We start from the raw sequence: 144,179 nt of genomic DNA on the forward strand, positions 1-144,179 counted from the left end.
AAAACTAGCTCCATTTTGGTGTCATCATAGTATAATATTCCCCAACATTGGTGATATGGGGAGTAAAAATCAGCCCTGTTATTGGTATAAACACTGGTCCACTCTGGTGCAGCGCATCGCATGTAATTTGCACAGGAACCGCACTGCATTCCAGCGCAAATCATATGAGATTTCTGTGCGGTGCAATTTTGAGCCATATTTTGTATGGCTCAAAACGCACCGCATCCGCACCAAAAAAGTGCAGAACCCTCTTTCTTGTCTGCACCAGATTCGGATCGCATAGGTGTTCACACCCACGCGATCCGATTCTGCACATCACATCGCGTTTTGCGACCCGATTTTCAGGTGTTGTTGACTTAAAATACACACCCGCAGCGGTTTGCATGAACGAGGTGCGATTTATGATGCGGTGCAGAAATAGCACAGAAACCGGTGTGATTTCTGTACCGCATCAGTGTGAACCAGGGCTAAGTGGTAAGTCGGTGTCAGTGACCTATATAAGCCCCATATCATTGGTGTCAGTGAGAGCAGAAATAAACATTGGTGTTCAGTGGTTGTTTTCCTAATCGCACGTTCCTCTTTGTTGAAGCCGCAATTATACCTCGACTACAATGGCGGCTGCTTTGTGTTCCAGAACCCGTCATCCTACTGGCACGCTGCATATCATGGGACACCTTGCAGGACGCAGAGCTTGCTGAACAATGTCCGCGATCCCTGGCCTTTCCCTCCTGGGCCGGGACACTTGGTAACCACGTAGTAACCCGTAGCAACCAATCAAATTACAGGTTACTATAGAGACCTCTGTATAACTTATTGCACTTTGCATTATTAAATTTATCCTATTTGTCTAATTTAGTAACTGAATTTGACCAAAAAACTCACAAACTATTTTTTTTCTTCTGTAAAAAACCTTTTTCTAGGTTCACACCTAAGCGTTTTCTGCAGCATTTTGCAGAAACGCAGTACAGTCCATTTAGCATGATTGCCTATGGGACAGGTTCACATCTCCGCGTTTTCACCCGGTGCGTTTGTTGGAAAGGGTCACGGACTTTTTTAAATGCAAAATGTTGCGTTTTTGTTTCTATAGACTTCAATGGAGGTGCTGCAGAAATGCATGTAGTGCATTTCTGCTGCGCTTTTGATGCATTTTGCATTTTTAATCTGCCTAGCAACAAGAAAAAAAAGCAGAATGCATCAAACGCATGTGCAAAAAATGCAAATTGCACTGCAAAAAGCACTTCAGAAACGCATCAAATGCAAACTGCACAGGTGTGAACCGCCTATGCAGGTTGCATATGAGTCATTTCTGCATTGCGTTTTGCATTTTTGCACTTGCGTTTTGCCACGTTTTTGATGTGTGTTGCGTTTTTTAATTTTTTTTAATTTTTTTTTTCTTGTTGCTAGGCAGGTTTAAAATGCAAAACGCATAAAAAAAAAATGTTAAAAACGCAATACATGCTTTTCTTCAGTGTTTCCATTGAAGTCTATAAAACCAAAAATGGCAACTTCTTGCGTTCAAAAGAGTTGCAAAAAAACGCACCGGGTGAAAACGCACAGGTGTGAACATATAAAGCGCTGAGCAAATTGTTGGCGCTATATAAATTCTGTATAATAATAATGTCCCATAGGAAATCATGCTCAATGGACTGTAATGTGTTTCTGCAAACCGCTACAGAAAATGCTTGGGTCTGAACCTGTCAGGCAAGTTCTAGCAGTGCAATGCAAAAAAAGCAACACTGGATCTGGGCAATAAAGGGTTACAGATGAAGAGGAGTGGCTGGAAGTGTCAGCTGACCAGTTCTTAGTTCACCATTCAGGCTATTTTTTTTTTCTTTTATTTCTTTTTACTTTATTTTAGCTTTTTTTCCCCTTCTCTGCAGCTGTCCAGGAAACGTGAGGCATCTAGGCACTGATTTCAAAAGAAAATAGTGTTTTTTAACCTTTTTGGGAGTTTGTCCATTTGTCATTGATGCAAATAAAGTTGAGTGAGAAAAAAAAAGGGGGCTGACCTATAAATACCTGGGCAAGTGGCAGCCATTTTGACTAGCACATGGTCTGATGCTGCCACATGTTTGGTGAGTGGAGTTTGTATTGGATTTGTTTGTTGTTTGCTGTGTTTGTTTGGTACATTTTAGGCTTTTTGCTGCACTTTTGTTTAAATGTGGCAAATATATGTTACTGGGGCTGGTTTACTAATACTGAAGAGTGAAAAATCTGGTGCAGCTGTGCATGGGAGCCAATCAGATTCTAGTCTCAGCTTGTTCAATTAAGCTTTGACAATAAAACAACCTGGAAGCTGACTGGTTCCTATGCTGAGCTGCACCAGATTTTGCACCCTGCAGATTTAGTAAATAACTCCCATGCTCCTAATGTATCATTTTAGTTAGGTTTACTATCACCCCTGTTATTGGGGGGACTACCTTTATATTTATTCAGACAAGCCAGTACTGATGATCAATGAGAAGCACTTTTTTTTTTTTAAATATGTAGATGAGCAGCATGACCCCCCCCCCCCCCCCATTTTTATTTCTGATGGGAAGCATGTCCCCACCACTCCCTTTTCATTGGTGATGGGAAGTATGTTGCCCCCAGTGACAATGGTGATGGTCCGCATGTCACTCATCTTTGACAAATAGGATGCATGCCCCCCCCCCCCATAACAGTGATAAATGGGAAGCATGCCCCCCTCTATTGATCATCAATGGGGAACTGTTTACTGGATAATTGTTGCATTTTAGTGCAGTGATAATTGGGGCTTATTCAATGGAGAGTACAATGTGTAATATTAGGGATGGGGAAGCCTGGCTCCCCCTTATCATTGCTGATGGGGAAGGCTGCCCCCCCTCCTTATCATTGCTGATGGGGAAGGCTGCCCCCCCTCCTTATCATTGCTGATGGGGAAGGCTGCCCCCCCTCCTTATCATTGCTGATGGGGAAGGCTTCCCCCCCTCCTTATCATTGCTGATGGGGAAGGCTGCCCCCCCTCCTTATCATTGCTGATGGGGAAGGCTGCCCCCCCTCCTTATCATTGCTGATGGGGAAGGCTGCCCCCCCTCCTTATCATTGCTGATGGGGAAGGCTGCCCCCCTCCTTATCATTGCTGATGGGGAAGGCTGCCCCCCCTCCTTATCATTGCTGATGGGGAAGGCTGCCCCCCCTCCTTATCATTGCTGATGGGGGAAGGCTGCCCCCCTCCTTATCATTGCTGATGGGGGAAGGCTGCCCCCCTCTCCTTATCATTGCTGATGGGGGAAGGCTGCCCCCACCCCTCCTTATCATTGCTGATGGGGGAAGGCTGCCCCCCCCCCTCCTTATCATTGCTGATGGGGGAAGGCTGCCCCCCCCCCTCCTTATCATTGCTGATGGGGGAAGGCTGCCCCCCCCCTCCTTATCATTGCTGATGGGGGAAGGCTGCCCCCCCCTCCTTATCATTGCTGATGGGGGAAGGCTGCCCCCCCCCCTCCTTATCATTGCTGATGGGGGAAGGCTGCCCCCCCCCCTCCTTATCATTGCTGATGGGGGAAGGCTGCCCCCCCCCCTCCTTATCATTGCTGATGGGGGAAGGCTGCCCCCCCCCTCCTTATCATTGCTGATGGGGAAGGCTGCCCCCCCCCTCCTTATCATTGCTGATGGGGAAGGCTGCCCCCCCCTCCTTATCATTGCTGATGGGGAAGGCTGCCCCCCCCCCTCCTTATCATTGCTGATGGGGAAGGCTGCCCCCCCCCTTATCATTGCTGATGGGGAAGGCTGCCCCCCCCCTCCTTATCATTGCTGATGGGGAAGGCTGCCCCCCCCTCCTTATCATTGCTGATGGGGAAGGCTGCCCCCCCCTCCTTATCATTGCTGATGGGGAAGGCTGCCCCCCCCTCCTTATCATTGCTGATGGGGAAGGCTGCCCCCCCCCTCCTTATCATTGCTGATGGGGAAGGCTGCCCCCCCCTCCTTATCATTGCTGATGGGGAAGGCTGCCCCCCCCCTCCTTATCATTGCTGATGGGGAAGGCTGCCCCCCCCCTCCTTATCATTGCTGATGGGGAAGGCTGCCCCCCCCTCCTTATCATTGCTGATGGGGAAGGCTGCCCCCCCCTCCTTATCATTGCTGATGGGGAAGGCTGCCCCCCCCCCTCCTTATCATTGCTGATGGGGAAGGCTGCCCCCCCCCCTCCTTATCATTGCTGATGGGGAAGGCTGCCCCCCCCTCCTTATCATTGCTGATGGGGAAGGCTGCCCCCCCCCTCCTTATCATTGCTGATGGGGAAGGCTGCCCCCCCCTCCTTATCATTGCTGATGGGGAAGGCTGCCCCCCCCTCCTTATCATTGCTGATGGGGAAGGCTGCCCCCCCCTCCTTATCATTGCTGATGGGAAGGCTGCCCCCCCCTCCTTATCATTGCTGATGGGGAAGGCTGCCCCCCCCTCCTTATCATTGCTGATGGGGAAGGCTGCCCCCCCCTCCTTATCATTGCTGATGGGGAAGGCTGCCCCCCCCTCCTTATCATTGCTGATGGGGAAGGCTGCCCCCCCCTCCTTATCATTGCTGATGGGGAAGGCTGCCCCCCCCTCCTTATCATTGCTGATGGGGAAGGCTGCCCCCCCCTCCTTATCATTGCTGATGGGGAAGGCTGCCCCCCCCTCCTTATCATTGCTGATGGGGAAGGCTGCCCCCCCCTCCTTATCATTGCTGATGGGGAAGGCTGCCCCCCCCCCTCCTTATCATTGCTGATGGGGAAGGCTGCCCCCCCTCCTCATCATTGCTGATGGGGAAGGCTGCCCCCCCTCCTCATCATTGCTGATGGGGAAGGCTGCCCCCCCCCTCCTCATCATTGCTGATGGAGAAGGCTGCCCCCCCCTCCTCATCATTGCTGATGGGGAAGGCTGCCCCCCCCCCCTCCTCATCATTGCTGATGGGGAAGGCTGCCCCCCCCTCCTCATCATTGCTGATGGGGAAGGCTGCCCCCCCCCCTCCTCATCATTGCTGATGGGGAAGGCTGCCCCCCCCCTCCTCATCATTGCTGATGGGGAAGGCTGCCCCCCCCCCTCCTCATCATTGCTGATGGGGAAGGCTGCCCCCCCCTCCTCATCATTGCTGATGGGGAAGGCTGCCCCCCCCCTCCTCATCATTGCTGATGGGGAAGGCTGCCCCCCCCTCCTCATCATTGCTGATGGGGAAGGCTGCCCCCCCCTCCTCATCATTGCTGATGGGGAAGGCTGCCCCCCCCCTCCTCATCATTGCTGATGGGGAAGGCTGCCCCCCCCCTCCTCATCATTGCTGATGGGGAAGGCTGCCCCCCCCCCTCCTCATCATTGCTGATGGGGAAGGCTGCCCCCCCCCCTCCTCATCATTGCTGATGGGGAAGGCTGCCCCCCCCCCCTCCTCATCATTGCTGATGGGGAAGGCTGCCCCCCCCCCTCCTCATCATTGCTGATGGGGAAGGCTGCCCCCCCCCCTCCTCATCATTGCTGATGGGGAAGGCTGCCCCCCCCCCCTCCTCATCATTGCTGATGGGGAAGGCTGCCCCCCCCCCTCCTCATCATTGCTGATGGGGAAGGCTGCCCCCCCCCTCCTCATCATTGCTGATGGGGAAGGCTGCCCCCCCCCCCTCCTCATCATTGCTGATGGGGAAGGCTGCCCCCCCCCCTCCTCATCATTGCTGATGGGGAAGGCTCCCCCCCTCATCATTGCTGATGGGGAAGGCTGGCTCCCCCTTATCATTGCATTTGGGGAAGGCCGCCTCTCTGCTCTGTGCAGGAGCAGGAGTGGCTGGCTCAGGATCTCAGCAGCACACTGAGAGGCTGAATCAGCTGCCAGTCAGGCAGAGTCTACACTGGCTAAAGCCCGCTGTCAGCTGAATCTGAGTCACAGGAGGGCAGAACTAAGTGCAATCCTGTTGACCCAGAGGAGAGGTATGGCCAAATGAGCTTTGGCCATACTTCTTTAAAGCCAAGTTAGCCAGGCAACTGTCAATTTTCAATTGTATTTCCTGTACTGTTCATTCATATGTCATTGCCAGGTAGATGTGCGGGGGACTTTTATATTCCATCTGCTCCCAGTACAGGATTTTAACTTGGGTGCTCCAATGATGTAAGCAAACATGCAACTGTGAACTGTCATACTGATTTTTATGTGCTTTAGTTCCTTAACTCCACTTATTGGCTTAATAAAATAAATGTATTGCTAACTTTTTCATAGCACTGACTGGGAGCATTTTTCAAAGCAGCAGCTGTGCATGGTAACCAATCAGCATGTTGGAACAAACTGAACATAGAAGCTGATTGGCTGCCATACACCCTTGCCCCAGTCTTGATAACTTACCCACATTAACCTCTTTGTACTTGCAAAATGGTGCCCAAATACACTTTATATAATAATATAATTAAAAAATATATATTTATTTATTTCAGTTACTTATATAGCGCCGACAATTGCTTGCAGCGCTGTACATATATATTGTACATTCACATCAGTCCCTGACCCTCAAGGGGCGTACAATGTAAGGTCCCTAACTCGCATTCATACATACACATACTAGGGCAATTTAGACAGGATCCAATTAACCTCCCAGCATGTCTTTGGAGTGTGGGAGGAAACTGGAGTACCCGGAGGAAACCCACGCAGGCACAGGGAGAACATGCAAACTCCAGGCAGGTGGTGCTGTGGTTGGGTTTTGAACATACAACCCTAGTACTGCCAGGTGGAAGTGCTAACCATTTAGCCACTGTGCTGCGCATATATATATATATAATATATATATTTCAAAAACACAAGCCCCTTTTATAGTGTACCACAGTTTAAAGGTGTGAAAGGAGAAAAAAACCTCAGCTCCCAGGATTCTCTTATTCCACACACTATTCCCCGTGAGTTGCTGCTGTACACAGGTGCAAAACCAAAAAACATATCAACTTATACCAGCGCAAAACCCACAAAACCATAAAATACATCACCCAACCCATGAATAATAGTTACTAAATATCACAAACTTAAAATACACTGTGACACAAAAATATTAAAATATTAATAAAATAAAAAATATATATAATTTAAAAAAATAATAAGTCCAGTGACAAAATCCAAGAAAACAGTCCCGTGAAAAAATTAATTATGTTATATTTTCATTGGAAATGACGTTAATTTCCGGTGAGTGGAACGCACGCCGAGCGGTGCGTTCCAAGGGGCCATCTTTGCATAGTGGATGAGTCTGCATCTGAGGTCTGTTATCCTGCTGTATACCTGGCTGTGGGGTCTCTATACAGAAATCGCTTTATATGAAAGAAAGATCGTTTTTATGAAAGAAAGATCGTTTTGCTTCAATAAAATGCGGGTTAATATCTGCTAAAATGTGAGTGGTCTGGAAAAATTCTTTTGAGATTGGAAATCATTACGGTTTCACACTATGGTCTTTTCTTCTTCCTAATTTTCTCTGGGGGATTCGATGAGAGGAGAAACCAGAGGAGGTGCCCATATCCTAGAGGAGGCAATATTTGGAGGTCATATACAAAGTAAAGGGGGTCCAGGAGCCCTTAATATCCCTGAAAGGCGTTTGACTCACCATTATCTGGTGAGTGCGGTTAATGTTGGTTTTGCACTGGTGGATGGTGGAGGTATCACTGGCACGGAAGTATCCAATGAAAATATAACATAATTAATTTTTTCACGGGACTGTTTTTTTGGATTTTGGCACTGGACTTATTATTTTTTTAAATTATATATATTTTTTATTTTATTAATATTTTAATATTTTTGTGTCCCAGTGTATTTTAAGTTTGTGATATTTAGTAACTATTATTCATGGGTTGGGTGATGTATTTTATTGTTTTGTGGGTTTTGCGCTGGTATAAGTTGATAAAGGTGTGAAAGGCCTGCGCATTGAATGAACAGTGTAAGGCTCTCTAAGTGCAATGTGTAGACAATATTTCACATTACTGGTAGAATCGAATCTATTGTTAATACTTGCATATGCTAGCGGCTTCTTGAGCTCGAAGGCCCCATTCACACTGTAGCAAAAACGAGTGTTTCTGCAAATGCGTTAAAACGTGCGATGCGTGTCCTTGAAGCGGAGGGAAGACCATTCAAATGCATGTTGCTGCTCCAAAAGTGCTCTAAAAAGGCACAACAAAACGCAATGCAGTTTCTCAAGTGTGGACAGGGCAAAGTGTCGGGAATGATTTGGAGTCTCATTAGAAAGAAGCTGCTTTTGTGTAAGCAATGAAACCTCTTCAACATGATAGAACAAATCCATTTTAACCACTTGCCATCCAGAGGATTTACCCCCCCCCCCCCCCCCCTTACTTACCAGGCCTCTTTTTGCTACTCGGCGCTGCACTAATTCAACTGATAATTGCGCGGTCATGCAATGCTGCACCCAAACGAAATTTACGTCCTTTTTTTCACACAAATAGAGCTTTCTCTGAGTGGTATTTGATCACCTGTGAGCTTTTTATTTTTCACGCTATAAACAAAAAAAGACAAATTTTTGAAGAAAAACAATGTTTTACTTTCAGCTATAAAAAATATATAGTAAACTCAAAGCTGGTTATAAATTTAGGCTAAAATGTATTCTGCTACATGTTTTTGGTAAAAACAAATCCCAATAAGTGTATATTGATTGCTTTGTGTGAAAGTTATAGCGTCTACAAACTATGGTATAGATACTGCAATTTACGCCATTTTTTTGCTATACAGTGCTGCGCTAGTATTTTTGAAGAAAAAATAATTTCTTTTGAAAAAAACAATATTTTCTCATTTCAATCATAAAAAAAATCCAAAAAAACTAAAATTTCATCATAAATTTAGGCCAAAATGTATTCTGCTACATGTTTTTGATTAAAAAAAAAATCCCAGTAAGTGTACATTTATTGCTTTGTGTGAAAATTATAGCGTATTCAGTATTTCTGCTATAGGGCGGTCAGGAAGCGGTTACAGAAGTGGTTTGTGTTACGTCGTTGCGTTACTTTAACTGACAATTGTGCGGTCATGCAACACTGCACCCAAATTAAATTTACATCCTTTTTTTTTCCCACAAATTGACCTTCCTTTCAGTGGTACTTGATCGCCTGTGCGTTTTTTTATTTTTTGCGCTATTAAAAATTTTGACCATTTTGAGAAAAAAAACAATATTTTGGACTTTTTGCTATAAAACATGTCCAGTAAAAAATGTAAAAATAAAATTTTGTCATAAATTTCAGCCAAAATGTATTCTGCGACATGTCTTTGCTAAAAAAAAAAATCCCAATACGTGTAAATTAATTGGTTTACATGAGTTATAGCATCTACAAATGGCGGGAAAGATACTGGGAATTGATTTTTTTCAGCGACTTATGGTGGTGATCAGCGATTTTTTTGACAGTGATTAGCAACTTATGGCGGGACTGCGGTGGACATTTTGACACTGGGGGGGAACTGACTTGGGGTTACTGACATCCCCAGTGACACCAATAAAGTGACCAGTGAAAAAAAACTGACACTGTACTAATGGCACTGGGGAGGAAGGGTTTAACTTTTTATTGAATGAAAGGGTTAACTGTGTGAGGGGAGTGTTTTACTAGTGGGCGGGGGGTGTGTACTTGACAGGAACACACTGTCCCGGAAAGCTAATCTCTGCTCTCCATGACAGTGTGTTAGGAGCTGACAGGGAGCAGAGGTGCAGTGTAAACACTGCAGCCATGCTCTGTCAGTGATTGCCGCTAATCGCCGGGAGCCAGCGTGTCTGGTGATGGCCACCCGCTGCCACAATCAGCGGCGCAGGTAAGGGGGCGTGCGCCCCCTACCTGTTTTGCTAGACACCGTTTTTTACGTGCTCTAGCACAGCGGTGCCGCCCTGCCGCAGTATATACACTGCAGCAGGTAGGCAACAGGTTAATGTGACTTGAGGGTTCTTTCATGCGGTCTGTTTCCAATCTGCACAGCAGGGAACTTGTGAAGTGATTCAGAGCAGGCAGATCAGAAGTGTCTGGACATGAGTTTGAACCTGTTTGAGCTATCCTGATGGTAAACTATTGGAGTGGACAGCCAATCATGTGGCGGGGACATTTTCCACTCCACAGCCCTACGTATACAAGCCCCTTGCATACGTGTAGCTGCAGGGTGGGGGGGATGCCTCCGCTGCCTATGATTGGCTTTCCACTTTAACAGCTTTTCCAGTGGGATAGCTCAGGTGGGTTTGGACTCTTGATAGCTCATCCCTAATTCGGAGCAGAATGGGACAGGTGACACTTTGTCTCGTTTGTGCTTGTCCAATGTATTTTCACTTTCTGACAGCTGACCTTTTCAGACCCCATATTCGGTCTGTGTGCAGCTGGATGAAAATGGACTTGCATCAGTTTAAATAGGGCTTCTCCAGAAACATAAGGTTTTGCTCCTGAAAATGGAAAAGGATGCGGTCTTTTTTTTTTTTTTTTTTTTTTTGACATAAATAATCAGAGTCAAGCAAGCAGATGTAAGTCTATAGATTTACACTGAGCTACCGATCAGATCCACCAGAAAAATGGACAGGTGATTGAAAAAACCTGTAAGAAAAGAATCTGCTACCAGGCAATCCTTGTGTGCACCTGGTTGTGAACACTGGTGAACTGTATCATAAACGTTAATCCTGAGCTTTGGCTCCACTTTTTGAAGAGGGACCTTTTAGAACTGAATAACTTTCTGTCCTGAAGAAAGGACATAGAGAAATGTAGCCTGCAATGGTTGGCATCCCATTAAAAAAAAATGCTAGTTACATGGCTCCTGGACTTCTTCTGGCCTTGGTGTGTTTGGTGCTGACCCTAGTATTTTAAAATGCATATAAAGTCATTGATTCTTCACACCAAATGTAACAAGCTTGTGTGGGATGTGAATATAAACACAATAAATGTGATTTGTTCAATCCACAATTGTATGCAAAAAAAGTGAAAGTCCACTCAAAATAGGTCAAACTGGATCATAAAGACTGTCACCAGGTCTCCCAAGGGTGTGTGCTCACCTTAGAAATAAGCCCTCATTACAGGGACCAATAAAGCCTTAACAGTACATGACAAGCCCATGGTCTCTGTCAGTTACAGGTGGGTATGCTCATGGACACACTTTTTTCTGAAGCTGAGTTTTGACACTGTGTATACAGTTTTGATCAACAGAGAATGCAAATGTGTCCACGAGTCCAAGCCAGCGAACTGATAAAACATTGCTGTATGTGCTGACTTGGAATGCTTTAAAATAGTGGGGTTTTTTTTTGCGCAAGTAAAGCAATGCATGTCTTTTAAATTAGATTTATTATAGATGTAGTCTGATTGTCAGGATGCCACATCAATAATAATAATTATTACAAAGAAATAAACTTGAACTATGATTTTTTTAGGCACCAAAAACACATCTAACAATTGACAATTGTTTATTGAAATATACCGCTTCGGCCGATTAATTCTTTGTGTCCTGTAACTGGCCCAATCTTTACTGTCAGACAAAACCACCTCACATGTTACAAGAGAATAGTCAAATGTTGACATGATTATACATATGAATACCAACATGTTTTTTCACCTTCAAAATCTCCTTCTGGGAAGAGCAGGTTGACCTGAAATAGGAATGCATATATCAAAGGAAACTGTTATATCTATAAAATAATCACAAACCATTTTCTTTGAAATGCATTATGTGAGATTAACCTCCACTTCCTTTGAAGATTTTGAAGTCAAAACTTTGACAAACGTATAATTATGTCCAAATTTGACTATTTTGCAACATATGTATGTGGGGTAGTTTTGATATGACAGTAAAGATTGGACCAAATACGGCCACAAAGAATTATCAGTCCAAACTGTCTCTATGGACTTTCTTAGCCATTTTTCAATAAAATAGTTCTTATTATAATTTTCATTTTTATCTTAAAAAAATCCCAGTTTGTTGTGTGTTTTTTTTTTTTTTTTTTTTTTCTTTTAAACCTTTTATTAGCGGAAAATGTAAAACTATAGAAGTTTCCCTTAAGGTTTTCCCTTTCTAAAAATATCAATTTTCTGGCTGCTTATAATCTGTAATACTAAAGCTGACCATAGATGAATCAAGTCTCATGAGGTTCAGTAAGGACTGTGCGAGATTCGATCCATCTTTGGATGGCCTGGTTGTACTGAAGTCGATCCATCAAACTACTTTAGTACAACCAGCCTGTCAGATTTCTCTCATGAGAGCACTGCTGGTAGCTGTAGCCACCCGCAGTGATTATTTGTGTTCTATCGGCAGGGAAGGCTCCCAACACTCCCTGATGGCAGAAGACCATACTGCTGTGGGAGGGATTCTCCTATCAACATTGACTGTGTTGATGTGGGAATCAAGCGCTTTTTCTTTCCTTTCATCCATGGTGGAGGAAAAGAAAGTTGTATAATCTATGGCTTGTGTAAGAGTAACTAAACCAGGACAAGTATGCATAGAGACTTCTAACTTAGACCTTAATAAATCTGCCTATTCAGGGGTACGTGACATGGAACACACTGAAGCCAGGGGTTGGGAATAATAGCCAGGCAGCAGCGTTTTATGTTGGCAATGAGAACCTCTACATCATGACCTGTTTCGATTGTGTGTTATTTAACCCAAAATTAAGATTTCATTATACTTTGTATAAGTAGGCATTATGCTATTGTAATTTTTTCTTTTCTGTGTCTAGACGGAAGCCATGATCTCTCCAAGCAACATGGTAAGCTATGATCTCTCCAAGAAACATGGGAAGCCATAAATCCACCAATCAAGATGGAAACCCTTTTCTGCTCCTGCAGCATTAGTGGATGGTGGGTACCTAATATAAAACACTCAGAATGATAGTCTATTACTTGCAAAAGGTATCGCCAGAGTTATGAGCTTTTATTATAACTCATGGCATGGGTTAGCCACACACTTTAGTGGACCCAAAAATGAATTTACTTGAATGCATTCCTAAGCTAAGTTAGAAATGATAGTCTATAGCTTGCTAAATATCAACAGACTGAGTTATGAGCTTTTATCGTAACTCATTACTTGTGACAAAGCCCCAGTGGGCAGGGCAAAACACATCAGAGGGCGTGGCCAGAACAGAGGCTAAGGCTATTCCTCAACGCTGGGCTACTGAAGTCGGTGGAGCAACATCCATCCCTTTTACTTCTATTGACTGACACTGGAATCACTCGGACTCATGCTCCCCTCTTCTCACTTGCCGGTGGTACAATCCCTTTCCTTCCATCCATAGCTTGGAGTGGTTCCATAAGGTATATTTCATCATGACTTGGGTTAGCCCCAATGTTTTGTGGACCCAAAATTAAATTTTCTCAATTAATTGCCAAATAAGTATTGTCTATTGTCTATAGCTTTCAAAATATCACCAGACTGAGTTATGAGCTCACTAACACCCCCTTCCCTCTCTCTAACCACAACCTGATTACCTTCTCTATCTCCTCGTCCTCCAACGCCTACCCCTCCAAATGTCACACTACTACCAGCCGTAACCTCCGCAACCTTAACCCTGCCCCCCTCCACTCTGCAGCTGATCAACTCCACGACCGCATCCTCCTCCTGTCCTTCCCTGACTTGGCTATGACCGCCTACAACAACGCGCTCTCAACAGCCCTTGACTCACTAGCGCTTTTAACCACACGCAACATCAGACCCCGACCGCTCCAGCCCTGGCAGACTGATCACACCAAAACCCTCAAACGACACAGTCGTGCCCTGGAACGACTTTGGCGAAAAACAAAATCCCAACAAGCCTTCACCCGCTACAAATCTGCCTTCCACACCTACACCTCCTCCCTCCATGCTGCCAAACAAGCCTACTTCCTGACCCTCATCAAGGCCCTCTCCTCCAATCCTCGCCGACTCTTCTCCGCCTTCAACTCTCTACTCTCTCCACCCCCACCTCCACCCAGCATCTCACTCACTGGCCTTGAGATTGCCAATCGCTTCAAAAACAAGATTGACACAATTTGCAAGGACATTGCCGCAACTCACACGCCCTCTCAACTGTCCCCTCTCACACAGCTACCCCCTCATCCCCCCTCTCCCTCGAAATAATCCGCAGGGACTTTGTCGCTGCTCAAACTCTCTTCAACCCCCTTCACCCTCACTCAGCTACCCCCTCATCACCCCTCTCCCACGGCCCCACCACTGCTCTGACCTCCTCTTCCACCCCACCCTACATTCCTCATACTGAAGCTCCCCCAACACTCCGCACCTTTGACCTTACTACCATCGAGGAAGTCTCCCAAGATCCTCTCTGATGCCCGCCTCATTACCTGCCCCCTCGACCCTATCCCCTCAACTCCTACGACCTCCCTCCCCCTCCATCCTACGCTCCCTCACCCACATCTTCAATCTCTCCCTCTCCTCCGGCACTTTCCCCTCCCCTCTGAAACATGCACACATCACCCCCATACTTGAAAAGCCCTCCCTGGACCCCAATGACCCGAACAATCTCAGACCCATCTCCCTGCTCCCATTTACATCTAAACTCCTCGAGCGCCTAGTCTACACCTGCCTATGCTCTCACCTCAATGACAACAACCTCCTCGATCCCCTACAGTCCGGCTTTCATCCCCTACACTCCACCAAAACTTCCTTACTCAAACTCTCTAACGACCTGCTAACCGCCAAAGCTAATGGCCACTATTCAGTGCTCCTACTCCTTGATCTCTCTGCGGCCTTCAACACAGTCGACCACCCCCTCCTCAAAAAAAAACTACACTCCCTCGGCCTCAGAGATTCTGCTCTCTCCTGGCTCTCATCCTACCTGTCACAACGCTCCTTCAGCATTACCTATAATGCTACCACCTCCCCATCACTCCCCTTCTCTGTTGGGGTCCCTCAAGGCTCTGTCCTCGGGCCCCTTCTCTTCTCCATCTATACCTCCTCCCTTGGCCAACTCATACACTCTCACGTCTTCAACTACCACCTCTATGCCCACGACACACAAATCTATCTCTCAACCCCCCACCTCACCCCCTTGGTCTCAGCCCGAATCACACACCTACTGAGCGACATATCAGACTGGATGTCGCTCCACTTCCTTAAATTGAACCTCTCCAAAACCGAGTTTCTTGTCTTCCCCCCAGCCCGGACACCACCCCCCATTGACTTCTCCGTCACATCCAACAACGCTACCATCAAACCCGCCCTGCAGGCCAGAGTACTTGGTGTCATTTTGGACTCCAACCTATCCTTTCAGCCCCAGGTCCAATCTTTAACAAACTCGTGCAGACTCCACCTCCGCAACATCGCCAAAATCCGCACGTTCCTAACCCCAGAAACCACTAAACAACTCATCCACTCCCTCATCATATCACGACTCGACTACTGCAACTCCCTCCTCACTGGCCTGCTTTGCCGCTGGCTATCCCCGCTTCAGTCGATCCTGAATACGGCTGCCAGACTCATTCACCTTTCCAACTGCTCTGTCTCCGCCACCCCCCTCTGCCAATCCCTCCACTGGCTTATGATTGCGCAACAGATCAAATTCAAAATCCTAACGCTGACGTACAAAGCTGTCCACCATACTGCCCCGAACTGCATCACCGACCTAATATCCAAGTACCGCCCAGCATGCACACTCCGCTCCTCACAAGACCTCCTTCTCTCTAGTTCCCTGGTCTCCTCCTCCCATGCCCGCCTCCAGGACTTCTCCAGGGTGTCACCCATCCTCTGGAACTCCCTGCCCCAACCCATCAGATTATCACCTACTCTCCTCTCCTTTAGGCGCACCCTGAAAACCCATCTCTTCAGGGAAGCCTACCCCACCCCCTGCTAACTTGCCGACCTCCTCCACTCTTCCTACCACTCCATCCCCCACAGCTATCTCCTCCTGTGCCACCATCCCCTCCCTCCTAGATTGTAAGCTCGAAAGAGCAGGGCCCTCAATTCCCTCATGTTTTGCATTGTATTGGTATTGTTCTGTCCCCCTCTGTAATGTACAGCGCTGAGCGAACTATTGGCGCTTTATAAATACTGTATTATAATAATAATAATAATGAGATTTTATCATAACTCATGACTTGGGTTAGCCACAATCTTTTGTGGACCCAAAATTAAATTTACTAAATGTATTGCCAAATAAGTATAGTCAATAACTTGCTGAATATCACCAGAGTTATGAAACGTTATCATAACTCTTTAAATCATGGGATTAGAGTGTCTTTCTGGTTCAGTCTGAAGTCTCTAGCTGAGAAGGAGCTCCTGAGTTGTAGGTTGAGTCTTTCATGAGCTTTGGTGGATCAGGGCAATGCAATACTGCTTCTTCAGGTGCTCAGTTCGTCTCTTCAGCCCACAACTTGTGCTTACCCTGCAGGTTACCGGTTTCAAGGAGTTCTCTTTTAGCAGAATACAGGGATTGAAGGCTGAGCAAGGATTTCACTCTGATCCCTCTTGGGAAAGTCTACGGAGAGTGCCCCCACTCTCTGGAAGAAAAGGGTCTACTGTTGTAAGACATTCTTAACTTTCCGTTGTGAGCTATGGTTGGGCATCTGGACCAATTGCAAAGCTGCTATGTAACAGCGGGCTTGGAGACTGAGTCAATCTCAGACTTTGCTGGATTGGGGAAGGAGTGCCCACTTCTCTGTGAAGGCCGGGGCTGGATATGATTCAGTCTCCTTTCCCACTGCCTCAGTGCAGCCTCACAGTTGGTCTAAACGCTCAATTATGGCTTATGATGGAAATGGGAGGATTGTCCTAGAACTGTTCATCCTTTTCTTCCTGGGAATACAGAGAGTTGATTTTGGAATGGTTCTGAGTTTTTCTTGATTAGAGTATGAGGGCACCATACTAGAGTCAACAAACTCTTCGGCCAAGCCAAAATCAACAATCTCTATTCCTGGGTCAGACTTTTGCTACAAAGTCAGAATCCTTATCCCCTTAAGGAAAAGGTCAGACATGTGCCACTCCCACTTGAAAAAAATAAGTTCACACTTCCCCGAACAATGCCATTACTCCTAAAAGCCCAATGTAGCACTGTCTGTGTCTACACTGCTAGTTATTCACTTTTGCTGTCTATTTTATGTTCAAATCCAGTAGCCACAACCCCTCCTCCGTGTTAGTCGCAGGTCTTTTGTGGTCCCAACAGAGCAGCAGCATTGAGATTCACTCATTGACTTGAGTGGGGTTTTCTATAAAATGCAGATGATGATAGGTTGCGCAATCAAACCCACCGTAGCATTGTTTGTCTACAATACACATGGTTCCCATTTACTGCTCATTTCTGCCCACCTTGGAGCAGTGTAGAATGCATTTGCAAATGATTTCCCATTGATTGCAGGCTCTTTGTGGTCCCAACAGAGCAGCGTTCATATGCATCGCACATAGCCATTGTCTCCTTGACTGGAGCAATGATCTGACATTTCAATGATTTGTTGTGAATTGAAGCCCACCTTAGCATTGTTTGTATACAGTGCCAGTAATTCCCCTCCACTGCTCATTTATACCCACCCTGGAGCAGTGTAGAATGCATTGCAAATGATTTCCCTTTGCGCATATGCTCTTTGTGTTCCCAACAGAGCACTGTTCATAGGCAATGCCCATAGTGATTCACTCATTGACTTGAGTGGGGTTTTTCTATAAAATGGAAATGATATGTTGCGCAATCAAGCCCACCGTAGCATTGGTTGTCTACAATGCACATAATTCCCGTTCACTGCTCATTTATGCCCACCTTGGAGCAGTGTAGAATGCATTGCTAATGATTTCCTGTTGGTTGCAGGCTCTTTGTGGTCCCAACAGAGCAGCATTCAGATGCAATGCACATAGCCATCCCTTGCTGCTCATTTGCTGGAGCAGCATTTAGATAGTACCTCCCAAACCCACTGTAGCATTGTTTGTTTATTTGTATACAATGCTGGTAATTCCCCATTCGCTGCTCATTTATGCCCACCTTGGAGCAGTGTAGAATGCGATTGCAAATGATTTCCCATTGATTGCAGGCTCTTTGTGGTCCCAACAGAGCAGCGTTCATATGCATCGCACATAGCCATTGTCTCCTTGACTGGAGCGATGATCTGAAATTTCAATGATTTATTGTGAATTGAAGCCCACCTTAGCATTGTTTGTATACAGTGCCAGTAATTCCCCTTCACTGCTCATTTATGCCCACCCTGGAGCAGTGTAGAATGCATTGCAAATGATTTCCCTTTGCGCATATGCTCTTTGTGTTCCCAACAGAGCACTGTTCATAGGCAATGCCCATAGTGATTCACTCATTGACTTGAGTGAGGTTTTCTATAAAATGGAAATATGTTGCGCAATCAAGCCCACCATAGCATTGTTTGTCTACAATGCACATCATTCCCGTTCACTGCTCATTTATGCCCACCTTGGAGCAGTGTAGAATGCATTGCTAATGATTTCCCGTTGGTTGCAGGCTCTTTGTGGTCCCAACAGAGCAGCATTCAGACGCAATGCACATAGCCATCCCTTGCTGCTCATTTGCTGGAGCAGCATTTAGATAGGACTTCCCAAGCCCACTGTAGCATTGTTTGTTTATTTGTATACAATGCTGGTAATTCCCCATTCGCTGCTCGTTTATGCCCACCTTGGAGCAGTGTAGAGTGCGATTGCAAATGATTTCCCATTGATTGCAGGCTCTTTGTGGTCCCAACAGAGCAGCGTTCATATGCATCGCACATAGCCATTGTCTCCTTGACTGGAGCGATGATCTGGAATTTCAATGATTTATTGTGAATTGAAGCCCACCTTAGCATTGTTTGTATACAGTGCCAGTAATTCCCCTCCACTGCTCATTTATGCCCACCCTGGAGCAGTGTAGAATGCATTGCAAATGATTTCCCTTTGCGCATATGCTCTTTGTGTTCCCAACAGAGCACTGTTCATAGGCAATGCCCATAGTGATTCACTCATTGACTTGAATGGGGTTTTCTATAAAATGTTAATGATATGTTGCGCAATCAAGCCCACCGTACCATTGTTTGTCTACAATGCACATAATTCCCGTTCACTGCTCATTTATGCCCACCTTGGAGCAGTGTAGAATGCATTGCTAATGATTTCCCGTTGGTTGCAGGCTCTTTGTAGTCCCAACAAAGCAGCATTCAGACGCAATGCACATAGCCATCCCTTGCTGCTCATTTGCTGGAGCAGCATTTAGATAGGACCTCCCAAGCCCACTGTAGAATTTTTGTCTACGATGCTGGTAATTCCCCATTCGCTGCTCATTTATGCCCACCTTGGAGCAGTGTAGAATGCAATTGCAAATGATTTCCCATTAATTACAGGCTCTTTGTGGTCCCAACAGAGCAGCATTCATGTGCCATGCACATAATTTGAATGGTGGATTCTTCTAAAATAGTGTTATATAAGCTTGGAAAGTATGTTATAAAATATCAGATTTGTCTATTAAAGTTTAGTTGATATAATTTGTTTTAAAATTTGATAAATTATTGGGGCTTAATTCCCCTTGTCATCTTCTTGTTTTTGTTTAGTGGAACCTCTATCTTTCAGATTCTTGGATGAGCAGCATGGCTGGGTTCTGGCAAGACACTGTGATTTGATTTAAATCGTGGGAAATAGGCAAGTATCTAAATGAAACCTTTTTTATTTTTGAGATTTCCAGGGATAATGGGATATAATTGATTGGTTTTAATGTGTATTTTGTCATTTCTGCCTATAAGCTTAAGAATATGGGCTCTTTTGGTTTACAGTGTAAAGGCTCAAGGGTTTTTATCTTCATGCATCAAGGTAAAAATAAACTTTTCTGTGCAGGATTCCCCCCAATCCAGTGATGTTAACTGGAGTCTATGCTATCATGGGACTCCCTCTACTCATTGGCTGAGCCTTCGGCTCCCACTGCAGTCAATTACAGCCAGTGTGCAAATGAGAAGAGAGAGAGGGTGGGCAGAGTCCGTCTCCATCTGTGAATGGACACATGGAGCAATGTCTGGGGAGTGCACATGCTCTGGGGCCTCCATAGCAAGCTTTTTTGCCATGGGGGCATACGACAGGAGGGACTAAGCACCTGCAGGGGACCCAAGAAGAGGAGGATCTTTGCTGCTCTATGCAAATCCGCACATAGCAGGTACGTATGACATGTTTGTTATTTTAAGAAAAAATTATGCCTTAGAATAACTTTAAAGCATTCAATGCAGTACCTGTGTATTTATTAAAAACAATTCTGATTTGAAGGGAAAAAAAACTTCTTTAAAGCTTTCTTAGATCCAATAATGGACACTCTGGCTGTAGTGTGCATTGTCTAGAACAGTCTTTTTCAACCAGAATGCCTTGGCCTTTTTGTTTCACAAGCCATAGGTTTTCATTTTGCAGCATTACAGCCTTGGACACCTTGAGGGTCAGCTGCTTGCATTCGAAAAACCAATTATGTAATTGGCTGAGGAGGACATCGCACTGCATCCTCGTTTGTCTCTCTTCTTCAGCTCTAGGGTCATGTTTGCTGAGTGATGGAGAGAAAAGTGAGAGAAACACTGGAATACTAGTCAGTACCAGTGTGCAAAGGTATATTGCTTTGTAAGAATAAATCACCTCCACTGTTGGGTGTTCTATGTGTATGGATGTTGCTGCATTGTGAAAAACTATTATTTTAATTCTTTAAAATTCTACAGGGTTCCTGAGAGATCATCTGCCTGCGCCTCCTCCTCCTCCTCCTCCTCCTCCGCTGCTGTCATAACCTTGCGGAAGTGGAGATCACAGAAAACTGGGGACCTCTGGCTTTGACAAACGTATAATTATGTCCAAATTTGACTATTTTGCAACATATGTATGTGGGGTAGTTTTGATATGACAGTAAAGATTGGACCAAATACGGCCACAAAGAATTATCAGTCCAAACTGTCTCTATGGACTTTCTTAGCCATTTTTCAATAAAATAGTTCTTATTATAATTTTCATTTTTATCTTAAAAAAATCCCAGTTTGTTGTGTGTTTTTTTTTTTTTTTTTTTTTTTCTTTTAAACCTTTTATTAGCGGAAAATGTAAAACTATAGAAGTTTCCCTTAAGGTTTTCCCTTTCTAAAAATATCAATTTTCTGGCTGCTTATAATCTGTAATACTAAAGCTGACCATAGATGAATCAAGTCTCATGAGGTTCAGTAAGGACTGTGCGAGATTCGATCCATCTTTGGATGGCCTGGTTGTACTGAAGTCGATCCATCAAACTACTTTAGTACAACCAGCCTGTCAGATTTCTCTCATGAGAGCACTGCTGGTAGCTGTAGCCACCCGCAGTGATTATTTGTGTTCTATCGGCAGGGAAGGCTCCCAACACTCCCTGATGGCAGAAGACCATACTGCTGTGGGAGGGATTCTCCTATCAACATTGACTGTGTTGATGTGGGAATCAAGCGCTTTTTCTTTCCTTTCATCCATGGTGGAGGAAAAGAAAGTTGTATAATCTATGGCTTGTGTAAGAGTAACTAAACCAGGACAAGTATGCATAGAGACTTCTAACTTAGACCTTAATAAATCTGCCTATTCAGGGGTACGTGACATGGAACACACTAAAGCCAGGGGTTGGGAATAATAGCCAGGCAGCAGCGTTTTATGTTGGCAATGAGAACCTCTACATCATGACCTGTTTCGATTGTGTGTTATTTAACCCAAAATTAAGATTTCATTATACTTTGTATAAGTAGGCATTATGCTATTGTAATTTTTTCTTTTCTGTGTCTAGACGGAAGCCATGATCTCTCCAAGCAACATGGTAAGCTATGATCTCTCCAAGAAACATGGGAAGCCATAAATCCACCAATCAAGATGGAAACCCTTTTCTGCTCCTGCAGCATTAGTGGATGGTGGGTACCTAATATAAAACACTCAGAATGATAGTCTATTACTTGCAAAAGGTATCGCCAGAGTTATGAGCTTTTATTATAACTCATGGCATGGGTTAGCCACACACTTTAGTGGACCCAAAAATGAATTTACTTGAATGCATTCCTAAGCTAAGTTAGAAATGATAGTCTATAGCTTGCTAAATATCAACAGACTGAGTTATGAGCTTTTATCGTAACTCATTACTTGTGACAAAGCCCCAGTGGGCAGGGCAAAACACATCAGAGGGCGTGGCCAGAACAGAGGCTAAGGCTATTCCTCAACGCTGGGCTACTGAAGTCGGTGGAGCAACATCCATCCCTTTTACTTCTATTGACTGACACTGGAATCACTCGGACTCATGCTCCCCTCTTCTCACTTGCCGGTGGTACAATCCCTTTCCTTCCATCCATAGCTTGGAGTGGTTCCATAAGGTATATTTCATCATGACTTGGGTTAGCCCCAATGTTTTGTGGACCCAAAATTAAATTTTCTGAATTAATTGCCAAATAAGTATTGTCTATTGTCTATAGCTTTCAAAATATCACCAGACTGAGTTATGAGCTCACTAACACCCCCTTCCCTCTCTCTAACCACAACCTGATTACCTTCTCTATCTCCTCGTCCTCCAACGCCTACCCCTCCAAATGTCACACTACTACCAGCCGTAACCTCCGCAACCTTAACCCTGCCCCCCTCCACTCTGCAGCTGATCAACTCCACGACCGCATCCTCCTCCTGTCCTTCCCTGACTTGGCTATGACCGCCTACAACAACGCGCTCTCAACAGCCCTTGACTCACTAGCGCTTTTAACCACACGCAACATCAGACCCCGACCGCTCCAGCCCTGGCAGACTGATCACACCAAAACCCTCAAACGACACAGTCGTGCCCTGGAACGACTTTGGCGAAAAACAAAATCCCAACAAGCCTTCACCCGCTACAAATCTGCCTTCCACACCTACACCTCCTCCCTCCATGCTGCCAAACAAGCCTACTTCCTGACCCTCATCAAGGCCCTCTCCTCCAATCCTCGCCGACTCTTCTCCGCCTTCAACTCTCTACTCTCTCCACCCCCACCTCCACCCAGCATCTCACTCACTGGCCTTGAGATTGCCAATCGCTTCAAAAACAAGATTGACACAATTTGCAAGGACATTGCCGCAACTCACACGCCCTCTCAACTGTCCCCTCTCACACAGCTACCCCCTCATCCCCCCTCTCCCTCGAAATAATCCGCAGGGACTTTGTCGCTGCTCAAACTCTCTTCAACCCCCTTCACCCTCACTCAGCTACCCCCTCATCACCCCTCTCCCACGGCCCCACCACTGCTCTGACCTCCTCTTCCACCCCACCCTACATTCCTCATACTGAAGCTCCCCCAACACTCCGCACCTTTGACCTTACTACCATCGAGGAAGTCTCCCAAGATCCTCTCTGATGCCCGCCTCATTACCTGCCCCCTCGACCCTATCCCCTCACAACTCCTACGACCTCCCTCCCCCTCCATCCTACGCTCCCTCACCCACATCTTCAATCTCTCCCTCTCCTCCGGCACTTTCCCCTCCCCTCTGAAACATGCACACATCACCCCCATACTTGAAAAGCCCTCCCTGGACCCCAATGACCCGAACAATCTCAGACCCATCTCCCTGCTCCCATTTACATCTAAACTCCTCGAGCGCCTAGTCTACACCTGCCTATGCTCTCACCTCAATGACAACAACCTCCTCGATCCCCTACAGTCCGGCTTTCATCCCCTACACTCCACCAAAACTTCCTTACTCAAACTCTCTAACGACCTGCTAACCGCCAAAGCTAATGGCCACTATTCAGTGCTCCTACTCCTTGATCTCTCTGCGGCCTTCAACACAGTCGACCACCCCCTCCTCAAAAAAAAACTACACTCCCTCGGCCTCAGAGATTCTGCTCTCTCCTGGCTCTCATCCTACCTGTCACAACGCTCCTTCAGCATTACCTATAATGCTACCACCTCCCCATCACTCCCCTTCTCTGTTGGGGTCCCTCAAGGCTCTGTCCTCGGGCCCCTTCTCTTCTCCATCTATACCTCCTCCCTTGGCCAACTCATACACTCTCACGTCTTCAACTACCACCTCTATGCCCACGACACACAAATCTATCTCTCAACCCCCCACCTCACCCCCTTGGTCTCAGCCCGAATCACACACCTACTGAGCGACATATCAGACTGGATGTCGCTCCACTTCCTTAAATTGAACCTCTCCAAAACCGAGTTTCTTGTCTTCCCCCCAGCCCGGACACCACCCCCCATTGACTTCTCCGTCACATCCAACAACGCTACCATCAAACCCGCCCTGCAGGCCAGAGTACTTGGTGTCATTTTGGACTCCAACCTATCCTTTCAGCCCCAGGTCCAATCTTTAACAAACTCGTGCAGACTCCACCTCCGCAACATCGCCAAAATCCGCACGTTCCTAACCCCAGAAACCACTAAACAACTCATCCACTCCCTCATCATATCACGACTCGACTACTGCAACTCCCTCCTCACTGGCCTGCTTTGCCGCTGGCTATCCCCGCTTCAGTCGATCCTGAATACGGCTGCCAGACTCATTCACCTTTCCAACTGCTCTGTCTCCGCCACCCCCCTCTGCCAATCCCTCCACTGGCTTATGATTGCGCAACAGATCAAATTCAAAATCCTAACGCTGACGTACAAAGCTGTCCACCATACTGCCCCGAACTGCATCACCGACCTAATATCCAAGTACCGCCCAGCATGCACACTCCGCTCCTCACAAGACCTCCTTCTCTCTAGTTCCCTGGTCTCCTCCTCCCATGCCCGCCTCCAGGACTTCTCCAGGGTGTCACCCATCCTCTGGAACTCCCTGCCCCAACCCATCAGATTATCACCTACTCTCCTCTCCTTTAGGCGCACCCTGAAAACCCATCTCTTCAGGGAAGCCTACCCCACCCCCTGCTAACTTGCCGACCTCCTCCACTCTTCCTACCACTCCATCCCCCACAGCTATCTCCTCCTGTGCCACCATCCCCTCCCTCCTAGATTGTAAGCTCGAAAGAGCAGGGCCCTCAATTCCCTCATGTTTTGCATTGTATTGGTATTGTTCTGTCCCCCTCTGTAATGTACAGCGCTGAGCGAACTATTGGCGCTTTATAAATACTGTATTATAATAATAATAATGAGATTTTATCATAACTCATGACTTGGGTTAGCCACAATCTTTTGTGGACCCAAAATTAAATTTACTAAATGTATTGCCAAATAAGTATAGTCAATAACTTGCTGAATATCACCAGAGTTATGAAACGTTATCATAACTCTTTAAATCATGGGATTAGAGTGTCTTTCTGGTTCAGTCTGAAGTCTCTAGCTGAGAAGGAGCTCCTGAGTTGTAGGTTGAGTCTTTCATGAGCTTTGGTGGATCAGGGCAACGCAATACTGCTTCTTCAGGTGCTCAGTTCGTCTCTTCAGCCCACAACTTGTGCTTACCCTGCAGGTTACCGGTTTCAAGGAGTTCTCTTTTAGCAGAATACAGGGATTGAAGGCTGAGCAAGGATTTCACTCTGATCCCTCTTGGGAAAGTCTACGGAGAGTGCCCCCACTCTCTGGAAGAAAAGGGTCTACTGTTGTAAGACATTCTTAACTTTCCGTTGTGAGCTATGGTTGGGCATCTGGACCAATTGCAAAGCTGCTATGTAACAGCGGGCTTGGAGACTGAGTCAATCTCAGACTTTGCTGGATTGGGGAAGGAGTGCCCACTTCTCTGTGAAGGCCGGGGCTGGATATGATTCAGTCTCCTTTCCCACTGCCTCAGTGCAGCCTCACAGTTGGTCTAAACGCTCAATTATGGCTTATGATGGAAATGGGAGGATTGTCCTAGAACTGTTCATCCTTTTCTTCCTGGGAATACAGAGAGTTGATTTTGGAATGGTTCTGAGTTTTTCTTGATTAGAGTATGAGGGCACCATACTAGAGTCAACAAACTCTTCGGCCAAGCCAAAATCAACAATCTCTATTCCTGGGTCAGACTTTTGCTACAAAGTCAGAATCCTTATCCCCTTAAGGAAAAGGTCAGACATGTGCCACTCCCACTTGAAAAAAATAAGTTCACACTTCCCCGAACAATGCCATTACTCCTAAAAGCCCAATGTAGCACTGTCTGTGTCTACACTGCTAGTTATTCACTTTTGCTGTCTATTTTATGTTCCAATCCAGCAGCCCCCTCCCCCCTTTGTTGGTCGCAGGTCTTTTGTGGTCCCAACAGAGCAGCATTCAGACGCAATGCACATAGCCATCCCTTGCTGCTCATTTGCTGGAGCAGCATTTAGATAGGACCTCCCAAGCCCACTCTAGCATTGTTTGTTAATTTGTATACAATGCTGGTAATTCCCCATTCGCTGCTCATTTCTGCCCACCTTAGAGTAGTGTAGAATGTGATTGCAAATGATTTCCCATTGATTGCAGGCTCTTTGTGGTCCCAACAGAGCAGCGTTCATATGCATCGCACATAGCCATTGTCTCCATGACTGGAGCGATGATCTGAAATTTCAATGATGTGTTGTCAATTGAAGCCCACCTTAGCATTGTTTGTATACAATGCCAGTAATTCCCATCCTCTGCTCATTTATGCCCACCCTGGAGCAGTGTAGAATGCATTGCAAATGATTTCCCTTTGCGCATATGCTCTTTGTGTTCCCAACAGAGCTCTGTTCATAGGCAATTCCCATAGTGATTCACTCATTGACTTGAGTGGGGTTTTCTATAAAATGCAAAAGATGATATATTGCGCAATCAAGCCCACCATAGCATTGTTTGTCTACAATGCACATAATTCCCGTTCACTGCTCATTTAAGCCCACCTTGGAGCAGTGTAGAATGATTTCCCGTTGGTTGCAGGCTCTTTGTGGTCCCAACAGAGCAGCATTCAGACGCAATGCACATAGCCATCGCTTGCTGCTCATTTGCTGGAGCAGCATTTAGCTTGGCCCTCCCAAGCCCACTGTAGCATTGTTTGTTTATTTGTATACAATGCTGGTAATTCCCCATTCCCTGCCTATTTATGCCCACCTTGAAGCAGTGTAGAATGCAATAGCAAATGATTTCCCATTAATTGCAGGCTCTTTGTGGTCCCAACAGAGCCGCATTCATGTGCCATGCTAATAATTTGAATGGTTGAGTCTTCTAAAGTAGTGTTGTATAAGCTTGCAAAGTATTTTACGGTTATGTAATATCAGATTTGTCTAAAGTTTAGTTGATATAATTTGTTTTAAAATGTGATAAATTATTGGGGCTTAATGCCCCTTGTCATCCTCGTGTGTTTTTTTTTTTTTTTAGTGGAACCTCTGTCTTTCAGATAAGTGGATGAGCAGCATGGCTGGGTTCTGGCAAGGCACTGCGATTTGATTTAAAATGTGGGAAATAGGCAAGTATCTAAATGAAACCTTTTTATTATTGAGATTTCCAGGGATAATGGGATATAATTGATTGGTTAATTATCTTTTGATATGTATTTTGTCTTTTCTGCCTGTAAGCTTCAAGAAGATGGGCTCTTTTGGTTTAAAGTGTAAAGGCTCAAGGGGTTTTATCTTCATGCATCAAGGTAAAAATACCTTTTCTGTGCAGGCTTCCCCCCAATCCAGTGATGTTAAAGGGAGTCTATGCTATCCTGGGACTCCCTCTACTCATTGGCTGAGACTGCGGCAGGAGCCTTCGGCTCACATTGCAGTCAATCACAGCCAGTGTGCAAATGAGAAGAGAGAGAGAGGGTGGGGCAGAGTCCGTCTCCATGTGTGAATGGACGCATGGAGCAATGGCAGGGGAGTGCACATGCTCGGGTGCCTCCATAGCAAGCTTCTTTGCCATGGGGGCATGCGACAGGAGCGACTAAGCGTCGGCAGGGGACCCAAGAAGAGGAGGATCTGGGCTCCTCTATGCAAAATCTGCACACGGCAGGTAAGTATGACATGTTTGATATTTTAAGAAAAAATTATGCCTTAGAATAACTTTTAAAGCATGCAATGCAGTACCTGTGTTTGTTTTTTTTTTTCCCTTCAAATCAGAATTGTTTTTAATAAATAAACTCCTTTAAAGCTTTCTTATGTCCAATAATGGACACTGTGGCTGGAGTGTGCATTGTCTAGAACAGTCTTTCAACCAGAATGCCTTGGCCTTTTTGTTTCACAAGCCATAGGTTTTCATTTTGTAGCATTACAGCCTTGGACACCTTGAGGGCCAGCTGCTTGCATTCGAAAAACCAATTATGTAATTGGCGGAGGAGGACATCGCACTGCATCCTCGTTTGTCTCTCTTCTTCAGCTCTAGGGTCATGTTTGCTGAGTGATGGAGAGAAAACTGAGAGAAACACTGGAACACTAGTCGGTACCAGTGTGCAAATGTATATTTCTTTGTAAGAATATACATTTGCACACTGGGGTGTCCTATGTGTATGGATGTTGCTGCATTGTGAAAAACTATTATTTTCATTCTTTACATTTGGAATAGGTTGCCTCAAGATGTGCAGACTTTTAAAGGGTGTCTTGATTCAAGGGTTAAAAAACACTGGTCTATAAGCATTAAGCCAATTTTCCCATCATACACTTTTTTTTGTTTTCATGTTGCATCAAATAAATTCTGGTCTGACTAACGGCAGGAATACATGGCAAGAAAAACGACCAATTGGTCATCTGACGACCGATCGGCATTCGTTCGTTGGTCTAAATCGTGGCCCACATTCATCAATCGAAAAAAAAATCCTTTGAGCAATACGTAGTGTTAACGTCTTCCGTATAAGTGGAAGTGATGCAGTGTGCGTATGACCTTGTAGCCACGCCCTTCCTGCCAGAAGGAGCGTTATCCTTTGTGACCGGCATTAGAACGTGTTAATAGATACTTTGCGGGCTCCGAAGTGGAAGCATCTTCGTATGCCCGCTGCTTCTTCATGAACGTCCGGGTCATCTTCTGTTTCCACTCATGCTTGTGTGTACACCCGCCTGTAGATTTTAAACCTGTTTGAGCTATCCTGATGGTATACTATTGGAGTGGACAGCCAATCACGTGGCAGGGACATTTTCCACTCCACAGCCATACTGTACGTATACAAACCCCTTGCATACGTGTAGCTGCAGGGTGGGGGGGATGCCTCTGCTGCCTATGATTGGCTTTCCACTTTAACAGCTTTTCCAGTGGGATAGCTCAGATGGGCTCAGACTCTTGATAGCTCATCTCTAATTCGGAGCAGAATGGGACAGGTGACACTTTGTCACATCTGTGCTTGTCTAATGTATTTTCACTTTTTGACAGCTGACCTTTTCAGACCCCATGTTCGGTCTGTGGGCAGCTGGATGAAAATGGACTTGCATCAGTTTAAATCGGGCTTCCACAGAAACATAAGGTTTTGGTCCTGAAAAATGGAAAAGGATGCAATTCCTGATTTTTTTTTTTTTTTTTTTTTTTTTGTGAATAAATGCTCAGAGGCAAGCAAGCAGATGTAAGTCTATAGATTTACACTGAGCTACCGATCAGATCCACCAGAAAAATGGACAGGTGATTGAAAAAACCTGTAAGAAAAGAATCTGCTACCAGGCAATCCTTGTGTGCATCTGTTTTTGAACACTGGTGAACTGTATCATAAACCTTCATCCTGAGCTTTGGCTTCACTTTTTGAAGCAGGACTTCTCAGGACTGTATAACTTTCTGTCCTGAAGAAAGGACATAGAGAAATGTGGCCTGCAATGGTTGGCATCCCATTCAGAAAAATGCTAGTTACGTGGCTCCTGGACGTCTTCTGGCCTTGGTGTGTTTGGTGCTGATGCTGACCCTAGTATTTTAAAATGCATATAAAGTCATTGATTCTTCACACCAAATGTAACAAGCTTGTGTGAATAAAAACACAATAAATGTGATTTGTTCAATCCACAATTGTATGCAAAAACAGTGAAAGTCCACTCAAAATAGGTCAAACTGGATCATAAAGACTGTCACCAGGTCTCCCAAGGGTGTGTGCTCACCTTAGAAATAAGCCCTCATTACAGGGGCCAATAAAGCCTTAACAGTACATGACAAGCCCATGGTCTCTGTCAGTTACAGGTGGGTATGCTCATGGACACACTTTTTTCTGAAGCTGAGTTTTGACACAGTGTATACAGTTTTGATCAACAGAGAATGCAAATGTGTCAGAGTTTTTATATATATATATATATATATATATATATATATATATATATATATATATATATATTTATAATTTATTGTAATATTTATTACAAAGAATTACACTTGGGCTGGATTTTTTTAGGTATCAAAAACACATCTAACAATTGACAATTTTTTATTGAAACATACCGCTTTGGCCGATTAGTTCTTTGTGTCCAGAAACTGGCTCAATCTTTACTGTCAGACAAAACCACCTCACATGTTACAGGAGAACAGTCACATGTTGACATGATTATACATATGAATACCAACATGTTTTTTCACCTTCAAAATCTCCTTCGGTGAAGAGCAGGTTGATCTGAAATAAGAATGCATATAACAGTTTCCGTTTGATAGATCTATAAAATAATCACAAACCATTTTCTTTGAAATGCATCATGTGAGATTAACCTCCACTTCCTTTAAAGATTTTGAAATCAAAACTTGACAAACTTATAATTATGTCCAAATTTGACTATTTTGCAACATACGTATGTGGGGTAGTTTTGATTTGACAGTAAAGATTGGACCAATTACGGCCACAAAGAATTATCAGTCCAAACTGTCTCTATGGACTTTCTTAGCCATTTTTTAATAAAATAGTTCTTTTTATAATTTTGATTTTTATCTTAAAAAAAAAACCCAGTTTGTTGTGGTGTTTTTTTTTGTTTTTTTTTATACCTTTAATAGCGGTAATTGTAAGAAACTATAGAAGTTTCCCTTAAGGTTTTCCCCTTCTAAAAATATCAATTTTCTGGCTGTCTTGCTTATAATCTGTAATACTAAAGCTGACCATAGATGAATCAAGTCTCATCAGGTTCAGTAAGGACCATGCGAGATTCGATCCATTTTTGGATGGCCTGGTTGTACTGAAGTCGATCCATCAAACTACTTTAGTACAACCAGCCTGTCAGATTTCTCTCATGAGAGCACTGCTGGTAGCTGTAGTCACCCGCAGTGATTATTTGTGTTCTATCGGCAGGGAAGGCTCCCAACACTCCCTGATGGCAGAAGACCATACTGCTGTGGGAGGGATTCTCCTATCAACATTGACTGTGTTGATGTGGGAAACAAGCGATTTTTCTTTCCTTTCATCCATGGTGGAGGAAAAGAAAATTGTATAATCTATGGCTTGTGTAAGAGTAACTAAACCAGGACAAGTATGCAAAGAGACTTCTAACTTAGACCTTAATAAATCTGCCTATTCATGGGTACGTGACATGGAACACACTGAAGCCAGGGGTTGAGAATAATAGCAAGACAGCAGTGTTTTATGTTGGTAATGAGAACCTCTACATCATGACCTGTTTAGATTGTGTGTTATTTAACCCAAAATTAAGATTTCATTATACTTGGGATAAGTAGGAATGCTATGCTATTGTAATTTTTTTCTTTTCTGTGTCTAGACGGAAACCATGATCTCTCCAAGCAACATGGGAAGCCATAAATCCACCAATCAAGATGGAAAGCCTTTTCTGCTCCTGCAGCATTAGTGGATGGTGGGTACTTAATAAAAAACACTCAGAATGATAGTCTATTACTTGCAAAAGGTATCGCCAGAGTTATGAGCTTTTATTATAACTCATGGCATGGGTTAGCCACACACTTTTGTGGACCCAAAAATGAATTTACTTGAATGCATTCCTAAGCTAAGTTATGAATGATAGTCTATAGCTTGCTAAATATCAACAGACTGAGTTATGTGCTTTTGTCGTAACTCATTACGTGAGTGACAAAGCCCCAGTGGGCAGGGCAAAACACATCAGAGGGCGTGGCCAGAACAGAGGCTATTCCTCAACGCTGGACTACTGAAGTCGGTGGAGCAACATCCATCCCTTTTTACTTCTATTGACTGACACTGGAATCACTCGGACCCATGCTCCCCTCTTCTCACTTGCCGGTGGGACAATCCCTTTCCTTCCATCCATAGCTTGGAGTGGTTCCATAAGGTATATTTCATCATGACTTGGGTTAGCCCCAATGTTTTGTGGACCCAAAATTAAATTTTCTGAATTAATTGCAAATAAGTATTGTCTATTGTCTATAGCTTGCAAAATATCACCAGACTGAGTTATGAGCTTTTATCATAACTAATGACTTGGGTTAGCCACAATGTTTTGTGGACCCAAAATTAAATTTACTAAATGTATTGCCAAATAAGTATAGTCAATAACTTGCTGAATATCACCAGAGTTATGAAACATCACTCTTTAAATCATGGGATTAGAGAGTCTTTCTGGTTCAGTCTGAAGTCTCTAGCTGAGAAGGAGCTCCTGAGTTGTAGGTTGAGTCTTTCATGAGCTTTGGTGGATCAGGGCAATGCAATACTGCTTCATCAGGTGCTCAGTTCGTCTCTTCAGCCCACAACTTGTGCTTACCTTACAGGTTTCAAGGAGTTCTCTTTCAGCAGAATAGAGGGATGGAAGGCTGAGCAAAGATTTCACTCTGATCCCTCTTGGGAAAGTCTACAGAGAGTGCCTCCACTCTCTGGAAGTAAAGGGTCTACTGTTGTAAGACATTCTTAACTTTCCGTTGTGAGCTATGGTTGGGCATCTGGACCAATTGCAAAGCTGCTATGTAGCAGCGGGCTTGGAGACTGAGTAAATCTCAGACTTTGCTGGATTGGGGAAGGAGTGCCCACTTCTCTGTGAAGGCCGGGGCTGGATATGATTCAGTCTCCTTTCCCACTGCCTCAGTGCAGCCTCACAGTTGGTCTAGACGCTCAATTATGGCTTATGATGGAAATGGGAGGATTGTCCTAGAACTGTTCATCCTTTTCTTCCTGGGAATACAGAGAGTTGATTTCGGAATGGTTCTGAGTTTTTCTTGATTAGAGTATGAGGGCACCATACTAGAGTCAACAAACGCTTTGGCCAAGCCAAAATCAACAATCTCTATTCCTGGGTCAGACTTTTGGTACAAAGTCAGAATCCTTATCCCCTTGGGGAAAAGGTCAGACATGTGCCACTCCCACTTGAAAAAAATAAGTTCACACTTCCCCAAACAATGCCATTACTCCTAAAAGCCCAATGTAGCACTGCCTGTGTCTACAATGCTAGTTATTCACTATTGCTTCTTATTTTATGTTCAAATCCAGTAGCCACAACCCCTCCTCCGTGTTAGTCGCAGGTCTTTTGTGGTCCCAACAGAGCAGCAGCATTGAGATTCACTCATTGACTTGAGTGGGGTTTTCTATAAAATGCAGATGATTATAGGTTGCGCAATCAAACCCACCGTAGCATTGTTTGTCTACAATGCACATGGTTCCCATTTACTGCTCATTTCTGCCCACCTTGGAGCAGTGTAGAATGCGTTTGCAAATGATTTCCCATTGATTGCAGGCTCTTTGTGGTCCCAACAGAGCAGCGTTCATATGCATCGCACATAGCCATTGTCTCCTTGACTGGAGCAATGATCTGAAATTTCAATGATTTGTTGTGAATTGAAGCCCACCTTAGCATTGTTTGTATACAGTGCCAGTAATTCCCCTCCACTGCTCATTTATGCCCGTTCACTGCTCATTTATGCCCACCTTGGAGCAGTGTAGAATGCATTGCTAATGATTTCCCATTGGTTGCAGGCTCTTTGTGGTCCCAACAGAGCAGCATTCAGACGCAATGCACATAGCCATCCCTTGCTGCTCATTTGCTGGAGCAGCATTTAGATAGGACCTCCCAAGCCCACTGTAGCATTGTTTGTTTATTTGTATACAATGCTGGTAATTCCCCATTCGCTGCTCGTTTATGCCCACCTTGGAGCAGTGTAGAATGCGATTGCAAATGATTTCCCATTGATTGCAGGCTCTTTGTGGTCCCAACAGAGCAGCGTTCATATGCATCGCATATAGCCATTGTCTCCTTGACTGGAGCGATGATCTGACATTTCAATGATTTGTTGTGAATTGAAGCCCAGCTTAGCATTGTTTGTATACAGTGCCAGTAATTCCCCTCCACTGCTCATTTATGCCCACCCTGGAGCAGTGTAGAATGCATTGCAAATGATTTCCCTTTGCGCATATGCTCTTTGTGTTCCCAACAGAGCACTGTTCATAGGCAATGCCCATAGTGATTCACTCATTGACTTGAGTGGGGTTTTCTATAAAATGGAAATGATATGTTGCGCAATCAATCCCACCGTAGCATTGTTTGTCTACAATGCACGTAATTCCCGTTCACTGCTCATTTATGCCCACCTTGGAGCAGTGTAGAATGCATTGCTAATGATTTCCTGTTGGTTGCAGGCTCTTTGTGGTTCCAACAGAGCAGCATTCAGATGCAATGCACATAGCCATCCCTTGCTGCTCATTTGCTGGAGCAGCATTTAGATAGTACCTCCCAAACCCACTGTAGCATTGTTTGTTTATTTGTATACAATGCTGGTAATACCCCATTCGCTGCTCATTTATGCCCACCTTGGAGCAGTGTAGAATGCGATTGCAAATGATTTCCCATTGATTGCAGGCTCTTTGTGGTCCCAACAGAGCAGCGTTCATATGCATCGCACATAGCCATTGTCTCCTTGACTGGAGCGATGATCTGAAATTTCAATGATTTGTTGTGAATTGAAGCCCACCTTAGCATTGTTTGTATACAGTGCCAGTAATTCCCCTCCACTGCTCATTTATGCCCACCTTGGAGAAGTGTAGAATGCATTGCAAATGATTTCCCTTTGCGCATATGCTCTTTGTGTTCCCAACAGAGCACTGTTCATAGGCAATGCCCATAGTGATTCACTCATTGACTTGAGTGGGGTTTTCTATAAAATGTTAATGATATGTTGCGCAATCAAGCCCACCGTACCATTGTTTGTCTACAATGCACATAATTCCCGTTCACTGCTCATTTATGCCCACCTTGGAGCAGTGTAGAATGCATTGCTAATGATTTCCCATTGGTTGCAGGCTCTTTGTGGTCCCAACAGAGCAGCATTCAGACGCAATGCACATAGCCATCCCTTGCTGCTCATTTGCTGGAGCAGCATTTAGATAGGACCTCCCAAGCCCACTGTAGCATTGTTTGTTTATTTGTATACAATGCTGGTAATTCCCCATTCGCTGCTTGTTTATGCCCACCTTGGAGCAGTGTAGAATGCGATTGCAAATGATTTCCCATTGATTGCAGGCTCTTTGTGGTCCCAACAGAGCAGCGTTCATATGCATCGCACATAGCCATTGTCTCCTTGACTGGAGCGATGATCTGAAATTTCAATGATTTGTTGTGAATTGAAGCCCACCTTAGCATTGTTTGTATACAGTGCCAGTAATTCCCCTCCACTGCTCATTTATGCCCGCCTTGGAGCAGTATAGAATGCATTGCAAATGATTTCCCTTTGCGCATATGCTCTTTGTGTTCCCAACAGAGCACTGTTCATAGGCAATGCCCATAGTGATTCACTCATTGACTTGAGTGGGGTTTTCTATAAAATGTAAATGATATGTTGCGCAATCAAGCCCACCGTAGCATTGTTTTCTACAATGCACATAATTCCCGTTCACTGCTCATTTATGCCCACCTTGGAGCAGTGTAGAATGCATTGCTAATGATTTCCCATTGGTTGCAGGCTCTTTGTGGTCCCAACAGAGCAGCATTCAGACGCAATGCACATAGCCATCCCTTGCTGCTCATTTGCTGGAGCAGCATTTAGATAGGACCTCCCAAGCCCACTGTAGAATTTTTGTCTACGATGCTGGTAATTCCCCATTCGCTGCTCATTTATGCCCACCTTGGAGCAGTGTAGAATGCAATTGCAAATGATTTCCCATTAATTACAGGCTCTTTGTGGTCCCAACAGAGCAGCATTCATGTGCCATGCACATAATTTGAATGGTGGATTCTTCTAAAATAGTGTTGTATAAGCTTGGAAAGTATGTTATAAAATATCAGATTTGTCTATTAAAGTTTAGTTGATATAATTTTTTTAAAATTTGATAAATTATTGGGGCTTAATTCCCCTTGTCATCTTCTTGTTTTTGTTTAGTGGAACCTCTATCTTTCAGATTCTTGGATGAGCAGCATGGCTGGGTTCTGGCAAGACACTGTGATTTGATTTAAATCGTGGGAAATAGGCAAGTATCTAAATGAAACCTTTTTTATTTTTGAGATTTCCAGGGATAATGGGATATAATTGATTGGTTTTAATGTGTATTTTGTCATTTCTGCCTATAAGCTTAAGAATATGGGCTCTTTTGGTTTACAGTGTAAAGGCTCAAGGGTTTTTATCTTCATGCATCAAGGTAAAAATAAACTTTTCTGTGCAGGATTCCCCCCAATCCAGTGATGTTAACTGGAGTCTATGCTATCATGGGACTCCCTCTACTCATTGGCTGAGCCTTCGGCTCCCACTGCAGTCAATTACAGCCAGTGTGCAAATGAGAAGAGAGAGAGGGTGGGCAGAGTCCGTCTCCATCTGTGAATGGACACATGGAGCAATGTCTGGGGAGTGCACATGCTCTGGGGCCTCCATAGCAAGCTTTTTTGCCATGGGGGCATACGACAGGAGGGACTAAGCACCTGCAGGGGACCCAAGAAGAGGAGGATCTTTGCTGCTCTATGCAAATCCGCACATAGCAGGTACGTATGACATGTTTGTTATTTTAAGAAAAAATTATGCCTTAGAATAACTTTAAAGCATTCAATGCAGTACCTGTGTATTTATTAAAAACAATTCTGATTTGAAGGGAAAAAAAACTTCTTTAAAGCTTTCTTAGATCCAATAATGGACACTCTGGCTGTAGTGTGCATTGTCTAGAACAGTCTTTTTCAACCAGAATGCCTTGGCCTTTTTGTTTCACAAGCCATAGGTTTTCATTTTGCAGCATTACAGCCTTGGACACCTTGAGGGTCAGCTGCTTGCATTCGAAAAACCAATTATGTAATTGGCTGAGGAGGACATCGCACTGCATCCTCGTTTGTCTCTCTTCTTCAGCTCTAGGGTCATGTTTGCTGAGTGATGGAGAGAAAAGTGAGAGAAACACTGGAATACTAGTCAGTACCAGTGTGCAAAGGTATATTGCTTTGTAAGAATAAATCACCTCCACTGTTGGGTGTTCTATGTGTATGGATGTTGCTGCATTGTGAAAAACTATTTTAATTCTTTAAAATTCTACAGGGTTCCTGAGAGATCATCTGCCTGCGCCTCCTCCTCCTCCTCCTCCTCTGCTGCTGTCATAACCTTGCGGAAGTGGAGATCACAGAAAACTGGGGACCTCTGGCTGACTTCTTACCACCCCAGGCTCCAGAGGAGGGTTATCCATCCCAGGCTGTATTCCATCCTACCATAGAGGGGACCTCTGGCTGATTACTACATATTAACATAATGCGCACTTAAATGCGCATCTGGTGAGTGTGCGTTTTTACTATACCCCGCACGTCACCGGAATATTTTTTTACTACTGGGATAACAAGATTCACCTTTATCCGGATTACTGATATTTATTGGCACTCTCATTTATCTTTATTACATTTGTTAGGACGTTCTTAATTATTTATTTCTTTGATTATCCACCATGACATCATATTTCTCAGGACAATTAGCTCTTTATTTGGGCATCATTTAGTACTATGTATATATGTGTGTGTGTGTGTGTGTGTGTGTGTGTGTGTGTGTGCATATATATATATATATATATATATATATATATATATTTCCGGATCATCAGTACTGTATATCTAGCACTTTATATATCCTTGAGATTGTACAGTCATTTATGCATATCCATTTTAGCTCTGCACATATATATGTTTGTCATTTAGAAGGTATACGGTTTCCTTTTTAGCATACTAGCTGCTATTTATTGAGTCCCACTTTTACTGAGCTCATTAGTACAGCAAGCGCCTCCTGAGTGCTTCAGTTTTTTTTTTGTTCAGCTGGGTTGAATGACAGACTGGTGTGTGCCCAGCATCACATAACGCCACAGTCCTCTTCTAAACATCACAAAAGCATGTAAACATTTAAGTATAAAGCACCTAAAAAAGTTTTTCAATTTTTAAAAAATGTATTTTAAGTTATGCTATGTTGCTGGGAACATGTAACGAATAAGAAGTAGGTGTTGTCCCAATTTGACTGCAAAAGTTGAAATTCAGTTTACGTTCTATGCTTGCAAATGTGTCATCTCTAATCCTATACCTCTCCTCCTTTTTTTTTTTTTTTTTTTTTTTTTTTGTTTTTTTTGTTTTTTTAGCTGCTCGACTGAACTAGCAGTGTTTGAAATGTGAGCAAGGTCAAGGTGAATTGCAATCATCCCAAAGACATTATCTTCATCAATTTGCCTGATTTCCTTCACAATTTTGTTCTGTGATGAGCATCAAGCCGAAACCAATTTGTGATCACTTTATGACTGTCCTCTACCATTGTCTCGAATATGAAATACAAATTATTGTACAATAAAATGTTGACATTATTTTTTTAACTTAAGTAATGTCTTGCCATCTTTTTTTTAATGTTTTTAAACTAGAGGTAGTGGTCGGTTTGCTTGCATTTGGATTAAATGGTCTCTGAATTAAAATAGAATAATATAAATAGAGCCTCTTCTCATAATGCCTCCCTCTGGCTATTTGGGACCCCACTGGATCTCCCACCCAACTGTTGCAAATGCTATTCCACCATTGCTAAGTGAGTTTTGGGACAATAATGCTGGGTCATCCTCTCCAGATGTTACATGGGATGCCTATAAGGCATGTACAAGAGGATAACACATTTCCCCTATTGCTGCGGTCAACAACGCACACACCACTACCACCCACACCTTACAGTAGTCAGTGGAGGAATGCACTACCAAATATGCAGCAGATCCCTCTGAACCTAACTTTGACCTCCTCTTCATGGCCAAAAGATAATTGCACCTTCACTTAGTTGAAATTACCAAATTGGATCTTCTCAATCGCAAACAACGATTTTTCGAACAAGGTGACCGTAATGGGTGGTTACTAGCAATGCTGGCTCAACACGATCACCTTAATTTCCCAGCTTCAGACCTCCTCAGGGGGAACGGTTTTCCTCACTGTCAGATATTCTAGAAAACTTCTGGCAATTATACAATACCCTGTACACCTTCAAATTACCCCCCGATTTCTGGACTCATGACCTGTCAGCTTTACTGGATCAGTTAGCACAGCGATTGCTCTCAGATGCAGAGGGTGAGGCCCATTACTCCAGAGGAGGTCTCTGCCGCTATTCACTCCTTTCCTTATGGTAAAGCCCCTGGCCCTGACGGCCTCCCCATTTAATTCTACAAGACTCGTAGTGATATATTCACCCTGTTTTTAGCCTCCCTATACACACTAAGTTTATCTTTGGGTAAGCTGCCTTCCTCTATAAATCATGCCCATTTGGTGCTAATCTCTAAACCCCCTAAGGATCCCGCCTCCTATAGGCATACTATCTCTTTGATCAACACCGATTTTTAAAATCATAACCAAGCTTCTTACTCTGAGGCTGCAACTGATATTATCTACCATTATTTACCTGGACCAAACTGGCTCATGGCACATAGAGCCACAGACATAAATATACACAGATTGTACACAAACATTCATGCTACACATGCCAATGTGGGTTCTAAGGGTGGTGGCCCCCCTAGATCTTGAGAAGGTCTTCGATACAAATGGCCATTTCTCTTGGAGGTATTTCTTAGAATGGGCTTTCCTCTAGTTTTCATTGCATGGCTCAAGACACTATGCCAATCCTACTGCTGCGGTCCAATTGGGTGGTGGCCTGTCGGTCCTGTTCTCTGTCCAGAGGCACTCGGCAGGGGGTTGCCCTCTCTCTCCAGCTCTTTTTGCCAAAGCTGTGGAGCCCATAGCTGAGACTCTACATACCTCCCCTAACATCAGGGGCCTATGCATCAGCTGGCTGAAGGAGAGGGTGGCCCTGTACGCTGATGACCTTTTTGTTTCTAAATGATGCTGGACCGTCTCTTGCTGGTGCCCCTCCAAATCCTGCATTCATTTGCTCCTGTTACGGGTCTCAGGATCAACCAGACAAAATCCCTACTGTTTCCCATTGACCCCCAGACTCCAAGCACGGCCCTCCCTTCTGCTCCGCTACAGTGGGTGGAGAGTTTTATGTGTCTGGGAGTCGTGATCTCTCTCTGGGCCTCTGATCTTCTTCTCTTAAATCTTACTCCATGGTGCAAGATCTTAGGCTTAAACTGAAGGCATGGGAGTCCCTACATTTTATCTGTTCTTGGGTGCATCAACCTTATTAAAATGAAAGTTCTCCCGAAACAACCCCAAACACACCAGTAAACGTGCAACTTCTTGGTTCCAGACCAACAAGATTGACATTATGGAGTGGCCAGCCCAATCCCCGGATCTTAATCCAATAGAAAACTTGTGCGGGTAACATCAAAAATGCTGTTTCTGAGGCAAAACCAAGAAATGGAGAAGAACTGTGGAATGTAGTCCAATCATCCTGGGCTGGAATACCTGATCACAGGTGCCAGAAGTTGGTTGACTCCATGCAACACAGATGTACAGCAGTTCTCAGAAACAGTGCTTATACAACTAAATATTCATTAAGTGATTCAAAGGAAAGCAAAATCTTCAAACATTTTTCAGTTTATATAGTGAATGTTTGAGTTTGTAAAGAAGAATACAAACACTGCTATTTTTTTGAACAGTCTAATATTCACTTTTCTTCAATTTTGTTAGAGGAACAACACAAATTTGATCTATTTTTCTTCATGTTTTTATTTGGAATAGAATGTGTAGTGTTCCCAATGCATTTGTGTGTATGGAAATAAAAGCTATTAGAAAGATTTTGAGCTTTATTCACTTTTTTTCAACACACTGCTATTATTTTGAACACAACTATATATTCCCACTTACTGAGAGTTTCTCTACCTGCTCTGGAGGGCTTGCGCGTGCAATGGTTGCGAGGTGTACCGCATTTAGTGATAACTGGGATGATATTTGGGACCTTCCCTTCCATTCCCTGGTTTCTCTAAGGAACCATCTAGTTCCATTTAAAATGGCACATAGGGCCTATTCTACTCCTTTTTAGACTTCATAAAATGAACCCAACACACTCCCGAGTGCTGGCGCTGTGGGTGCACTTCAGGGGATTTTACCCATGGATTTTAACATTACCCAGCTTTATTGGATTTCTGGAGAGAGGTGAGATCCCTGTGTAATAAACTGACCTCAGTTCCCCTACAACCTACCATAGCAGTATATTTATTAGGATTGGTTAGTAATCTCCCTACTGTGGCTGAGCGCACCATGGTTAGCCTACTAAAGCTATTGCATTGGAAAAAATATAAACAGGCAAATTATCATTAATTATCTGCTTCCAGAATGTAAGGACACTTCTATCCACAGAGTATGGTCCAAATGGTTAGCCGAACCTTCCACTGCCTCTGACATTCCGACAACCTGAGTAGCTTATTGTACCTCTAAGACGTCCCCGTATACCCTCCCGGTCCCAAGGACAACATACATTACACAACTTAAATTACAACTGGACATTCCTTCAGGTAATAGCGGTGACCATCCAGGCATCTATGATAGTTTTTCAGATAGATTTTCTATGTTACCTTTTCATTTGTATATTTTGCTGGATGTGAAGTTCTACATAACTCCGCCCCTGCGAGGGTACAATGCCTGTCAACCACTGTGGTTTTTTTTTGTTCTTTTTTATTTTCATTCATTGTGTGTAAGTCATGTAATATGCTAAACGTTTTCAATAAAAAGTTTGGGCTGAATGATAATGACGTCACTTGTAGTCTGTGCTTGAATGACTGGACCCCTCGCTTGTGTCTGCAGGTTCCCACAAGGGCTTGTTCACACTGAGCAGCATTTTTGTTCTGCAAAATCTGGTCCAACTCTGCATAGAAACCAATCAGCTTCCAGGTTTTATTGCAAAAGCTTAATTGAACAGCCTGAAGTTAGGCTATGTTCACACTAGCGTTGTGTGCAGGCGGCAGAGAGGCGTTTGGGAAGCGTTTTTACCGCTTCCCAAACGCCTCTGCCAATTCTGCACATTACAGCACATGGTGCTGTTCTAACGGGAGCGTTTGCGTTGCGGCAAAACGGACCCCTCTGTTTGAGTCAGGAGGCGTTGAAGCCTCCTATTCTAGTCTATGGTGCCGCTCCGCAAACGCCTGGCCGGTGTTTGCGGTGCAATAGCGGGGAGTTTGCAGAGCGGTAACAGCATTCAAACTGCATTATAGGCGTTTGAGGAGCGTTTTTAACGCTTGGCAAACACCTAGCAACCGCCGTTAAACCGCGCATGCGGGGTTTGCGGAGCGTTTGCTGAGCGTTAAAAAAATGCTCCACAAACGCCGGACCAACGCTTGACAAACGCTATAGGGGAGTTTGGCAAGCGTTGGTAAAACAGCCAAATGTGAACGAGCCCTTAGAAGCAGATTGACTACCATGCACAGCTGCACCATATTTGGAGTGTTTCAGTTACAGTATAATGTTATTGGTTCTAGTAATATAGGTAGATTGATTTTCATTGTGTGCTTGCTGTGATTCCATCCCCTGGGGTTGATAAATATTGGTGTCCATTCACATAATTTTTAATTTTGGTAAACCTCAAAATGCTTAAAAGAACACCAACATCGTTGAAAATGTTTGATACAATGTTCTTGGGCCCCTGGCTGTGCTGCTGTTAATGCAAACCAATGAAATGGTTTAGAAGATAGACTGGAGAGGCAACAGGGTGGATTTACTAATGGCAAATACTGTTACTTTGTAAATGTGATGAAGCTTCACTTTTTAAATATTACCCAATCAGGTGCAGAGAAAATTAAAAAAAAAAAAAAAAAAGTTTTTGCTTGCACATGATTGGATAATAGAAATCCGCAGAGCTTTACCACATTTACTAAATTCTGGGGAAAATTAGTGCAACTGCACTTGAGTGCCGAGTCTATTTGCGTTTTAGTAAATCCACCCCAACAAGCTATATGAAATGTTTAGAGATCACCTCCATTAGAGCCCCTTTATAAATCAATGTTTCCACATGTGTGCTCCCTACAGTCATTAGAAATACAGAGCTTGCATAAGATTTTTTTTTCACTCAGTATAATAAGATATAATCTAATGAAGAGGTAGGAGATCTACCTGAACAAAACATGAAAGATCAAAGGTAACCGGGGTTCATTGCCTTTTTTTTATTTATTTTTTAAGAAATGAACTAGCAAGGCCTAATTAAATAGTAAGGAAACTGTAGAAAAATATAACAAAACAAATGTCACTGTAGAAATACAAACTTAGCCTACCTTAAAAGTGGACGGTGTCAGTTGTTTTTTACTTTTTACAAATTTGTTTAGGAGCCCTGTTGAAAGGGGTGCACACAGGCGGCTGGACAAAAAAAGAACAAGGACAGGAGGGTCAGCGGGGGGCATGTACTAGAACAGACCCCCTAGATCTTCCTCCTGCAGCAGCTGTACGTTGGTGTCAGGGAGGAGGAGGATGCAGAAGGAAAATAAAACTGGATCGTTGGAAGACAGGTATTTTAACCACTTGCTTACTGGGCACTTTTACCCCCTTCCTACCCAGGCCAATTTTCAGCGTTCAGCGCTGTCGCACTTTGAATGACAATTGTGTGGTCATGTAACACTGTACTAAAACAAAATTTATTTATTTATTTTTTTTTTAGACCTATAGGTGGGATTTACTCACTTTTTATTTTTTGCTAAACAAATGAAAATAGACCGTAAATTTTGAAAAAAAAAAGTTTCTTGTTTTCTGTTATAAAATTTTGTAAATAAGTAGTAGTTTTTTTTTTCTCCTTCACTAATGTGCGCTGAAGAGGCTGCATTGATGGTCAGTACCCTGATTATCAGTGTTGTTGTCCCCCTCTGAGGATTGCTGCGCTGTCAGCGTGAGGAGAGGACTGCCGATAACCAGCAGTTCCCGTTTACACATGATCAGCTGTGATTGGACACTGCTGATCACATGGTAAAGAGCCTACATCTGCTGTTTTCCATGATTGGTGATCCGCTGTCTCTGAGGGATACAGAGCACCACCGATCGCCAGGGGTGCATGTGTGGCAAGAATGGGAGGATGTCATAAGATGTCCTCCCAGAACAATAGTGGGCACGGTCGTCATTGTACTATAGGCTAGGCGGGAAGCAGTTAAAAATCTTAATTCCCAGCAAGTGACTGGGGATTTGGATTTTACCCCCCCCCAATCACCTCCCCCTAGTAGTGTCCTCTGCCTCCCCCTCCCATAGCAGTGTCCCAAGCAGTATCCTACCTATGTACACAGAGAGAGTGGAAGGAAGCACAGTTCCGGATGGAGGGCGGGAGCTGCCAGAGTGACTTTTCATATTAACAAGCTGGTGATTGGTTGCTAGGACTGCCTTGGCAAACCAATTACCTATGGGTTAACTTGAAAAGTAATTTTTGCCAGCTTCCCCTCCGTCCTGAGCTTGGCTGCCTCCTGCTCTCCTCTGTGCACTGAGGGTGACAGTGGTGGAGGAGGCTGGGGAAGAAGGACCAGCACCTAAAAGGCAGGGGTTGGCGGCACAGGGACCTGTTTGCAGTCTACCTGTCACCTGCCCACAGTCGACAGGTGGACTGCGATCGGTGAGTTACCGACACCGATCAAATGCATACGGACATCATATATCAGATTATCTCAAAAGCATTCATTCTTGCTGAATCACATAAACATTCAGAACAATGGTGGGTGCCATATATTAAAAAGGAACTACTAAAGATTTTTTTTTTTAAATGTGTAAATATATCAACTGTTTATAGGATATGTAAACCCTGACAACATCTCCCATTTGCTCCCTTTTGGTCTCATTGGACGAGGTGGAGAGCATGACATCAATGCCCCTGCCTCTTCACCTTGTCTAATCAGAGAGTTAATGCACTAGGCCTGTGTGTCCTCCTTTTTTTTTTTTTTTTTTTCTTTTTTTTTTTTCTAGTGGCCATGAACATCCCCAGTCCTGGAGGGCAGCAAGGTTTCAAAAGATTAATCACATGTGTAGTGGAACAGTACTTCTACCCTATTGGGCTATCATTATTATGCGCAGGAGATAATTGTTGTCTTTGGCTAATCAGAGATCACTCTGCATTCATTGAATAGTGCCCATACCAAGCAGCTGACTGTGTTCAGAATGCAGCAGCACGGCCACTTGGCATGGGATCCAGAAGCTAGTGGAGATTGCTGACGTAGCATTTTTTTTTGGGGGGGGGGGGATTAAATAAATTCCCATACTTTTTGCAGAAAAAAGTATGCATTTATTATTTTTGTTATGGAGCCTGCAATGCATTGCCATGCCACCATCACCAGTGGATAGTAGGTTCAATGTTGGGCTCCTGCAGACAAGTTCTACAGCTTGCTTGTCCATACCACAACAAACAAGTCACATATTGTGAGTGTATATATACACACACATACAGTTGTGTTCAAAATAATAGCAGTGTGTTGAAAAAAGTGAATAAAGCTTAAAATCCTTCTAATAGCTTTTATTTCCATACACACAAATGCATTGGGAACACTACACATTCTATTCCAAATCAAAACATGAAGAAAAATATATCAAATTGTGTTGTTCCTCTAAAAAAATTGAAGAAAAGTGAATATTAGACTGTTCAAAAAAATAGCAGTGTTTGTATTCTTCTTTACAAACTCAAACATTCACTATATAAACTGAAAAATGTTTGAAAATTTTGCTTTCCTTTGAATCAATTAATATTTAGTTGTATAAGCACTGTTTCTGAGAACTGCTGTACATCTGTGTTGCATGGAGTCAACCAATGTCTGGCACCTGTGATCAGGTATTACAGCCCAGGATGATTGGACTACATTCCACAGTTCTTCTCTATTTCTTGGTTTTGCCTCAGAAACTGCGGTTTTTTTTTTTTTTTTTAATTTCAATAATTTTTATTGAAGGTTTTAAAGACATAACAGATTGATGTTATACAGTTCAACAGAAAATGTCATAATACAGTATTGACAAGAGTATTTTATTCCTTCGAATATTGGGGGGTGTAGTAAGGGTCTATGAGACAATATCATCAGAGGTATTCTAGTCAGTATGTTGAACTTGGTGAAGTGTATGAGGTATTGAGGGAAGTATAGAACAGGAAAGGATAGGGGGGAAAGGAAGGGGTATATAACTTGGTAGGGGAAGAAGTACCAGTCTAGGTTTGGTTAATAGTTTTGGTTTTAGATTTGCGAGGTTTTAATCAAAGTTGTATGGAGCATTTTGGGTTGTGTAACCATCAAGCCCATTGAGGAGTGAATTTATGTTGAGAGGAATTGTTTGATGCTGATCTCTTTTCCATGTCACATTGGAAATTAAGATCTTGGATCACGAGTGTGAGAGAAGGAGCGTTAGTGGTGTTCCATAATCTAGTAATGTTGATTTTAGCTGAAAAAAGTATGTGGGCAATGATGGTGCGGGAGTTAGGTGGAAATTCTTCGATTCCAATATGTAGTAGTGCTAAAGAAGGATTTGGGGTGATCAGGGTTCCAGATATTTCTGAGATTAAGTTGAAAACGCTATTCCAGTAGGATCAAATTGTTTTGCAGGACCAGAGGATGTGAAGTGTTGAACCGATTTCAGCACATTGTCTCCAGCAAGAAGAGGGGTGTTTTGGGTAGTAGGTAGAGAGCTTAACGGGAGTATTGTACTATTGGTGAAGGATTTTTAGGTACGACTCCCAATGGGAGGTACACTGGGTGGATTTGTGGGTAATACTAAACGCTTTTTCCCATAATTGAGTTGTAATTTGTTTCAAATATTTTTCCCAATTTGTTAGGGAGGTAGTTTGTATGGCGAATTGTAGGTTAGTGAGGAGCGTATAAAAGGTTGAAATGCCCTTACCGGGATATCGTATTTTGGTAAGGAATTGGTATGCGGTAATTGGGATCTTTGTAGAGTAAGGTATTTTCGTTGTTTGTAAGCAATGTATAATTCTTAGGTAGGTAAAGTATTCAGTAGAAGGAAGAGTATATTTAATTTGGAGATTCTGGAACGAGTGTGGGATTTGGTCATCATAGAGGTCAGTAATGTGTAATATGCCCTGTTTTGTCCATTGGGTTTAGTTTAAGGAGGGTGTAAGGACATGTGGTAAATTGAGTGGAGTAGGGAGGTGTTTAATGTCGTAGAATTTGGTGGTAAGAAGATCTTGCCAAGCTTGTAGGGTGGCTTTGATACAGGGGTGTTTCATTTGATATTCGCATTGAGCTGTGTGTGGTGTTATGAGGAGGTTTTGGGGATCAAGAGGGTAAAATGGAAGAGTTTCCATAGTGGACCATATTTTTTCTTTCGAAGGGTTCAACCAGAAGTACTGTGTATTTGGTCTAGTAAAGTGGCATTGTAATAGGATTTCAGGTGGAGGCCTGCTCCTCTTCTGGTTGTGGTGCGTATGAGAAGGATAGTAGTGCATCTGGGTTTTTTGGAGTTCCATAGGAATTTTGTGAATATTATTTGCAGTCTGGAAAAAAAAACATTAGGGACTGGTATTGGAAGCGTGCGGAATATGTACAGTATTTTGGGTAGTATGTACATTTTCAGAGTCGCTACTCGACCTAGTTTGGAGAGTTCTGATGTGCGGAGAGTAGCAATTTTGTGGGGGATAGTTTCAAGTACAGTTGCAAGAAAAATTATGTGAACCCCTTGGGATTACGTGGAGTTTTGCATGAATTGGGCATAAAATATGCTCTGAACGTCATCTAAGTCACAACAATAGAAGAACACAGTCTGCTGAACATAATACTACACAAACATTCACAGTGCAGGGAGGAAAAAGTACCTTTGGACTTAATAACTGGTTGACCCTCCTTTGGCAGCAATAACCTCAACCAAACGTTTCCTGTAGTTGCAGATCAGACCTGCACAATGATCTGGAGTCATTTTGGACCACTCCTCTTCACAAAACTGTTTCAGTGTAGCAATATTCTTGGGATGTCTGGTGTGAATCGCTCTCTTAAGGTCATGCCACAGCATTTCAATCGGGTTGAGGTCAGGACTCTGACTGGGCCACTCCAGAAGGCGTATTCTGTGCTGTTGCAGCCATTGTTTTGTTGAATTACTTGTATGCTTTGGGTCATTATCCTGTTGCATCAACCATCCTGTGCGGTGCTTCACTTGGCGGACAGATTGTCGTATGTTTTCCTGCAAAATGTCTTGATAAACTCTGGAATTTATTTTCCCATCAATGACAACAATCCGTCCAGGCCTTGAGGCAGCAAAGCAGCCCCAAACCATGATGCTCCCTCCGCCATGTTTTACAGTGGGGATGAGGTTTTGATGTTGGTGTGCAGTGCCTTTTTTTCTCCACACATAGTGTTGTGTGTTCTTCCCAAACAACTCAATCTTGGTTTCATCTGTCCACAGTATATTTTGCCAGTAGTGCTGTGGAACATCCAGGTGCTCTTTTGCAAACTTCAAACGTGCTGCAATATTCTTTTCGGACAGCAATGGCTTCCTCCGTGGTGTCCTCCCATGTACTCCTCTTGTTTAATGTTTTCCTTATTGTAGATGTGTCAACAAAAATGTTAGCATGTGCCAGAGATTTCTCTAGGTCTTTAGCTGACACTCTGGGATTCTTCTTTACCTCATGCAGCATTCTGCGCTGTGCTCTTGCAGTCATTTTTACAGGACGACCATGCCTAGGGAGAGTAGCAACAGTGCTAAACTTTCTCCATTTGTAGACAGTCTGTCTTACCGTGGACACATAAACATCAAGGCTTTTGGAGGTACTTTTGTAACCCTTTCCAGCTTCATGCAAGTCAACAATTCTTGATCGTAGGTCTTCTGAGAGCTCTTTTCTGCGAGGCATGGTTCACATCAGACAGTGCTTCTTGAAACCAGTAAACCCAAAACAGATGTGTTTTTTTTATGGGCAAGATAGCTGTCAGCAACACATTCAATATCATCACACTGATTGGAGTCAAGATTGGCTCACTCCTGGCTCCAATTAGCTCTGGGAGAAGTCATTAAGCTAGGGCCTCACATATGTTTTCCTCCCTGCACTGTGAATGTTTACATGTTATGTGCAATTAAACCATGGCAACGTCTAATGTTTGTGTAGTATTATGTTCAGCAGACTGTGTTTTTCTATTGTTGTGACTTAGATGACGTTTAGAGCACATTTTATGCCCAATTCATGCAAAACTCCATGTAATCCCAAGGGGTTTACATGTAATTTCATGTGATTTGAAAGGTATAGTTGGTCTGTTGTTGGCGTTAGTCTGATTCCTAGATAGGGGATACTTTGGGTTTCCCATGAAAATGGAAATTGTGTAGTCAATAATTTTTGGTCTTGGGGTGATATATGAAGATTTAATATTGAAGATTTAGGTTCATTGAGTTTATAGTAGGAGACTGTTGAGTAGGTATGGAGATGGTTATGAATTGTTGGAGGGATTTGTTGGGATTGGTCACCATCAAAATGATGTCATCTGCAAATAGGCTGATTTTATGTTTTGTGTTGAGATGTTTGATGCCGGTACATGACGGGTCATCTCTGAGTTTGGAAGCTAAGGGTTCGATGAGGAGTGCGAATATTATCGGGGAGAGTGGGCAGCCTTGTCTAGTTCCGTTTGTGATGTCGAAAGGATCGGATAGTGTTCCATCTGTTAGTACTCTAGCCGAGGGATGTGAGTATAGGGATAGTATGGCTGTCAACATCCAACCTGTAATTCCAAATTTCTGGAGTGTGAGTTGCATAAATTTCCAGTGTATGCGGTCAAATGCTTTTTCTGCGTCTAGGGATAGTAGTAAAGAGGGGCATTTAGAAAGTTGTAGATTGTGGAGGAGTGATATTATTCTTCTCGTAGAGTCTGGTGCTTGGCGTCCTGGAATGAAACCTACTTGGCCTGGGTGTATTAGGGTAGGAAGATAAGAAAGAAGTCTGCGTGACATGATTTTTGTGTAGAGTTTTATATCAGTATTAAGCAACGATATCGGCCTATAGTTTTGGACAAGTGGTGGGTCTTTTCCGGGTTTTGGTATAGTTGTGATTAGAGATGAGCGAATCGAACAATGACGAAGTGGAATTCGTTCCGAAGATTTGGAAAAATTCTATTCGCGACGAATCCGAAGATTAGCAAACTTCGGATGCAGGAATCAAATTTTCCCAAAAATGGCGGCGACATGTGTGGCGACGGAGAAAATGGACAGAGAAGATGGGGCGGGATCTCTGGGAAGGCGCGCAGACAAGGCGCGCTGACCCATAATGCATTGCATTCATGACATGTGATCGCATTAGCCAATCAGCAGCCAGCCAGCACTGTGTAATGGTGGAGCTATAAATCGCGGCCATCTTAGAATTCTCCATTAGCCTCCGGTCATTCAAGAGAGACAGACCTGTGTGTATTAAGGGACAGAGTTAGGGCCACAGAACCGTTACTCAGGGACACAGAACCGTTACTCAGGGACACAGAATCGTTACTTAGGGCCACAGCTATCAAAGAATCGAAAATTTAAAGTGACATACACCCTTTTTTTTTTGGTGGCTGTCGTGCACAGTTGGTGCTGCAGTTTGCCGATTGTGCAAAATAAACTGACTTTCTGCTTCACAACCACTATTGTACGTTCAAAGAGTTAAATCCATTTACACGCCGGCTGGCGGTAATATTTTTTGGGTGATTAGTGCATTCCAGTGACACAAACGTACAGTTTACAGCCAACGGCAAGCTGCAATTGACCGATTGTGTACAATAAACTGACTTTCTGCTTCACAACCACTATTGTACGTTCAAAGAGTTAGATCCATTTACACGCCGGCTGGCGGTAATATTTTTTGGGTGATTAGTGCATTCCAGTGACATAAACGTACAGTTTCCAGCCAACGGCAAGCTGCATTGACCGATTGTGCTAAATAAACTGACTTTCTGCTTCACAACCACTATTGTACGTTCAAAGAGTTAAATCCATATACACGCCGGGTGGCGGTAATATTTTTTGGGTGATTAGTGCATTCCAGTGACATAAACGTACAGTTTCCAGCCAACGGCAAGCTGCAATTGACCGATTGTGCTAAATAAACTGACTTTCTGCTTCACAACCACTATTGTACGTTCAAAGAGTTAAATCCATATACACGCCGGGTGGCGGTAATATTTTTTGGGTGATTAGTGCATTCCAGTGACATAAACGTACAGTTTACAGCCAACGGCAAGCTGCAATTGACCGATTGTGCTAAATAAACGGACTTTCTGCTTCACAACCACTATTGTACGTTCAAAGAGTTAGATCCATTTACACGCCGGGTGGCGGTAATATTTTTTGGGTGATTAGTGCATTCCAGTGACATAAACGTACAGTTTCCAGCCAACGGCAAGCTGCAATTGACCGATTGTGCTAAATAAACTGACTTTCTGCTTCACAACCACTATTGTACGTTCAAAGAGTTAAATCCATATACACGCCGGGTGGCGGTAATATTTTTTGGGTGATTAGTGCATTCCAGTGACATAAACGTACAGTTTCCAGCCAATGGCAAGCTGCAATTGACCGATTGTGTACAATAAACTGACTTTCTGCTTCACAACCACTATTGTACGTTCAAAGAGTTAGATCCATTTACACGCCGGGTGGCGGTAATATTTTTTGGGTGATTAGTGCATTCCAGTGACATAAACTTACAGTTTCCAGCCAACGGCAAGCTGCAATTGACCGATTGTGCTAAATAAACTGACTTTCTGCTTCACAACCACTATTGTACGTTCAAAGAGTTAAATCCATATACACGCCGGGTGGCGGTAATATTTTTTGGGTGATTAGTGCATTCCAGTGACATAAACGTACAGTTTCCAGCCAACGGCAAGCTGCAATTGACCGATTGTGTTAAATAAACTGACTTTCTGCTTCACAACCACTATTGTACGTTCAAAGAGTTAAATCCATTTACAAAGATACGGCGGTTCTGCCTGCCCCAGCCCCCGCTCCGTTACTTGCTCCGTCACCCGACGTCAATCGCCCTCTATCAGCCAGTCAAGGCTCCAACACCTCTGCTGAGGGGAGTTGTCGCTCGTTGGCATCTTCCGCTCGTTCAGATGCTCCTTCTCCTGCTACTCCTCTTCACGGATTCCGTCAGCAGTCTTTCTTGGAATCCGTTTCCAAGAGAAAACAGTTTGCGAGCACGTACCCGACGGTGCAGAAGCTGAACGTCCTCCTGTCCAAGTTGCTGGTGCTGCAGTCCCTCCCTTTCCAAGTGGTGGACTCAGCACCTTTCCGAGAAATGATGGCTTGTGCCGCGCCGCGGTGGAGAGTGCCAAGCCGGCATTTCTTCGCCAAAAAGGCAGTGCCAGCCCTGCATTCACATGTAGAAGAGATGGTGGGCCAAAGTGCACGGCAGCGCCGACGTGTGGAGCTGTAACTACGGTCAGGGACAGTACATGTCATTTACGGCCCACTGGGTGAACGTGGTGCCGGCACAGCCGCACCAGCAACTTGGACAGGTCACGCCGCTTTTGCCTCCACGTTTGCACGTCCTTGGTCCAGCAAAGATGTCCGCCTCTACCACCTCTTCTTCCGCCGTGTCCTCAGCCGCCACCCCCGTGCCAAGTCCCATTACCCGACCGGCATATCACATGTGCAGGGCGCAACGGTGTCACGCTGTGCTGCACCTGGTATGCCTTGGCGAACGTAGTCACACAGGGGAGGAACTTCTGAGTGTAATGAACAGAGAAATCGACAGATGGCTGTCTCCGCGCAAACTGAAAATCGGAACCATGTTGACCGACAACGGAAAGAACATGGTGTCTGCTCTGCGTCAAGGAAGGTTGTGCCATGCACCATGCATGGCTCACGTGTTCAATCTGGTTGTCAAGCGGTTCCTAAAATCCACCATCCCACTGCAAGACATCCTTAAAATGTCACGTAAACTTTGCATGCATTTCAGCCATTCCTACACCGCAAAGCACACCCTCCTTGAGCTGCAGCGGCAGAACGGAATTCCACAGCATCGCCTGATCTGCGACGTTGCAACAAGGTGGAATTCAACCCTACATATGTTAGACCGCCTTTACGAACAGCGAAAGGCCATCACCGATTTCCTGATGTTACAAGCGGATAAAGGTACTCCCCTGTGTAACTTAGATGTCAGCCATTGGCAGCTCATGCGTGACACCTGCCGCTTGCTCAGGCCCTTTGAGGAGGCCACGCTATTCGTGAGTCGGCAGGACTATGGGATGAACGACGTCATTCCTCTGTTGCACGTCCTGGAACAAATGCTGTTAACAATGGCTGGTCAGGGTGCGGTAGACGTGGCGCACAGATCTCAACGCCACATGACCCCTGTGGGGGCAGGACAGGAAGAAGAGGAGGAGGTAGAGGAGGACATTGGTGCTCAGGAATTATTGAGTGAAATGGGTGGTTTTTCCACTCAGCGGACAGGAGTGGAGGAGCAGGAGCATCTGGTAGAGGAGGAGGAGACAGAGGACCCAGACGCACCGTGGCAGTATGCTGTGGAGATGGAGGCAGGGAGTCCCTCGTATTCCTTGGCACAAATGGCCCATAGCATGCTCGGTTGCTTGCGTAGCGACAGCCGAATAATAACCATCAGACAGAGGGATGACTTTTGGCTGTCCACCTTGTTGGACCCTCGCTACCGTTCAAAAATGGTGGCCTTTTTCACACCTGCTGAGAGGGAGGCCAAAATAAAGTACTATAAAAACCACCTATGTAGTCAGTTGGTCTCTGCCTTTCTGCGCCAACGTCCATCCTCAGACACTGTGGGCCCTGTGCGCTCGCGTTCTGCTGCCATGGCAGCAGGGGAGGGGTGGGGTGGTAGGAGAAGTGGCAGCTCCACCAGCAGCGGCTGCCTCAGTCTGCAGTCGATGATGAGTAGCTTTCTTCACCAGCGCAGTGAGGAAACTACTAACCAGCCGCAGCAGCAGCAGCATCAGGTGGACCTGGAGCAGGACCTGAAACAACAGGCTTGGGCCTACTTGGACAGCACCCTGCCAACCGAGGTAGACAATCCCCTTGACTACTGGGCAACGAAACTTGACCTTTGGCCCCAACTAGCTGAATTTGCCCTTGAAAGGCTGTCATGCCTGGCCAGTAGCGTGGCATCGGAGCGCGTGTTTAGTGCGGCAGGAGGTATTGTAACTCCGCGGAGGACACGACTGTCCACCCAAAGTGTGGAGAGACTCACGTTTGTGAAAATGAATCAGGCGTGGATTAGTCTGGATTTCAAACCACCAGTTCCTGACACAACTGACTAAATCCGCCATGAATCATGCCCCAAACATGTTATTAGGGACAAATGGAAAACCTCCACCTGATCCGTACATTTGTATATATATTTTATTGAGAGGCTGCTGGTCGGCCGACTCATGTTTTGCACATTTTTAATGACTTATACTCTGCAGGTCGGGCCCCTCATTAATTGGGGTTTTTAAATTATTTATACTTCGCTGGACGACCGTCACATGAATTGAACCTTTTTAATGACTTATACTCTGCTGGTCGGGCCCCTCATGAATTGGTGTTTTTAAATTATTTATACGTCGCTGGACGACTGTCACATGAATTTAAACTTTTTAATTATTTATAGTCGACCAGTTCCAGACCGATGGAATAGCAATTTTTTAAAATATTTATTTGACACGTGTTGTCCATCTCATCAATGAGGTGGACTGTTTATTTATTGGCCACGGTTTGGCCCCCTCCTGTTTCTTACATTGTTAACTTGTTGTATCGGTCACGGTTTGGCCACATGTTTGGTTGTCTTGTTAAGATTTTCTGTAATGTACACAGTTACGCTTGACTTGTCGACTTTCCACAATCTACTAAGGTATAGCATCGCATCAAAGGGCTTTTTTTTTTTTTTTGGTCTAAACCATTTCTTATAATGTCAATTTGTAGGATACGCCGCTGTAAGGCGACCTACTTTTTTGTCACTGTGTAGACATCTATTTATAGGCCGATGTTTGGCCAGAAAGATATATTTAGTAATAACCTAGCCGTTCAAGCCGCTCACTGAACACCTCGGGAATTGCTTTGTATATCTGTCGCCTTAGGGGCCGCTGTCTGGCGACATAATTTTTTGTCACTGTGTAGACATCTATTTATAGGCCGATGTTTGGCCACAAAAATATATTTAGTAATAACCTAGCCATTCAGGCCGCTCCCTGAACACCTCGGGAATTGCTTTGTATATCTGTCGCCTTAGAGGCCGCTGTCTGAACAGCTCATGAATTGCTTTCTATATGTGTCGCCTTTGACGCCGCTGGCTGGACAGCTGATGAATTGATTTGTATATATGTACTTATTAGAGATGAGCGAAGTATTGAAAAATTCGATTCGGCTGATTCGGCGAATTCCAGTATGAAATTCGATTCGATGCGAATTTCTTCGCTACGAAGATGGCTTATAAAAAGGGTTTCTAGGCTTCAGAGAGCCTTTAAATTAGTGCAGAACACTGTACCTTTAATTTAAATGCCCTTGGAGATCAGGAAGGAGAAGGAGAAGGATGAGGAGAAGGATGAGAAGAAGGAGAAGGATGAGAAGAAGGAGAAGGATGAGAAGAAGGAGAAGGAGAAGGATGAGAAGATGGAGAAGGAGAAGGATGAGAAGAAGGAGAAGGAGAAGGATGAGAAGAAGGAGAAGGAGAAGGATAAGGAGAAGGATGAGGATAAGGAGAAGGATGAGGAGAAGGAGAAGGATGAGAAGAAGGAGAAGGATGAGAAGAAGGAGAAGGATGAGAAGAAGGAGAAGGATGAGAAGAAGAAGGAGAAGGATGAGAAGAAGGAGAAGGATGAGGAGAAGGAGAAGGATGAGAAGAAGGAAAAGGATGAGAAGATGGAGAAGGAGAAGGATGAGAAGAAGGAGAAGGATGAGAAGAAGGAGAAGGAGAAGGATGAGGAGAAGGAGAAGGATGAGAAGAAGGAGAAGGAGAAGGATGAGAAGAAGGAGAAGGATGAGAAGAAGGAGAAGGATGAGAAGAAGGAGAAGGATGAGAAGAAGGAAAAGGATGAGAAGATGGAGAAGGAGAAGGATGAGAAGAAGGAGAAGGATGAGAAGAAGGAGAAGGATGAGAAGAAGGAGAAGGAGAAGGATGAGGAGAAGGAGAAGGATGAGAAGAAGGAGAAGGAGAAGGATGAGAAGAAGGAGAAGGATGAGAAGAAGGAGAAGGATGAGAAGAAGGAGAAGGATGAGAAGAAGGAGAAGGATGAGAAGGAGGAGAAGGAGAAGGATGAGAAGGAGGAGAAGGATGAGAAGAAGGAGAAGGATGAGAAGAAGGAGAAGCAGAAGGAGAAGGATGAGAAGAAGGAGAAGGATGAGAAGAAGGAGAAGGAGAAGGATGAGAAGATGGAGAAGGAGAAGGATGAGAAGGATGAGAAGAAGAAGAAGAAGAAGGAGAAGGATGAGAAGAAGGATGAGAAGAAGGAGAAGGATGAGAAGAAGGAGAAGGATGAGAAGAAGGAGAAGGATGAGAAGAAGGACAGTTCTGTGACAGTTTCTGTCTATTTCTGACAGTTCTGGGACATTCACTCCATACAGCGGTTTCAACCGCTGTATGGAGGGAATGTCCCAGAACTGTCAGAAATAGACTATTTCTGACAGTTCTGGGACATTCACTCCATACAGCGGTTTCAACCGCTGTATGGAGGGAATGTCATAGAACTGTCAGAAATAGACTATTTCTAACAGTTCTGGGACATTCCTTCCATACAGCGGTTGAAACATTGTATCTATTTGTTTCCATAAATGGATTCATTTATGGAAACAAATAGATACAATGTTTCAACCGCTGTATGGAAGGAATGTCCCAGAACTGTCATAAATAGTCTATTTCTGACAGTTCTATGACATTCCCTCCATACAGCGGTTTCAACCGCTGTATGGAGTGAATGTCCCATAACTGTCAGAAATAGACTATTTCTGACAGTTCTGGGACATTCACTCCATACAGCGGTTGAAACCGCTGTATGGAGGGAATGTCATAGAACTGTCAGAAATAGACTATTTCTAACAGTTCTGGGACATTCCTTCCATACAGCGGTTGAAACATTGTATCTATTTGTTTCCATAAATGGATGCATTTATGGAAACAAATAGATACAATGTTTCAACCGCTGGAAGGAATGTCACAGAACTGTTAGAAATAGTCTATTTCTGACAGTTCTATGACATTACCTCCATACAGCGGTTTCAACCGCTGTATGGAGTAAATGTCCCAGAACTGTCAGAAATAGTCTATTTCTGACAGTTATGGGACATTCACTCCATACAGCGGTTGAAACATTGTATCTATTTTTTTCCATAAATGACATTCTGCAAATACACTTAGAGGAGCGCTGCAGATACACATTTTGCCGGCTTGGAATTAATCTTATTTTCATCCTACTTCTTCTTCTTCTTCATCCTCATCCTTATAAGAAGAAGAAGAGGATGAGGATGAAGAAGAAGAAGAAGTAGGCAAAAAGTGTATCTGCAGTGCTCCTCTAAGTGTATCTGCAGAATGTCATTTATGGAAAAAAATAGATACAATGTTTCAACCGCTGTATGGAGTGAATGTCCCATAACTGTCAGAAATAGACTATTTCTGACAGTTCTGGGACATTCACTCCATACAGCGGTTTCAACCGCTGTATGGAGGGAATGTCATAGAACTGTCAGAAATAGACTATTTCTAACAGTTCTGGGACATTCCTTCCATACAGCGGTTGAAACATTGTATCTATTTGTTTCCATAAATGGATCCATTTATGGAAACAAATAGATACAATGTTTCAACCGCTGTATGGAAGGACAGTCCCAGAACTGTCATTAATAGTCTATTTCTGACAGTTCTATGACATTCCCTCCATACAGCGGTTGAAACCGCTGTATGGAGTGAATGTCCCAGAACTGTCATAAATAGTCTATTTCTGACAGTTCTGGGACATTCACTCCATACAGCGGTTGAAACATTGTATCTATTTTTTTCCATAAATGACATTCTGCATATACTCTTAGAGGAGCGCTGCAGATACACTTTTTGCCGGCTTGGAATTATTCTTATTTTCATCCTACTTCTTCTTCTTCTTCTTATGAGGATGAGGATGAAGAAGAAGAAGTAGGATGAAAATAAGATTAATTCCAAGCCGGCAAAAAGTGTATCTGCAGCGCTCCTCTAAGTGTATTTGCAGAATGTCATTTATGGAAAAAAATAGATACAATGTTTCAACCGCTGTATGGAGTGAATGTCCCAGAACTGTCATAAATAGTCTATTTCTGACAGTTCTATGACATTCCCTCCATACAGCGGTTGAAACCGCTGTATGGAGTGAATGTCCCAGAACTGTCAGAAATAGTCTATTTCTGACAGTTCTGGGACATTCCTTCCATACAGCGGTTGAAACATTGTATCTATTTGTTTCCATAAATGGATCCATTTATGGAAACAAATAGATACAATTTTTCAACCGCTGTATGGAAGGAATGTCACAGAACTGTTAGAAATAGTCTATTTCTGACAGTTCTATGACATTCCCTCCATACAGCGGTTTCAACCGCTGTATGGAGTGAATGTCCCAGAACTGTCAGAAATAGTCTATTTATGACAGTTATGGGACATTCACTCCATACAGCGGTTGAAACATTGTATCTATTTTTTTCCATAAATGACATTTTGCAAATACACTTAGAGGAGTGCTGCAGATACACATTTTGCCGGCTTGGAATTAATCTTATTTTCATCCTACTTCTTCTTCTTCATCCTCATCCTTATAAGAAGAAGATGAGGATGAAGAAGAAGAAGAAGAAGTAGGCAAAAAGTGTATCTGCAGCGCTCCTCTAAGTGTATCTGCAGAATGTCATTTATGGAAAAAAATAGATACAATGTTTCAACCGCTGTATGGAGTGAATGTCCCATAACTGTCAGAAATACACTATTTCTGACAGTTCTGGGACATTCACTCCATACAGCGGTTGAAACCGCTGTATGGAGGGAATGTCATAGAACTGTCAGAAATAGACTATTTATGAAAGTTCTGGGACATTCCTTCCATACAGCGGTTGAAACATTGTATCTATTTGTTTCCATAAATGGATCCATTTATGGAAACAAATAGATACAATGTTTCAACCGCTGTATGGAAGGAATGTCCCAGAACTGTTAGAAATAGTCTATTTCTGACAGTTCTATGACATTCCTTCCATACAGCGGTTGAAACATTGTATCTATTTTTTTCCATAAATGACATTCTGCAAATACACTTAGAGGAGCGCTGCAGATACACATTTTGCCGGCTTGGAATTAATCTTATTTTCATCCTACTTCTTCTTCTTCTTCATCCTCATCCTTATAAGAAGAAGAAGAGGATGAGGATGAAGAAGAAGAAGTAGGCAAAAAGTGTATCTGCAGCGCTCCTCTAAGTGTATCTGCAGAATGTCATTTATGGAAACAAATAGATACAATGTTTCAACCGCTGTATGGAAGGACAGTCCCAGAACTGTCATTAATAGTCTATTTCTGACAGTTCTATGACATTCCCTCCATACAGCGGTTGAAACCGCTGTATGGAGTGAATGTCCCAGAACTGTCATAAATAGTCTATTTCTGACAGTTCTGGGACATTCACTCCATACAGCGGTTGAAACATTGTATCTATTCTTTTCCATAAATGACATTCTGCAGATACACTTAGAGGAGCGCTGCAGATACACTTTTTGCCGGCTTGGAATTATTCTTATTTTCATCCTACTTCTTCTTCTTCTTCTTATGAGGATGAGGATGAAGAAGAAGTAGGATGAAAATAAGATTAATTCCAAGCCGGCAAAAAGTGTATCTGCAGCGCTCCTCTAAGTGTATTTGCAGAATGTCATTTATGGAAAAAAATAGATACAATGTTTCAACCGCTGTATGGAGTGAATGTCCCAGAACTGTCATAAATAGTCTATTTCAGACAGTTCTATGACATTCCCTCCATACAGCGGTTGAAACCGCTGTATGGAGTGAATGTCCCAGAACTGTCAGAAATAGTCTATTTCTGACAGTTATGGGACATTCCCTCCATACAGCAGTTTCCGGCAAAAAGTGTATGTGCAGAGTTCCTCTATTCTGCAGATACACTTAGAGGAGCTCTGCAGATACACTTAGAGGAGCTCTGCACATACACTTTTTGCCGGCTTGGAATTATTCTTATTTTCATCCTACTTCTTCTTCTTCATCCTCATCCTCTTCTTCTTCTGAGGATGAGGATGAAGAAGAAGAAGAAGAAGTAGGATGAAAATAAGATTAATTCCAAGCCGGCAAAAAGTGTATGTGCAGAGCTCCTCTAAGTGTATGTGCAGAGCTCCTCTAAGTGTATCTGCAGAATAGAGGAACTCTGCACATACACTTTTTGCCGGCTTGGAATTATTCTTATTTTCATCCTACTTCTTCTTCTTCTTCTTCTTCTTCATCCTCATCCTCTTCTTCTTCTGAGGATGAGGATGAGGATGATGAAGAAGAAGAAGAAGTAGGATGAAAATAAGATTAATTCCAAGCCGGCAAAAAGTGTATGTGCAGAGCTCCTCTAAGTGTATGTGCAGAGCTCCTCTAAGTGTATCTGCAGAATAGAGGAACTCTGCACATACACTTTTTGCCGGCTTGGAATTATTCTTATTTTCATCCTACTTCTTCTTCTTCATCCTCATCCTCTTCTTCTTCTTCTGAGGATGAGGATGAGGATGAAGAAGAAGAAGTAGGATGAAAATAAGATTAATTCCAAGCCGGCAAAAAGTGTATGTGCAGAGCTCCTCTAAGTGTATCTGCAGAGCTCCTCTAAGTGTATCTGCAGAATAGAGGAACTCTGCACATACCCTTTTTGCCGGCTTGGAATTATTCTTCTTTTCATCCTACTTCTTCTTCTTCTTCTTCATCCTCATCCTCATCCTCAGAAGAAGAGGATGAGGATGAAGAAGAAGAAGAAGAAGAAGTAGGATGAAAAGAAGAATAATTCCAAGCCGGCAAAAAGTGTATGTGCAGAGTTCCTCTATTTCTGACAGTTCTCTGACAGCTTCTTCACATGTACAGCGGTTGAAACATCTGTATCCTAAATGGAAACTAATAGATACAATGTTTCAACCGCTAAACATGTGTTCCTTCTGTCAGAGAACTGTCAGAAATAGCGGAGCTCACTGCAGGGACACTTTTGCCGGCTGATCGGGAAATGTTCGATTCGCGCACCCGAAGTAGGCAAAATTTCGGATTCGACGCGAATCGAATATTTCCTGAAATTCGACTCGAATTCCGGTTCGCCTGGTTCGATTCGCTCATCTCTAGTACTTATTGTCTGCTGTCCGGACAGCTCATGAATTACTTTTTGTATATAGCCTTCCAAACCACTCTCAGAATAAGTCATGATATTCATGCTGTGTATAGCCTTATAGGCCAATGGTCAATCAAGTCATGATTGTTATAGTGTGTATAGCCTTATAGGCCGCTGTCTTTACAACTTTATAATTCCATGCAGTATATAGCCCTATCGGCCACTTTCTGGCATCCAGTTGCTGTAGCCCCCATCACCACACTGTGCCACGGGCCCCTGTACTGCCTTCTCATACTGCTGCCAGATCCATCCTCTGCCATGTGCGTCTTTGTCGTCTGCTCACACTGCTGGGTTCCAGTTTTAAACCTAGGCCTGTGTATGGCTTCCGAATACTGCTGCCTCCACCGCCACCCTGCGCCATGTGCCCCTGTCGTCTGCTCACGTTGCTGACGGCTTCCGCTTTTTAACCTAGGCCTGTGTATGGCTTCCGAATACTGCTGCCTCCACCGCCACCCTGCGCCATGTGCCACTTTCGGGTCTCCTCACACTGCTGCCAGGTCCATACTGATTCATGGCCCCCTGTACCGGCTCCTCATGAACGTGGTTCAGCGGGTTTGCATCACTTAACAGCAAATCGTTGACAAATGCTGGGACGTTCAGTGTTGTGCGCATTAAGCCAGACACCAAAGGGCAGCACAGACCTTTTATTACTCGCTCAAGCATGGCTGAACAAAACCAGTCTCTACCACAAATTGGACCCAGACCTGTCCAGGGTCTCGTAACTAGATTGCACGGAGGAGTAGAGTCCGTTATCGGAATTAAATAGACAAAACGCCACACCAAAAAGAGTGGCCATTTCCAACACTTATTCCAGAAAGAGGAACAACCCGTTTCATATACGGCCCGTAGACGTTTCACGTCTGCCACATTCAGTCGATTTAAGACGCAAGCTCCACTTCCTGTGGTCTCTGACCGTCGATATACCTTTAAGTGTCAGCTTTGAAGCTATATTCCCTCCGGAGCACTGACACTGGTGCCCTTCCGTCAACATGCCTTTAAGTTTCAGTTTTCAACCATATTCCCCACAGAAGCCAAACTCTTGGGTATCCCAGAAGCTGCTCAGCGGGTCAGGGCAATAAAGCTCCCGGTTCGCAGGTTGTTCCGTCTTATGGATGGAAGTACGACGGTATATGATCTTCTTCGCACCCACGGCATCACCTCATAGAATCTCTGCATTGCATCTGCAATCACAACGCTGACTTCCCGGATCGCCACTCAGCCATTGGACTCTTGATAGTCGTCTCACCACACTGCTGCTGGGGGGACTTTTTAACCTAGGCCTGTGTATGGCCTTCAATTGAAGCTGCTTCCGCTCCGCCACTCTGCCATTGGACACTTGATAGTCGTCTCCCCACGCTGCTGCTGGGGGGACTTTTTAACATAGGCCTCTGTATGGCCTTTAATTGAAGCTGCTTACGCTCCGCCACTCTGCCATGGGCCTCTTGGGTATCCCAGAAGCTGCTCAGCGGGTCAGGGCAATAAAGCTCCCGGTTCGCAGGTTGTTCCGTCTTATGGATGGAAGTACGACGGTATATGAATATACGATCTTCTTCGCACCCACGGCATCACCTCATAGAATCTCTGCATTGCATCTGCAATCACAACGCTGACTTCCCGGATCGCCACTCAGCCATTGGACTCTTGATAGTCGTCTCCCCACACTGCTGCTGGGGGGACTTTTTAACCTAGGCCTGTGTATGGCCTTCAATTGAAGCTGCTTCCGCTTCGCCACTCTGCCATTGGACTCTTGATAGTCGTCTCCCCACGCTGCTGCTGGGGGGACTTTTTAACATAGGCCTCTGTATGGCCTTTAATTGAAGCTGCTTACGCTCCGCCACTCTGCCATGGGCCTCTTGGGTATCCCAGAAGCTGCTCAGCGGGTCAGGGCAATAAAGCTCCCGGTTCGCAGGTTGTTCCGTCTTATGGATGGAAGTACGACGGTATATGATCTTCTTCGCACCCACGGCATTACTTCGTAGAATTTCTGCATTGCATCTGCAATCACAACGCTGACTTCCCGGATCGCCATTCAGCCATTGGACTCTTGATAGTCGTCTCCCCACACTGCTGCTGGGGGGACTTTTTAACCTAGGCCTGTGTATGGCCTTCAATTGAAGCTGCTTCCGCTCCGCCACTCTGCCATTGGACTCTTGATAGTCGTCTCCCCACGCTGCTGCTGGGGGGACTTTTTAACCTAGGCCTGTGTATGGCCTTCAATTGAAGCTGCTTCTGCTCCGCCACTCTGCCATTGGACTCTTGATAGTCGTCTCCCCACACTGCTGCTGGGGGGACTTTTTAACATAGGCCTCTGTATGGCCTTCAATTTAAGCTGCTTATGCTTCGCCACTCTGCCATGGGCCCCTGTACCGCCTCCTCTTGCTGCTGCCAGGTCCAGAGTGTGTCATGGGTCCCTGTACGGCCTCCCATTGCTGCTGACTTCATCGCCAGACTCTGCCATGTGCCACTTTCAGGTCTCCTTACACTGTTGGTGGGTTCCATTTTGTGATAGGGTGCTGTATGGCCTTCCATTGCTGCTGCCTCCACCGCCACCCTGCGCCATGTGCCTCTGTCCTCTGCTCACGCTGCTGATGGCTTCCGCTTTTTAACCGAGGCCTGTGTTTGGCTTCCGAATACTGCTGCATCCACCGCCACCCTGCGCCATGTGTCTCTGTCATCTGCTCACGCTGCTGACGGCTTCCGCTTTTTAACCTAGGCCTGTGTATGGCTTCAGAATAATGCTGCCTACACCGCCACCCTGCGCCATGTGCCTCTGTCGTCTGCTCACGCTGCTGCCAGGTCCATACTGATTCATGGCCCCCTGTACCGGCTCCTCATGAACGTGGTTCAGCGGGTTTGCATCACTTAACGGCAAATCGTTGACAAACGCTGGGACGTTCAGTGTTGTGCGCATTAAGCCAGACACCAAAGGGCAGCACAGACCTGTTATTACTCGCTCAAGCATGGCTGAACAAAACCAGTCTCTACCACAAATTGGACCCAGACCTGCCCAGGGTCTCGTAAGTAGATTGCACGGAGGAGTAGAGTTCGTTATTGGAATTAACTGTGAGGGACTTTTAAACCTAGGCCTGTGTATGGCCTTCAATTGAAGCTGCTTCTGCTCCGCCACTCTGCCATTGGACTCTTGATAGTCGTCTCCCCACGCTGCTGCTGGGGGGACTTTTTAACATAGGCCTCTGTATGGCCTTCAATTTTAGCTGCTTACGCTCCGCCACTCTGCCATGGGCCCCTGTACTGCCTCCTCATGCTGCTGCCAGGACGTAATCTGCCATGGGCCCCCGTACCGACTCCTCATGCTGCTGCCAGGCCCGTAATCTGTCATGGGCCCCTGTACCGCCTCCTCATGCTGCTGCCAGGTCCAGAGTGTGTCATGGGTCCCTGTACGGCCTCCCATTGCTGCTGTCTCCATCGCCACACTCTGCCATGTGCCACTTTCAGGTCTCCTCACACTGCTGGTGGGTTCCATTTTGTCATAGGGTGCTGTATGGCCTCCCATTGCTGCTGCCTCCACCGCCACACTGTGGCTCCACACTCTGGTTTTGGCCCCGTGACTGCCCAAATGAGTGAAGTGTGCGGTGATTCTAAGATCGACGGCACTCATCTGCACGTCATACTGACTGACAGTATTATTTCTCTTCCCCAGCAGACTCCAAGGGCATTTAAATTAAAGGTACAGTGTTCTGCACTAATATAAAGGCTCTCTGAAGCCTAGAAACACCCTTTTTATAAGTTAAATTCGCAGCGAATATATTCGGCTCGAGGCGAATTTATGCGGCGAATTCGGCGAATCAGCCGAACCGAATTTTTGAATAATTCGCTCATCTCTAGTTGTGATAATAGATTGTAGCATGTCTCTAGGGAATGTGCCAGTTTCGGCTGCATTATTAAAAAGTCTGGTCAGGTATGGAGATAGTTCTGGGGCAAATAGTTTGTAGTATTGGTTTATATATCCGTCATTTCCCGGAGATTTGTGTAGTGGTAATGTTTTGATAGTTCCTTCTACCTCTTTGGAGGAGATTGGGATAGAGATGTCAGCAAGTTGGGATGGCAAGAGTTGGGGGAGGTTTGTTGTGTGTAAGTATGTTTGTATGGAAGTGGCTGTAGGTTGCGTGGTGTTGGGGTCATTTTTAAGGTTGTATAAATTCTGATAATAATTTGCGAAAGCGTTAGCTATATCTCGTAGGTTGTTATATAAGGTATGGGTGGTTGGGTGTTTAATTGATGCAATTTTAGATTTCAGTCATTTTTGTTTGATGAGTTTAGATAGTACTGAATTAGCTTTGTTTCCTAGTGAGTAATATTTTAATTTCATCTTTTGGAGATTAAGATCATATTTATATAATAAAAGGGATCATAGTTTTTTTCTGTCTGTATTAAGAGAGGAAGAAATTAAGGGGTCCGGGGATGTTTTGTTGATTTGTTCTTTTGATTTGATGGAGGAGAGGAGTTTATCTATTTGTTGGTTTCTTTGTTTGGTGATGTGGGAATTAAGTTGTATGAGAATACCTCTCATGTATGCCTTATAAGTATCCCACAATGTGGAAATAGATATGTCAGATGTGTCATTGAATTAAAAAAAATGTGCGATGTGCATCCAATATGCATTTCTTGAGGTCTGGGTTTTTCAGTAGGTATGAGTTCAGTCACCATAGCCGAGGGATCTGAGTATTGGTTGTGGTCAAGAGAGATAGTAATCGGGGCATGGTCTGACCATGTGATGGTGCCGATCCTAGGGGAAGTGACATGTTGCAGAGTCCATTTGTCGGTGATGAAGAAGTCTATGCGGGAGTAGGATAGATGAGATGGAGAATAGTAGGTGTAGTCCCTTTCCGTGCTGTGTTGGCATCGCCAGGCATCATATAAATTGTTGTAGTGTAGAAAGTGGTTAAAGGTCTGTTTGGGAGCACGTCTATTGGAGTCTAGAAGTGGGTTACCGATGATGTTGAAATCCCTGCAAATGATTAGTCTGCCTTTTCTGTGTTGAGAGATGATCGCGTTGAGTTTGTTGAAGATGATTAGCATTTGGTCCGTAGACGTTGACTAGTGTATACAGAATGTCTGTGATTTTACAGATCAATATATGGTAGTGGCCTTGTGGGTCCACTGTTTCGGAAATGAATTAATATTGGAGGGAGTCTTTAATGGCCGTGATGATCCCGTTTTTTTTCCTTGGGGTTTGTTGACATATAAGTTGAGGTGTAGTGGTGGATATTGAACTTGGGGATTTTAGTAGAGGCGAAGTGGGTCTCCTGTAGGAATAGTACGTCCGCTTGCAAATATCGAGCTTCTCTCGAAAGTAGGGATCTTTTATAAGGCACGTTGAGGCCTCTGACATTTTACAATGATATATTAATCATCTTTTCTTATGTTGATGGTTTGTTTGAGGTATTGGTGTTGTTTCAAAGAGAGTGGAGAGAGATGGGGTTCTTCATGGCGTGGTTGGTGATCATCCAATGAAGATCTGTTATGGGCTTGTGTCGATCGTTTTTGTGGAAGGAGGTTTTCATCTTGTACTGGAGAACTGTGGGGAGGGTAGATTCGTTCAAGTTGACTGGTACTGTGGGGAAGGAGGAGGAATAAAAAAGACTTGCAAAAAATACAAGTAACATGGGTAGCATCATATGCTACTGCATAACATGGAGGCTTGAGCAAGCATGGTTCTCTATAGGAATCATGCTGGGAGGAATCTTGAAGTATGAGGAAGTCCATACTGGGCCATTTTCCAGTTGTAGTTATTTATGGAGCAATGCCCATTTTGTGGAGAGCTGAAGAGTGCAGGTTGGTTTGGGATCATGACCATTCTGCGTCCATTTGCTGCGGGCGGATGGAGGCGGGTTGATGAGTGTCCTCCGGAATGATGTTCCACGTTTTCAGGAGTTCTATGCCTGTGTCTAAGGATTTGATCGTGTGGATCCTACCTTGGTGTTTAATGGTTAGTTTTGTGTGGAAACCCATTGGTATCCTATTCCGTGGCTCCGAAGTGCTTTTGTTATAGTGTCGAGTTTCTTATGGTTGAGAAGTGTCGTTTTGGATAGATCGGCAAATAATTTGATATTTGCATGTGTTGTTGGTATTGAATTGGGGTTTCTGGCGGCTATCATTATCTTCTCTTTCACGTGATAGAAGTGTATGCGCGCTAATGTATCCCTGGGAATTGCAGCCGGTAGGAATGATGGTTTGGGAATGCGATGTGCCCGGTCCATGGCTAGTTCCACATCTGTGAGTGTAGGGATGATGTGCTTCATGAGTTGTTGGATGAATGGGACTATGGCGTCCGCTGTGATAGACTCGGGTATACCATGGAATTTTATGTTGTTTCTCCTGGAGCGATCTTCTAGGTCTGCTAGTTTGAGGTTTATTTGGTCAATCTCAGCTTCATGGTCTGCGTGTGCATCTATGAGGTCATTATGTGTGGCGCGCATTTCTCCTAATTTGTCTTCAATATGGTGAATGCGTTGTTCTTGTTTTTGTACTGTAATGGAGATTTGGGATAATGTCACCATCAAGTCATTATGTAACGTTTGTCGCAGAGATAAGAGCATGTTTTTCATAGCAATTTCTGTGATAGGTTGATCAGAGGCAGGATAGGAATCAACCAAAGATGGAGAGTTGTCAGAATTTGAAAGTAGAAAGGAAGGCTGTCTGTCATGGGGGACATCAGTGTCCAATCTCGGTCTAGATTTGGCTGGGCTGCTAGTAGTAGGAGAAAGGAGAGGACTCACCCAAGTCTCCTGGGTATAATGGTGCCTTCAGCATGGGGTCCGGGTGATATGCTGTGTCTCCCTGTGTGCCTCCTTCATGAGAGGACAGGCTGCCTGTCACGCAGCCGGTGCCATCTTTTCCACAGGGACCGAGGGCTGGGAAAAAGTTAGTGAGCTTCTTCGGTTGCCCCGGTGTTTTCCGACGTTGGGTCATGCTGACCAAGGGTTCTGTGACCCTTAGCCGTGTGCCTGCTATATTTGCTGGGCTCAGGCTTGATGTGTGCCGCGATGTCACTGGCGGACGGACGGAGCTCTGCTCAGTGAGCTGACATCCGCTGGCCGGCCGTGCATGCGCCCCTCAGAAACTGCATTTTTTTATGTCACCCCACAAGTTTTCTATTGGATTAAGATCCGGGGATCGGGCTGGCCACTCCATAACATCAATCTTGTTGGTCTGGAACCAAGATGTTGCACGTTTACTGGTGTGTTTGGGGTTGTTGTCTTGTTGGAACACCCATTTCAAGGGTATTTCCTCTTCAGCATAAGGCAGCATGACCTCTTCAAGTATTCTGATGTATTCAAACTGATCCATGATCCCTGGTATGCAATAAATAGGCCCAACACCGTAGTATGAGAAACGTCCCCATATCATGATGCTTACGCAACCATGCTTTACTGTCTTCACAGTGTACTGTGGCTTGAATTCAGTGTTTGGGGGTCGTCTGACAAACTGTCTCCGGCCACTAGACCCAAAAAGAACAATCTTACTTTCATCAGTCCACAAAATGTTGCGCCATTTCTCTTTAGGCCAGTCATGTGCTCTTTGGCAAATTGTAACCTCTTCAACACATGTCATTTTTTCAACAGTGGGACTTTGCGGGGGCTTCTTGCAGATAGCTTGGCTTCACATAGGCGTCTTCTAATTGTAACAGTACTCACAGGTAACTTTAGACCTTCTTTGATCTTCCTGGAGCTGATTGTTGGCTGAGTCCTTGCCATTTTGGCTATTCTTCTATCCATTCGAATGGTAGTTATTCACTTTCTTCCACGTCTTTCAGGTTTTGTTTGCCATTTTAAAGCATTTGCGATAATTTTAGCTGAGAAGCCTATCATTTTCTGCACTTCTTTATATGTTTTACCCTCTCCAATCAACTTTTTAATCAAGGTACGCTGTTCTTCTGAACAATGTCTGGAACAACCCATTTTCCTCAGAATTTCAGAGAGAAATGCACTGTAACCAGCATGTACAACATTTGCTGCCTTCCTTCCTTAAATAAGGGCAATAATTGCCACCTGTTTTTCAAAGAATGAATGACCTCACTAATAGAACACTACACTGCTATTATTTTGAACATGCCCCTTTCAATTAGTGATTCAATTACACAGAATCAGCAGCATGCATGTCATGACTGTTGGGTCTGCTGGATTTCTATTACTCTACTACACCTGCTAGTAAATTGCTTGCCATGTAGAAATATCATTTCTACCAGCGAGTCACTGAGAGCCTGAGTCAGCTACTCCTGCATCCCCCCCACAGCCCAGCGCCTCAGTGAGTGCTGGAGGGGCAGATCAGAGAGCCAGTGGCTGACAGTTCCTGGCTCTCTGCTCACAGAGTGCTGAGAACTTAGTTATCAGTGGTGTTTGATTGCTCAGTTCTCAGTGCAGAGCTGATGGGGAACAGATTCAGCATCGGATCTATGCTGCATCCCCTAGGTGAGTATGAATGTTTTTTTTTTTCTAAATCCCATATTTTCTTCATTAATATTTTACTGACTGATCTCCCATAGTGGGGCTATTATTGCAGGCACTGACAGCAATGTTGGGGGTTATAATTGTGGTCACTGAAGCCAATGCTAGGGGTTATTATTTTTGAGAATTACAAAGATGTGAAGGTATCGGGGTGGTTTGAGGTGTGACGGTGGAAGACATACGTTGATCTGAGGGATGACGGTACAGGAATTGGGGTGGTCAGAGGGGTGAAGGTGCAGAAAGTGGGGTGATCAGGGGAGTGAAGGTGCAAGAATTAGGGTGATCTGAGAGGTGAAGGTGCAGCAACTGGGTTCATCTCAAATGCTAAGGTGCAGGAAATTAGGTGATCTGAGGGGTAAAGGTGCAGGAACTGGAATGATCAGAGGAGTGAAAGTTCAGGAAGTGGGGTGATCAGGGGGGTGAAGGTGTAAGAACTGGGGTGATCTTAGGTGTGAAGGTGCAGGAATTGGGGTGATCTGAGGGGTGAAGGTTCAGGAGTTAGGGTGATCTGTGGGGTGAAGGTGCAGGAATCGGGGTGGTTTGAGGTGTGACGGTGGAAGACATACATTGATCTGAGGCATAAAGGTACAGTAATTGGGGTGGTCAGAGGGGTGAAGGTGCAGGAAGTGGGGTGATCAGGTGAGTGAAGGTGCAGGAATTGGAGTGATCTGAGGGGTGAAGGTGCAGCAACTGGGTTGATCTGAAATGCTAAGGTGCAGGAAATTAGGTGATCTGAGGGGTAAAGGTGCAGGAACTGGAGTGATCAGAGGAGTGAAAGTTTAGGAAGTGGGGTGATCAGGGGGGTGAAGGTATAAGAACTGGGGTGATCTGAGGTGTGAAGGTGCAGGAATTGAGGTGATCTGAGGGGTGAAGGTGCAGGAGTTAGGGTGATCTGTGGAGTGAAGGTGCAGGAATTGGGGTGATCTGAGGTATGAAAGTAAAAATTTTGCTGACCCCAGCACTAAAAAAATTAATCTGGACATAAAGTTTGTGAAGGAGACCTAAAACAAGGCCAATGTACTGTTTTATACTTTGAATGTTCCTATAATTTCCAGGACTCTTTTCCTTATTTCTATCTATCGTTTGCTATGTACTCTATGGAGAACAGTGATTTGAGATGCTTAGGTGTCCACTGCTCTTGGTACCAAATTCTGCAATGGGTGCAGCAGAACCCCTCCAACCACAATCATGTCAATAAATGACAAGTCCACCCTGGCTCACCGCTACATTTGTATTCCTGTGTAGTTTTTATTGTGTGTTGTATGGTTGTATGTTGTGCCCTACATACTCCGAGATGTACTGTATACAAGCACTAGTTTTGGTTGATGAGTGTGCCTTCTCCATTGTTTATTTCAGGCTCCATCGTTCATCCATTCTGTGTAGGTGCCAGTGAATGTTACAGGTGACAGCGCCTCAATTTCATACCCCCCCCCCCCAATGAAATCTAAGGGCATCCACAGACTTCAAATAGTTATCAGCCAATCTGGTTGGATCAGAAAACTCATCTATCTGCTGACCTATCTCTGGGTAAGACTATGTTCACTATTTTCAGTCATCCCTCTAAAATAAGGACTGAAAGGTATAAACATACATTCTAGGCTGTCAAAAATGTTTATTATGAAAAATTGTGTGGCAGTCCAATCCTCCAACTGTCATCTCATGACTATAGATGACATGGATCTGATGTTAAGGCTGAACTGCAGGCAGATTGAAAAGTCATACAGCAATTCAGCTCTACATTCATTAATACATTATTAAAGAGGAACTTCACTTTGCCTATCCCTCCCCCCACCCCAAAAGAAAAAAGAATCATTAACAGTGGTCCCTATCTCAAAAGTAATAGAAAATAATATACATACTAGAGATTGGAGTTCAGCATTGTCTTGTTTGAAGCAGAGGTTCTCCCATTGCCCCTCTTCTCCAGCACCGCCATTTTTCTGGAGGGAAAGCATTTGTGCAGACACACCTCAAGGCTCTGCCAGGTCTACATGACCCAAACTAAATCTCACAGTGTATCTGTATGTGTACTACATTCCACACTCATGCACACATACGCTGCCGGTCTCTAAAAGAACTCTGCCCGAGACCCCTACAGCATGTCTGCTCATGCAAGACATCTCTTAAATGGCTCCTAGGGTGTGTGTTGCAGCATCCTAGGAGGCATTTGGCAGGAGTCACTCATGGGCAGAAATGTAAGAGTCTCATCCAGAGTATTCGTAGAGACCTTCAGTGTGTGTGTGCATGAGGGCGGGGACTGGCATATGTGCAGACAAAATGTTGGATATCTTTCAGCACCAATGGATTGCAAGATATCGCACATGCACGTGACTGGAGTCTGCCAGTATCTTGTGTTAAGCCGGCCATTTATGGTTCGAATCTCAGCTGGGTTCAGCATGGACCAGCTCAGATTCAAATCATGTATGGTCAGACTTATTGTACCCAAGTCGATCCATTGATCGAATTGGGTACAACCAGCATGTTGGATTTTTAGGATGCGATTATTGCAGCAGCTATAGATGCTGGCAATATTCACTGTGTTCTCCCAGCAGAGATGACTCCCTGTGCCCCCCGCCAAGAGAACACAATAGCTCTCCTGGAGGGATTCGCCCATCAACACTGACTGTGTTGATGGGGGAATCAAGCGATTTTCCCGTGGTTGCAGGAAAGAAAATCGAATCATCTATATCTGGCTTTACCCTGTGATCCCTATGACTCTAGGAGTACCTGAACATCCTGTGTCACTCTGTCACCTCTGACTCCAGAGCATCCTGTGTCACCCTGTGACCCCTATGACTCCAGAGCATCCAGTGTCACTCTGACCCCTAGGAATCCAGAACATCCTGTGTCACTCTGTGACCCCTATGACTCCAGAGCATCCAGTGTCACTCTGACCCCTAGGAATCCAGAACATCCTGTGTCACTCTGTGACCCCTATGACTCCAGAGCATCCAGTGTCACTCTGACCTCTAGGAATCCAGAGCATCCTGTGTCACTCTGTGACCCCTAGCAATTTAGAGTAATTTTCGCATACTGTGTCACTCTCTAACCCCTATGAATCTAGAGCATCCTGTGTCACCCTGTGGCCCCTATGACTCCAAAGCATCCTGTGTCACCCTGTGACCCCTATGACTCCAGAGCATCCTGTGTCACTCTGTGACCCCCCCTATGAATTCAAAGTACCCTTAGCATACTGTGTCACTCCGTTTCCCCTATGATTCCAGGGCTCCTGTGTTACCCTGTGACTCCAAAGAACCCCAAGAATCCTGTATCACCCTGTTACCTCTATAACTCCAGAGCATCTTGTGTCACCCTGTTACCCCCTATGATTCCAGAGCATTCTGTGTCACTCTGTAACCCCGGTGACTCCAGAGCATCCTGTGTCACTCTGTGACCCTCTAGGAATCCAGAGTACCCTTAGCATACTGTGTCACTCTGCAACTCCTATGAGCATCCTGTGTTTTACCCTGCAACTCCAAAGCACCCAGAGCATCCTGTGTCACCCTGTTACCCCTAAGACTCCAGAGAATCCTGTGTTACCCTGCGACTCCAAAGCACCCTGAGCATCCTGTGTCACCCTGTTACCCCCTATGACTCCAGAGCATCCTGTGTCACCCTTTGATCCCTATGACTCCAGAACTTCCTGTATCACCCTTTGATCCCTATGACTCCAGAGTATCCTGTGTTCCTCTATGACTCCAAAGCATTCTGTGTCACCCTCTGATCTCTATGACTCCAGAGCATCCTGTGACCCCTAGGACTTCAGCAGAGTTGCCACCTCATCCCTTTAAACCCAAACACATATTAATTACACAGGTTCTGTGGCTGATTAAGGTGATAATTAAACTCACTTGGTGCCTTATCTGCATTAGAACCTGTGTAATTAATGCGTTCGGGTTTAAAGTAATTACATACAGTAGTTACATAGTCTGGCTGAAAAAAGACAAGTCCATCCAGTTCAACCATAGAAAAAAAAAGTTTTAATCCTATACCCAAGTTGATCCAGAGGAAGGCAAAAAAAACCAGCAAAGCATGATCCAATTTGCTCCTGCTAGGAAAAACATTCCTTCCTGGTCCCCCGAGAGGCAATCAGATATTCCCTGGATCAACTTTACCTATAAATGTTAGTATCCAGTTATGTTCTGTGTATCTAAGAAAGAATCCAGGCCTTTTTTTAAGGCAATCCACTGAGCTGGCCAGATCCAAATCTTGAGGGAGTCTATTCCACATTTTCACAGCTCTCACTGAATGAACTAATGAAGTGGCAACCTTAGACTTCAGGGCATCCGAGCATCCTGTGTCACCCCATGACCCCTGTGACACAAAGTCATCCTGAGCCCCTTGTGTCACCCAGTGACTGTTGTGTGTGCCCTTTGCACAAGGATGTCTGCATATACAGTTTTATTAATCTATGCAGGATTTCTATCGCCATTTTTAATTTTCAGAATCAAGTCCCCACATTACTTACATAAAAACTTTTACAATTATCAGTCATATATTATTTTCTTTATAACAGTCCTTCTTCCTGGATACATTCAGAGATGGTTTGATATCTACAAATCAATAGCCCATTCCTGTTGTGCCAGGGGCTCTAGTACACTGGTTGGGGTCACAGAGATTACAATGTTTTATTTTCTTATTCGTAGCTGTAGTTCACTTGTGGACGTTTGAAAGTGAATGGCCGGTTCACCCAGTTGGGGTTGGGACTGTCTGGGCCTCCCTGTCCATAGTCAGCCTGGGGAGGAGGAGCAGCTTCAGATCTCTGCAAGAAGATGAAATGTGGACAATAGAGGAGTATGTCAATGTACATATGCATAGAACAGGTAGGAGAGAGTTAACAGTATGCAATGGGGTTGATTTACTAAAACTGGAGGGTGCAAAATCTGGTGCAGCTGTGCATGGTATTCAATCAGCTTCTAACTTCAGCTTGTTTGCACCCCAGTCACATTGGGTGCGACGTGGCATGCGAATTGCATGCCATGCGACTTGCAAATCGTACGCCAAGTCGCACCCTATTGTCAGCGGTCAATCAATGTGGTTCTGACGTGGTCTGAGCCGCACCGATTTCTAAAGTAATACATGTACTACTTTTGGTGCAATTTGCATAGACATCGGTGTCAGGTGTCTTGAAAATCGCACCTGAAATTGGCATCTCACCCGACTTTGAAATCATGCAACTTCACTGTAAGTCACCCAATTTCAAAGCTGGGCTTGATGTGATGGGGGGGTTAATTAAGGTTTGGCAATAAAACCTGGAAGCTGATTGGTTTCTGTGCAGAGCTGCACCAGATTTTGCACTCTCTAATTTTAGTAAATCAACCCCATTGCATAGATTGATGTGACCAGAAATCAATACTATAGGGATGAAAGCTACTAAGCACTGGGCACCTTTAATATAAACTATATTTTACGTCACAATAAAAACTATGTATACAATGTTATCCTGTGTTATTTGCAGTTTTTACTTCTAATTCTTGCAGTATCTCATAGCCATTGAAAAATCCAAAATATGATGAAGCATGTCAGTCCAGGCTGTAACCAGTTGATCTGTGCGCAGTGGTGGTGTGAACTGGCCTGATAGGAAACAAGACGTCTTGCTTTGGGACTTCACTGCCCAATGCAGTCCCATTGCATCCAGTGTGAGCAGGCCATAAAACTTTCGATAAGCATCACAAGCATATCTAGCATACAACCTCTTTCATGCCAGTCCAGGCCTCATTCACACGTTTGGCAAAGGGTTAGTAAAAACAGGCCATTGATTCAAGTTTTTACCATCAGCCTCCCTAAAAACTGGCATGGCATATACTAAGGTCCATACACCTTGTGGTGGTCCCGATGCAGTGACAGCAAATTTTAAAGAGCATGTTGCATGGGGCAGGTGGTGCCGCTTACCAAGCACGTCCATTGATGTCAATGAGACTGTGCCGTAACCACATGCCATATGCATGGCTGGCAGTTGCAGCCATGACGTTTCAACATGAAATCCTACTTGGGAAGTCATTCAGGAGGTGGCATTAATACCCCCTGAATGCCTGTAAACTGTCTCAAACCCACCTCTGAAAAGCAATCCAGCAAACATGTGAATAAAGCTTTAAATAGAAACCTTATCCTGCAAAAAAAAAACACCTATCTTTCCTCTTCTGTGTGGCCATTTTTAAATATCCTGCACATGAAGAGAGGTGCCACAGGTCTTTTCCAAGTGTTGGGGATCTGCTGCAGACCTGCAGGATGTCTGCCCATGCATGGGAAATTCATACACATGCACATACATGCCACTATTTGGCGTTGGTGTGCATCGGGCGTAGGAGGCATATAGAGAGTGGGCTGTGATGGTGCAGACTGGCCAGGAGCTCCATGCTTGCTGAGTGATACTATATCTTTAAGAAGCCTCAATATCGACACACTTAGAACAGGTTCTTTTTCTGTTGGAGACATCATAAGTCATATGGAATTGTTATTCCTTTATGCTCTTCTTTTAGGGACAAGTGTGTACCATCTAATATTGAGGGCCATATTACATACCCTACTGAACTGGAGGATTTAGTGGTAAGCATTCCTAATGGCGATTCTGTATATAAGTGGTCTCAGCGCCATTTAGTGGCAGAGAGGTTATATTATGGGCTTCTTTTTTTATTATAGGCTAACCACCATATCTTGTTGGAACCCCTGGAGGTTTTGTGTTATCAGACAGATAACTTTGCGAGACATGTTTAAAGTGGTTGTTAAGGTAAAAGGCTTTTTATCTTTATGCATTCCATGCATTAAGGTAAAAAGCATTTTAAGTGCAGCTCCCCCAGCAACTGAACCCGATCTCTGTTCAGTACTGTGCAGCAGCTTTTCTCCCCTCTCCCGGCTTTCATTGGCTTTACTTAGAGCAGTGGGAGCCATTGGCATGAAGGTAAAAAAAAACCTTCTGTGTGAACCTCCCCCCAATACTTGAGTCCAATCACGATCCAGAGCTGTGCATGAAAGCAGCAGCTCTCCTGGGTCTCTCCCTCCTGATCGGTTGAGACAAAGCAGTGGGAGCCTCCATTACTATCGATCACAGCCAGCAAGGAGTGATTGATAGTAACGGAGTAATGGGAGTTTGCGGCTGAGCTGCGCTCTCTGTGTCTTTTTAGGCACACAGAGGCAGCTTAGGAGTGAGCACACGTTAGTGCCCTTGTGGGTACTTATCGGGTCCCAGACCAGCTCTCCTAGCCCCTATTCCCTGCTAAGAGGAGGATCAGGGCTGCTCTGTGCAAAACCATTGCACAGAGCAGGTAAGTATAACATGTTTGTTATTTAAAAAAATAGGAACCTTTAGTATCCCTTTAATTATATGTATATAAAACGTGAGTGGCTTCTCCCCTTGCTGGTGATTGTTTGCATGAGATTGGCATGGATTGACAGATGACATGAGTTTATTGGGATATATGTTTGGCACGGTAACGTATTCTAATAAAGAGGCGAGGTGGTGGATACTCTATTTGGAAGCATCATGGATGGGATTTCGGTCTGGAAATTAAAGTAGCCAGTCATTAAGTTTATTAGAGGCATTGTTGCCTTAGGTATTCTTCATCTGTTAATTCAATCTGTCAAGTATATGAGAGCTGAATACTTGTACAGTGAGTGACATATATACAGTAGTAACCAGGGGTGGACTGACCATTTGGAAACTCGGGCACTGCCCGAGGGCCCGGGGTCAGTATGGGGCCCCATGAGATGCCCCTGGTACCTTTTTCATAGGCTTTTTTGAGTTTGGGCAAGGACACAGGGGCCCAATGATCCCCTATTGCCTGGGGGCCCCATTAGTTGTCAGTCCGCCCCTGGTAGTAACTGAAGATAAAAATATGTTTTGTATTTAATTTCAGTTTGCACAAATCATCCTGGTAGTATTTGACGCTCCTGCACACTCCCTGTTTGTCTCGGTGCCCGCCCTGGTGACCTACTGCACATAAGTCACACCAGTATTCTTGAGGTGCGGACCATTTTTACAGAATATATATTTTATTAAGATGCAAACAAATATATATGTGTAATTATGAATCTGTAATGCTAAATGACCCTTTTATTTCTCCAGTTACTATTTTTCCTTGTCCATCTTGATGAAACAGTGATGGGAAACCTGTCGACTGAGGATTATTCCTGACAGACTACTGTGTTGTAAGTAATCAACAGCAAGCCAAGTACTTTATTTACATTAGTGACAAAACTGAGGGAATAGTTGCAGCTGATCCTTAATATACTTAGTGGTACTGGTTTTATGACCTATAATAGGTCCAACTGTGTTTTTAAAGTGGAATTATGCAGGGCGCATGCGTGGCCAGGGACGATGACGGTTGCATTTTAGCTGAGCTCCGCTCATCCCCGGCCAGCACGGACTCACCCGTCATGCGCCACTGCTTCCTTCTGCACAAGGGTGAGTCACATCTACCAGGCACCCGGCCCGGCACCTCGGAGAGACCTGTATGGGGAAGATAGGGCGCTGGAAGCCCCCCTCCCCGCAGCCACAGGAGTCGCGGCCACGCCGCTCCGGCGGTTCCTGTCCAGGCCGCAATCCCCGGCCTCTAGTATGGCCAGGAGCCCAGGGAGAGATCCCGGCCCCCCGGTGGTCACGGAGGGTACTGCACCCTCATGCATCTCAGCCTCCATGCCTGCCTCTGCCCTGACCCAGCCCCAGATGGAGGACTCTGATCCCCAGCATATATCTGGGGGGGCAGTGGAATGCTCTGCATCAGGGAATCGTCCTCCCTCCACCCAGATATCTCAGCACACTGTACCATCTCCTTCCCTCACAATTTCAGCGTTGGATGATAAGCTGCAAATTTTTCTACGCAATATCACCGCATCCATATCCGCTGAGGTTGGAAAGCTGGCATTAGATCTCAGAGGGGAAATAACTCAGATTGGAGATCGCACGAATAAATTGGAGACTGAGTTTGATGATTTGGTGCAATACGTTCATGTCCTGGAAGAGGATAACGCATATTTGAAGCATTCCATGTCCCAAATGCAGCTCCAGCAAGAGGATCTAGAAAACGGAACGGCGCCAAAATATCCGTATACGCGGTATGTCCGAATCTATCGCTGATACACAATTACACCGTCACCTTCTATCCTTCTTTATCGCAACCGCCCCCCTGGTTCCAGAAGCGGATTGGCGAATTGACAGGGCTCATCGCTCATTGGGCCCAAAACCTACCGAAGGCACTAGACCACGCGACGTCATAGTTCGCTTCCACTTTTTTCAAAGCAAAGAAGCCTTATTATTAGCTGCTCGCCACACATCCTCTCTGGAATTTAAAGGTGACAGACTCCAACTCTTCTGCGACTTGTCCCCGATTACCCTGGCCAAGAGGCGAGCCCTGAAGCCGATCACCACACACCTTCAACGCCATCATGTCCCTTACCGATGGGGGTTTCCCTTCCGGCTGGTCGTAACTAGGGATAATACCCAAGTTGTGCTTCGTGATCTTCTTGAGGCGGATTCCTTCTTAAAGCGCCTGGGACTTCCACCTTTGTCAGAAGATGTGTCTCCTCTGCCACCGACTCCGTCTCGCCCATCCGCCACCCCCAGCAAGATCTGGACCCCAGTCCGCGGAGGTCGGAAGAGACTTTCACATACCCCACAACGTCCACGTCATCCTCAGTTGACCGATCCGCCTGTCTGAGGACTCTCTGGGGTGACTTTCCGGGGTGTTTCCGGTGACGATCCTTCCCTCCTGGTTTTTTTTTTTTCTTTTTTTCCCTTGCATAATTTTCCCTCAGGTTTCTCTTTTCTGTCCGGCCGAACCATTGTTGGGTGCATTTTTTCACTTCTGTTTTGTCTGGCCGGGCATGATGACCTTTCTGATGTCCTGGTTGTCGTGCTGCTCCCAATTTTGTCTAGCCATAGGCCTAGACGACTTGGGCCAATTTGTTGATCCCAAGTTTATATCCTCACGGATACTTATGTCAATCTCTGTGTTTATACTTTCATGTGTTATTTTACTGTTTTTTGTTTTTTATTCTATTACATCGATGGTATTTCATTCCTTTTTTATGCTAACACATTTGCTTCAATCCTTGTTATTTTATAATGGCTTTGAGGTTTCTGTCATATAATGTCAAGGGCCTCAACTCCATTCAAAAACGGTGGATGGCTTTGAGGGAGTTTCGATCCTCAGGAGCAGACATTATTTTTGTCCAAGAGACCCATTTCAAATCAGCTGGTTCCTTTCGTTTTGCCTCAAGGTTTTTTCCCCAAGCCTATTCGGCCTTCGATCCCTCCGGGAAGGCTGGGGTGGCAATCTTGATTGGGTCGCACTGCTCCCTTCGGGTTGTTTCCTCCAAAGTTGACCAAAAAGGTCGCTTCATTATTTTGGAATGTATGCTTGGTGACACTCCCCTTGTTCTGTTGAATTTATACGCCCCCAATACGGGTCAATTGCAATTTCTTTCCCAAACACTAGCTGCCTTAGATTCTTTATCCACCTCGCATGTGATTGTGGGGGGTGATTTTAATTTGATTTTTTCCCCCCATAAGGACAGGAAAGTTCTTTTTGAATCCACACCCTCAAAGCGGCAATGCTCCTCTTCAAAATCCTTTCGTAGACTGATAAGGGAGCATCGTCTCTTCGACGCTTGGCGGATTAAACACCCCACCCATAAACAATTTACTTTCTACTCCACCCCCCACCGTAGCTATTCTCGCTTAGATCACTTTTTCATCTCTGCCCCACTGCTTCCACTCTTGGTCACTTCTGAAATTAATCCCATTACCTGGTCTGACCACGCCTCTCTGACTTTAAACCTTTTCTTTTTTCCTGCTATATCCAAACCATGTCACTGGCGCCTTAATGAGACTTTCCTCACTACAGACCATCTTAGGGATGAATTGTCTCGGGGACTTGATACCTATTTTACCCATAATGTTGGCTCCGTAGCTTCCTCCTCAACTTTATGGGAGGCCCATAAGGCGGTATTTCGAGGACTCTGTATTTCTATGGGCTCGCGTTTAAAGAAATCTGCGGCGAGTGCTAGGGCCTCTCTTGTACGTCAACTATCTTTGGCGGAACGACGGTTGATGGCCAAGCCGTCCGTTTCTGGGCTCCGGAGGGTAACATTTTTCCGTGACCGCATTAAAACTCTTGACTCCAGTAAGTCTGCACAGTCCCTCCTGTGGGTTAAACAGAAATTTTACGAATTTTCCAACAAACCCCATCGTATGTTAGTCAATCGACTTAAAGCTCAGTCTCCTTCTACGATGCCTGATCTTTTAATCCAACCAAACGGAAGCCCTACCTATGATCCTCAGGTCATGGCAACCCTTTTTGGCTCATACTATGAGAAACTGTATAACTGTTTGACCTCAGACCTTCACCCGCCTCTCACACAGTCATCCTTTGACGACTTTTTTGATTCCTTGTCACTTCCGAGACTATTACCCCCAGACATTGCCATCCTTAATGCTGACATTACGCTAAAGGAACTACTTGACACGATTAAACATCTTCCCTCTCGCAAGGCCCCGGGTCCGGATGGATTACCCTACTCTTATTATAAATCCTTTATTGGTATCCTGGCTCCCCATCTTCTTTCCCTTTATAGCGACCTTTTTAAGGGGGTCACACCCCAGACTGACTTTTCACGTGCCTATATCTCGGTTATCCCTAAACCCAATAAAGATCTCTCTATTGTAGACAATTATCGTCCGATTGCACTACTTAATTCCGACTACAAGATTTTCACTAAAATTTTAGCCAACCGATTGTCTGGAATTATTTCCAAACTCATACATAGGGACCAAGTGGGCTTTGTACCTTCCAGACATGCTGCAGATAACACCAGGAGATCTATTGATCTGGTTGACCTGGTTAACCGATCTTCCACCCCTGCTGTGTTATTGAGCTTAGACGCTCAAAAAGCTTTCGACCGGTTAAGTTGGCCTTACATGTTCATGGTCTTGGAGAGATTTGGTTTCAGAGGCCCATTTGTAGCAGCCTTGAAGGCCCTTTACTCTTCCCCATTTTCGCAGGTCAGATTAGCCTCTTTTCTCTCACTCCCTTTTCAGATGTCCAATGGCACTCGTCAGGGTTGTCCACTCTCTCCCTTACTGTTTATTCTTTGCCTGGAGCCGTTGGCCACATCCATCAGGTCGAATCCGGATATTCGCGGGATACATTCCCATACCCATGAGTACAAGTTATCGCTGTATGCTGACGACATTCTCCTCACACTCACGAGTCCCTTTACTTCTTTACCGATTTTGCATCTGACCTTGAAACAATTTGGGGCTATATCAGGCTACAAAGTTAATACGTCTAAAACTGAGGCACTCCCAATACACGTCTCACCAGCCGTTCTATCCTCGCTTCAGGAAGCTTTTCCCTACCGGTGGTGCACCCATTCTTTAAAATATTTAGGTACTCATCTAACTTCCTCTTACCAATCCATATACGAGGCCAATTTCCCTCCACTATTTATTGCAATTTCTCGCTCCCTGAAACAATGGGATGCTCTGCCCATTTCCTTCCTCGGACGCATTAATGTATTAAAAATGACAGTGTTACCTAAACTTTTATACCTGTTTGCGACCCTCCCCGTTCCCGTTCCTATGTCCAAACTCCACTCTCTTCAGAAATCTTTCCTGCATTTTATTTGGCACAACAAGCGGCACAGGATTGCACGTTCTGTTTTGCTATCCCCACGATCTGGGGGGGCTTGGGGGCTCCGGATATAATAACATATTACTACGCAACTCACCTTCGTTTTCTCATGTCATGGTCTTCCCATTATCCTCCCAACACATGGACTGAGATCGAATCCTTGCAACTGTCCCCAGCCCATCTATGTTCTCTCCTTTGGTCGACCTCAGCAGTGGATGTCTCCTCCTTTCGCTATTTATTCCTTGGTCCCATGCAATTTTCTCTGACTGTTTGGCGGAAATGTAAGGCTAAATTTTCACTGGCCTCTGATTGCTCCCCACTGACGAATATCCTCTGTAACCCTAATCTCCCAGACAACATGGCCATGTCCCGGATGTCTCATTGGGCTGTAGCTAACCTTTTTCAATTGCGTCACTTGGTACACCCGGTGACTCGTAAGTTACACTCATTCCCAGTTCTCCAGAAAAAAGCCCTTTTACCTCCTCAACACCTATATATTTATCTTCAAATACGCCACTTTTTTTCCACTTTATCACCTTCATTGACTCTGGGGAAGCCTACTCCCTTCGAACGTCTATGTATGCAGGGTCCCCATCACAGGGGTATAATCTCTAATACAAATAAACTTCTTATGGAAGCCCCCTCTTTATCCAACAATACTCACCTTTATATGCGTAGGTGGTCTCAATTTATACAATGGGATATTGATTTATTGACATGGCAGAAAATTTGGGAAAATGCATCTAGATCTTCTGTCTGTGTGGTTTTTAAGGAAAATATTTACAAGATCATGATGTTATGGTACAAAACACCTGAAGTTCTGCATGCTTATAATCCGAATGCTTCTCCTGATTGCTGGCGCTGTAGTAGAGACCTCGGTTCTCTCTATCATATTTTTTGGACATGCAGCTCCATTGCTCCTTTTTGGCAGGATGTTCTCTCCTTGCTGAATTCATTGCTGCGTGTCTCTCTCCCACTTGATCCACTACATTTTTTGCTGGGTTTACCATTCCCAGGACTACCTAAATTATCCAGGAAACTCGCTGTCCATGTGCTGACCGCGGCCAGGAGAAGCATTCCTATGTGTTGGTTGTCCTCTGATCCTCCTTCAATGCCGATTTTGTACAAACTTATTGCTGATGTAAGACAGATGGAATATTTGACTGCACTACATAGTTGTTCGTTTGCTGTATTTGAGATGATTTGGCTGCCATGGGATACTTTCACTTCTTCTATGCCGGCCCACATTGCAAGGCCCTGATATTTTTCACACTGTTAATTATGATTTAGCTGGTCCTGACCCTATTTAACTCTGCCATCGATGTACCTTTCTGTTATGTTTATTTTCACTTCTGATTCTTTGAAATATATTGTTTGTATTTCACGAAAACCAATAAAAATTGTTAATATAAAAAAAAAAAGTGGAATTATGCAATAAAATGTGTTATCTTTTACCATACACGTGCCCCATGTCCTGTGCCAATAACATCCAATAAGTTAAAGCTTTTTGGCTCCAGGTTTGCTCTAGATATAAGGATTTGGCCCAAAAGTAGCTATTTACAATAATGTAATGTTTGGGATAATATGGAGAGTTGCACCATATGTGTGCATGCCTTGGAATCCCCCGCACGTGCAGAAAAATACCTGGCAGAGACCAGGTACCAGAACTGACCCAGACTGCACTTGAATACTTCCGTTAGAATACCACTTCCCCGTCCGAACACCGACAACATACACCACAGCCGACCATACAAGACTAGGTGACACCAGTCTGTCTGAACATGGAACTCTTTATTTGAAACTCGAACTGGCTTTTTATACACTCAGGGGAAAATCCCCCCTCCCTGCATAAGGACACAGGGCGGGGCAATCTACACTTAGCAACAAGAGACATACAGGCATTCAAACTTCAGACCAACAGACGGTCCCATCAAGAGAGAGGACTGCTGGAGACACCCCCCCCCCCACCCACTAAGCTGATACACATAAACACATACATCCCATAATAGTTTGCTCCCAAGCAAGACAAACAATAGAACAATGGGATGCAGCCACATGACATTAAACAATCAACAACCCCCCACCCCAATATTAGGACAGATCACCCTGTACCTCTAACAGGCACAGGGTGACTTACACATAAGAGGGATATGGGGAGCTGAGACAGGGGTCTCCCCACCTCTCCAAAGTGAGCTGGATTCCATGGGCCCCCCACCCAAAGTGACTCCAGTCACAACCAGCATCTTATCTGCACCAGGGATCTCATGGTACACATGTGCCTCTGAGTAAAGCACCAGGATATGTGACATGGTCATCTCAGCAGGTAGCAAGGACCCCTATGTCATTCCCACCTAGGTGAGGAAGCAGGAAGCACTGGACTGCACAAAAAAAAAGTAAGTGTGCCGAAGGGCAGAGCGGTACACAGGAGACAGAGACAAAGTTATTCTGAAGTATAATGAATGGCAAACATTCTTTTTTTTTTTTTTTTTTAGTTTTGGATAGCATGCCAGTTTATATTGCTGTCTGGGAAATTCACCTTTTCTATTTGTCCAGATTGCCATTATCACCAAGGAAATCACAAATTTTGGGTTGTCACCAGAACAGGAATAGAGGGGAAATTTTCCAATGGAAACACTAGTTTTGGTGACAACCAGGGATTCCCTCAATTTGGAGGGGTTTCCTATCACTTCCTTTTTTGGCTATGGGAGAGGAAGTGAAGGGACACAGATTGCAAAAAAAAAAAAAAAAAAACCCGCCCTTACTCTGTCCAAAATGAAAAGAAAAAAGTTTTGCCTTTAGATACACTTTAATAACTGAAGATATGCCTTATACAGCTTAGATACAGGTAAGTTGTATCACCTATATACACCCATCCCTGAGGTGGAGAGTCATGGACAACAAAGTCCCACAATCAATAAATGTACATTGCACATTGTAAATCACAAAAACACATTATAAAAACATCAGAAGAAAGTAGGGGGTGGGTATATATAGGTGATATACAGTATAAAGGTGATCAGGCTATGCTTCATAAACAGTCATGGCTGATGTCTCACCATTCTTTGCTGCATTCCCCTTCAGAAGTTGATATGGGCAACAACCTTCCAATGTGGCCGGTGCATAAAGCCACCTCCTCTGTATTCCCTCCTGTAATCCCCTGTTCTGGCATTGGTGCGGTGTAGCCATATGACTATCCTGCAGGAGGACTGACCAATCCCTCTTCAGTATCCTCACATAAACCCTGTTTTTCTTATATACAGGGACTTACCGCGAACTGCTGGGGCAGGCGTGGGTCAGTGTCATAGTCCTGGTCTGGGTATCCATAAGATGGTCTGCCAAAATTTCGGGGCTGCTTACGTTTGATCTCGGCGTATACTACATTCTGACTCGCAGGTGGAGCTTCAGGATAATAACTACTAGTAAAAAGAGACACATTTGGTGGTTGCAAATCAAGGAGAAGGCTTTTAATAATAACTTTTTTTAGAAAACTTTTTCATGATGGGCTACAGAGCTGAAAACCTATTAAAGTGTACATAAACCCTACCAATAAATGTCTCTTGTTTGCTCCATCTGGGTTGTGAAATATCCAATCAAAAGCATTTTGTTATATCTGTTCCATAAGTAGAAAAAAAATACATGTTGATACTGCAACAAATCTTGCAACTGATAACTTCCTGATGCAAGCAGTGGGAGGAATTATAGAAATATCAAAACCAGGGGCGGACTGACAACTCATGGGGCCCCCGGGCAATAGGGGATCATGGGGCCTCTATGTCCTTGCCCAAACTCAAAACAACCTATGAAAAAGGTACCAGGGGCATCTCATGGGGCCCCCTACTGACCCCAGGCCCTCGGGCCGTGCCCGAGTTTTCAAATGGTCAGTCCGCCCCTGATCAAAACACCTTGATGAGTTGGAGTTAGTTTGGAGGAATGGGCAATCCTTGGCAGACTGCACTTGCATGAAAACTGCCATCGGTAACACCCACATGTGATTTTGAACCTCAATGATTGAAAAAAACTGAGATCCAGGGAATAAAAGGGGCAGGTCAGAGGCAATAAGGCTGGGGAAGAAAAGGGTTAGATGATGCTGGACATCCTCTAGGCAGGAATGAGGTGGGCACTGTCTGACTTGCTGCAGCCTCTAATGCACATTGTGAGAAGCTCACAGTGTGCAGTGAAATTAAAGTAAGCCATTTCAGTCCGGGAGAGGAGCCAGTACAACTGTCAGTGGGCAATATGATCTGAGCTGCACATGCGCAGCTCAGACCATGTTTAAGGCCCAATCAGCATGTCGTGGCGATGTGACTCTTCTGCACATGCGCAGGAGTGACGTCACAACTGCCCAGCCATTTAAGCAGCCAAAGATTCCAAACCTGGAAAGAAGACCGGGGAGCCGCAGTCTGCAGGGGGGCCCAGTTTTTTCATTTCCTAGCCTGACTTTACTACCGCTTTAAGAGATTATTTGAACTAAGGCCACTGAGACCTCTAGTGTTACATTTACAAATCTATATATTTAATAAAGTAACAAATATGAGTAAACTGCTCTTTGTGTCGGGGCCCCAATGTGACAGGGACAAAACTTACTTTGACCTTTGCGGTGCGTTCCAGGCTGCAGCTCTCTGCTGTGATTGTGGCGGGATGTTAGACTTAATTAAGAAAGAGATTAAAAAGAGAAATTAAACAGATAAAATAAATTAAGAACACGATATGTGAACACATGATTATTATTTAATCCATAATACAAACCCCTCTTTTCAGAAAGACATGGAGACAGCAGGTGATAATGAATGAGATAAAAAATGACCACTTCTTACAAAAAGAGATCTAAAGAAAAATTCTGGTCTAATTAAAGGTAGGATTCTGACCTAGATGGTGGAATTTTGATATGCAACCCTAGATATGTGCGTTGAGCTCTTGTAGTGCCTTCCCCACCTTAGCAGTATCTCCCTTGTCTCTTAGAATAGGTGCTGATTAATTGGATCTACATGGTTTTACACTCCAGATACCTGGGTGAGAGCTGGCCTATAGAATGAAGCTTCTGTGATTTCTTGAGAATTAATCAATATTTCTCATGCATGAGTTCAGGTATAGAAACACCCACCATAGGAAGTTGTCGTGATTGCTCAAATCATTTTTAAACAATTTCAGGAAATAGGTTATAGATGCACAGATCATATTGCCAATAAAAGGGAGTGAAATAATAAAGATAAGCACTATAGTGGAAATACCAATATTCTGCCCATCAGAAGAAATTGGGGATCCGATGTCAATACAATCTGTTTATCTGAGCATTCTAATTTCAGGCCCCATAAACCCTTGAAAATATAATTGTGAATAATAAAGCCTAGACAGAATCCACAATAATGATAATGTAATAGGAAAACAGAATAGAAGTAAAAAAACAGATTTGACTAGGGAGGTCCAGACATGGTCCAGTAATGGTAAAACACACACACGAATGGGGGAGTCCTCAAAACGTTTCCTCACTTTTTATATATATATATATATATATATATATATATATACACAGTGGGAAAATGACCAAATTATATACAAAGGCTCATTACGTATACCATAATACATTGTGGACTCGTAGAGTTCAAGTCCACAATGGAAAGCTGGTAAACTGGAGCAATCACTATTTATGTAGTGTTTTTTGAGTTTCTTCCTTTTTTTTGTTGCTATTATGCAAAATGTCACCATCTTATACTGGGTTATGAGTAGCAGGGGCCCGACTCTTGAGGTTCTCCCCTTTTGTGATATCCTTTCCCCCTTTTTCTCTTCCTCTTTATTCTCTACCTTGGACATGTGATGAACAGGTCTTATTGTTATGGATGTCACTTTAAGTGTTCAAGGGGTGGGAGCTCCATGTAGTATTTAGTAAAAGTCACTGACAATCTATCTCACAATATACTCTGAAGAAGTTCCAGTGTGGGCGGGACAAAATGTGCCAGCATGAGATTAGGATACCCCCTACCCCTTGCCCCGCCATGGCCACGCTGACAAGCCAACCATACAGAGCAGTATGATGAAATCTCCGTTGTACACCAGTTACTGGCTCACTCAGCATCTAGCCCACTGAACAGCTGAGCTCCAACCAAGCTGAATCTTTCACATGTGAGTGACCCAGAGGTGGACAAGCTGGATTCCAGGTCGTGGAGAGTATACAGTGAGTATTGGCACCCCCAATGTGTACCGTAGGTCATCCAGCACAGAGACCTAACCCACTGCAGCTAATCCATCCATCCATGATCTCATGACGATCCATTTTACTATTCATATTGTTTTGAGCTCTTGTACAAAGAACTATGCATGGCCAGAGCCTACCTGCTCCAATATGTGGATTATTCACTATCAGTTTACCAGCTTTCCATTGTGGACTTGTAATCTATTACCACTGTATTACTGTGAGATGGGGAAACAGCTCTAATTGTGAATTAAATGTTTTGAAAGGTTTTACTGACATTCTGTGATTTAGCCACAAGATGTCACTTTTTTTCTAACACAGCCTCAGACTGTATAGATATTTCTATATTCAGGAAGGGGTGGGGTTTTACACATTGGAGCTCAGTGAACAGGAAGAGAGACTGCAGCCATGTTTTGATGATGGTGAAGGAATAGAGCCATGTGAGCAGAGAATCCGTTGGCATCAGGTGTGAGAACTGCAGCTAGTGAAGCTGATGGTGTTCAAGACACTGATTCTGTTCAGAGAAAGGAAGATCACTGCCAGGAAGGCTGATGAGATCGCATGCTTGTTGGAGAGACATTTGTTCTGTTCTGAGTCACCAGCGCATGCAAGGCAGACCCAGGTAAATTACTTAGCTTTCTACCGTCATCCATCAGAAGGCACCGTGCTGTGCAGTACAAGGGTCTCAGCCTTTGGGCTGGGTGTATGTAAACTTATTGTATGTTCCCAGCATTTGTGGTTGTGTTTATTTGCCACATCTAAGTAAAATTCTGTTGTGGCAAATCCTGGTGTTGGGGTTGCCTTCCTCGTTCGTGACTTCACTGTATCCTGGGGAGCCCACCCCGGTACACGGCTTACATTACCACTCACACTGGATTATGGTGTACTTAATGGATGTTTGTATACAGTTTACCCAATTGCATATAGTTTAACAGGGTAATCGTTAACCATTCCTAGTACCCCAGTGGGTACTAGGAATGGTCCTGGTTGGCTCCTTATTTCCAAGGGTGGAACTTTGCGGTGTTTGTAGGGGAATATTCTATATTTCCTTCTTTTTTTTGGGGGGGTGAGTGGGTTTGTTTCCCAGCTCCTGTGTGGGGGTTGAAGGGTTCGGGGGTTGCTGCGGAGGGGAAGAGGAGGGGGTTTTGGAGGGGTTGCTGCATTTTTTTGGGGGAAGGGGGGTAGTTTGGGTTCTGGCAGGGTGGCTTGGGGTGGAGGGTACGGGGTGGACTTCCTGGATGAGCTGTGAGGGTGGGGGGCAGGTCCATGCACCTGCGATGCATGTCACATTTTTATTGTTCAATGAATAAACTTTTTTGTAGAGGTAGCCAATTTGGTGTTTATGCTATTTTCTTTCTTGGTTGTGCATTATTGTTTTTGGTTACACCCTACCTACATGTTCATGGTGGCACCTCTCTATGCTTGCATTTGATGGCTGGGCTCCCTGGTTCTACATTTAATTTTTTTCATTACAGACATTAGGCCACCCATGCATGCACTCTCCAACTCTTTCAGCCAAGTGTTCCTGTCTTTGTTAATGGTGAGAGATGGGGGGTAGTAGATAAATGGGAACATGCAAAAAAAATGCCATCTCCACATACCTCTTGGGGGACAAAGGTGATTGTGACAGGTTCTTTAACCTGCTGATCGGTTTGAAAACTTTGACTGGGTGAATGTAGACTGTCTAATTTTTCTCACTTTCACCAAAGACAGTTCAACACATTTGTTAGTCTTCTTGCATGCATGCTTCCATGCATTGCTCCACTACAAGAGCTCTTAGTGAATTTGAAGGTGGTGCCACAAAGCCCTGCCTCCATTTTACTGATATGTGAATGGCTTCTCTGCTATAAAATATAGAGTGAGTGTTTAAATTGTGTTTCTCCCTACTGTAAGTAGGAATAGCACGTCTTCATCTGCCTTCAGTTCCTGGGTTCCCCAGAACTAGGGCATATAGGAACTAGTTGCTTGGCCAGCCATGTACAGGGCTTGATCCTTTTAGAATTACCATCTAGGCCAATCATGGCTTGGCCTTTTGGAAATTATTCCCTGTGCCAATCATTGCTTGAAGCCTAATGAAGCCCCTAGGCAGGCCAGAGCTTGACCTTGGTCCTTCAGAGGTTGTCCTTTGGACGATCAGAGCTTGGATCTTTATGAGTTAATCCACTGTTCGTCTAGGGTCCATTAGAAACTAGTCCCTGGTGAAGGTCAAAGCTTGATCCTTCTGGATTTATTTCCTTAACCAGCCAGGTCCTTCATGAATTCCTCTCTTGACAAGGCAGGAATTGAACCATCAAGATTTTGTCTCTTGGCCAAGCCTTGGTACTTTAGGTATTAGCCATGAGTTCGAAACTTGATCCCTAAAGAGTTTGTCCCTGAACCAAACTGGGTCCTTCACATACAGTATTAGCCCAGCGGTTTCTCAGGGATTGGTCTTTAAGGAGTTAGGGTTTTTTAAAGTCAGGGTTTAGTCCTTCACAAGTTAATCCTCAGTGTGACCAAGGCTAGGGCCTTTAGAAATGAGTCCCTTAGCAATGCAGTGCTTGGTCCTTGAAGAATTAGGCCCTTCAGCGAGTCAGGACTTGGACTATTTGGTATTATGGTTCCAAAGTTTTGATCCAACAGAAAGCCAAGCTCTTGCAGGGATGGCTGTACCCAGAGGTACCCTACCCTAGGTAATTGCTTCCTTTGTCCAGAGACCCACAGTAGGAAGATAGCAATGATCAGATATTAGTTCCTTTCATATGGAAAAATTACAACTTCAGCATGTTTTCTCTTTGTTGCAGCAGACAAGGATCCTATCCCTTATCTAATCTACTCATTGTCTCACTGTGAAAAATCAAATTTTGTCCTTTGCATTAAGCTGGACAGTTTAACTGTTTGTAATCTCATCATTAAACTAATTGTGTCATTTTACCTGCCCAGGTGCAGTCACCACATAGTGCTTCCTATGTGTGAAAGCAGTTCCATTAACAAACTCACAAAATAAGCACAAAGACTTCAGATGCTGATAGAGTTTACATGATGTATAAAGTTACACACCAGTGGCACGTCGACATAGCGGCTGTTTCGGCCTGACTCTTCCTCGAAGGTCTTATTCTGGTGTGACTCACTTTTTCTCCTGGATAAACAGAATTAATGATATAAATAGAAAAAGGAGTATAACGAGCGCTGGACAGTTTTAGAGCAAAATATAAAAGCAGCTGGCATGAAAGGCAAGCCTCCAAAACGCCTCGTGGTGAACAGTCATATACAAAAACATGCAGCGCTAGAGTAAATGGATCTATCTCATGATGAGGAGTAACCACTAAATAAGATATAAACGCAGCTACCATAATAGTCTTAAGCAACCAATATTATAACATTCTCATGGTTTAAGAAGGTGTAAATGGTGATAAAGGTGTCAAAGTCAATCTATCATAGGAGTGACGTAAATCTGTGACATCTGTGGTAGGAAATGTGGCTGTAGAATGCACTAACCAGATAGCGCAAATAATAGCGCATTGGAGTAAAATGACCTACTCCTGGTCACTGGATCAGGGAACCTGCCGGAATGGTGGTCGTCTCTGCTGTGGTCACCAGAGTCATCCGTGTCCTCTCCAGTTATGGAATTCCCAGGTATCCAGTGGAATAAACGCTCATCCGGTATGCAGTAGAATCCTTGTGTCAGTGACCTCCAGGGGTGCGATGTGCGCTCAAGGACCAGGAATCACCTTCAGGGGTCAGAAATAAACCCAAAAGAGAGGCTTCCGATAGTGTGATAACTTTTATTATGGAGTAGTAGACAAAAAAAGCACTTACATGGTGCAATATACACTTCCAAAGATGGCCGCCCGTGTCAAGGTGTGGACCATGTGGGTAGTGGTTGTAGGTCAAGTAGCATCTCCCTAACGCGTTTCGTGGCAATTGCACATTATCAAAGGGAGTGAGCTACTGTTGGAGGCCACCTATTTATAGTGTAGTGCCTAAAATGCTTATGGACGCTAGTCGCAGTAAATTACCGCTACTGCGCATGCGCGGATCGGGTGCCTCGCGCATGCGCAGTCCGACGCTATCGCGTCAACGCCAATATTCCGCGCATGCGCAGATCGCGCTCAGCGGCCATTTTCCTGGAGACCCAGTCTATGGATACTGCCACTAAGGACAGAAATAACAGGAGGAAGGAACCCAATCTATGGTTGCTGTCTAGGATGACAGATCAACCCAGGGGGAAAAGTTCAGTGCGGTATAGAGGGCTGATGTTGGTATTAACCTCCAAGGTTTAGTGTGCTCAGGGAATGTAAGAAATTCATTGTATGTATCCAGATCATAGTCATCCTGTGATGAACTTAGTGGGACTACAAGTCTCAGGACAGGTGTACCGCAAATGAGTCCTTATTGGAAGTATGTTAATCCAGGCAGATTGTGTACAGCTATACATATATACATGGACTTGGCATACACTGATAAAAGATAAACATTAAAATAATAAACAATGCATAATATATGTTAAAATTATACCATACATATATATAGGAATATGGACAACTCCTGGCATTCATATATAATTTGTTATTTAATAGCAGAGAATCGGTCCCTAATTTATTGAGAAACCGATCTTCATGAATGATTATGATGTCACCCAGTGCAATTCTTACATAGGTGATACCACACGTAATTCTTATACAGGTGACCATATGGAAATATATACATATTTAAATATATATAAAAATATAAAAATGTAAGCATGAAATAGCATCACATGCATGAAATGTAAATGCAATTAAAAATAAAATATAAATGATAATGCAGAGAATATGGCCGAAGAATGGCAACACAATAAACCCTCACAGCACAACAACCAATGTAAAATGGGTTGGGTAAATAAAATGTTGAGTGGAACAATTCAATCTGGACCTTAGGTGTCTGGTCCCCATGCTGGGCCCCGTGGATTGTTCAAACACGGTAACCATGAAATTCGGTTGAAGTCAGAGACATAAACTAAAATGCCATAAAATCAATCAATAAAAGACCGTTAACTTGTGTCTAAAAAACAGTTAAGATCCAAATCCACATTTAACCCTTGTGGGGCAAATGTTTTGAGTAAAAAAATCCATTTGGTTTCTATCTTTGAGACTGCCCTACGTTTGTGTGTTCCTCTCCAGTGTCTTTGGATCATGTCAATTCCTATGAATTTCAGGGAGTGTGGATTATTGTTATGCGTTTGGCGGAAATGCATGGAGAGTGAGTGTTCTCTAAATCCCTTTTTTATATTTGTTAAATGCTCCCGTAGTCTATCACGAAGCCTTCTGGTCGTTCTCCCGACATATTGTTTGCCGCATGCGCATTCTAAGAGGTATACAACATGCGTACTGTTGCAGGTTATAGTGGATTGAATGTCATAAGTTCTCCCGGTGGTATTGGAACGGAAAGTCTTGATTGGGTTTTTATGAATACCGTTGTAGGTACATAACATGCACCTATTACAAGGGAAAAACCCTTTCCGATCAAAAAAGAAAGATGGCTGCTTAGGTGGGTTGACTATATTAGGCGCCAGCCTGTTTCTCAGAGGAGGTGCCTTGCGGTAAGTAATATCGGGGATTTCGGGTAAGTGTTGCCCTATAATGGGGTCATTCTTCAGAATAGACCAGTTTTTCTTAATTATCTTGGCTATGTCCCTATATTGGGTGGAAAAGTTGGTGATGAAAGAGCAAAATTTCTCAGTCTGGATCTTTGGCCTCGTGGTAAGTAAATTGGCTCTGTTACTTTCTCCCACTACAAGTCTTTTATCATCGAGGGTATTGACATTATAGCCCTTATCAATAAATCTCTGTTTGAGGATTTCAGATTGAACTAAGTAATCCTCTTTCTTGTCACAGTTTCTAAAAATACGAAGAAATTGTCCCCTCGGGATATTACTTAGCCATTTAGGGTGATGGCAGCTGTCTTTGGGGATAAAACTGTTACGGTCAGTGACTTTAAAATAACTTTTAGATAAAATACTAGGGCCATCACAGTACAAAGTAAGGTCTAAAAAGTTTATTTCTTGCTGACTGTGCTGATAGGTGAGCTTAATATTGATATTATTAAAATTGAGAGTGGTAAAAAAGTTGTCCAGTGTGAACTCGTCCAGTGTGAACCTTTTAGTTAAGAGCACAGAATCTCATATCAATATGGATATTTTTGAATATAGATCCAAAAGATCTGCTATAACTGAGGATGTGTTCACCCATGAAAGAGAACCGAATAACTTGCATGGACTTTTTGTCCATCTATCTAATCATATCACGGCAGAAATCCGCACCCTATGGGATATCTCTTTCCTGGAGAAATACATCAAAGAAGGCATGGTACCCAGGTCCCTGAGGTGGGAAGTACCCCCTGAAACAGAAGATATCAACAGTGAGGCTGATTGGTATTTATTTTTCAATAATAAAGGTTTAGAGTTACTTAATTTCCTTATCTTGAGGAAAAGACTCAAACTTTCCCACCTAGATAAAGAGATTAACAAAACCAAAGAAACACTCACTCCATTTATGGACCAAGAAGAATACAAACAGGAATCAGATAAATTACGATTACTTGTAGATAAAACTGAAAGGGAACAGAGAAACAAAAAGAGGAAGAAATACATTAGAGATAGTAATGACTATAAAGAAAAATCTGTCTTTAAATGGGAAGCTAAGAAATATGAATTTATTACCACTACCAATACAGAAACTAACCTCACACATCCAATACCATATAATGGGGGGAAAGGAGCATTTCCTAAGAAAGGTCAGCCTCTTCTACATACCCCAGTGGATAGAGTGAGGAGACTCTTCTATGCTACGCCTAAACGGGATTATAATATCCCTACTTTCAATAGATTTGAGGCGTTTAACCAAGGACATGGGCCCCAAAGGGGAGAGGCTAATTACTATCCTCCATCCAACTACAAACATCCTCATACTAAGAACACTCCACGGAGGCACAATCAATATAAATCGGGTAAACATGATTACAATCAGAGACCCCAGTTCAGCAAAGGAAGGGAGTATCGTCCTGATGAATGGAAATATTTTCCCGACCAACAATTAGATAATCGTCCCCATAACACTGGGTATAGACAATATTACCAGACACCTCCCAGAAATGGGTATAATAATAATATACAGCACAGGGAGACACAGCAGGTTAATAGATATCCACAGGGCCCGCACCCACAAGATTATAGAGACCAATATGATTATGACTACCCGCCTAGATCCCATCAGCAAGAAAACCCAAACTCTTTTTTAGGGAGAGGTACGGGAAAAAAACGCAATATAAGACAAGAGGAAGACGAGCCGGAAGACGAGTCAATAGACAAAAGAAGGAGGATTTAAGTAAGGCGGGTATTTTCAACCTAAGCAGCGCTATATTAACAGATAGCGAACTGAGGCTACTTAATAAAGGTTTGAAATACGCCCCACCATCTAAACTCAACAAATTCAATACCTATATAGACATACATAGGTTCACTAGAAAATTATCCCTCAAAAGATATTTTTTAAACAAACCTGCCAACACCATGAACCCCAATTCAGATAACAACACTTTTAAGACCTCAAATTTAAGAAACGCTTCTCTTTTTAACCCCACGGCACATTCCCATATCAATATCTTTAAAAACATGGTGATTAACGATTTGGATAAGCTAAAAATTAAGACCCCGTTCTACCAGTACCACAACCAGAGACAGACAGATGGAATGATTAAGAACCTACTAGATAATAAGGATCTAGTAATACGGCCAGCTGATAAGGGTGGAGGGGTTGTCGTCATGGATAAAAGTCATTACCTTTCACTAGTGCAAAACATCCTTAATGATACCAATACATATATAGAACTACCCAACAACCCTTTGATCCTTTACAAAAAAGCACTCAAACTAATACTCAATAAAGGTTTTAAGTTGGGGATCCTTAACAAAAAAGAAAAGGATTATCTTTGCCCTACTGTCCCTAAATTACCGGTGATCTATTGCTTACCGAAGGTACATAAAGATCCACTCAATCCACCCGGCCGTCCCATTATAAGTGGAATAGGCTCCCTATGCTCCCGAGTGGGAGAATATATTGATTTCTTTCTTCAGCCCCTTGTTGGTGAAACTCCATCCTTTCTTAAGGACACAAAACAAGTGCTAGTGGATATTAAGCAAATCACTTTGAAACAGCCCACTTTTCTAGTTACGGCGGATGTTGCTGCCCTATATAGTAACATCAAACATGAGGATGGTTTTGCGGCTGCTGAATATTATCTCAACACAGCAAATGATATACCAGACTCACAAAAAATCTTCATATTGGAACTTCTAACATTCGCTATGAATCACAATTTCTTTTGGTTTGATAATAAATACTATTTGCAAACCACCGGCGTTGCCATGGGCGCAAAGTTTGCACCGAGCCTAGCTAATCTGTTTATGGCACGCTGGGAGGAGGACCTTATTTATTCAAGAGATTGGCCACAATTGTTGTTTTACCGCAGATACATAGACGATATCTTACTGCTATGGGAAGGGGACGAGTTCACACTGGACAACTTTTTTACCACTCTCAATTTTAATAATATCAATATTAAGCTCACCTATCAGCACAGTCAGCAAGAAATAAACTTTTTAGACCTTACTTTGTACTGTGATGGCCCTAGTATTTTATCTAAAAGTTATTTTAAAGTCACTGACCGTAACAGTTTTATCCCCAAAGACAGCTGCCATCACCCTAAATGGCTAAGTAATATCCCGAGGGGACAATTTCTTCGTATTTTTAGAAACTGTGACAAGAAAGAGGATTACTTAGTTCAATCTGAAATCCTCAAACAGAGATTTATTGATAAGGGCTATAATGTCAATACCCTCGATGATAAAAGACTTGTAGTGGGAGAAAGTAACAGAGCCAATTTACTTACCACAAGGCCAAAGATCCAGACTGAGAAATTTTGCTCTTTCATCACCAACTTTTCCACCCAATATAGGGACATAGCCAAGATAATTAAGAAAAACTGGTCTATTCTGAAGAATGACCCCATTATAGGGCAACACTTACCCGAAATCCCCGATATTACTTACCGCAAGGCACCTCCTCTGAGAAACAGGCTGGCGCCTAATATAGTCAACCCACCTAAGCAGCCATCTTTCTTTTTTGATCGGAAAGGGTTTTTCCCTTGTAATAGGTGCATGTTATGTACCTACAACGGTATTCATAAAAACCCAATCAAGACTTTCCGTTCCAATACCACCGGGAGAACTTATGACATTCAATTCACTATAACCTGCAACAGTACGCATGTTGTATACCTCTTAGAATGCGCATGCGGCAAACAATATGTCGGGAGAACGACCAGAAGGCTTCGTGATAGACTACGGGAGCATTTAACAAATATAAAAAAGGGATTTAGAGAACACTCACTCTCCATGCATTTCCGCCAAACGCATAACAATAATCCACACTCCCTGAAATTCATAGGAATTGACATGATCCAAAGACACTGGAGAGGAACACACAAATGTAGGGCAGTCTCAAAGATAGAAACCAAATGGATTTTTTTACTCAAAACATTTGCCCCACAAGGGTTAAATGTGGATTTGGATCTTAACTGTTTTTTAGACACAAGTTAACGGTCTTTTATTGATTGATTTTATGGCATTTTAGTTTATGTCTCTGACTTCAGCCGAATTTCATGGTTACCGTGTTTGAACAATCCACGGGGCCCAGCATGGGGACCAGACACCTAAGGTCCAGATTGAATTGTTCCACTCAACATTTTATTTACCCAACCCATTTTACATTGGTTGTTGTGCTGTGAGGGTTTATTGTGTTGCCATTCTTCGGCCATATTCTCTGCATTATCATTTATATTTTATTTTTAATTGCATTTACATTTCATGCATGTGATGCTATTTCATGCTTACATTTTTATATTTTTATATATATTTAAATATGTATATATTTCCATATGGTCACCTGTATAAGAATTACGCGTGGTATCACCTATGTAAGAATTGCACTGGGTGACATCATAATCATTCATGAAGATCGGTTTCTCAATAAATTAGGGACCGATTCTCTGCTATTAAATAACAAATTATATATGAATGCCAGGAGTTGTCCATATTCCTATATATATGTATGGTATAATTTTAACATATATTATGCATTGTTTATTATTTTAATGTTTATCTTTTATCAGTGTATGCCAAGTCCATGTATATATGTATAGCTGTACACAATCTGCCTGGATTAACATACTTCCAATAAGGACTCATTTGCGGTACACCTGTCCTGAGACTTGTAGTCCCACTAAGTTCATCACAGGATGACTATGATCTGGATACATACAATGAATTTCTTACATTCCCTGAGCACACTAAACCTTGGAGGTTAATACCAACATCAGCCCTCTATACCGCACTGAACTTTTCCCCCTGGGTTGATCTGTCATCCTAGACAGCAACCATAGATTGGGTTCCTTCCTCCTGTTATTTCTGTCCTTAGTGGCAGTATCCATAGACTGGGTCTCCAGGAAAATGGCCGCTGAGCGCGATCTGCGCATGCGCGGAATATTGGCGTTGACGCGATAGCGTCGGACTGCGCATGCGCGAGGCACCCGATCCGCGCATGCGCAGTAGCGGTAATTTACTGCGACTAGCGTCCATAAGCATTTTAGGCACTACACTATAAATAGGTGGCCTCCAACAGTAGCTCACTCCCTTTGATAACGTGCAATTGCCACGAAACGCGTTAGGGAGATGCTACTTGACCTACAACCACTACCCACATGGTCCACACCTTGACACGGGCGGCCATCTTTGGAAGTGTATATTGCACCATGTAAGTGATTTTTTTGTCTACTACTCCATAATAAAAGTTATCACACTATCAGAAGCCTCTCTTTTGGGTTTATTTCTGACCCCTGAAGGTGATTCCTGGTCCTTGAGCGCACATCGCACCCCTGGAGGTCGCTGACACAAGGATTCTACTGCATACCGGATGAGCGTTTATTCCACTGGATACCTGGGAATTCCATAACTGGAGAGGACACGGATGACTCTGGTGACCACAGCAGAGACGACCACCATTCCGGCAGGTTCCCTGATCCAGTGACCAGGAGTAGGTCATTTTACTCCAATGCGCTATTATTTGCGCTATCTGGTTAGTGCATTCTACAGCCACATTTCCTACCACAGATGTCACAGATTTACGTCACTCCTATGATAGATTGACTTTGACACCTTTATCACCATTTACACCTTCTTAAACCATGAGAATGTTATAATATTGGTTGCTTAAGACTATTATGGTAGCTGCGTTTAGAATTAATGATATGTTAAAGTTATATTTCATGTTTCACATTCATGTTGTTATTGCCTCTGCAACATTGTTCCTTATCCTTCTATCAGTTGTGGCACACTTTAAAAGTATGCAATATCTTAAAACACCACAGCCTAAAAAAATTGCAATACTACTAATCAATGGTAAACCTCAGCCTAGGATGATGTACAAAACCACCTTGTGAAATTAACGTCATGTCAGAGGTCTCCTAATAACATCTGAGGTCCCCGAATCTTATCAAAGTCCCCCCATTACATCAGAAGTCCCCTAATTATGTTAGAAGTCTCCCAATCATGTCAAAGATCCCCCAATCATGTTAAAGCCCCCTATTACAGAGTCACCCCCCCCATCACCAAATAGGCCTCTCATCACAGCTCCCAAAGGAACTCAAATGGCATCCGAGTGCCATGACATCTTGCTTGAGAAACACTTTTCTACAGATGCATCTTATCAGCAGCTCAGGATGCTGCTTTGTGCTTGGCGGTTAATGAACCAAAATGGCGGCACCCAGAGGGAATCTAGTATTACTCTGTAATGCTATGCTCAGATTTAGGTAATAAACTATCAACTATCACCTCTACGCCGATGATACGCAAATTTACCTCTCCACCCCTCAACTCACCCCTTCAGTCTCCGCCCGTATCACCCACCTGCTGAACTAAATATCAGACTGGATGTCGCTCCACTTCCTTAAACTGAACCTTTCTAAAACCAAGCTCCTAATTTTCCCCCCAGCCCGCGCCCCCCCCCTCCCCACCCTCTCCATCACGACCAACAACGCCACCATCAGTCCCACCCCGCAAGCCAAAGTCCTAGGTGTCAATCTAGAGTCAAACCTGTCCTTCCAACCCCATGTCCAATCATTAGAAAGCTCATGCAGGCTCCACCTCCGCAACATCTCCAAAATACGTACGTTCCTAACCCCAGACACTACTAAACAACTCGTTCACTCTCTTATTATCTCACGTCTGGACTACTGCAACTCCCCCCTCACCGGCCTACCTCATCACAGACTATCCCCGCTTCAGTCTATCCTGAACGCAGCAGCCAGACTCATCCACCTTACCAACCGCTCCTCTTCTGCCACCCCCCTCTGCCATTCCCTCCACTGGCTCCCGATCACCCAACACATCAAATTCAAAATACTAACACTGACATACAAAGCCATTCATAACGCTGCCCCAAACTACCTTACCGGCCTGATACCCAAATACCACCCAACCCGTAATCTTCGCTCCTCACAAGACCTCCTACTTACTAGCTCCCTGGTCTCCACCTTCCACGCCCGACTGCAGGACTTCTCCAGGACTTTCCCCATCCTCTGGAACTCACTACCCTAATCCATCAGACTGCTACCTACCCTCCTCACCTTTTGGCGCACCCTGAAAACCCATCTCTTCAGGGAAGCCTACCCCACCCTCACCTAGCTGCCGATCTCCCTCACTCCTCCTACCACTCCATCCCCCACAGCCGCTTCCTCCTGTGCCACTATCCGCTCCCTCCTAGATTGTAAGCTCCAAGGAGCAGGGCCCTCGAACCCCTTGTGTATTGTTTTGTTACTGTATTGTCTCATGTTCTGTCCCCCACTATAATGTACAGTGCTGAGCAAACCTTTTTAGCGCTATATAAATCCTGTATAATAATATAATAATAATAATTATAAGTAACTGAAATGCTGAATGGTTTACTCTTCCTCCAGTAAAAGGTTCCCTTTGGTCACTTACTCTTTCTCCTTGCTAGTCTTGTTCTTAGCAGTCGTTTTGCAGTAGTGAATTAATTGCGCTATGACAGCAACCACAAATGCCAGAGCGACCCCAGGAAACACAGCCATAATCACCAGGTCCCATGTACTCCACAGCTGGTCACACTTCTCTCCCATGTACCAGTAATCAGTATTGAGTCCTCTGTAGTTGGGGCAGCTGGAGGAAAACCAAGAGAACATCATTTCTCCGAGAGGCAACAGGGATTTGATATCTTTCTAGAATCCAGATGAATGTAATTGAATGATTAATAATTTAATATAAGATCAAAACTGAAATTAGGCATCCCCTTGCCATAGGCAAAACCAGAGACCTTTTTTTTCACAAGCTCTGCTCTTTTTAAATCACAATGATATGTAATTATTATGACAGCATTAAGATTGTTATGTTGGAGAGAAGACTCAGAAAAAAGAAAGCTGTCTGCATGTCTAAGCTACAGAGGGCCTTTCAACTCCTTTCACCCCTTCATTTTTTAAAAAAAAAAACAAACTTCAATACTGCAAATTATCAGACATATTTCATTTATTGATAACATTTTGATAATGTGATACAAATGTAATGCTATGACTATTTGTCAAGTGACTACTTTCAATTGAACTGCAGAAGGTGACTGCCTTTGGGGTACACCATCGATAATGGTGGCAGTGCGGGGCTCTGTCCAGCTCAGCTGTCGGCCCGTGGTTCTCAATAAACTACCATGACGCTGTTGAGCACTGTGGTAGTTCATTCTCTGTTCCTCTCAGTGTGTATTTGCGCCCTTGCAAAGTATGAGCACACAGATCATTGACAGGTCTGCAGGAGTCCTACATGGCACCAGCAATCTGCTGATCGCTAATGCAGTGCTTTACAGGCTCCCAAAACACAGAATAGTAAATGCACATTTTGTTACCTGCAAAAATGTGCATTTATTATTTTTTGTTAAAAGGTGAACTTATTTAAAGAGCAATGCAGTTTTTGTTTGAATTTAATTAGTTCAGGTCTCACCTTTGTACACCCCCCGTGGAGCAGAGAATTTTCTGCTATGAGCCTTTTTATTTGGCAAACACTTGTCATTACTTAAAGCAGCTGTCCCAGCCTATAACTGAGTCACATGTTCTTTTGGGGAGGGAAAGAGGGGGAGCAAGTACCAGTTTTTATTGGTACCGGCTCCCACTTCCACAATCTCTGCCCCTTTCCCTCCTGCAGTCTCATGACACATGTCCCAAGAGGCTGCAGGACCACAAACAAAGAGCTGCATGAGCTTGTGCAGTGGGAAGCCAGCTGTGGTCCTTCTGGAATCCGTAGCTGGTTCCTGTATCCAAGATGGCAGTGCCAGAGACACGCAGTGGTAAGAAGAGCTGGCTATGGAATCATAGCACTGGACCCAAGGCACTGGTAAGTACCTGATTTTTATAAGTCAACAGCTACAGTCAGGGCCAAATTAGGAGCATCATGGGCTTGGTGCTGGTGGCAGTGGAGCAGATTTCGGAGTGGAAGGGATATGATGGTATGACGTAATTAACATCATATCTCAGCTGTTCTATTACTGGCTGCCCTCCTCCATTTCCAGGAGCCTGTGCTAGCATGCCCTCAAACTTGAAAGAGCGCATCCACACAGGTGTAATGCTATGGAAGCCTGGCATTTGATTTGCCAGGCTTCCGTAAGAGCCCTTCATCGGCGTGCATGGTGCACCTTGGAAAGGCACAGCCTAGGGTTGCCATCTTTTCTTCAAGTCAAACCCGTACACTTTAGCAGTGCACAGCAGTTGTTTTTTGTAGTATACCCTATAGGATTGTAAAAGACCTGGGACACCTTTGGGTGCCCCAAGAAGTGTAGTAATGAGGCATGCATAGCACGCTTCAGTGAACAGTGGATGTGGTCAAATTGTGTTGACAGTGGGGGAGACTTAAAGGTGCATGGTTAAATAAAACATTGGACAGTGTCAGTAGAGCAGTGGACTTTGCCAGTAGGGCAGTGGATGGTGTCTGTAGGGCTGGTCAAGGGAGATCTCTCCCTGTCCACTCATTACTTTCCGTGCGTGGCCTGTTCTTTTTTGGAGGCAAGGCCTATATTAAGGAAGGGGCCCGGAGCTGCAGCTCAAACAGCCCCTATGTTAATCCGGCCCTGGCTAAAGTATTTGTAGCTGTTGACTAGTATTTGTAGCTGTTGAAAAGAAACTGAAGTTGCTCTGTAAGATAACAAAGTCATACATATTTGTTTTTTGTTTTTTTGCACATACAGGCTTACTTTTGGCCAAATTGCATTTGCAAAAAATATTTTACCTTTTTATGCACTTTATAGACAACAAAGCTAACAAAACAACAAAAAAACAAATTTTTCTCCTTTGACCATTGTTATTTTCCTGCTGATTTCTGTTTTATTAAATAATAGCTAAGGGAACTGGTTGGTAAGAAGTAGAATTTGATACTTAAGTAAAAATGAAAATTTTTTTTTTTGGTTGCTTTAAGGCTAAATTTGTACTTGGTGTCTGTCATAACCACCTCACCATTGAAAAGCGATTCACATGCTCTCAGTACACAATCTTAGGCTATCATGGATGTATACTATATGTGCAACAGCTGGACACTAAAGCCCACTATTCTTGCTATTGCATATACAGTGTGTATTCTATGGTTGACAAATAGTTATAGAACAGGTGAGCCTCCAGATTTCTTAAATCTTCAATAAATTCAGGCAGATTTCTTGAAGGTGCAGAATCCTACAATTTATCATTCATGCAAGATGCAAATTGCTGAGGACAGTTGAATTGTGCTTTTATATCTGACCGCCCTCTATGACCACCTGACTTTAGAGTGTTTGTATAGTCAAAACATTTTTAATTTAGTTTGCTAGTACAGTAAAGGAGGGTTAAAACCTATGTCAGTTTACTGTTCCCTATCTGTGTCCCACTGGGACGATTTTCTATTTATTGTCAGTCTTGGGGACCCAACAGGACCCAACCAGGGGTGCCCAACCTGTGGCCCGCGGCCTCCTGCTCTGGGACGGCGGGTCGACAATATCAAATCGCAGGTCAGATCAGAGCAGATCAGTCTGGATCTGTGGATGGAGCCGGCACCTGAGGAAACAAATGGCTGCAGAAGGAGCAGGAGTCGATGCTTCCACTGTAGCTCCTGTCTCTGCAGAGTGATACCAAATGCACTCTGCCTGGGAAAGCAAAATTTCCTACAGCAAACAATGCCTGCAATATTTCTCGAAGGTGATCAATAGCAATAATCTCAATGTTCTATAAAGTGACCTTCTACTCCTTGCTCAATATAGTGTGAGGCTTACCTGCAGAATGCATATCCACCTTTGCAGCTGCATTCAATGCCTCTGGGACAAAAGCCCGCTGTGTCACCATTGCAGGGTTCAAAGTCAGTGACACCACTACAGCTCGCTGTAAAAATCAACACATTGCCTTTATTAAGGATTGCATTTGTTACAGTACACAGTATTGCTTTAAGAACAATGGTGGAGCGGAGCCATAAAAATTATTACTTTACACCCTCACTGAACAACTATGCATACAGAACTGCTCGTTTATAGACTAGATACATCCTAAATATAGAGCCATTTCTCCAACTGCACATCCAGAGCCTCTGGTTTATAGACCAGATACACCCTAAATATAGAGCCATTTATCCCACTGTCCATCCAGAGCCTCTGAATTATAGACCAGAGCTCGACAAAACCCCAGGAGCCAGGTCGACTTGAAATTGCGTCCTGGTGTCTGGGTTCACACACTGCCTCCCATTGACTTCAACGGGAAACCAACTCCCATTGACTTCAATGGGAAACCGCCTCCCATTGACTTCAATAGGAAAACGCCTCCCATAGACTTCAATAGGAAAACGCCTCCCATAGACTTCAATGGGATACACCCTAAATATAGAGCCATTTATCCCACTGTCCATCCAGAGCCTCTGCATTATAGACCAGAGCTCGACAAATCCCAGGAGCCAGGTCGATTTGAAATTGCGTCCTGGTGCCTGGGTTCACACACTGCCTCCCATTGACTTCAACGGGAAACCGCCTCCCATTGACTTCAATAGGAAAACACCTCCCATAGACTTCAATGGGATACACCCTAAATATAGAGCCATTTATCCCACTGTCCATCCAGAGCATCTGAATTATAGACCAGAGCTCGACAAATCCCAGAAGCCAGGTCGACTTGAAATTGCGTCCTGGTGCCTGGGTTCACACACTGCCTCCCATTGACTTCAACGGGAAACTGCTTCCCATTGACTTCAACGGGAAACCGCCTCCCATTGACTTCAATGGGAAAACCTCTGTCAATAGCAATCCTATGTGAACACTTATCTCCGTATGCCAATAGGAACACAAAATAGCCTGTCATTTGAATCTGTGAGTTTCAAAACGAATCCAGAATCGCATATGTGTAAATCAGGGTGGCTCCATTGGGGTCAGAATCGCTGTGATTGCAAAATGCTAATTCAGGTGCCATTATTTTAAATGGCACTTAAAACGTGGTGTGGTTTTGCTGTGATTGTCACATGGCAAATTGCATTGCGTGAAGTCCTGGGCACTGACAACCCATGCAATGCTAAAAAAAAAACCTGGCTTCTAACTTTTTTAGCTAGCTCCTAGATTCAAAGCAAATTTGTCAAGCCCTGTTATAGACCAGATACAATATAGAGCCATTTATCCAACTATACATACAGAGCCTCTGGATTATAGATCAGATACATCCTAAATATAGAGACATTTATCCAACTGTCCATTCAGTGCTTCTGAATTATAGGTCAGATACATTTTAAATATGGAACCATTTATCCAACTGTACATCCAGAGCCTTTGATTTATAGACCGGATGTATCCGAAATATAGAGCCATTTATCCAACTGTTCATCCAGAGCATCTGGTTTATATAGTTCCCATATCATATCATTTAGTTCCCATAACCTCTTCTATTTGATCAGACTACACAGGCAAGCCTTCATTCCCCACGTACTTCAGTGAGCTTTGGTGACCCTGTCACCAGTTGGCTAGTTTTACTTCCTTGGACCTCTTTTGGTCAGTCCTGACCAATGCAGACCGGGAACATCCCACAAGAGCAGTTTTGGGAGTTGCTGTGACCCAGTCGTCCAAACACTACAATTTGGCTCTTGTCATAGTCACACAAATCTTTACGCTTGCTCATTTTTTTCTACTGTCAACACATCAACTTCAGGGACAGCATGTTTACCTCACTATATCCCACACACTTTCAGGTGCCATTGTCACCAGATAATCAATGTTATTCACTTTGCCTATCATTGGTCAGAATGTTATGGCTGCTTGGAGTATACTGATGCTGATAATACCTCCAATGCCTCATACACACACAGCCACAACTTCCCTCCAGTCAGCTGGACACCTGTGCAAATTTTGTTCACCTAGAAAATGCTGAGCATTCCATATTTGGGTGATGACCAGCAAAGAAGACCTAAAACATCTATCCTTGGCCATTGATTGGATGGAACCCTTAAAGTTCTATGCAGTGGAATAACACCTGCTATCATAAATGTTATAAAAGAAATACATTTCTTACGTTCTCCTGATGCTGCTGTCATAAAGAAACAAATCAGCGACAATACGACACAAAGTTTTCCGGAGAACATTGTCTCTGCTCTACGCTGATCACCTTCACACCTTGTCCTTCCTGATAATGTTTATGAATCAGCGTCTATCAGAGATTACTGATTAACCCTCTGTGATTGCAAGACATTGATTGTTCCTCCTCTGCCATGATCTTACTGTGGGAGGAGTCTGCCGGTGTCCCTGGAGGTCCGAACCTAAAAGAAAAGCTGTAAATTGTTTGATGTGACAATGGAGGGATTGCCTGGAGGTCGGATCAGTTCTAAACATTTAAGCACACGGTAAAACATATTTTCAAAATTAAATCCTTGTTTTTACCTTTTTTTCATCCTTTGCTACATCTCAGTGCTTCTGATCTCATGCAACCTCTTTGCAGCCACGTTCATTCTACATGTACTCCAGGCTGCATGGCATTTCTCAGGGTGGAGTTCCTGATGGTGACAACAGTGGACCACTTCTGTGCAATGTGTGTTAAAATGACTGCATGTAGTCTCATGTAGACATGGGTGACAATGCAGGGGAACAGTTGGGAGACAGGGCCAGGCTGTTATCACCCTACAATAAGGTGTGCCTGAACAAGGACTCTCCTGCTAGTAAATTATAGATAAGCAGCTAAAGAAGGAACATATATCAAAAGGAATTCATTAGTTAACCACTTAAGGTCTGTCCTATAGCAGTTTTACTGCTACAGTGCGGTCCTCCTGTGCAAAATCATGTATATACATGTGATTTTGCACCTCTGCCATAGGGGGCGTGCACATACTGCCGGTGGATCGCTTCTGCTGTGGACACACAGATGTCCACTGGCAGCCGCCGATCGTCAGGCAGGGCACAGGACAGAGCTCTGCCTATGTAAACAAGACAGAGCTCTGTTGTGATGGGGGGGAGTGAAGGATCGTGTGTCCCCGCGAAGCTAGGAACACGATCCTTCACTTCCCCTAGTAAAAGCACCACCTAGTGTACACAAAGCACATAGCTAGGCACAGAGTTAGCCCTTTCATCATTCTAGATGTTTAACCCCTTCCATGCCCATGTCATTAGTACATGTCAGTGCATATTTTTAGCACTGATCACTGTATTAGTGTCACTGGTTCCCACAAAGGTTCAGTTAGTGTAAAAATGTCCACCACAATATCGCAGTCCCGCTATAAGTCACTGATTGCCACCATTACTATTAAAAAAAAAAATTGAGTTTTTGTCCCTTCGTTTGTAGACATAACTTTTGCGCAAACTGATCAACATATGCCTATTGGGATTTTTTATAGGAGAAAATTTTTTTTTTTTCCAAAATTGTCGGGTTTTTTTTTTTTTTTAGAATGCAAAAAGTAAAAAGCGCACAGGTGATCAAATACCACCAAAAGAAAGCTCTATTTATGGGGAAAAATTATATAAACTAAATTTATGTACAGTGTTGCATGACCACACAATTGTTAAAGTATTGCAGTCTCGTATCACAAAAAATGGCCTGGTCAAGGAGGGGGTGTAAATCTACTGGAGGTCAAGTGGTTAACACAGTTACAATGTTGTAGTCTGATTATTGGGAGAGGGGAGGCTAAGGATATACTTCCTCTTGTCTGCAGCAGACTGATTACATCATCTCAGCCTAGGCAAAGTCACTGAAGTCTTTTTTGCTCGAAAATGACTTGGAACCCCCAAACAATTATATATTTTCTGCAAGCAGAGGCCCTGGACAATAACATGGTGGCTGTTGCAATTTTTTATACTACATGATTTTTACACAGCTGTTTATCAAATGCATATTTTCAGGAAATATACAATAAAATGAATTATAGTGCATACAAACACAATATCATACCCAATTGTCTAGTAAAATACAAAAGATGTAGTTGTGTAGAGTAAATAGCTATTAAACAAGACTCAAAACTGTATGTGCCAGTGAAATGGGAAAAAATACTACCTAAAAATTTTCATAAGTGACACTTTAACCCTTTAACATTCGTAAATACTATGTAGGTGTCTTCGGGTGATTTTACATATGTGTGTGTAAATCTGACAAGCCGACTGTTGGCTGTCAGGTGGAAGCAATCTGGCGGTTCACTTCCACACACCCTGATAACTGTAGGCCCTCTCACTTCCCTGGGCATGCCCTCACTATGTTGAACTCCCCATCCTGGTTATGATCCAGAAGCAACGTGTAAAACGTCATTTCCAGGTCCTTGTCTCACATTCCCCAGGTAGTATGGGAAAGAAGCTAATGGCGCACGATCTGCACTACATTTGTTTCATTGGAGGATAGGTGAGACATCAGGGGTCTTTTAGACCCCTGATGTCTGATTAAGGAGAACCTGTCACTAAGAAAATCATCACATGGGGGACTCTCTTTAAGCACAGAAGTGATTGTACCAGTGGAGTGAATTCTGCCACCATTCCAGTCAGGTAATAAAAGGGTAGACTCGACAAAAACATAATGTCCTGTTTATTGTATCTCGTATCTGGTCAGGACTGCGGCTGAATTTATTGCATTATATGGTATAATCTGCAGTAGTCATATCTCTTACTGTAGGTAACATGAAGTAGCTATATATTCAGTAGAATCCCAGATTAGCAGCATTTCCTATATCCAGGACTTTGTCCTTTATCTCTATTCCTGAATCTTGGACCTAACACAATCTGGATTCATTTCTTCTGTTTTATTGTAATTTCTTCCAAACCTGATTATTCTGCGTGTAATTGGCTCTCCTGTGTGTCAGGAGCCAGCTGGTCATACACTTGCCCATGTCACTGCTGGGAGTAGTCCATCTTCAAACCATACTCGCCATCCCCTGTAACAGGGGTCTCCAAACTATGGCCCAAGGGTCACATCAGGCCCACCAAAGGAGTTTACCCCACCGGTAGAAACTCTGATGTGATTGGGAAATTCTGATGTGATGGGGGGACCTCTGATCTGATTGGGGGGGCTTCTAATCTGACGGGGAGACTTCTGATGGAAAGAGGGGGCCTATGACGTGATGAGGGGATTTCTGATGTGAAAAGGGGAAGGACTCTGGTGTGAAAGCGAACCTCTGATGTGAAAGGGGATTCTGATGTGAAGTTATTTCTTGGAATGTGCTTATTCTTTTATTAGTAAAACTATTTTTTTGGTCCATGAATATTTATAAAATGTATGATATGACTTGCTTGCTGATACATCTGGGGGTCTCCAATCTTTTAACATGCCCATTCTGTGAAAACACCCGTCACATCTGATCCTCCAGCGGTGCCATACACAATGAATGTCACCAGATTGTCATTGTTTGATGCACTGAAGAGGAACACAACATGAAAAGAGACCTGTTGCTGTATTATGTCTTTATGACATGAAGGGCAAAGTCAAGTGGGTAGTGTGTCATTTTGTATTACTTATTTTTGCAGCAGATAGATGAGAAATAAAAGATTACAGACACAAGAATAAAATACAAGTAATGAGTAATATAATGAGCAGTTTACTGTCAAATCCTCTTTGAGATCATTGATGGTTTTTATAATGTAATATGCAAGAAACATATTAACCAGATCTGGTCCTATGGTGCACTTGTTACATCCTTAAAAACTTCAGCATGTTACCTTGGGTATACCTGGTACATTCTTAATGTCGTTCTAATTTCAAAATTTTTTTTACCTTAATGCATTCTCTGCATTACAGTAAAGGAACTCCCTACGTAATTTACCCACACCCAGCTCTGCTCCCCTCACTTCCTGTCTCACAGGACAGAGAGAGGGTAGTCAGAGACATTGGCCCCTGGTACTGTAATTTAAACTCCTCTGAGGAGGGATCAGGGGTGTGGCTTACAAGCGCTGTATGTGTCTGTGGATGCACACAGCCCAGCTCCAGAGCGCACACACGAGAGTTCCTCCACAGTACCTGGCTAAGGAGACACATTGAGGAAGGAGTGGACAACACCAAAGAGCAGGTAAGGGGTCACTCTGTGGAATATAGTTGCACAGAACAGGTAAGTACAACTCTGGTAGCCAGGATTGGAAGCCATTTTGACAGCTGATACCCAGCAAATATTTTTGCTACATTGTATTTATATTAGTTTCCTTATGTGCAGCTCAGAGGAGTAAAGTAAAAAATTAAAACATTTTCCAATTGAAATTTTTTAAAATTTAAAAAACTCAAAATTTTCTATTTTGTCAGTTAATATACCATATGCTCTTAATAGTTCAATGTTTCTCTGAAAATAAGACTCTTATTTTTTTTTGGCTCAAAAAAACCATACTAGGTCTTATTTTCGGACTACCTCTTATTTTTTTTAATGTACAGGTGTGGACAGGGGCAGGGGCGGACTGACCATTTGGAAATTCGGGCACTGCCTGAGGGCCTGGGGTCAGTAGGGGGCCCCATGAGATGCCCCTGGTACCCTTTTCATAGGCTTTTTTGAGTTTTGGCAAGGACACAGGGGCCCCATGATCTCCTATTGCCCGGGGGCCCCATGAGTTGTCAGTCTGCCCCTGGACAGGGGGTGCAGAGGGGAGCTTCAAGCATCTGTGGATGAGGGTTACTATAGAGAGGGCCGGCTGATGACAGTTGTGAGCTGCACTCAGGTGTTGCAGAGGTGAATTGAAAGGTACGTTTCAGACGGTGCAGAGATGAGGCACAGACAGGGTGCAGGGGTGAGTTGCGGACAGGAGATGCAGAGGTGAGCTGTGGCTGGGGGGTACAGAGGCAAGCTGTGGCTGGGGGGGTGCAGAGCTAAGCTGTGGCCAGGGGGTGGAGAGGTGAGCTGAGTTGCAAACTTTCTCTGCACCCCCCAGTCGCAGCTCACCTATGCACCCTGTCTGCAACTCACCTGTCAACCTACCTCTGCAACACCTGACTGTAGCTCACTTTTGCACATCCCCCCCTCCCCTTCCACTGCCCTCATATGGTTGGCTTGTTTTGCAAAACACGGCTGTCAGCAGCCAACCCCTCTCTATAGTAGCTCCCATTTTGGGTCTTATCTTCCCACATCATGCACCAAGTGCGCTCACTCACCGCTCTGCCTCTTCCCCACTGGCCAGCAATCACCCCTGGGGCATCGGCTTCCATGCATTAGGCTGCAGGATGAGAAGCCCCGCCCCTAAACACACTGCATACTGCACCCGCAGATATCTGTTCCTTCCCTGTCCCACAGTGATTACAGAGGTAGGGAGGTTCTGTAGGAGCAGATAGTGCAGTCACTTACATTAGGGACTGTCACTTGCAAACACAAAAGCCGTGCTTCTGTGTTTATAAGAGACAGTAGATATTGGTGTGCACAGGGCCACGGGCAATAGGGGATCATGGGGCCCCTGTGTCCTTGCCCACAATCAAAAAAGACTATAAAAAAGGTACCGGGGCATTTCATGGAGCCCCCTACTGACCCCGGGCCCTCGGGCAGTGCCCACGTGCTCTAAAGGTCAGTTCGCCCCTGCACAGGGCCAATGCCGGAGGTGGCGGAATGAAGCGCCATGTTCCAGCTGAAAAAAGCCCTGATCACAACTAGGTCTTATACTTTAGCAATTCCCAAAAATAGTACTAGGACTTATTATTGGGGTAGGTCCTATTTTCGGAGAAACAGCATATACCAGTGCCCCTTTTGTTTTAGATGGTGTATGTCCTCCATTACAAATGCAGCTGTTGGGGGGGGGGGGTGCCTCACAAAAACCGATGGCCACTTGACCCCCCTCCATCTTGCCATTTGCAGTATGGGCTGAACATTTCATTTGTGTGCCTTCTAGCACACTCTTTGGGCCATTCAAACTACCAGCATTTCTCCTGTGTGAGGAGGTATCTTGTTCTCCTCGCTACAGTATGTTTGCATACATTGAAAAAAAAAAGCTTGTTAAATAACCACTTAGCACAAAGTGGCGCACGGGTTCCTTGCCCAACATTCAGTGGTTATACCGGGATGATGCCTGCAGCTGCATTTCCTGTGTATGGGTTTGCTTCAGACAGGCAATAAGCATACCACTCTCTGAAAAGTAATCGATTGTGGATCGCTTTCAGAGGGCGGCATAACAGTAGCTGACAGGCATTCAGGAGGCACTACTGCCAGATCCTGATCCCTATTTTATTTACTTATTTTTATTTTTGCATTTCAGGAATGTGCCATAACTGCGAGCCAAACATTTGGTTCACACATCCAATGCAAGAACTACAAAAACAGAAAACTATAATGTACAACAAAAGGAGACGGACGGGTTTAGTCTGTGAACTCTTCAGACACAGCCTGCAAGGTACAACTGAGGACATTGTGTTATCATTTGTATTTTATGATTCTACACATTCTCTTCTTTCTTCCTAATTTCACTTATACATTGGAGGTGTAAAACATGGTCAGTGATTGCACAATCCTGATTAAATATAATCGTCTTTAGAATGTTTATCATGTCACCATATGACTACAATGACTTCTGATTGTACTCATAAAATACACCAAGATTACAGAGTCCAGATCACTTTACTGAACCTTCCACATCTGATTAAAAAATAAAAATATTTCCGCATTTCACTGTTCTGTCTGCCAGGTCTGGAGTGTGTACAGTACATGTGTTTATTACTGATATTCACTTTATTTTGTCAGTATTTACCAAAGTCATTCCAAGAGATCTCCCAACCTATCATGTCACCTGCAACAGAGGAGCTTACAGTCTAATATCCCCCCAAAGTCACATTCTATTATTATTATACATTGATATAGATATAACATATGCCACAATACTGTACAGAAAACACTGAGCCAATCACATCATTCTCTGCACCAGAGGAGTTTGCACTCTAATTTGCCCCCCACAGTCACATACTATTATTATTATTATTATAATACATTTATATACCTCTGCAATATACCACAATACTGTACAGAAAACACTGAGCCAATCACATCATTCTCTGCACCAGAGGAGTTTGCACTCTAATGTCCCCCCCACAGTCACATACTATTATTATTATTATAATACATTTATATACCTCTGACATATACCACAATGCTGTACAGAGTACACTGAGCCAATCACATCAGTATCCCCTTTAAGTTCAATTCTGTTTCCAATTTGATCCAAGCATCTAGATATTGTGTGCAATACCCTGTGGTCCAGAGGAGGTTACTGAGTAAAGCAAGGAAATAATTTTTTTGGATTGTGGCACAAAAATATATCAATAAAGTGAAAAAACATTAAAAAAAATCACAGTTGCAAACCTAACCTAAAAAAAGGTGCATATAATGGTAAACTAAACAGGTTGCACTTTACCACAATGTGAACCAAATATAATAGGTGACCAAAAATATTATTAAATATGAAATATAAAATATGATATAAAATATAATGTCCAAATAATATTGTGTTGTAGTGAAGAAAAACTTGTTTGTGTCCAACAAATTTCACCATGTGCCAATCCACCACCAAAAAAATAAATGAACTCACCAAAGCAATATGCTGATCAAATTATAAATCAGCATAAGCACTTTCTGCTCTGGGAGCAATACTCTGTGGTAGGATGAAACAACACTGAAGGTAGTATCTGTATATTCAAGGAGCAATACTCTGCAGGGAATACTCTTATGCCGATTTATAATTTGATCAGCATATTGCTTTGGTGAGTTCATTTAATTTATTTGGTGGTGGATTGGCACATGGTGAAATATGTTGGACACAAACAAGTTTTTCTTCACTACAACACAATATTGTTATTTGGACTTTATATTTTATATCATATTTTATATTTCAAATTTAATAATATTTTTGGTCACCTATTATATTTCGTTCACTTTGTGGTAAAGTGCAACCTGTTTAGTTTACCATTACTGAGTAAAGCAGCCTTGACATTCAGTAGAGAAGTCACCTCCCTTTCACGGATGTCCCCATATTTCATATAATAGCCTTAAAAGTTCACTCAAACATGGTTTGCATCCATACATTTATACTGGATCCAGCTCTGTTTTCAATTTGATATAGATCATATATCCTCAAGATAATATAATCAGTTTAGCATGGCCAAACCTCTTAGGAATGAGATCAACATCCAGTATATAACAAGGCAGCATATCGTATCAATACAGTCCTTGAAAGGATTCCACAATCATTCAATCATGCCTTCAAACAAATATATTGTGTTCAACCAAAAACGGTATAGTTAGCACATTGGCCATTGTCATCCTCAGCTGGTATTCAGTAGTCCCATTAAGTGAATCTGGTGGCAGGATATGCCTGACCGGTTTCGCCGGCTTAGAACGCTTGCATCAGAGGCACTGTTATAATAGTGAACACAGCACCCAGCCATGGTTATAGGACACTCTGCGGGGTTGCCTGGAACAGAGGCAGCTCTGTGACCAAGCCACAGTGGGTGGAGCGAAAGCATGGCCAAAGCGTTGGCTGAGGCCATCCTACACATCTGACTCCTTAGGTCAGTCTGAGCGGCGTCCATCCCTACACTATACTTTTTTTTTTTATTACTGTAATGTCATGGTTAGTTGGAATTAATCTTTGATCTGATTTTCACATTTAACATGCTTGCTATACCCAGTTTCTGCTATTAAATTAGCCACTTGCCCTCCAGAGGATTTACCCCCGTTCCTGACCAGGCCATTGTTTGCTTTACGGTGCTGCGTAACTTTAACTGACAATTCCGTGGTCATGCAATGCTGCACCCAAATCAAATGTATGTCCTTTTTTTTTCCAATGAATTGAGCTTTCTTTTGGTGGTATTTGATCATCTGTGTGTTTTTTATTTTTTGCGCTATAAAAAAAAGGCCAACAATTTTGAGAAAAAAAATATATTTTGGACTTTTTCTATTAAACATGTCCAGTTAAAAAATGTTTAAAAATCTAATTTTGTCATACATTTATGCCAAAATGTATTCTGCGACATGTTTTTGCTAAAAAAAAAAATCCCAATACATGTAAATGAATTGGTTTACATGAAAGTTATAGCGTTTCCAAATGGCGGTATAGATACTGGGATTTTTTATTTCTACTAGTAATGGCGGCAATCAGTGACTTTTAGCGGGACTGCGGCGAACATTCTTACACTGGGGAGGAACTGACTTGGTGTCACTGACATCCCCCAGTGACACCCATACAGTGATCAGTGCTAAAAAAAAAAAAAACACTGACATTGTACTAATGGCACAGGGCAGGAAGGGGTTAATATGAGGGGCGATCAAAGGGTTAACTATGTGTAGGGAGTGTTTTACTAGGGGGCGGGGGTGTGTGTTTCCATCCAGAACAGTGTGCCCGAGCCAACAGGGAGGAAGACTGTTTGTAAATAAAACAGTCTTCCTCCCTGTCAGAGATGCCCGGTAATCACCGGGTGCCGGCGGGTAATTACCGGCTGGGACCCCCTGATTGACAGCTGCAGCCGCAAATGGCGGAGAGGGTAGGGCGCATGCGACCCCTACCCAGAAATGCAAACCCACGTATATATATACATGATTTTGCACACTGCTGCTGCCCTGTAACAGTATATCTGCTGTAGGGTGGCGGGGAAGAGGTTAACTTCAATACTATGCACTTTTACCCCCTTCCTGCTCAGGCTAGTTTTCAGCTTTCAGTGCTCTCACACTTTGAATGAGAATTATTCAGTCATGCAACACTGTACCCAAACTAAATTTGTATAATTTTTCTTAGACAGATAGAGCTTTCTTTTGGTGGTATTTAATCACCACTGGGTTTTTTATTCTTTGAGATATAAGCAAAAAAATACTGAACATTCTGAAAAAAAAACATGTTTTCTTAGTTATTATAAAATTTTGCAAATAAGTAATTTTTCTTTATAAATTTACACCAACATGTATATTGCTACATTTATTTGGTAAAAATAACCAGAATCAGTGTATATTATTTAGTCTGTGTGAAAATTATAGAGTCTACAAGCTATGGTACTTAGCATAAAAATTGATCAATCCTGATGTACTGATGGCCTATCTCATTTCTTGAGGCCCTAAAATGCCAGGACAGTGCAAATACCCCTCAAATGACCCATTTTTGGAAAGTAGATAGTCTAAGGTATTTAGTAAGAGGCATGGTGAGTTTTTTCCCACAATTCTTTGGAAAATTAAGAAATTCAATATTATTTGTCATAGAATTGCCATATTAACTAATTGATTAAGTTATTTTTTTCACATGGCATAGACATAGACTTGTAATTACACCCCAAAATACATTCTGCTTCTCCTCCTAAGTATGTCGATACCAAATGTGTAAGACTTTTTCACAGCCTAGCCACATACAGGGGCCCAACATCCAAGAAGCACCATAAATTACACATCTAATTTCCTAACTACCTATCACACCTTTGAAGGCCCTAAAGCACCACTACAATGGACACACCCACAAAATGATCATATTGTGGAAAGCATATACCCCAACATTAATTCTATGAGGCATAATAAGTCTTATGAACATATTTTTTTCCACTTGTTTTTGGAAAGCATAGAAAAAATGAAAAAGTATTAAAAGTTTTCAATTTATAAGATATTTCTAACACACAACACTGACATACTGAGAATTACACCCCAAAATAAACGCAACTGTTAAAAAAAGAATTACACACCAAAATACATTTTGCTACTTCTGAGTATGACGATACCACATGTGTGAGACTTTTTCACAGCCTAGCTAAACAAAGGGTAAACACATTATTGTGGTTTTAGTAGAGCAGTTGTCCACAGAGGAGAGCATGGGTCCAGGAAGTATGCAGATATGTGGTCAGCATCAGATAAAGGAATCATCTAGCCAGCAATCAGGAATATGGTCCATAAACAGGCCAAGGTCTGTATAGGCAGCAGGCTGACATCCAGGCATTAAGCAAGATCATGCTCCATAAAAAGTCCTGGATCAGTACAGGCAGCAGGCAGTGATATGGTAAGCATAGCCAAAGTAGGCAGCAGGCAGGAACATCAGGCTTAGGGCCTCGGTCAGGTAAGACGCCAATGGTTAGAGGCTTCTTTCCACCCAATCTCTTCTAGGCCTCCGGACTCCAGACCCTGATCCTGGAATTACAAAACTCAGAGAAAAACTAAAACTGTTTTAGTCTACTCAGACCACCACTCTGAAGCCCCTCAATTTTTTTATTTTGGCTGGTGATGCAGATACTGCTGGCTAAGAATCCCAATCAGCAATCAGCTTCCCTGCACAGATTCAAACAGAAAAACCTTTACTTTGAGTCCATTCAAGGTTTTCATTTTCAAATGAAGCTCTGATGTAAGGGGAGTTCCTTTGATCCCCAAAATGCATTGGCTGTCTTTTAAAACAGTATAAATAAATTAATTTGGACTATTTAATCTTTTGGTCTGGCGCTCCTTCTATATATGCATGTTGGTTCTGGTAACCTGCTGGGGTACCCACTGGGGGGGCAGTCTTTGTTGTGAGCTGACTAGCCTGAGCCAGTTGGCTCTTCAAATATGCCTTCACACCACCTTGTTTAAACTCATATCAAAGTCCCAGTGCCTCTTCAATGCCCTTTTTCTTTTTTTTAATTGTAGGCTGCACTATTGGCTGCTGTGACAGGTACACTGATAGGTTGCACTAATTCTGCTCTGACAGGTACACTGATAGGCTGCACTGATGGCTGCTGTGACAGGTAGACTGGTAGGCTGCACTGATGGCTTCTGTGCCTGGTACACTTTATTCCAGGGCAATCAGGGCACAGTACAGAAGAGGTAAAAATGGATAACTTACTGTTTCTGGGTTATCCTCCTCACACAGGATCTGTGTGCAAGGAGAAGAAACTGGTAACAGCTCCCCAGGGGCATTTACGAGTGGCGAGACTGGGAGGACATCCTATGATGTCCACCCGGATAAAGGAAAGTCCCACCCGATCGATAGTAGAATGATGGCCTAGTTGAAACCAACATCTGTCTTTCACTTCATTCATTTGGCTTTTCTGACGAACAGCTGCTGAGATAACATTTAAGCCACAAGGAGAGTATGCTATTCTTTTAGTCAGACATTCAGACTGGTAGACATTCATTAATTGCAAATGGGATCCAAACTGAGATAAACCTGTCCCTTAGGAAGTAGGAACCCCCAAACAATAGCAGCAGTAGCAAAAATCTGATGCATACAGCAAGCTAAAGTAACTTCAATGCTACAGAGGTTTTCTCTGATCCAGGTAGATAAATGTAGCAATATCATTGGAGCTTCCTGTGTATACACCAGCAATCTCAGCTTTTCCTTCCTCAGTAGGATCAGTATGGATTAGATCAGGGATCTCCAAATTGCGGCCCGAGGGTCGGATGTGGCCCTTTGCTACCCTTTATCCAGCCCTTGGGGCACTGACAACAATGGAGCACTATTTCTTCCAATGATAACGCTTACTGTATGGGGTACTGTTTGTCCCATTAATACCAATGATGGGGAACTACTCTTCCTCCTACTGACCACCATCCCTGAGGCCATGTTTATTCTCACTGATGCTGTGCCGGAAACATTTCTACCCCCCACTGGCCACACTCCAGCCCTCTTAAAGACTGAAGGACCATAAATTGACCCTTTGTTTGAAAAATTTGGAGACCCCTGGATTAGATCATCACTCAGACTCAATATGACACCAGCCCACTGGTACCATACTCTATAATTGAACAGCTGTTAAATATGCAGAGTCAGCTCACTTCAAACTCTTAGCATGGCAAACTGGATAGATCACAGACTGGCAGTTAGCGAAACATGGGAAAACTAGAGCACAGCTAAATGGGCTGATATGGACACTGACTTGGCATATATGCTTAGAAAGCAATTAAATAATATGTCAAACTAAAATTTCATACTCCTGATTTGTGCCTATTAAGCCATGTACTTGTATGAAAAAAAATCCTGTTTTCTTTGTATTGCATCCTTTGTGTGAAATCCCTGATGTTCCTGCCAGTCCCTCTGCTTTCCTATTAAAAAAAATGACGACTCTAGGCCACTTATAAAAGAGGATAATAAAAGGTTTTTATAATGTTTTCTTATGTATGCAGAAATGTTTTCCCTTTCATTTCTATTTCAAACTGAATGGGTTGTTTTACAAGGTGAGGGTTTACATATACTTTAACTGCCTCCTTCCCCAGCCTATAGACAAATGACAGCTGAGCAGGAGCACTGCTATCTTGGGTGGACGTCATGTGCTGTCCTCCCAGGATCGCACCTCACACGTGCCCCATGGGCCGCATGATTTGTTACCCACAGTGTTCATTTAATACAGCGGATGACAGTTCAGCATACTGGGCTGCAGCTGGTACCATGTGATAATTGTGACCCATCACAGCAGATCACATGACAATTGTACACAATTAATGGCTTCCATTAATAGCCATTTATTTTGTACTATTGTGTTGATTTCTATGATTGGTCACAGTGATTACATGGTATAGACAGGGCCAATCACAGCCCTTCAGTACCATGTGCTTAGCTGTGGCCAGTTGCAGCTAATCACAATAGTACGCACTGGATGAATGAATTTCAATAATAAAAAATGGTTGCTTATAACAGTGATAAATACTGTTATACACAATCATAGTATGTAAAAAAAAGAGAAGTACACTTTTACTATGGTAACACTGTATTGCCCTGGTCACAGTATGTTAAAAAAAATAATAATAAAAAAAGAAAGTTCCTCGCTCCTTGCTTCGTCCTCGTTATTGGAGCAAAACTCCCCTCTGTATCCAATCCTGGGAAGCTTTGAACCAGGTCTATTAAATAGCTCCTTTGGGATCCTTCTACACTCTGGCCGTTATCAAGCGTTTCATTTTTTGGTGGATGGCTCCTGGCCTTCTATGCACACCCTTATGAATTCAGCGGGTGCATAAGTTTTCAAAAGGTGTGACCAGTAATGCATACAGTTTGGAGAGTGCATGGGGGAATGTGCCCATATAAGAGCAGTATTCCTCCAATGTAGTTAATGGGCGTTGATAGCCCCTTGAAGGGGGGAGTGAACAAAGAAAGTGGTGGAGTTGAAGAGCCCTCCAGAAATCCAACTTACAGGTGAAACTTGAAAAATTTGAATATCGTGCAAAAGTTCATTTATTTCAGTAATGCAACTTAAAAGGTGAAACTAATATATGAGATAGACTCATTACATGCAAAGCAAGATAGTTCAAGCCGTGATTTGTCATAATTGTGATGATTATGGTTTACAGCTCATGAAAACCCCAAATCCACAATCTCAGAAAATTAGAATACTGTGAAAAGGTGCAATATTCTCGGCTCAAAGTGTCCCACTTTAATCAGCTAATTAAGCCATAACACCTGCAAAGGGTTCCTGAGCCTTTAAATGGTCTCTCAGTCTGGTTCAGAGGAATCACAATCAAGGGATAGACTGTTGACCTGACAGTTGTGCAGAAAACCATCACTGACACCCTCCATAAGGAGGGAAAGCCTCAAAAGGTAATTGCAAAAGACGTTGGATGTTCCCAAAGTGCTGTATCAAAGCACATTAATAGAAAGTTATGTGGAAGGGAAAAGTGTGTTAGAAAAAGTTGCACAAGCAGCAGGGATGACCGCAGCCTGGAGAGGATTGCCAGGAAAAGGCCATTCAAAAGTGTTGGGAACTTTCACAAAGAGTGGACTGAGGCTGGAGTCAGTGCATCAAGAGCGATCACACACAGACAGATCCTGGACATGTAGTAAAAAATGTATACGAGCGCACCTAAAATGCAATACAGCAGCTATGCATAAGGTAACCATAAACCTTGTAAAACAATATAAATCAGAAGATGCAGCGCTGAACAGAAAATACTAAAGTGAATAAATGCATAGATAAATAAGTAGTTCATATGGTGATATCAAGGTGACTTCAAGTGCTTTCATCTATTTCTATCCTCCTGGTAACAAGGTGCTGTGCGATATAGTGCAGAAGGGATGCACACTCACCAGAACGCACAGTTTAATGAGCGTTTATATATATATCTCTCCCTTGAGGTCATCAGCTGGTCAAGGTAGGGTTTGAAATCCAATGGCCTCCATCCAGCGTTCCTGGGTGTTATTTCTAGGACATCAGGATGATCCCTCGGATGTTAGCCTATGGACTACTCCTTAAGTGGTAAAAACGCTCCTTCCCCAGCAGTGAGATGAAAGACTGTAAATTGATACTCCCCAAGGGAGTCAAAACAGAAACATCTCCATAGTGTAGTAAATTCATATTTTATTTGAGTAAAGCGAGGATAAAAATCAATATTCGTACGAGAGAAATCATGGACTGACCGTCCAGTGTTAAAGATGGCCACCGGAGCTCCACGATGCTCCGGCGGCGTGACGTCACACCACCGGAGCATCGTGGAGCTCCGGTGGCCATCTTTAACACTGGACGGTCAGTCCATGATTTCTCTCATACGAATATTGATTTTTATCCTCGCTTTACTCAAATAAAATATGAATTTACTACACTATGGAGATGTTTCTGTTTTGACTCCCTTGGGGAGTATCAATTTACAGTCTTTCATCTCACTGCTGGGGAAGGAGCGTTTTTACCACTTAAGGAGTAGTCCATAGGCTAACATCCGAGGGATCATCCTGATGTCCTAGAAATAACACCCAAGAACGCTGGATGGAGGCCATTGGATTTCAAACCCTACCTTGACCAGCTGATGACCTCAAGGGAGAGATATATATATAAACGCTCATTAAACTGTGCGTTCTGGTGAGTGTGCATCCCTTCTGCACTATATCGCACAGCACCTTGTTACCAGGAGGATAGAAATAGATGAAAGCACTTGAAGTCACCTTGATATCACCATATGAACTACTTATTTATCTATGCATTTATTCACTTTAGTATTTTCTGTTCAGCGCTGCATCTTCTGATTTAGATCCTGGACATGGGCTTCAAATATCGTATTCCTCTTGTCAAGCCGCTCCTGAACAACAAACAACGTCAGAAGCGTCTTACCTCGGCTAAAGAAAAACAGACCTGGTCTGTTGCTCAGTGTTCCAAAGTCCTCTTTTCTGATGAGAGCAACTTTTGCATCTCATTTGGAAACCAAGAGCCCAGAGTATGGAGGAAGAATGGAGAGGCACACACTGCAAGATGCTTGAAGTCCAGTGTGAAGTTTCCACAGTCTGTGTTGATTTGGGGAACCATGTCATCTGCTGGTGTTGGTCCACTGTGCTTCATTAAGTCCAGGGTCAATGCAGCCATCTACCAGGAGATTTTGGAGCACTTTGGAGCTTTATGGGGATGCTGACTTCATTTTCCAGCAGGACTTGGCACCTGCCCACACTGCCAAAAGCAGTAAAACCTGGTTCAATGACCGTGGGATTACTGTGCTTGATTGGACAGCAAACTCGCCTGACCTGAACCTCATAGAGAATCTATGGGGCATTGCCAAGAGAAGGATGAGAGACATGAGACCGAACAATGCAGAAGAGCTGAAGACCGCTATTGAAGCATCCTGGTCTTCCATAACACCTCAGCAGTGCCACAGGCTGATAGCTTCCATGCCACGCTGCATTGAGGTAGAAATTGCTGCAAAAGGGGCCCAAACCAAGTACTGAGTACATATGCATGCTTATACTTTTCAGAGGTCCGATATTGTTCTATGTACAATCCTTGTTTTATTGATTGCATGTAATATTCTAATTTTTTGAGATTGTGGATCTGGGGTTTTCATGAGCTATAAACCATAATCATCACAATTATGACAAATCACGGCTTGAACTATCTTGCTTTGCATGTAATGAGTCTATCTCATATATTAGTTTCACCTTTTAAGATGCAGTACTGAAATAAATGAACTTTTGCACGATATTCAAATTTTTCGAGTTTCACCTGTAAATTGGATTTCTGGAGGGCTCTTCAACTCCACCACTTTCTTTGTTCACTCCCCCCTTCAAGGGGCTATCAACGCCCATTAACTACATTGGAGGAATACTGCTCTTATATGGGCACATTCCCCCATGCACTCTCCAAACTGTATCCATTACTGGTCACACGTTTTGAAAACTTCTGTCCACAATACCTTGCAAAATGGGAGGCGGACCTGGGCAGAACGTTCTCAGACTCTCAAGAAAACCAACATGATCAGATTCACTTTAAAATTCTCCTTCTGTATAAGAATTCAGAAGAACAATTTCAAAATCCAGACCCCTTGCTACAGAACCCCTGCACATTTACACAGGCTCTCCCCAACTATCTCAAATGTTGGTGTTGCCAAGAAGAGGAGGGAACGCTCTTACATGTGTTTTGGTCCTGTCCTAGGCTTCTACACTACTGGAAGGAGGTCCTCCGCATTACGCAAAAATTCATGGATTATTAAGTCCTTGATGATCCAGCCTTTTTTCTTTTACATGTCACCAATACATACAAACGATCCGTTCTATGCCATTTTTAAATGCAGCCAACTCCTGCATCTCTTTGAGGTGGAGAGACATACAGCCCTCTTTTGTTGGCCTCTGGCTTCATAAAGTAAGGACATTGCTATTTGGTATTGCGCTATTCTAACTGGTAATTGCGCTGTCATGTGACTAAAATTTATATAATTTTCTTCACACAGACCTTTATTTTGGTGGTATTTGATACCACTGGATTTTTTTTTTTTTAATTATATAAATGTAAAAAGACCACAAATTAAAAAAACAAACAAACAATATTTTTTACTTTCTGCTATAAAACATTCAATAAAAAAACAGATTTCTTCATAAATTTAGGACAAAATGTATTCTGCTATATGTCTTTAATATATAAAAAAACAAACAAAAAAACAAATAAGTGTATATTGATTGGTTTTGTATGAAAGTTGTAGTGTCTACAAACTACACTCTCCCCTTGTCTTTGCCCCTGTGGACCTCTGAGCATCGTTCCTTGGTTTCACCCCTACTTACCTCCCAGCACCACCACTTTTAGACCACTCCAACAATAATGGACCCCCATAACAAAATACCACCCCAGCAACATTAGACCCTGTGCAGCAACAACAGATCTCCCAGCAGCCAGCATTAATAGATCATCCAGCAGCCTGCAACAGAAGACTTCTCCCTCAAGAGTAGCTCCCTCAGCAACAATTGACCTCAAGCATCATACAACCCCTCCCCCAGGAGCAATATACCCTCATACAAAAATAGATCCCCTCCAATGACAATAGATCCCCCAGCAGCCGGCATCGATAGACCCTCTAGCACACCGCAGCACTCCTTGCCATTGCATACATTCAGTGCTGGAGGTGCCGGAACTGCGTTCCGGCTGAAATAAAGCCCTGGTTGTGCGTGAAAATCCCGGTAGATCAGCAGTTTTTTAAATATTTAGACCAGCCTGTCTGTCACCAACAACCATGCCACGTTCAAAGTCACTTAAATCCCCTTTCTACCCCATTCTGATGTTTGGTTTGAACTTCACCAACAGCACGTAGTCTTCACCATGTCTAGATGCCTAAATGCATTAAGTTGCTGCCATGTGATTGGCTGATTAGCAATTTGTGTTACCAATCAATTGAACAGGTGTACCTAATAAAGTGGCCGTTGAGTGTATATGGTATATATACTGGATTTTGTATTTATTTTTTTTAATACTAGTAATGGTGGTGATCAGTGACTTATAGTAGGACTGTGATAGTGGGCAATCTGACATTAACTGACACTGGGTGGTAGCTAACTGACACTAACATCACCAGTGACACTAATACAATGATCAGTGATAATACTATACACAGTCATTGTACTAATGACACTGGCTGGGAAGGGGTTAACATCTTAGGGTAATCTAGGTGTTAAGTGTGTGCCTAACAAGTGTGAATGTGTGTATTATGTGCTGATTATTACTAAAAATCTTTTTGTTTATTCTCCCTGCTTTACAGGGAGAATAAACAATGAAATTGTTCACTCTGTAAGGAACCCTGTGTTGATTGTCAACACAGGGTTCTAGGCTGTGATTGGACACAGCCAAGCAGCAGGTCCCAGCCATGAATCATGAATCATTAGGGGGGGCTACAGCCTATGGACATCTAGCCACTGTATGTGGCCAACTACTTATGGTCAGTACTTTTTTGTTTACCCCCTGTTTTTGACTATTAAACGTAAGTCAAACAATACTACACTATGTGGCGTCCTTCATTGGGCTCTCTATGAGAGCACCATCTCCCACAGCACTTTTTTGGACCAACGAGTTCCCTGACGCTCACACGTTCGGATGCTACTTGGCCATCTCTTCTTGCGGTGAGACAGAGGATAGGACGCAGTGCGACCTGACCAGAACCCTGATGCTGGAGAGATCTTGCACAGCTACTTCCTTACATGCGTTATTTTAACGCACTTCTGGTGAGTGCGCACTCTACTTGTTTTTTCCAGGATCCCCTCTACCTTTACTACCATCACCCTGGGATGAGAACCTTGTACGTGCTCTCAGCACCTTTATAGACTCAATGCACTATTCACTTTGTGGTATATCTGTTTGACCACTGACATTTATATTTATCCTTCAGAGAAATATTTTATTTTGTTTTTAGCGCTGCACCTACTTTTATTATTGACTATTGCAAGGAGGATTGGTTGCCTTTTTGGTGTTCTAGCTGCTTGTGCTCTTGTACCTGTAGCGCTCGCTATACTCTTTTTCACACGGAATTTTAAAATACTTTAGATCAGTGGTCTCCAAATTGTGGCTCATTGCTTGCCTCTATCTGGCTCTTGGGACACTATTTTATCCACTGACACCAACAAATCGGACATAATTCCTGTCACTGACACCAATAATGGGGCACTATTCCTCCCACAGACACCAATGAAAGGACACAATTCCTCCCACTGACACCAGTGATGGGGCACAATTCCTCCCCTTAACACCAATGATCGGGCAGAATTCCTTCCATTGACACCAATGATGGGCTACCATTTCTTCCACTGACACCAAAGATGGGGCACTATTCCTCTCATTGATATCAACAAAGGGGCTCAATTCCTTCCAGTGATACCAACGAAGGGCACAATTCTTCCTGCTGACACCAATGATAGGGAAAAATTGATACCAACAATGGGGCACTATTCTTCCCACTGACACCAACAATGGGAAACTATTCTTCCCACTGACACCAATGATCAGCATTATTTACTCCCACTAGATGCCAGGCCATTTTCTACTCCCACTGGCCATAGCCCAATCCCCCTAAAGTCTCAAGGGCAGTAAACGGGCCCTTTGTTTAAAATGTTTGGAGACATCTACTTTAGAAAAAACTATATCTATATGTTCTCCAAACCATCCTCCCCCCTCCTCAGCTGACCTACTTACTGACGATAACTTCTCATGAACAACCATAATCTTTTTTTTAGAATTTTATAAATGTAACTCATATTAGATCTCTACCCACCTTTGTAATCTGTAATCAGTAGCTTCTGCCTTCCCATAGTCCATCTCTACTACAACCATCACCATGTTCTCAACAGGTAGCAGTAGACTGGTCACATAAAAAGGATTTTGAAAACTCCCTCAGTGAAGGAACAGGAACATAGTAGAAATGCAGGGGAAAACCAAAATAGAAACACGAATACAATCCAGACATACAGGAGAGCAAGTGTCGGCAAACAACAGACTAAACGTCCATTCACACTCTGCAATGGGGGTTATTTATTAAAACTGGAAGGTACAAACTCTGGTGCAAATTTGCATAGAGATTGGCTACCATGCACAGTTGCACCAGATTCTGAGTGCATCAGTTTTAGTAAATCTCCCCCATTGTGCTTAAGCATATGTGTGTGTGTGTGTGTGTGTGTTTTGATACCATTCAAGTTGTGTGAATCTTGGGTAAGAAACATTGATAAATAGATCCCTCAGTCTTAATTATTCTAAGTTCTTGTGTCCGTACCCAGGGATATCTCTGATAAATTATCTTGGCTGTTGTGATAGCCATTATAATCATTATTCTTTTCTTTTTTATTTCTTTTTTTAAACTGTACATCACACAATTTGCTGCAACAAAAATTGCTCTTTGACCTTAAATCTATTAAAATTATCTCCATGTTTTATGTTCAAACTTATCTTTTGTCTTTACTGGATCTGATTTGGTCGAGTTTATAATCTCTCAAAATTCTCTTCCCCTACGTTTGCCAGATTATTGTGCTCTCTCCAGCCAATATCCTGCTCCTTTGTGCACCTGCAGATGTCCTTATTCTCGATGTCCTACTACTACTCGTTACCAACTTTGGCTTTTTCCTCAATTATGCTTTTGCTTGATCTCAACCTGCAACCATTTGTTGCCAATCTTTGGCTTGTTCCTCAACTACACTTCTGCTTGGTCTCAACCTGCAAGCATTCATTACAGACCTTTGGCTTGTTCCTCAACTAGGCTTCTGCTTGATCCCTACCTGCTATACCCTGGACCCCAGCTTGCTCACTTCCTAGTGGGGCGATTCAGAGGACCACAACCTGGTACAAACATGCAGTAAAACCCATCTCCACCATCAGGAGCTCTGGTGGATACCGGTTAGTCTACCCATACCTAAAGGTGGGCCCACTTCAAATGCCAGAGTGACCTGCTTGTGTACTTTTCCAGCTGGTCAGTGGGAGCCTCTTTACTGCTATAGCTACTGGTCTCTGGGCCTGACCCCTAACCATGAGAATAGGTATAATAATGGCTGGTGTAAACAAGCTCTAAACCTAAACCTCAAGTAAATTTATCTGATAAAGGCAATAATAAAATCACATCGAAAATGTTATGTGATTTGGGTCCAGAAGATACATTGAGAGTGTGAAAGCTATACATTTGGGCTTCATAAAATCATTATGCAGTCCCCATTGAAACTGTGCAAACAAATGGCAACCTCCCTAACCTATAACTGGCCTTTGCAACAAGGAGTGACTCATGTCAAAGGAGGAAGGGTGGCGCATGTAAAAAAAAACAACAAAAATTCCCAGCTCATTTACTAGTCAGCCTGCAACAAGCTAAATTACTCCCTATAACAGTTCACATTAAAACAAGGGGTTTAGTTTGCACACGTGCAAATATATGCGTAAGATGAAGAGGCCACGTCATGGCACCCCAGTGTAATGCAGTCCTAATGCCATAAATTTTGAGAGTCTCAAAAGTTGGAGCACATATATAATAATGGATAGATTAAGGGCAGGTATGCCTGGAGCGAGCCCACCCCTCCAGGCCAGTTATAGGTCAGGTGGTTGCTATTTGTTTGCACTGTTATTGAGTTGGCGAGGGGACACATTAGATAGCTTCGCTGCCATTTTGCTCTTGCTGAGTGTCCAGTGGATTCCTATACCTTTAAGTGGTGGTTGGCTACCTCCAGGCATACCTGCCCTTAATCTATCCATTATTATATATGTGGTCCAACTATGGAGACTCTCAAAGTTTATAGCGTTAGGACTGCAGTACACTGGGGTGCCGTAATGTGGCCTCTGTAGGTTACACATTTATTTGCAAACGTGTGCAAACTAAACCCCTTGTTTTAACATGAACTGTTAGACAGGGTAATTCAGTTTGTTGCAGGCTGGCTGGTAAGTGAGCTGAGAATTTTTGATGTTTTTTCCCCCATTGGCGTTGTGTATATTCGATGAGTGGCAGCTACCCTTGACTTATAGAACTAGGTCGAGGGTTCAACTCCCATCTTTACTCACAATCTGCTGAGAGTACGTTCTCACTTTTGTGTGTGTGTTTTTAGATGCTGCAATTTCACCCCCCCAAAAAAACTTACTGAGAGAAATATGGTGGATAATATTCCTGACCTTCTTCTGAAAATGCATGTTTGCTGGCTATTATGATGAACCAAAAGCTTCAGTTATTTAGTAAATATGCAGGTCGGGAGTTCAAGCTTTCCTTTGACTTCTCTAGCTGAATGTTTGTTCATTGACCTCAAAGAGTCAGTGAATTAAGTAGCTTTTTCATAAGAAGGTCAGTCTTGGCAGCCTCAGTACGTCTTTATTTATATGAGTCCTTTTAATGAGAAAATTGAAGGCTTACATTGCTCTCATTTTATAACTCTCCTAAAAATGTTAGATTACTTAATTTCATTTTGATCCAATAGTTTCAATGTTTCTTGGTGCTATAAGTAACAGAAAACAAAGTAAATAATTGTATTAATTTTGCTATAGCTGGAGGGATGTTCAATTCATATCGCCCAACACTCTGGACATGTAGTTCCATTACATTCAGTGTAGTAAAGGGGAGGCATGCAGGGTCTTTTAGACCCTGGATGTCTCCGTAAAGAGAACCTGTCACCAAAAAATCATCACATAGGGGGCTTTTTTGTTTTTAAGTTTTTTTTTTAAGTGATTTTTTTAAACGTGTGCAAAAAAACTCAAAAACAGCTCTGGCAACGAAAGGGATGAGCCCGTCACACCCCTTTCCTGATGAGCAGCCAATCGGTGTTCATTATAATGCAAGGTCTTTCTCCTCCCTGCTAGTCCCCAGGCACAGTGCTGGAGACAAGTAAGGAGGGGAGATAAACAGAGCAATGTTAAAAATATTAAACGTTTAAGTCGCCATAAAGCCCCTTTTGATTTTAAAAGCCCTGACCTTCCTAAAAGTTGGTGTTCTTTTAAATGCTAAATCAGCCTTTTCAATAAAATAACCAGTCAAGGCGCTCCAATAGGTATAAAAAAATATATGTGCATCTTTGTAAAATGTTCATTGATTTTATGAACCAGAAGCCTGGCCAAAAAAACTCCCAGTCAGCAACACCTATGTTTGGCTTGTTCTAGGATAGGAAAACTGTTGGACACTCACTCCCAAGAGGAAACACCAACAGTTTCCCCACCAACAAGGCAGGATATGAGGATTGCTAAGTAGGTGTTTTTGCCTGGCTCCTGGGAGGCCCCAAATGGTCTACAGGTATGACAGTAACATTATTGAACATTTTATAAAGCTGCACAGGGGTGGGACCCTTTGGCAGCATAGGATATTTTTGAAAAGGTGAACTTAGCCATTAAAAATTATGTTTTTTGTGATGCACCTTTTCATATGTATATGCCCAGGTTCTCTGTAGCAGAATCACATTAAAAATTCATATAATTGTGGTGGCACTCACAGCCTTAAAGCTGTAGTAAACACCACTGGTACACTTGTACCTACAGGTAATATTAATAAAGCTTATATAGGAAAAACAGAAATATCAAACCAAGGATTTTGCACGCGTCACCAAAAATTGTGAATGTGTATATGTAAGCTTAATAAAGCTTACCTATAGGTACAAGAAATAACAGGAGGTATTCACTGTTCCTGCAGCCAGGCGCATGCGCTCTGAAGGGATGGCATACTCATGCCTTTCCTTCAGTGCTCTGTGCCATGACCATGCGCTCAGGTGTCATTGTGACTCGGCCATTCAAATGGCCTAGACCCGTGAACCCAAAGACTAGGTGAAGATGGAAGTCTTGTCAGTTGTAAGAACACGCCACTGGAGAACTTAGTTTTAAGGTAGGTATTTCACAATGTGATGCATACTAGCACATTAGGTTATTACCTTTCAGGGGGATTTTTAATTTATTTTTTATATGTTTATGCAACTTTACTACCACTTTAAAGCAGGAGAATATGTCCAAGGAAGAGGGAATATATCATAAGAAGTGTTTATCTTATGCTATGTTTCAGTGGACTGCAGTCCACCTTTGTCAAGTCTTCCTTGACATACAGGGGTTTATTTACTAAAGCTGGAGAGTCCAAAATCAGACTCCCTTCTGCATAGAAACCAATCAGCTTCCAGGTTTCATTGCCAAAGCTTCATTGAACAAGCTGAGGTTAGAAGCTGATTGGTTTCTATGCAGAAGGGAGCAAAAAGATAACTATCTGCAGTTGTCACTGAGTACATGTCATGTTCTGAAGGCAGAATAGAAGGGTATCTTCACTCAGGGACATCAGTCCTACATACAGTATATTTTTTGTAATGCCCTAATGGTCAAATGCACCCATACTCCCCAGCCCAGTCATTACCTGATCATTCCCATTTTTTCACCTTATTACATCATCCTAAAGGTTCTATTGGAAAAGGAGGTAGTTTATAGGAATATAGAATACATTATCGTTCAGACTCATGATATACAAATAGCTGATCCACTCACCTACTCAGTCAAGTGGCTGACTCCTGGTGTCTTTCTGCTATAATTCTCCCTTGTGCTTTATAATCGTTTAATTCTGAATATTGTTCCGACAGCCCCATGAAAGCCCTGCAGCCCAGTATTACAGCCACTCTGGATATTTCCTCAAAATTATATTTTCCTTCAAATGCTACGTCACTGGTGTATTGGAATTCTACACTGATAAAGGATTTGTTACTATTGATCTTTTATGTATATGGGGCTGTCCGTATTTGGTTGTGTGTATAAGTCAGGATACTTTTACAGTGGCATTTCTCTGATATGCAGTACATATATATATAGAGAGAGCTGGCTATATAATTAATCCTTTGAGTATTCAGGTATCTGTAGAGGTTGTTGATGCCATGAACCTTTTTACATTGCAATTAAATGTCAGACAAAATATGATGATAGTAAATGACAATTCACAACTAACAGCCCAAGTGAAGCAAATCTGTATATTTATTAGATAGATCAGTGGTTTCCACTGCTTGGCTTTATCTAGCCCTTGGGGCACTATTCCTCCCACTTATATGAGACACTATTCTGCCCACTGACACCAACAATGGGGCACTATTCTTCCCTCTAATACCAAATGGAGCAATGTTTACTACCACTGTTGTCAGGAAAATTTCCACTCCCACTGGACAAAGACCAGCCTCCCCTAAAGTCTGAAGGACAATAAACTGGCTCTTCGTTTAGAAAGTTTCCTGAGATAGAAGATTCGTCTGCCAAATTTAGGTTTTTTTTGGTGTCCACAGTTAGTAAACAAAGGTATACTGCACCATATTTTGTAGGGCAGACCATTCATTTCAATGGTCATGAACCTTTTTGAGCTTTGTACTTTTTTTTAACTTTGCATTTTTCTGCGCAAAACAATAAAAACACTTCTTGCTTGGTGCATTTGGAATGCCTTTAGCAATGAATGGAATAAAAAGCATGATAGATATTTCACACATGCTACACTAGTGAATGCTGGCTTACATCACAAAAATCACACATATGCATGATCCCTGATATTGTGCTACAGTAATGTAAACTGGGATTAATAAATCAGACCCTAGTACAGACTATAAGGGTTGGATTTTTGTAGCAGTTTTAGAAGGCTAAAAATTGCTAAAAATCACAGCATGGCAAGTTGAATTTTTGACTGTTTCTTGGTTTAAAGCATCCAAATAATTGAAATTGGGTAGAAAATCCAACCCAGTATGACATTTAGTAAACTGGATAAGGCAACAAAATGCAACCAGTGTGTGGTCAGCAGAGGCACCCATTCAATACAAAGGTGTTTCCAAATGGATTCTTCAAGAAGGTCTGTATTTAATGATCTTATTGATGGTGTTCTAACCTGTTTTTATGATCATTGTGTTTTGTGGTTCTTTATTGGCCACTTCATAAGGAAAAGGTGTACAGCACATTTTAACCTCTTGCCCTCCAGAGGATTTACCCCCTTTCCTGACCAGGCCATTTTTTGCGTTATGGTGCTGCGTTACTTTAACTGACAATTGCGCGGTCATGCAACGCTGCACCCAAATGACATTCACGTCCTTTTTTTCGTGCAAATGAGATTTCTTTGATATTTGATCCCCTGTGCATTTTTTATTTTTTTGCACTATAAAAAACAGACCGCCAATTTTGATTTAAAAATATTTGCGACTTTTCGCTATTAAACAAGTCCAGTAAAAAAATTTAAAAAATCAAATATCGTCATACATTTAGGCCAAAATGTATTCTGCTACATGTCTTTGCTAAAAACAATCCCAATACGTGTAAATGAATTGGTTTACATGAATTTACATAATTGGTTTACGTAATTGGTTTAGCAGGACTGCGAGACAGTGGCGGGCTTTCTGACACTGGGGGAACTGATTTGGTGTCACTGACATCCCCAGTGACACCAATACAGTCATCAGTGCTAAAAAAAAGCACTGACACTGCACTATTGGCACTGGGCAGTAAGGGGTTAACATCTGGGGTGATCAAAGGGTCAACTGTGTGCTGTGTGCCATTTTACATAGTGTGCTGTGTTAGTGCTTCACTGTTAGCACACTGCTTTGTATGGTTGTGCTATGCAAAGCCATACAAAGCAGTGTGCAGGAGCTGACAGGGGAGAGAACTGTATTGTTCTCCCCCCCCCATCGGAGATGCTCGGTAATCACTGGGTGCCAGCGAGTAATCACTGGCTGGGACCCCTACCCGGAACTAACCCCTACGCGTCTTATGCGCCCCTTAACCGGAACAGCAAAATCACATATATATACACGTGATTTTGTGCACCCGTGCCACCCTATAGCAGTACTTCTGCTATAAGGCGGACGGGCAGCAGTTTATGGTTGGGATCTATGTGCATTTCTTATTCACTTTATACTCTTAGCTGAAGTTATACACACAGATCCCACCCATTAAAGTGTACTGTACTCTTTTTCCTAATGAAGTGGCCACTAAAGAACCAAAAAAATTAGTTGACGGTGTTTTTAATCACTTGCAAGCCTGGCACTTTCACCCCCTTCCTGCCCGAGCCAATTTTCAGGTTTCAGTGCTGTTGCACTTTGAATGACAATTGCGCGGTCACGCAACACTGTACCCATAAGAAATATTTATAATTTTTTTCGCACGAATAGAACTTTCTTTTGGTCGTATTTACTTGCCACTAGGGGTTTTATTTTTTGCACTATAAACAAAAAAAAGAGCAAAAAATTAAAAAAAAAAAGGTTTTCTTTGTTTCTATTACAAAATGTTGCAAACAGGTAATTTTTCTCCTTCACTGATGTGCATTGATGAGGCTGCACTGATGGGCAGCACTGATGGACACTGATGAGGTAGCACTGGTGGACATTGATTAGGCGGTACTGATGGGCACTGACTGGTGGCACTGACAGACAGCACTGACAGACAGCACTGACTGGCTACACTGATGGACAGAACTGATGGGCGGCACTGCTGGGCACTGACGGGTGGCACTGCTGGGCAGCGCTGATGGGTTACACTGCTGGGTACTGATGGGTGGCACTTCTGGGCACAGATGGTTTGCTCCATATAATATAGCAAATCTCCACGTTTTGAGTTCAGGTCAACTTTAGCACATGTGAAATCACAGCCAGCACAATTCCCACTTGCACAACTTTTATGGTATGATGCGTTTTGATATCATTTTAATGTTTTAATATTTACAAAAAGAAAAACAGTGAAGACCAGGGACTCAGATTGCAGACTTAAGTGAGTATATATGAGATGAGTAAAAAAAAAAGTCTGAATCAGTAAGAGGGCCAGAGAGGGCTTTATTTTTTTCCAGAAAAAAAGCTTTAAACAATTATAGTATATTATCTTCCAATTTTATTTTTACAATGATCTTTAGAAATTATACATAATTAAAAATATGGTCTTGGCACCACAGATTGTAATTAAACATTGTTCAGCCAATGAATTTACAGAACCCCAACATACGTCTTACAGCTAACTTAACATCTTTATTTTTCAAACTATAAATTAAAGGATTTAACAAGGGAACAGCTGCTGTATTGAAAAGAGAGAACATCTTCTTTGCATTCAATGTTCCCAATGATGTTGGTGTCAAGTACTGGGAGACAAGTGTTGTATAAAGAAGAATAACTACTGTTAGGTGTGAGGAGCATGTAAAAAAGGCTTTTCGCTTTCCAGTGTTGGAAACGATCCTCATTATGGTAGATATGATAAAAATATAAGAGATTGAGGTAAAAAGGAAGGGGAGTAGTGTTATAACAAAGATTCCTTGGATTAAAACTACAATATCCAATACAGAGGTGTCATTACAGATGTTTTTTATCAAAGGCATCATGTCACAGAAGAAGTGGTTGATCTCATTAGAGGTGTAGCATGAGAAGCCTGAGAAGATTACAATAGCAGGAAGGACTTGTACGAAGCCCATAAACCAGCAGCTGATGGCAAGCAAAGAGCAAACTCTACTGTTCATGATCATGAGGTAACGCAATGGGTTACAGATGGCAACATATCGATCATAACTCATTGCAGACAAAATTAAAAGCTCATGTCCTATCAAGGATGCAAAAATGTACATCTGAGTTATGCATGCTGGATATGAAACCATGTGATCTCCAGTTATGAAGATGACTAGGACTTTATGCAAAGTGATGGTGGAAGAAGACACATCCACAATGGACAAGTTGGCCAAGAAGAAGTACATGGGTGTGTGCAGGTGATGATCCAAACAAATGAGCAGAAGAATGGTCACATTGCCACCCACGGTGATGGAATAAATTAACAGGACTGGGATGAAGATTAAAATCTGGAGATCTGCTGCATCAGTGATCCCTTTAATATAGAAAAATGTCACCATGGTACGATTTAATGGACTTGAAAACATTGCTTTGTTCTTTGCTCTTGAAAAAAAAGAAATCATATGCATAATTAGGTAAACATTAAATCCAGATATCTACCCCAGGTGTGGAAATCTACACAATCAGTATGAATAAACTAGTCTTTGAAAATCAGATCTATGACAACAAGGAGATCCATGTGATTTGGTATGCGTATTGCAAGACTGTACCGCTCTGCCTTAGATGATAGTCGTGTATTCATACAGATTATTTAGATATACAATATAGTTCTTATAACAGTCTCCTGTTTTTCTCAACAGTCTCATGTTTTTACCATTTTAATCATACTGTATATATTCATTTTCTGCATTTCTCCCAGTTTGAATAAAAATGGGCAAGAAGCCCTAAAACACACCTTGTTGAGTGAATATATATATATATATATATATATATATAAATAGACACACAAAATTAAGATTCCAACTGATAACAGTGGCTCTCAAACCATCTTTTCATTAGATGTTATCGAGGCATTTATTATTCTGGAGTGGCAAGTTCTATATATTTTTAGCCTAAGCCACAACTTGGTTCAAACTATTTGTATTCAAACCGAATGACCCACGTCCGTGTGAATAATCTCATTTCACAACCACTCTCCTTAAAGTGATAAAGTTTTTATGACTAAAATAAAAAACATGTTATACTTACCTGCTCTGTGCAACAATGAGGCACAGAGCAGTCCCTTACCTTCTTTTTAGCTGTCCCCTGCCAGTGCTCTCAGCTCCTTCTTCCTATGAGTGCTCCTTAGAAAGACATGTACTATGGGTGCACACGTGTTCCCAAGCTGGGTTGTGCGCATCCATACATACAGTGCTAGCAAGCCATGTCCCTGCTCCCTAATCACAGGAGATTTACTGCCAGCAGCAGCAGGAGCCTATGGGCTCTCAGTGTCTCCTGTGAATCCAGGAAAAGAGGAGAGTGGTGCTGGAGCCATGATGGCAGTGAAAGGAGGCAGGCAAATGTGTAGGAATTGGAGTAGGGAGAACAAGTAGTGGGGATTTTTTTTTACCTCAATGCTGAGAATGCATTAAAGTAAAAACACTTGGACCCATTGTCATCTTATCTAATTTCCCTAGCTATTGAGCCCCCAGCCTCTAATATTCATAGTAATGTTGGTTTTCAGAGGGGAGAGACAAAGGGAAAAAAATGCCTTATATGCAGACAATGTCTTACTAATTTCTGAAGACACTTCCTTTTAACTTAAAACTTGAATGCATCTAGTTTATGAATTTTCCCCCCACTCAGATTGTCCCATAAACTGGGACAAATCTACGTTACTCCCAGTGGACCCCATCTTCCAAGTACTGCTCAGCTTTACTAGCCAGATATTATTATTATTATACAGTGTTTATAAAGCGTCAACAGTTCGCTCAGTGCTGTACATTACAAAGGGGGACAGAACATGCAACAGTACAGTAACAATATAATGTAAAACACGAGGGGTTCGAGGGCCCTGCTCTTTCGAGTTTACAATCTAGGAGGGAGGGGATGGTGGTACAGGAGGAGATAGCTGTGGGGGATGAAGTGGTAGGAAGAGTGGAGGAGGTCAGCAAATTAGCAGGGGGTGGAGTAGGCTTCCCTAAAGAGGTGGGTTTTCAGGGTGCGCCTAAAGGAGAGGAGAGTAGGTGATAATCTGATGGGTTGGGGCAGGGAGTTCCAGAGGATGGGTGACACCCTGGAGAAATCCTGGAGGCGGGCATGGGAGGAGGAGACCAGGGAACTAGAGAGAAGGAGGTCTTGTGAGGAGCGGAGTGTGCGTGTTGGGTGGTACTTGGATTTTAGGTTGATTATGTAATTTGGGGCAGTATGGTGGACTGCTTTGTACATCAGTGTTAGGATTTTGAATTTGATCTGTTGCGCAATCGGAAGCCAGCGGAGGGATTGGCAGAGGGGGGTGGCGGAAACGGAGTGGTTGGTAAGGTGAATGAGTCTGGCTGCCGTATTCAGGATCGACTGAAGCGGGGATAGCCTGTGGCGAGGCAGGCCAGTGAGGAGGGAGTTGCAGTAATCGAGTCGTGATATGATGAGGGAGTCGATGAGCTGTTTAGTGGTTTCTGGGGTTAGGAACGTGCAGATTTTGGCGATGTTGCGATAAAACAAGTAGAAATATTGGGCCTCAGTAAATAGGCCTCAGAATCTCCATAGAGTTGTCTAAATACCAAAAACTCAATGAGGTGAGTGCATATGGGTGGAGGAGTGAACATTGTTGATGTTACTGGGAAGAAGAAGCTGGACATTTTGTTCTCTTTGCAGAATTGGGACTTGCATCATTATTTTGACATGCACTTCATTGTTTGGATTTTTTGTATTACACTGATATAATCTTCTATTTTTACCAGTGGATTGGTATATATGTTATATTGTTTGATATATGGATTGTTTTTGCACATAATTTATGTCATTTGTATATTTAGCACTGCACTATCTTTTTTATTCATTACGTTTTTAGGTTGGTGTGCCACACTAATTTGGTGCTAGCAGCTTTTCTTTAGGAGCGCTGACTTATATATATTCCCCAACATTTCTAAACTGCATGCCAAAATATGTAAGGGAAATAATTGTGAGTGTGAGGAGCAATAAATGGGTGTCATAGTGTCCAATAATGTATGGTTTTACATAGTTACATTTCTTTTGTCTTTTTCTCTCCTAAACAGCAATTCATCAATGCAGCATTATAACAAAATACATCACAGCATTTAGCAATGATTCCAATTAACTTAATGACAAAAGGGCCATAAAATTTTTACTTATCCTGAAACAAATGTTGCTGTTGGCTCCCACAGAGGTTTTTATTCATGTGACCTCACCTGAAAAAGCTTAGAATACTGATGTTCAGGAAAATGACTCAGTTCAAACTTCATTAAGCTGATATCAATTGATTGATCCCAGAGATGTAGCAGTGTATATGAGTATAGTGTCAGAGGATGGTTAGGATAGAGGGGGTGGCTAATATGCCAACTCACGCAAGTGTTAATCTAAACATGTAGAACAATTATGAATACCAAAAAATACAGTAAGTTTGATTTACTAAAGGAGTAGAGGTTGTTCACTTAGTGATGTGAATGTTAACTTGTCAAAGAAACTGTCTTCCAGCTAGAACCATATTTTCCTCCTTGCATATTCTTGGGTCTTGTAAGCAAAGCTTCAACTTAGGTACTGTTAATGAAAATTCACTTTGCATAATGAACAGCTTCTATTTCTTTAGTCAATCAACCTCAATATTTGAAAGGCAAATACAATAATATGTTAGTTGCAGAGAGTCTTTTGCATAAATGATACTGATTCACTCACCTGCTCAGTCAGGTAGCTGACTCCTTATAATTTTCAGCTTTTATGACAATGTGTACTTTATATTCTTCTAATGCTGAATATTGTACCAACAGCCCCATGGGAACAACAAAGATCAGTATTAGAGATAGAATGGATATATTTGGCTATGTCTGGTTTAAATACAATCTACTTACTAATATTTTAATTTGTTTTAAATATTAGTCTTAAATTAGCCTTTGAAAAAGCAGTGTTTGCTGTTTAAAATGAATCTACACCCAAGAAATTCATACTTGCTTGTTACTAATTGATAGAGGTGCCTACTCATATATACTGTGTGTATATATATATATAGCTATACACATACACACACATCTGTATATCTTCAATTAATCCATTGAGTATTTGAGTTTTGTTACATATTGATCCCACAGGACATATCAGAAAAAGTGTAAATGGCAACGTTTTTATTCACATTTTAATTACAATGCATATTTTTTTTTACTTTGCTTTAATTATTTTGTAAATACAACATATATTATTTTATTTATTAACATAGCCATTTTAGCGCTCTTTAAATACAAAAAATGACATATTATTAAAGATTTCTGAACTAAGACCTCATTTCCTAGAGTTGACGTTCATATCTACTTGAGCGGTTCACAATAGGTCTAAACCTTGTCAGTAAAATATCGTATAAGTTTCAACATGCTCTTGTAATTGTTTTTTTTTTTTCCAATAAAGATTTATTGAGCATCTAAAAACATAAACATAAACAAAAGCATGGGTTGTTTCGATACAACAGTTTGCTAGAAGCATCTAGCCTTACAACGAGAGTAAGTCAGACAAAAAGAAAGAAAAAAAAAACGGCATAGAAGTTGAACACAGAAGAATGAGGGGGCAGACCCCAAACAACAACTTAGAGAACTAAGAGGAGAATGTGAATCTAGAAGGACAAAAATGCCAGGCCATTTTCTACTCCCACTGGCCATAGCCCAGTCCCCCTAAAGTCTCAAGGACAGTAAGCAGGTCCTTTGTTTAAAATGTTTGGAGACCTCTGCTTTGGAAAAAAAATATATACTGTATATGTTCTCCAAACCATCTCCCCCCCTCCTCAGCTGACCTACTTACTGATGATAACTTCTCATGAACAACCAAAATTTTTTTTTAGAGTATTCCCATTTCCTGGAATTTTATCAATGTAACTCATATTAGATCTATACCCACCTTTTTAATCTTTAATCAGTAGCTTCTGCCTTCCCATAGCCCATCTCTACTACAACCATCACCATGTTCTCAACAGGTAGCAGTGGACTGGTCGCATAAAAAGGATTTTGGAAACTCCCTCAGTGAAGGAACAGGAACATAGTAGAAATGCAGGGCAAAACCAAAATAGAAATACAAATACAGTCCAGACATACAGGACTAAATGTCCATTCACACCACTGCAATGGGAGTTATTTATTAAAACTGGAGGGTACAAACTCTGGTGCAACTTTGCATAGAAACCAATCAGCTTCCAGGTTTTCTTGCCAATGCTTGGTTGAACATGTTGAAGTTAGAAGCTGATTGGCTACCATGCACAATTTTACCAGATTCTGAGTGCATCAGTTTTAGTAAATCCCCCCCATTGTGCTTAAGCATATGTGTGTGTGTTTTGATGCCATTCAAGTTGTGTGAATCTTGGGTAAAAAAACTTTGATAAATAGACAACTCAGTCTTAATTATTCTAAGTACTTTTGTGTCCGTACCCAGGGATATCTCTGATAAATTATCTTGGCTGTTGTGATAGCCATTAAAGATTAAGGGCAGGTATGCTTGGAGAGAGCCAACCCCTCCAGGCCAGTTGTAGGTTGGGGTGGTTGCTATTTGTTTGCACTGTTGGTGAGGGGACGCACTAGATAGCTTTACTGCCATTTTGCTCTTGCTGGGTGTCCAATGGATTCCTATACTTTTAAGCATACCTACCCTTAATCTATCCATTATTATATATGTGGTCCAACTATGGAGACTCTCAAAGTTTATATCATTAGGACTGCAGTACACTGGGGTGCCATAATGTGGCCTCTGTAGGTTACACATTTATTTGCAAACATGAAAACTAAATCCCTTGTTTAACATGAACTGTTAGAAAGGGTAATTCAGTTTGTTGCAGGCTGGCTGGTAAGTGAGCTGAGAATATTTGTTGTTTCTTTTCCCATTGACGTGTACATTTGATAAGTGGCAGCTACCCTTGGCTTATAGAACTGGGTCGAGGGTTCAACTCCCACCTTTACTCACAATCTGCTGAGAGTACGTTCTCACTTTTGTGTGTTTTTAGATGCTGCAATTTCACCCCCCAAAACTATTCCTGACCTTCTTCTGAAAATGTATGTTTGCTGAACCAAATGATGAACCAAAAGCTTCATTTATTTAGTAAATATGCAGGTCGGGAGTTCAAGCTTTCCTTTGACTTCTCTAGCTGAATGTTTGTTCAATGAGTCAGTCAAGCAATTAACTCTTTCATAAGAAGGTCAGTCTTGGCATCCTCAGTACGTCTTTCTTTATATGAGTCCTTTTAATGAGAAAAATGAAGGCTTACATTGCTCTCATTTCATAACTCTAAAAATGTTAGATTACTTAATTTCATTTTGATCCAATAGTTTTGATGTTTCTTGGTGCTATAAGTAACTCACTTGCACAGAAAACAAAGTAAATAATTGTATTAATTTTGCTATAGCTGGAGGGATGTTCAATTCATATCGCCCGATGCTCTGGACATGTAGCTCCATTACATTCAGTGTAGTACAGGGGAGACATGCAGGCTCTTTTAGACCCTGGATGTCTCAGTAAAGAGAACCTGTCACTAAAAAATCATTAAGTAAAGTTAAGTAAAACTTTATTTTAAAAAAAATTAAAATTACACCCAAGCATATAAAACATTTTCAATGCCCCCCACCCCCACATATGTACGCACATACAAACATAAAAGCACACACTGGGTCACCTATGCATGAAAACGATGATTGCGATACACAATGTTACATACTGCCGAGCACACCAGAATGAGAGCAATAATTCTAGCTCTCGCAAATTTAAGGTTTGAAATGTTGGATATCCATTTACTCAAAGCAACCTCATCTTTTATATTTTACCAAAAAATTGGATAATTTATTGCTTTTTGGGCCCTAAAATTAACTTAAGTTTATTTTTTACTGAAACTTATCGTTTCCTAGACCGTTGTGATAATATCATGTGACATAAAAAATTGGAACTACTACTAATTTTATTCTCTATGGTCTCTGATTTCATAAAATATATAATATTTGGGGGTTTTGTGTAATCTTCAGGCCTTAAGTGATTTTTTTAAACATGCAAAAAAACTCAAAAACAGCTCTGGCAGCGAAAGGGATAAGCCCGATACGCCCCTTTCCTGCTCATTATACTGCAAAGTCTCTCTCCTCCCTGTTAGTCCCCAGGTGCAGTGCTGGAGACAAGCAAGGAGGGGAGATAAACAGAGCAATGTTAAAAATATTAAACATTTAAGTCACCATAAAACCCCTTTTGACTTTAAAAGCCCTGACCTCTTAAATGCTAAATCAGCCTTTTCAAGAAAATAACCAATGCAGTCAAGGGGCTCCAATAGGTATAAAAAAATGTGCATCTTTGGATAATGTTCATTGATTTTATGAAATAGAAGTCTGGACAAAAAAACTCCCAGTCAACAACCCCTATGTCTGGCTTGTTCTTGGATAGGAAAACCGTTGGACATTCACTCCCAGGAGGAAACACCAACAGTTTTCCCACCAACAAGGCAGGATATGAGGATTGCTAAGTAAAAATTATACAAATTCCTCCTGCACTTATATGGAGTATACCGATAATTTAAAGCAGCTCACACATAAAACTGAAACTTCAATCAGTGCAATAAACTAAGTAGTGGTATAGTGCAGCGCTAATTAAACCAACCTCATATCATAAATAATCAACATATATAACTAAAAAAGTGATACAAAATTCTATATAAAAAATATATCCAAAATCCGCACATTCCTAACCCCGGAAACCACTAAGCAGCTTATCCACTCCCTCATCACAACTCGATTATTGCAACTCCCTCCTCACTGGCCTGCCTCTCCACAGGCTATCCCCGCTTCAGTCGATCCTGAATATGGCAGCCAGACTCATCCACCTTACCAACCGCTCCGTTTCTGCCACCCCCCATCCCAATCCCATCACTGGCTTCCGATTGCCCAACGGATCAAATTCAAAATGCTAACACTGACGTACAAAGCTGTCTATCATACTGCCCCAAACTACATCATCGACCTAATATCCAAGTACCTCCCAACACGCACATTCCGCTCCTCACAAGACCTCCTTCTCTCTAGTTCCCTGGTCTCCTTCTCCCATGCCCGCCTCCAGGACTTCTCCAGGGCGTCACCCATCCTCTGGAACTCCCTACCCCAATCCATCAGACTAGCAACTACTGACAGGGATCTCCACGATCCC

The 144,179-nt window shown here is 43.2% G+C and overlaps 2 protein-coding genes across 3 annotated transcripts; both read right to left on the minus strand.

Annotated features, from left to right (window-relative positions):
- Positions 1–71,222: 71,222 nt before the first annotated feature.
- On the minus strand, positions 71,223–107,173 carry LOC149460278 (uncharacterized). Of its 2 annotated transcripts, none has more exons than XM_089679823.1 (7): positions 107,068–107,173; positions 104,805–104,910; positions 101,498–101,692; positions 91,483–91,561; positions 86,841–86,902; positions 85,525–85,669; positions 71,223–74,389 (listed from the first exon to the last, which is right to left on the minus strand). In XM_089679823.1, exons 1-7 carry the CDS (start codon positions 107,135–107,137, stop codon positions 74,264–74,266), a joined length of 783 nt encoding a protein of 260 aa, XP_089535949.1. In that variant the 5' UTR covers positions 107,138–107,173; the 3' UTR covers positions 71,223–74,263. The 2 variants fall into 2 exon arrangements, with proteins under 2 accessions (XP_089535949.1, XP_089535948.1); XM_089679822.1 differs by having other exon boundaries at positions 85,525–85,672.
- A 28,273-nt stretch (positions 107,174–135,446) lies between these two features.
- Positions 135,447–136,408, minus strand: LOC149460279 (olfactory receptor 5V1-like). The gene has a single exon (XM_089679929.1). The coding sequence runs from the start codon at positions 136,406–136,408 to the stop codon at positions 135,461–135,463; it is 948 nt and encodes a 315-aa protein (XP_089536055.1). The 3' UTR covers positions 135,447–135,460.
- Positions 136,409–144,179: the final 7,771 nt, after the last annotated feature.

This window comes from Staurois parvus, unplaced genomic scaffold (assembly GCF_062004578.1).
Source record: "Staurois parvus isolate SC_StPar_1 unplaced genomic scaffold, SC_StPar_1.0 ptg000232l, whole genome shotgun sequence".
Classification (NCBI taxonomy): domain Eukaryota; kingdom Metazoa; phylum Chordata; class Amphibia; order Anura; family Ranidae; genus Staurois; species Staurois parvus.

What these genes read in the sequence shown, in the direction of transcription:
- LOC149460278 (XM_089679822.1), bottom strand. Translation starts at nt 107,137, where the DNA reads ATGTTCTCCGGAAAACTTTGTGTCGTATTGTCGCTGATTTGTTTCTTT. An exon ending in AAGACTAGCAAGGAGAAAGA is followed by an intron (nt 91,562 to 101,497) that starts GTAAGTGACCAA and finishes CTGTTTATCCAG; the next exon opens with GAGAAAAAGTGAGTCACACC. An exon ending in GCTATGTCGACGTGCCACTG is followed by an intron (nt 86,903 to 91,482) that starts GTGTGTAACTTT and finishes TTCTTAATTAAG; the next exon opens with TCTAACATCCCGCCACAATC.
- LOC149460279 (XM_089679929.1), bottom strand. Translation starts at nt 136,408, where the DNA reads ATGTTTTCAAGTCCATTAAATCGTACCATGGTGACATTTTTCTATATT.